General features: G+C 37.5%; 1 pseudogene; it reads left to right on the forward strand.

Moving 5' to 3' along the window:
• Positions 1–51,417: 51,417 nt before the first annotated feature.
• On the forward strand, positions 51,418–115,615 carry LOC114895347 (annotated as a pseudogene).
• Positions 115,616–144,179: the final 28,564 nt, after the last annotated feature.

A 144,179-nucleotide genomic window follows, 5' to 3' on the forward strand; every position in this document is an offset into this window, starting at 1 on the left:
CTATGGTACAGTATGTGAATTCTAACCATCTATACTTATTTAGCTATGTGTGTATGAATGAATAAATGGGGTATTAAGTGTTTGACTGAGAAATTAATATTTATATATGCACGGTTACTGACATATATAGAGATTCCTTAATTGACTGATGGGATTGTTGCATGCTGTAAATTGGTTATCAGGAACTTAGCACACAATTTCCTGTGGCATTGATGTTATTCATTATGCTTATGTATTAAGACCAATCCATAGAAAGGTCCATAATTTTATTTGTTTTTTGTAGTAACATCCCCAGACTCATGAATGGTGCCTGGAATATAATAGACAATAAAGCAATATTTTGTTGAATAAATGAGTGAAAGAAACTGAAGAATACTACTAATCCCATTAAAGATGTAATTGTTATTTATATTACTGGTTCCATTGGAGGATACATTCAGAATTCTAACTTGGGACGTCAGTAATTTACCTCTCTTCCCTCCTTTCCTGAATACACAAAGGTATGAATGGAGACCCTTCATCAGGTTACTAATCTATTTTTCACTGTTTGGGAAGACATCTCCAGCAGGCCTGGAATCACTGTTTTAGGATGAAAGCACGAGGAAGAGGATAATGAAGAGGTGTATGAGGGTGTGGTGGGGATGTGAGAACAGGTTAGTGTGTGGCAGGAAGTGAGGAAGGAAAATCTTCACTGATGGTGAGGTAGAAAGAAGAATTTCTCCTGTCGCCTGGCTGGGGTGACCCTCAGCATGGAAGCATTGTGTGTATCAGGATGTGTGTGTGTGTGTGTGTGTGTGTGTGTGTGATGGGAAAATATAATTTTTATTGTAGATTCATAATAGAAATCAGTCATTTTGTAGCCATGGCACAAGCATGTGCATTCAAACTTCACATCCTAAACCATTCATAAGGAGCAATCTTCAAAAGAGACAGGAGATTCAGCTACACTAGACTGACAGGATTTGGAAGTCAGGCAACTGCATTTAGCATAAAACTGAGGAAAATGTAGCTCTTAGACCACTTTTGATTCATTCATATTTCTTGAGAAGCGCTCCTTGCAAGCCAATGATGGTTTGTGAGGCAAAAAATGTCCACAGAGACAAACAGAATACCCGCATGGAAGTGCTTGGAGGTAAGCTCACATTTCTTTTTGCATTATCAGTAATTTATTGAGACCAAAACCTATTAGCAACTCTGGAAGAAGTGAAAGGTATTTGATTTCTTTCCCAGTCCACATGTGTTTCCCAGAAGACCTGAGTTCTCTGAAATTTATGTTAACACTGACTACTGTTGTGTCAACAATATCTAGGTATTGCAGTTTTTGTTAGAATTCTCTATTCTGGCCAATCCTGAAGTCACTTCTTAGCAAAAAATCTTGTTGAAAAAGAAAGCTTTTTAATCCTTTCACTCCACCAAGATACAACTTCATGCCTTACAGTAGCACTGCTTACAGAAAAATATTCCAGAAAGCCATAAGAAAGTTCACAGGTGTAAGTCTCAAAGTACTAAAGCATATTCACAATGGCTGTCAAAGTCGAACCATTTCTGCATAGAGCTTCATAAGATCAACTTGTATCTAAAGTTACTCTTGTGGTTTCTTCTGAAGTACATGAATTAGAACGTGGGTCTTGGGGTTTCTCTTAAGTTTCCTTAGCCAGCCTTTATTTTGTAATATATTTCTGTTGTAATCAGTGATCATTTGCTGCTTACCAAAACCAACTCAAATTATTTTAAGCAAAAATGGAAATATGTTAGAAAGATACAGTGATCCAATAAGAGGAAGTGAAGTGAGACACCACAGAGAGCTAGGCCGGAAGTGGAAAGCCCTCCAGATCCACTGCAGCCTCGTTCTCTGTCTCCCTCCCTTGGGTATCTCTGCTCTTTCTCTTTCTCTCCCTGGGTACCCTCATTTCTCTCTCTCTTAGCAGATTGATTCACTTGTGCACATAGGAGAAAATGTGTGTGTGTGCCCGCGCGTGCGCATGGGAAAGAGAAAGGGAGAGAGAAACGATTTTTTTACAATCACTGTTCAAAATTGCAAAGTTGAGGCTTCTATTTATGATCACGCATCATCTGAGGTTGTCTCTATTTGATTTTTAATAGAAATTCAACAGTCTTCTTCCAAATATTCATACTTTAGAGCATGAAAATGAAATTATCGATTTATTTTCTCTTAAGCTTATGGCAAAACCTTTTGCAGTGTTGTCTATTTATTCCTTAATCTCCTATTAGAAACTGCCTCCATAGCTTCCTCTTTCCAGTGTCTTGAATTCCTCTCATCTAGTGACTTGGGATGTATGAAAGTTCCTTCACTGTGAGGTGTATATTCTCATCTATTTTTATTCCTTTGGGCAATTTCACTTTTAACTCTTTAAAAATGCCTAATTATTTACCCAATTTATATAATCCATCTCATCTACCAGCAAAGTGGGAGTTTAAAACATCTCAAACTTGTATTTCTGAAATTAGGAAATTTAGATACAGAAATAGGACACGGAAATAATGAAATTATGCCACGCTAATTATGGCGACACAGTGAGCTCACATGTAAAAGTCCTCACTGCAGTGATTGGCATGTGGAAATCACATTGTGTGTGTGTGTGTGTGTGTGTGTGTGTGTGTGTTGCCTTATACAATGAGGAGTAGGATGGTCTAGTGGTTAGGAGTCTGGCCTCTGGAGCTATACCTACTTGGTTCACATCCAGGCAACATCACATATTAACTGTGACTTTGAGCCACCTTCCTAACCACTTTGTGTCCAGTTTTGTCATCTACAAAATTGGGATCATAGTACCTATCTCAAGGGGTGAGAATTAAATGTGATAATTCAGAGTAGAACTCATAGAGCTGTAGTACCTGATACTCATAACTACTTGGTAGATATTTAGTTATTATTATCATTTAACAGACAACTTTCCTTCTCCATCCTTCACAGTATAATACAGAAAGGCATAGACTGGGCTGTTGTTTCTCCCGTGATATTCCATGGCCTCTGTACACACACTCTGATTTTTCACCAGCTCTGCCTGAGGGGTTTGGTCAGCTTTGTATTCTTCTGGTCAACTTCTGTGGGAAGGAGCCCTTGGTGCTGAGTCTCCCCAATTTGAAGGACTTCAGGAAGACTAGATGAGGGGGAAAAAAAAAGAGTTTCAGCCCACTTTTGTGTGTCCTCAAGAATGTATTTTGATATAAAAATTTCCAACTTAGAGAAGAGGTAACCAACTGAACATTCTTGAAAAGGATTCAGTACTTTCAGGACCAGTTTTACCCAGAGATAACCTCAATTTTCTCAGCCACTCTAAGGATAGCAGCAATTTATCTCACCTCCATGCTCTTTCCCTATTTTAATATAAGTAACTTCTATACCAATCTGCACTTTACCCATGCCTATAAATCTGGATGTCTCTGAAATTCTTTTATGGTAATAAGGAGGTCCACACGTGATAGACATTAAAAAGCCTAGCAAGAAGATTGCAAAGGACTATGATGTGGTTTGAATGTGTCTCCTGACCCTCCACCTCCGAATTTATATGTTGAATCCTAGCCCCCAAAGGCCAAGATATTAGGAGGTGGCACTTTGGGGAGGTGATTAAGTCATGAGGTGGAGCCCTTATGAATGGAGTCAGTGCAAGCTTCAGAAAGAACCCTCTCCCCTTCCACCCAGTGAGGATGCGCTGAGAAGGTGCTGTGTGTAAGAACCAGGGAGAGAAACTTCAGCACAACGCGATCATGCTGGTGCCTTGATCGGGGACTTCCCAGCCTCCAGAACTGTGATAATACATTTCTATTGTTTATAAGCCACCCAGTCTGTGGTATTCTGTTATAGCAGCCTGAACAGACTAAGACAGACTATAAATTGCGTCCTTACTGTAAGCGCCAACTCGGCTGTCCCTTGGAAGTCAGCTTTTCTTTTTTGAATAAAGCTTCCATAGCAAAAGATTAAAAAAATTCAGAATATAACATAGTTTCCTCAGAGGATAGAAACATACTGAAAAATAAAACAGATAACAAGTTTTGAGCATGGGACACTTGAGCGAGGAACATTGAACTCAGGGTCAGGAGATCTGAGCTATAGTCACTCTGACTATAGTCACTCCCAGTGTCTGACGTGAGCTTGTCACTGCCTAATGGGCATCATAACTGCTCTGTTTCAAGCATAAAATAATTTGAAATATGAAAAATACCTCACAAGTTATTGGCTAAGTCATCCAGAGTTACGTAGGTTATTTGACTCTTGAATATTTACCATGTACTCACAGAAGAGTCACTTAGCCTTTTAATATATACCTGAAATGGAAATATTTACAAATACTTATTGTAAAATATTTGACAGCTTTGGCAATGTATAGCTCCAGGCTTAGATGCAAATGAGTTTAGAGTTTGCCATTACTCTCTTGAAAAGAAAGGTCTTTAAAGAAAATGGGATAAGTGACACCAGAAGCATTCTGTTTTAAAATCTTATCCTTTGGAAAAACATTGCATCTCTCTGCAAAAGACAATAGCTCTAATTTGTTGGATCAAATAAATGTAATTTGTGCCTTTCACCATCAGGGGTTATAGCCTATAGGCATATGTATAGCATCATTAAAGGAAAATGACACCCTTATGATACCTGAAAAACAAATGAGAGTGAGGTCAAAGCAAAGAAAGGCTGTTTCCTCTGCAGTAGAAAAGAGGACTAATCACAGAATTGGAAGAGAATCTAAAGGAGCCTTTGAAGAAACTGACTCCTTGATAAGAAGTCAAGTCAGAGAACTGAGTAGGTCTTAGGAGAGGCCCCCAAAGCAAGACAGCACACATCTGGCTGTGCACCTTTGTCAGGACTGCTTCACTTCTTTTTTTTTGTGTGTTTTAAGAAGTGTATTTAGGAGTCAGGATGTATTTAGGAATCAGTACAGGGTACGGCATTCAGTGGTCTTGGGCCCAGAGGTGTCCAGGGGATTCAGGAATGCACAGCTACAGGCCAAGTAAGATGGACCCAAAGGTGCTAAGGGTTCAGGAGGGTGCACCTGTTGACCAGGTGTGCTGACACAAAAATGCTAGTGCATTAAGGCTGTCAAAGAGGACAGGCTGAGGCAGGCACAAGGAAAAGGGGGGGGCAGCCAGGAGGAGCAATGATAGGGTTGGGGACTCTGGGTTGGGGAATTACAGAATGAGCGTCCCGCTGGTGCCCACTCCTCCCACTCTGTCTCCACCCAAGACCCCAAGGGAATCAAACAGAGGTGAAAGGGCACAGGCATCAAGGATCAAGGGCATGATCAGATCCCTGGCATTGCAGCGCTGCTATTGCTCGTCCTGCTACTGGTGCTAACCAGGCGGGCTTGGGGTGCACTGGGTACCCAGACACCAGCCCCGCACGCCCACCCCGCGGACCCGCTCTGCTCCCGCTTCTGGGGAACTTGTGGCAGCTAGTCTGGACGCCTGGACCATGCACTTGTGGAGGTAGCCCCGACAATGGGTCAGGGGGCGGGGGGCGGACGGAATTCTGGATTCGTGGAGGTGGGCCTGGGGGCTGTAATTCCTGGTTCTCTGACTGTAGACGGAGCTGATGGCTCGGCACCCATGCATCCTGAGAGAGGCTGATGGGCCTGGGGTCCTGCCTTCCAGGAAAGAAGGAGACAGTGGGTGGGATGATTCCGTTCAGGACATTTGGTGGTGAGGGAAGAGGAGACTGGGGTGGGAAGTCAGATCTGGAGGGAAAAGGGGTGGTGGGCCCGAGCTCCTGGTTCAGGGCAGAGTCGCCCTGCCACCCCCTTCTCCCCAGCTCCTGGGTCCCGAGGGAGGAGGACCCTGGTGAGGGGTGGAGCAGTCTGCTTCCAAGGAAAGGGGAGCAGAGAGGTCTGTTCTAGCTCAAGGAGGGGAGGCACTGAGGGCCCAGACACCTAGTTCTGAAGGTGCAGCAGGCTGGGGACCTGGCCTTCTAGATCTGGAGGGAAGGCAGGTAGTGGGGGCAGGGGTGTGGATGCCTGGGTCTGGAGAAGGGAGCTGGGGGCGGGGCTCTGGGGCCTCGGTGGCTGGTGGTCAGGAGCCCAGACCGGGATGCACTGAGCACCGGCTGCTTGTACTTCTTTGACCGCTGGGGACTGGTGTTCACGGTGTGCCTGGGCTCTGGCCCTGTGCTGATGCTGTGTGGCTACCCAGCGCTGTGCGGACACATCTGTGCTGCAAGCAGGTACCTTCTGTGGGCGGTGGGTCCGAGGCCGTCTTCCAACGCTTCACATGCGGAAATTGTAAGGCCTGGGTGGGCAGGACTGCTTCATTTTTAAAGCAAGTTCATTGCTTAGAACAAAGATTGAAGCTGAATCTGGCCTCTGTACCCCAACTCTGGACTAAATCTCGGAGACAGAGTGTTTTGGGTGAAGAAGAAAAGAATAGCTTTATTACTTTGCCAGGCAAAGGGGGCCACAGCGGTAATGCCCTCAAAACTGTGTCCCCACCTGCAGGGGGTAGTGAGAAGTTTTATAGTAATGGTTCAAAGAGGGCGTGATCAACTTGTGGTCATTCTTCTGATTGGTTGGTGGTGAGGTAGGTGGGAGTCGGCATCATCTACCTCTGGTTCCAAGTGGTGTGGGCTCATGAGTACCTTAGCCTCTGGGGTCATTTCTGTTTCCAGTAGGGTGTGGGGGGGTGGGAGGGGGACTTTATGAAATTCTTGGGCTGAAGACCAACTTTACTTTCACCTTCCCGATGCGCAGGCCCTCCCTGATCTGTTCCCAGTAACCACGCTTTTGCCTACTTCTTGTGGGCAGGTCACTGCCTTATTTCAGTAACCAAATTCCAGTTATAGCCCCATCTATCCTGGTTCTCTTCTAATACTGCAGCCTTGCCTCAGGCCATCTCAACCCTCCCAGGGATTGGAGTGCAGGCCCTGAATCGCAACCAACTTGGCCATGTACTTGCTTTCTACTGGTCGGCTTGCTGACTGCAAGATTTCCTTGGCACCGTGCTCCACTGTGCAGGGGCCACCTCTGAAGTCTGCCATGTTCTGGACTGTAAGACCCATGAGGGCAGAGATTGTTTCTATCTTGTTCAGTATTATATCTCTAGGGTCCCAAATGGTGCCTGGCACATACTAGGTGTCTAAAAAGTTGTTTGTGCTTTTGCTGCTAATATCTGCTCTAGTCATCTATGTTGACCTGACTAATCCATCTCATCTAATTCTGGATGTCGGAGCTCTCACCCTCCCTCTCCGATTGATTCCCAATACTGACACAATAATTTAGTTGGAGTCCAACACTAATTATTATTCATCGGAATACTTAGCACTTTTCATCATCAAAATGTCTTCCAATTTTAGTTAATTAATCAACCACAGATTTGTATGGAGGCGACTATAAAATCTTATGTGTGATGATAGATCATTGTAAAGTAGCATGACAGTTTATATGGAAAGAGATCAATGTGAAGTTACTTTCAGATTAACCATGGTAGGGAAGTCAGCCTGAGGAGTGTGTGGTACCCCCAGTAGAGCCTCAGATTGCCTTTGCTCAATGAGTCAGGGATACCTGGGTTTAATCTTGAATCCATCAATTCCTGCCTGAGTATTGTGAGCAGGATTATTCACCTGCCATCTCAGTATCCTTGTGTGTGAAATGAGGATAATGCTAGAACCTACATCAGAAAGCTGTGAAGATTAAGTGGACATGACGTGCAGAACACCAAATACTGTGCTTGGTACATAGGGAGGGCTCAGTAAATACCTAATAACTATGTAACTCCGTAAACTGCTACTCAAGTCACAGTTGTAAAATTTCCTAAAATTTTGAAGCAATGGAAATTTACTTTTTGGTGTGGTACAAAAGAGTGGGGGCCCCGGGGCTTCCTCTTCTGGTTAGATGGGTGGACGTGGGCAAGTTACTTCACACAGCCAGTTTGTACAGCTCCTGGGAAGAATGATTCACAAAGAATGCAATGGAATGGAGCCCCTTGGAGCTTGATCTTGTATCCTGACATCTTCATTTCCTTATCTATAAAATATTCATATTAATTATTACTTTTCAGGGCTGGAAGGATTAACTGAGACAATGTTTGTAAAACTCATGGCGTAGCCTATAGTATGTACTTGAGAGGTAATTATTATTTTGGAAAAATATAAAATATATTTAGTGCTTAACACCATGTACAGAGTTAGATCTAAAGTCATTTGAGTTAATGAATATTGAAATACATTATATCTAACTCTTAATTAATTAATTAAGTTTTGCCTGCGTTGGGTCTTCTTTGCTGTGCGTGAGCTTTCTCTAGTTGCGGCGCACGGTCTTCTCATTGTGGTGGCTTCTCTGGTTGGGGAGCATGGGCTCTAGACATGTGGGCTTCAGTAGTTGTGGCGCGTGGGCTCAGTAGTTGTGGCTCACAGGCTTTAGAGCGCAGGCTCAGTAGTTGCGGTGCATGGGCTTGGTTGCTCCCTGGCATGTGGGATCTTCCTGGACCAGAGCTTGAACCCATGTCCCCTGCATTGGCAGGTGGATTCTTAACAACTGTGCCACCAGGGAAGCCCCTCTAACTTGGTTTTGATATAAAACTATAATGTTTAGAACCATGAAAGTCTGAGGAAAATTTCTACTTTATAAAAAAAGCAAAATAATCTTCAGAAAAAGGACTTTTTCCCCAGTTTTCTCTCTCTCTCTCTCTCTCTCTCTCTCTCTTTTTTTTCTTCTCTGAGCCTTTTGAAGTCTACTTCATGTGAGTCTCTCACTGTATTGATATATAGATTAGTTTTCTTTATTCTATTTTGGATTTTTCCAATGCAAAACTCCTTTCTTTGGTAAAATCCCATTATCCTTGAACTTGGATTATTTTCTCTTTACATCTGTATTTCTTCTAGACATCACTATAATCCTCTTCTATAATTTAATTTTCAGTTCACTTTCCTTCTGTTTGTATTCACTTTCTGCATCTCCTTTGCCATCTTTTTCTCTGATTGGATCTGCCAGATTTGAAATCTGCCCTAGCATCAGCTCAGGCTCAGAGCAGACCAATGCCATCACATGGGTGACTGCAGAAAGCTTAGAAGGAGCTGCATTAAAGTTCCAGAGGGGTCTATGGTCAGGCAGTTGGGGCAGATTATACATGAGAGACCTAGCACCATGCTACCCCCTACCCAAATTCGTCTACAGTCCTTCCTTCAAGGCCACTGCATACAATTATTGTGTAGCCTGTTCACTGTAGCCTCTTCTATTCCTATTCTATTCTATTCTATTCCTGGACGAGGGCACTGGCTGAAGGAGTGGGACATGAAATCCAGCCTGCACGCCATCTACAGAGCTGTGCTCTATTTGTGATGGTGTACGTACTGGCAGGAAGGTTGTCTCTATCTAACTCACACAAAGACTTCCATCTGAGTTAGCAGAAGATCTGCCTTCTTTTGGGGAATTCCTAGAAATTCACATAAGGTGGAGAGAACAGAGGTCCTTTTACTTCATTGTGTGGACTAAGTACTCTTTCAGAATGTGTTTTGTACTTTCTCCCTCTGCTCTGTTGCTCATGCTTTTCTCCTTGGTTGGAAAGTCTTTGCCTCATCTCTTTCCCCACTCCCCACTTCAGCTGTCCAATCAAAGGCAACCTCCGAAGCTTATCTCAGACAACATATTTATGAATATTTTTGTGTCATCTTGTGGCAGATGCACCCTGAGGTGACTCCCAAATGAGTCTTCATATAATTTTTTCCTTTTAAGTGCAGGCAGAACTTGTGATTTTCTTCTAGCCAATAAAAGAGGGCAGAGGTAATGGGATGGTTACTCCTGGGGTTACCTTAAGTTATATAAGACTCTGTCTTAGCAAACTGGAGAGACAGATTCTTTTGCTGGCCTTGGAGAAACAAACTGCCATGCGTGAGAAGGCTTGTGAGAGGGCTATGTGGCAAAGAACCACGGGTGGCCTCTAGGAACTGACGGCCAGGAGGAAAGCAGGGACGTCAGTCCTACAGCTGCAAGGAACTGATCCTGCCAACAGTCACATGAGCTTGGAAGAGCATTCTGAGCTCTAGATGAGAATGCAGCTCAGTCTGCACCTGGGTTTCACCCTGGTAAGACACTGGGCAGAGGACCCAGCTAAGTCAAACCAGGACTTTGACACGTAGAAACCATGAGATAATCAATAGTTGTTTTAATGTGCACCTCCTTCATTGGACATAGTATACAACAGGTCTCTGACTGCTTTCATGATGTGTTATGATATTGTTTCACTTTCATAACACTTTTGCTACAGTATCTATCAAATTACATTGTTATTGATGGTTAACTTTGTTTATTGTGCTTGGTTTAATGATCCCAGGTTAGGTACAAACACCTAGGCAAAGAAACAAGGCATAAAAAACAATGCGCATTTGTAGAACATGTCCAAAAGGGAAGAAAATGACTGGGCTAGGTGACATCTCTAAATCTCAGTCTTTATCTAACTAAGAAGAGCTGGAATGCTATCAGGTGTCTTTTACTATTGCCCACAAGAGCATCACATGAGAAAAGGAATTTATGCCATTGTGTCCATTTGTAGGAAAGGAGAGAGATGATAAAAAGGTATATTTTGGTGGTTTACAGGGCAAAGAAATGTATGGAGAAAAAAAATACATCTTCACAAAATTAGTAAACAACTTTTATTTATTTGAAAAGTGTTTAGAATTGCTATGAAGTTCTTGGAAGAAAAAATATAATCTTTGTCTTTTATATTAAGAAAATACAGAATTATCATATTTTCCCCAAATCAACATCTCATTTTAAAAATTTAAACCAAATTCACAGATTAAGATGGTGACATATGTGATTTCCAACTTCAGCCTCCCTCACAAGAAGACCAGCTAGCCACTATCCATAGGCAAAGCACCACTGTGAAAATCCCAGAAGCCCACGGGTGAGGCTGAAGCATTCCCATGGACCACAGAGATCCCGAAGGACCGAATTAGAAGTGTAAAGGGAGTGGCTACATTGCCCCTCACCCAGGACCGCATAGCAACACACTAAGAGGCCCCTCTGGGTCTATGGTTTCTCCAGTGGAGGGAAAAAGAGCCCAAGGTGGACATCCAGCTTCCTCATCATTGCTTGGCGCTTCCCAAGAAGCCCACTTAGGTATCCTCACAGGGATCGCTGGGGAAATCTCTGGGGCTTGATCACTAAGAATCAGATAGAAATGGAGCAGGGTGGCAGGGCTTATAGCAACCAGCACTGTACCTGTTAGAATGGCTACTATCAAAAAGACAAGCAGTAACAAGTGCTGGGGAGGACATGGAGAAAAGGGAACTCTTGTGCACTGCTGGTGGGAATTTAAATTGGTGCAGCCACTACAGGCAACAGTATGGAGGTTCCTCAAAAAATTAAAAATAGAACTACCATATGATTCAGTAATTCCACTGGAGTATATATCCCAAGGAAATAAAATCACTGTCTTGAAGAGATATCTACACCTCCAGGTTGATTGCAGCATTATTTACAATATGCAAGTCACGAAAACAACCTGTGTCCCTTGACAGAGGAATGGATAGAGAAAACGTGAATGGAAAGAAAATAAAGAATATAATATTATTCAGCCATAGAAAGGAAGGAAATCCTGCCATTTGTAATAACATGGATGAACCTTGAGGACATTATGTTAAATGAAATAAGCCAGGCAGAGAAAGAAAAATACTATATGATCTCCCTTATACCTGGAATCAAAAAAACTGAGCTCATAAAATCAGAACAGATTAGTGGTTGCCAGGGGCTGGGAGTGAGAAGTGAGAGGGGAAAAGGGTAAGATAGTCAAAGGATAAAAACTCCCAGTTATAAGATGAGCAAGTTCTGGGGATGTAATGTACAGCATGGTGACTCTAGTTAACTATAGTGTATTGTATATTTGAAAGTTGCTAAGAGAGATTTAAAGTTTTCACCACACACAAAATTTTGTAACTCTGTGAGGTGCTGAATCTGTTAACTAATCTTTTTGTGGCAATCATTTTGCACTATGTAAATATATCAAATCATTATGTTATAGACGTTAAACATACAATGTTTTAATATAATGTTATAATGTCAATTATATCTCAGTAAAGCTGGAAGAAAATAACATTTCCATAGTAATGTTGAATGACAAAATGTTATATAAATTGATGTGAATAGTGAAAGAGTATCATTGATTATGAAGCACGTCCTCCTTCCTATCTGCTCTAGTGCTTCTTTGACCAAAGTTCCATTAAAGCAGTTACTTACTGTATTGTATTGAAATTATATGTTCATTATCATGTGGGCTAGGGCATGCAAGGGTCTGGTGAGCACAAAGAGAGAGCCTGTGCTGTGGCTGACAGCTCAGAGGAAAGAAAGCTTGGGCCAGTGGCTTTTAACATCTGACCCTTCCACCAGAAGCGAGAGACCCATTGGGTGTCAGATCCCCACCCACTGGATGGAGGGGAGTGGGTGATCGTGGTGAAGGCAGCAGGAAGTGTTCACAGCTATGCTCTATGGAAATGAAAAGAGGGATGGATTAGGGATTTTATCTTCCCACCCACAGCCCTTTGACTAAAAACCCTCCTCCTTTAAAATATTTGTTACTTTTTTAAAGTCTTCACCCTTGTGGCTCAGATCTAGAGCAGTGTTCTTGACAAAGAATAAAGTTCACGCAAACTTAAATATTTAAAAATATTTACAACTGCCAAGACATGGAAGCAACCTAAGTGTCCATCAACAGATGAATGGATAAAGAAGATGTGGGGTACACACACACACACACACACACACACACACACACACACAATGCAATATTACTCAGACATAAAAAATGATGAAATTTTGCCATTTGCAGAAACATGGATGGACTTGGAGGACATTATGCTAAGTGAAATGTCATACAGAGAAAGACAAATACTGTATGATATCACTTATACATAGCTGTGTAGCTTTTGAGCACTTGAAATGTGGCTCAGCCACAAGTGTATACATACTGAATTTCAAAGGTCAAATATGAAAAAAGAATGTAAAATATCTCAATAATTTTTCTATTGACTGCACATTGAAATGATATTTTGAATATATTGAGTTAAATAAAATATAATCAAAATTAAAAAAAACCAAACAATCCAAATGCACAGGATTCACCTTCATATAACATTTTCAAAAGCTTGAAGTGAGAAAAACTTTGCTTTTGTGGTTCAGTATTTTACATATTCAAACTCTTTTTACTTCTAGTGCATGAGCCCATCACTTTTCAAGTTCTCATTTTGATCATTATAGCCTCAATAAATGAACCTATTTTATTGCCATCAAAAGAAAAAAACCCTCTTATTGCACTACAGAATCAAAAAAGATTATGAATAATTATTCATATAAGCTAAGTCTGCAAAGCAATTTGAAGAGCAATTCACTTTTATTTTTTTATTGTATCTGCAAAATTCCTCCTCTGCCTCTGTTATTAGAGGTGTATGCTTTCAAATATGAGAAATGGCGATAACTTGGTTTTCAAATGGAAAACGGTAAAGAGAAGCCTACAAAAATCAAACATCCAACCAAGCGCTTTATTCCGAGGTATATCTTATTTTATTCTTTCTCTCGCTAACCGGTCCCATTATTTAAGAATAAAATGAGCCCATTGAACTATTTTGATTTAGGGCCATTTGTTGAGCTGATTTCAGGCTAAATTAGGAAGTAGGCAATGCTCACACTTGGCGTCCTTTTTGAGCCACCTTACTCTGTCCCATTCATCTGTATTGTCCTCAGGCCACTTGGGGAGGGTCCCCCATTGAGGCGAAACAGTTGGTTCTCCCTTCCCAGAACTATCTCACATCAGAGTTTCCTCCCTCCCAATCCAAAGTTACTTGTGCCTAGTCTCTTTGCCTCATCATTTTATTAGGTAATAAGTTAGCAATTCAAGTAAGTTTGTTCAGAGAAGTTAATGGCTTTTTCCTACAGAAGGGTAGTAATTCTTTATTTTAGATGGCGTTTTAAAGTTTGCCAAATACGTTCCCCTGCATCTCATTTGACATTCATAGAAGCCTAGGGAGCATAGATTTCTTTCCCTGTGTTGCAGAGGAAGAAACTGAGAGGTTGAATGACTTCCTCAAAGTTAGGTGAGTAATTAGGAGAGAACCTAGGTCTCTTGATTCTAGGCCTTTCCCTTCTACTGTTAAGTTCCCTGACCATGGATAATACATTTTCAGCCAAAGAAGAGACAGTGTAACTTCAGGCACTATATTTGACCAGTGGGGGGTTGTATTATTAAAAAATATTATCTTGTTACCCCTCAAATCACATCACATTGTTAATGTCCTCCTTTGCTTTTACTGGTTATTCTTATTTAGCAGTGTATAGGCAATTTCTTGTGATGTTAAAACAAAGCAGATGTTGGCACTCCATCTCAGACTGAATGAATTAAATTTCCGGTAGGTGGGGGATAAATTGTAGTTTAAAAAAGTCCACTGGTGATTATTATGCCTGTTCCAGGTTAAAAACCATTAGCCCAGATCCTGACCAGTAATTAATTTTTGGCTCGTCTTATATTTCTGGTCTTGGTGGCAATCTTGGCCCAACCTCAGTCTAACTCATGGTGGAACCATGTTTCCTGGCAGCCTTTCCTATTCGTGATATAAAGTGAATGATAGTGGGGCAGGTATCTTGTGATCAATCTAGTCATGCAGTCATGAACTAATCTCATACTGAGACTGCTTCCCAGCATCCACTATTAACAAGTTAGGAGATGGGGTTTGCTATATGGATTACTTGGATAGTAGAATAGTTTGAATTGAAACCATTTGGAAGTTACATATTTCTATAATTTTAGAACACTGTAAGCCAATTTAGAAGACTAGAATTAGACAGGGTTAGTGGTGATATAAATTGCAATTGGATGAGACTGAGAATTAACATAACTCTCATACTTTAATTTCCTCATTTTCTTCCAATTAAAGCATTGCTTTGCTTACCAGCACTCTTCTTTACCAATCTCTTTAAATGGATGTTGCCTATTTCAGAGGATAATAGGTCTTAGCATGTCATTATCTATCGCTGTGTAACAAATTCTAAAAAAATTATTTGCTTAAAACAGCAACAATTTTATTTGCTAATGATTCCACGAGTTGTCAATTTGGGCAGTTTTTGAGCTCGGCTGTGTTGCTCTCATTGTCTTCCCTGGGCCATTCACTTGGCCGTAGACTTCTAGTGGCTTAACTGGGACTGGATTGTCTAAGATGGCCTCTCTCACAAGCGAAGTGTTTAGTAGACTGTCCAGCTGGGGTGCTCTGCTCTGCTCCAAGCGGCCTATCCAGTAGGCCAGTTCAGGATCATTCACATTGTCGTCTTAAGGTCCCAACTGGAGTTGAAAGAGAGCAAGCCCTGATGTGCAAGTACTTTTTAGTCTTTGTTCATCTCATGCTTGCTAGTATCTCATTGGCCAAAGCAAGTCGAATGGCCAAGCTTAGATTCAAAGTGTGGAGAAAAAAACTGCCTCTTGATAGTGCATGGTAATCTTTGCAAATGACCCACAACAGATAGAAAAAAACTGGTATATGATTATTTAAAACACAGAGAAATCCAAATGACAAATAACCTAAGAATAAAAGAAAAATAACACAGAGGAACAGAGTAGAAGGTTATAAAATAAATTGAAGCATTTATTCTAAGCATTAAGCAAATATAGATTTAAGTAAAACATTTTCTTAATATCATTCAAATCTTGCTTTTTTTTCCCCAAAATGATTTTATCTATTGGGAAAGATTATATTAAACATCATTTAAATATTTAATCCCTGAGGCATACCAGGTCATTAATTGTGTTAATTTGCACAAAATGAAAGTTTGCATAAATGACCAAACATAATTTCCATCCTAGAATATTTTACCATAAATATGAAATATCATATTAAAGTGTGAGTGCATTGTCTGAGTAAACTAGAAATATGTCATCAGTTCAGTGCTCTGACTATGAAATGAACAGTGTTTACTCTTGAAAACTTCACTCAAGTAATGAGGCACATTAATTCTGAGCAGGGTTTCAGTTATCGCTCTGAATTTAATGATCTTTTAATTCTTCTCTGCCTATAAAAAATTCATGGACTGGGTTTGATGTATCCCATGTTTCTGGTAAGCACACACACCTTGCTTCTAATTTGAGATGTATTTAAGGACAAGACAGGCAGGGGAAAATGCTTGATCTTGCTATAAAGTACAAAGTACATGACCAAAGAGAGCTCATTAAAGTCAAAAAAACACCTTATGTGAAATTTTATGGGAGTCTCTGCCTAACTCTACTCTTGTGACAGTCTACTTATTTTGGAATGAAAATACTGCAAAAATACTCCTTTTTTATCTCTACAGTTCCCAGGCTCTGACATCACCCATTTCTGTCCCTCTAGTTTATCTTCCTTTTTCTTGCTTTTACACCTCAAAACTCATTTCAGTTCAGCTTATCCTTTAATTCCACTCATGGGCTATCCATGTCTGTCCCTTAACTATCATCTCCCGTGCTTTTTTATGTGAGATTTAGTTCATTGCTGGAAACTTTCCTTCATCTTCACTCTTTATTCCTTCAGTGGAAATGCGGTTTCCTCAAATAACACTATAGATATAGAAATAGATATAGATATGTATATAGATGATAGATAGACTGTTGCCTTCTTTTGTGATTCTTGTGAACTCAGAAAGGCTCAACCCATTCTCTGCATTTCAGCAACTTTTGCATTTCAACTCTTCCCTGCCATTGCTTCACTTGGACATTGTGTCTGTGCTACTGCTCACATTACTCTCTTCATATTTCTCATCTCCCACTAAATAATTAGTGACTTTAATATCCACATTGAATATAAGATGCTGAATCAAAGTTCCTTACTCATACTACCAGTGACCTTAACTTCCACTTCCTAACACTACTATTATTGCTCTCATATCCTGGGTTTTGCCATTACCAACCCAGCTCCATCTCAGATTGCTGACTTGTTTTTATCTGACACTTAGCTAACATTTCTTAACATTCACTAAATCTTACCCTTACTTTTTTTTTATGAATAAGCATTTCTCTCTCCTTCTTTGCACACTTTGCATAAGTTCGTGCAGTAGAAAGAGTAAGAGGCAGAAGGTCTGAGTCTCAATCTTCTTCCACCATGTGATACCTGAATGACCTTAGCTAACTTTGGATTTCAGCTTCTTTTTTTTGTACGGAGGAGCTTCTTTTTTGTACAATGGAAATAAAATAAGATGAAGTGAATTCTTGAAGGACTGAGTTGAAGATTATTGAACATGTAAATCTTCTTGAAGCTATTGTTTGCTGTTATAAGAACAAAAGAAATATTTTTAACAAAATACCATAATGAGTAGTCATCAAGCATGCCCAATCATATTGTAACTAAAAAATGATGACATGTTTGTAGGCATGTGTTAGGAAAGGTCATCAAGAAGACGTGACCACTGGTTTGACCTCTAAGCTGGAAGGCTGCTCACCCCCTCCCCTGACCTTGGAATGTGTACTCCACTTACCTTCCCCTCCCTAGAAGCTACCCAAGGATACAGTTTTGAGATAGTAATGTGGTATTGTAAACATTTAGACGGTGTATATGACTAAACCCTTAAAGCCTCTATATAAACTTACAAGATTTGGTGGGGAGTGTGGAAATCTTGTTTTGAGGTTGCCCAAGGCAAACTGCACAACGAAGGTCCCTTGCTTATAAAACCTGCCACCTACCAATATGGAGTGACCTGCCTCCCTCTTTGGTTTCTCCCTGCTCTCCATGTACAGGGGCAGACTTCAGCTGATGACCTGAAAACTCCTGAGGATGTTGCAAACAAATTGTGTATGGAAAGTTTTAGGACGTCTGACTAATGTAGGTCTGACCAGGGTCTGCTATACAGTCTTCAGCAAGTATTAATTGAGGTGCTATTTGTAAAACATTTGGGCACAGAGATTTATTTACCTCTTTGCCATTTCTGTGGTACCATTTCTCAGTAGTACACCTTCTGTTTTACTTGCTTTTGCATCTGGATCACAGAATGTTGCTGAAAAAGTCATTTAAAGTGAAATGATTTATTACACTGAAGATTCATGGTATTTAATTTAAACTGGACTTTTACCAGTACTCCTTTCTTCTCTTGTTTGTTTCATAGATCACTCTCCCTGGGCTGTCATCTTTCTTTGTGTGTGTGTGTGTGTGTGTGTGTGTGTGTGTGTGTGTTTTCTTGTGGTATGCAGGTCTCTCACTGTTGTGGCCTCTCCCGCTGCGGAGCACAGGCTCCGGACATGCAGGCTCAGTGGCCATGGCTCACGGGCCCAGCCGCTCCGCGGCATGTGGGATCTTCCCGGACTGGGGCACGAACCCATGTCCCCTGCATCGGCAGGTGGACTCTCAACCACTGCACCACCAGGGAATCCCTGTCATCTTTCTTTCTCTAGCCTCCCAGTGTCACCCTCCTTCTTCATTCAGGCCAACTCATCTCACGAATTAGACTTATGTCTTTTAACTGGACTTAGTATCTGTGAGGCCTCTATTTTTAATTAATGAAGTATCATTACTATTCCTTCCAAGGTGAATCATAGAGGCAAATTTGAGTCCTTTGCCTGTTAATTATTTGTACATTCAATTACTTACCAAATCCTATTTTATCTCATATTTTTCTCCTCATTAGAATTTGTGATGTGCAGTTGCCCTGGGTCAGTTCTCGTAACCTCAATCTGAGTGTCCTCTGAGAGTTCTAGCTATTTTTTATCCAGGTTGTCCTGCACATTTCTCTCAACCTGGACTTTCCACCAGAGCCAGGCCGCTGGGCAACACACCCTATCCTGGGCCCAAATTTTTCTTTTTTTTTTGGCAGACCAGTAATATTTTTTTAAATATTTATTTATTTATTTATTTATTTTTGGCTGCATTGGGTCTTCATTACTGCGTGCGGGCTTTCTCTAGTTGTAGTGCTACTGTTCGTTGCGATGCATGGGCTTCTCATTGCGGTAGCTCCTCTTGTTGTGGAGCACGGGCTCTAGGTGCACAGGCTTCAGTAGTTGTGGCACGTGGGCTCAGTAGTTGTGGCTCACAGGCTCTAGAGCTCAGGCTCAGTAGTTGTGGCGCACGGGCTTAGTTGCTCCACGTCATGTGGGATCTTCCTGGACCAGGGCTCAAACCCGTGTCCCCTGCATTGGCAGGCGGATTCTTAACCACTGCGCCTCCAGGGAAGTCCCTGGGCCCAAATATTAAATGCACTGCTCAGCCTCCATTATTGCATGGAAATATGGAAAAATCACCAATGTTTTTACAAAACATTAGACCTATTGTGTAAATCTGCCCGAGAAAACAACTTGCTTTGCTTAAAGGAGGGAAAGCATTCTTCCAAGGAATGAGAAGCATGGAATAGTTTCCAAATTTATATGTTGGATGTGAAAATCATGGGATGAGTGAAGGAAGGAGGTATTTGGATACAAAATTCACTTTTCAAGTTCTGAATACTTGATTTTAAGATGGTTTAAAGGAGTCTTTTGCTTTCATCATCTGAGAGGTCTCCATGAAACAGTTGCTTTTAATGAATCTGATATCAAGAAATATTGAATATATTGGCACTGAAAATGGCCCACATCCTGAGATGTTGTTGCCATTAGTAACACCTATTATGATTAGAAAAACTTAAATATTTCTTTCTTCACTAATTCTTTATTAATCAAAATACTTAATGCATGTCTATTACATATCAAGCACAGAGCCAGTAGGTGGCAAAATCAAAATTTGTAGTAAATCTCATACACCAAAGCCCATGTTTGCTATACCACAAAATGACAGTTTTTCCAAAACCCTAAGCACATGCTCCAAAGTAAAAATATTTTGCTTGTTTCCTTTGTACAGTAATAGAATTATCCCTAATCCCTAGTAATTGTAACTTTAAATGAAAGCAGTCAGATTCATAAAGCCCACACACTTCAACAGAGCAACTAATACTTCTGATTCTTGGGCCATTATGAGAACAGAACAAAGGACAATAGATCATCTAACTCTATGATTAGCTGAGGTGGTTCCAGAGGTATTTCCAGGGTTCAACATGTAGCAAACATCTGAAAACTTCTTCATAAACATAGATTCTTATGAAATTCTGAGACCAAGTTCAGACAAATGCAATTTAGTTCCATTAATGTGTAAGATTGTTTTGAGGGTTTTGAGGATACACACACAAACAGGCACAAATATAAGTTCTAGTCTTTGATTTCAAGGAGGTGAGAATCTGGTTGGGCATAAAGGGTATATACGACTGAAACAATTATAATGCAATCCTGCCAGATTCTATTAATTAAAATAGTGTGGTGATGACACAGGAGGAGATAGACCAATAGAGCTAAATAGGCTACAGAAGTAGAACAAAGTATGTCAGATAATTTAGTATAGAATAAGTTGAAGTCTCAACCCCTAAGAAAATATGGGCTTTTGCTATTAACTTATGTTGGGGTACAAATTAATTATTTGGAAAAAGAAGGACAAATTTGTTCTCCTTTTAACTATGCACAATAAATTACAGGTGAACTAAGACATAAAATTAAAATAGTGAAATGATAAAAATATTAAAAGAAAATATGGAAGAATTAGAAAAAAAATTATAGAGTATGTTAGGACAGACTGAATAGAGCTCTGCCCCGTGTATGTGCATGTACACACACACACACACACACACACACAGAGCAAAACCCACTGAAACTAAAGACAAGATAGAAAATATTTGTATCATCTATGACAAAAAATTAATATTTTTAACAAACAGCAAAGTTCATAAATAAAAGAAAAAGATGAGTATACTGTTAGAAATAAAATCATATGATTAGGTAAGGTAGAAAAGAAAAAAATATAAATGGCATATAAGTATATATAAAGATGTTCAACCTAACAAGTAAGCAAAGAAGCAAATAGAAACAGTAGAATGTTATTTTTAACTTCTTAGATTGGAAACTCTGAACAAATATTTAAGATATTAATGGATATTTAGAGTGTGACAAATTCATTTAAACTAATGAAAGGCAGTATGTTAATATGTTAATATGTATCAATATTTCAAATATGTATGCTTCTGACCCAGTGAGTTCACTTGTGGGAATATTTTCTTAATAAGTTCTTAAAAATGAATAATTATATTTTTTATATATAATATACATATAATTGTATATAAAATATATATACAAAAAAGGCTTGTGGCAGTATTATTTACAATTGGGAAAAAAACCCAACAAGAGGTAATGAAGAGTTGTTAACACTGTCAACATTTTAGTCAAATTGCATGAATTTGAATTCTGGCTCCATGACTTCTGAGTGACATTAGACAAATTATTTAAGCTCTCTTGGTATCAGTTTTACCATTTACAAAATGGAGATATCAAAAGTGCCTGCCTTGTATATTTGCGAGAGTTGTAAATAGTATAATACAATTAAGGCTCTTAAAACAGAGTCTGGGACTTCGTAAGCACTCAAAAATGTAGGCTGTTATTATTAAGAGATTGGCTAAAAATTATTGTTTCCATTTGCTGTAATGATAGACTGGGTAATTTTCACCAACGTTTCCCCTGAGAACAGCTAGAAAAGTTGGACAAAAATATAGAAATCTTATATATTTGAAGTCATGGAAGACCTACGAAGGTAATGAAAAATTATAGGGCCAAAAACTAGGAGAAGAAAGAAACCTAGAAGAGTGGGTATGTATTTGGGCCATTCTCCCCTTCAGTGAGGGGCAAAAATTGGAGCTCAGGGCCTGTGAAGGAAGATTTGGTGAACACACCAGGTTTTGGGTTGAGAAACAGAAGGAGTCTTCCCTAGAAGTAAGTGAAAACCTTGATAGAAGAGCACCCAGGGTGACTAAAGCTCAGGTTTAATAACCTTAAATGCTAATTGAACATTGCATTCACCAACTGACATATACATATTCTCTTCAAGTACATATGAAACAATTAACCAAAAATTTACATGCTGTCCACAAAGCAAGTTATAACAAATTTCAAAAATTTTTACTTATACAGAACATGTTCTTGTACCTCAGTGGAATTAACTAGAAATACATAACAACAGATAATTTAGAAAATCTCCTTGTATTTGGAATTTAATCAATACACTTCTAAATAAACGATAGGTCAAAGAAGAGATCACAATGGATTTTGCAAAATATTTTGGACTGATAAAAGAAAACACAACGTATCAAAATTTGTGATGCTGCTAAAGTGGTACTTAAAGGAAAATGTGAGGCCGTAAATGCATATATTAGAGAATAAAAGCTATTAAGTGTCAGTTACCAAAACCTGAGACACTACAGAAAAACAGCAATATAAATGCATAAATTATGGTGCATTGTAAAATTGTATATACCTGATATGCTATGTTGTGGAAGGATGCAGCTTGTAGGGGTTTTAGAGTTTTTTCCTGTTTATGTAACATTATATATGCCTTGCAATATGTATGAAAATACACATAGCAAACTCTAAAATAATGATTGTGTATGGTGATCGTATTTTGGGTAATTTTTCATTTTTTCTTTATATGCTTCATATTTGAAGAATTTAATTCATAAAAAGTAACTTTAAAAAACCAAATCAAACACAATAATAAAGCTTTTATATTCTAAAAAACAAAATATTGGCATAAGATTATGAAAGAATAATCTGTGACTAACCTGTGAAATGTGTGGATTTCGCCATCAGGTAATTGGTTTGGTCAGGGTAAGGAGAGATCAAAGAAGTCTTAGAAGTGGTGATGGTCAGGAAAGCCTTCAATGAAAAAGTCAAGACATAAGCTGGGCCCTGAAAAATGGGTACCACTTGGATAGATGGAAAGTAGTAGTTCTGGTATGCCAAGGTGAGCATACTCTGTCTACAAACCTACATTTCACTAAAGATTAGGTTTTCTCTTTGTGTGTGTGTGTGTGTGTGTTTGTGCATGCACAGATGCATTGGGGGGTTGTCAATGGGAGATAAAGCAAGTGTGGTTGATTCTAATCTCACTTAATGGCATTAGGCTTAATTAAGACAGAATCCTGTCTTAGACTTTTAGACTCTTTCCTCTCTCTTCATGCCTGTATCCAATCAATTTTCAAGCTCTACAGATTTTAGATTTCAAATACTTCGCATCTGTAACATTCTCCCTACTTTTCTTTGAGGTCCTAATTATTTCTTGAATATAGTGTGCTATTTCCTACCTCTGTGCTTATGCTCTTTATGTTTTCTCTAGCTGGAATGCCTTCCTCACATTTTTTTCCTCCTGGATGAGTTTTTTCATTTTTTAGACTTAGGTGAGGCATCATCTCTTCAAGGATATTTTCCTTGAGGGATAAATATTTCTCTTCTAAGTCTTCTATGTTATTTTTATTTACTTTTATCCTAGTGGTTACAATATTATATTAAAATTATCTCTTTAGATACTTATATCTCCTACTGGACTATAAAGTTTTCAAGGGTAAAGGGTGTATCTCATTCAATTTTGTAACCACAGGTACATAGTAGGTGTTCAATAAAGTGTTTGATAATTTAGGTCATTGTAAAATGATGAGGAGTTTAGACCTCAGTCTACAGGCTTTATTGACTCCTATTGGGTCCCAGGATAAGTTCACACAATAAGCTAGGTGAAAATATTTTTAATTCTCTTCTGGAATAATATTTTCTTTGTTAAATTGTTTTTAATGATATATTATCTTACTGAAGTTATAATTTAACTCTAAACAAATATGTTTTTGAATTCTTCAGTACATGATCAAGAACCATTAGTCATCAAGTTTGCTAAGTTATGATGTCTATGATTGTTTCTCATTGATACTATTCTAAAAAGCATAATTTGTAATTTGGAGATTACATTATAGAGACATATCTGTATTTGTATGGGGCTTAAGGTGATGCTGAAAGTGTCAAAGCAAAGAATATATAATTTAGCTGATGAATTCATTGGTTTTACTTTTATCACTGCCTATGATGAGACACAAAAGCTAAAGTACTTCTTTTATGGAAAGACTCATGCAAGGGAAACATAAAGCCTTTGGAACCAATGAGGCCTTTATACTGGTCAGTCGAAAACACAGATATAAAATGTGTTTTGAAGAGGCCTCAATTTAAAGTCTGGAATTTTACCAAGACTAAAGTTTTCTCCAATCCACAGTCTTCTTGATCCATCCTACAAAATTGCTTTTTATAATAAGTAAAAGAAGCCTTACATAGTGGATGACTTCGGTGAATCCATTTGTCTTGGAAATGGTGGAGTTTATTTGTAATTTGGAGCAGAATGAGAACAGAATTAGTCTCTTTAAATGATGTCATATACTTCAGAATTGCTGACATTATTCTAATAATCTGAAATGGCTAATGAAGGTGATGACATTTTCTTTCAACATGCAGTTGCGTGAAACTACAGATGTCTTAGTGACCTCATTTTTGGATTTTCACATACGCAGGTGCTGATATCATTTTGTGGGTTTATTTTTTGGAAATTGCAAAGTTGACTTTAAAATGGTTAAAATTACTTTGCTAAGAAAAAATTCAATTGAGAATGAATTAAAAAAGAGAATGTCATCTACTCTGCCTATAGAGGGGGTGTTTGTAATGTTTGACAATGCGTCTGGTTTTATTGATTTGTTGAAGAATGCTGTCCACACTTCAGGCTCCATTAGTCATTCTCCATTAGCATACATGGCATCAGAGATTCTGAGAAGAATCCCAAAGAAGTGTACGTGCCATGAAAGTCCTCCACTTTAGGAGAACCAGAATCTCGAATTAACATATCTTCAATTAGTTTGTTAGGAAATAGTAGCAGAATAGAAATATGCCTTTAAAAATAACCAGGTAATATGCAAACTCATATATATAATAAAAATATTATGTATACACAATAAATAAATATGGTTTTAATGTTTATTCTTTAAAATACATATGTAAATAATAAATAATATATAACATACATTTATCTGCATGCTATAAATATATGCATGTCTTTAAATATGTATATAACACATATACCTTTTAAAATATATAGCTTTACATATATATATATAAACTGATATATATATGTCATATAAATATATATTGTCTTCTAAGAAGAGCAATTTAATTGTGACCAGCAACATATGAGAATGCTTTGCTTCCTAAACCCTTGCAAAATTGGGTATTATTAATATCATTGGAAAATATTTTCCACTTTGATAAGTGAGAAAAGCACATTATTATTATCATTTCAATTTTAATTCTTTATTGTTGTGATTAAATTTCTTTTTAGTATCATTGTTTTTTCTTTTGAGGTTGATTGTCCATATACATTACCTATTTTAATATAGGAGTGTTTATCTTTTGCTTAATGTGCCTGTACTCTTTATGTATTATGGATATCTAGCCTTTCTCAATCACATATATTGTGAATTTGCTTTTCATTAGTCTCTTGTCTTTCAACTTTGTTTTAAGATGATTTTTTGAATGCTTCCTCTCCTTTAAAATGTGTAGGACATTCAATTCAATAAGCCAGTGGAAAAGTCCTAGTTCCATTTTGAAATGAACTGATCCTTAGGGAAGAGCTCTTAGAGAATTTGGTTCTTGAATGCATATTAGTGTTTCCAGCTGCTTATCTCCCCAACTCCCTAATTTATAACGAGTCATTCTTTCTGGTACCTATGGAAAATAGTCTGGGGGTTTCTAGTGTCCATTTATAAATAGTGAAATAAAAGCACAGAGCCCCAGCTTTTTAGAAGTATAGTTTCTCCTTTGTGTGGACTGCTTTTGCTGAAACTCTCACCATTAGAACTTAGTTGAGCGAACTGTATTCACTGGCTTTAGCAAGCAATAAATGACAGACTCCATCCAGTTGTCTAGAGAGCATCTTGATATTTTTCAATTATACCAAGTTATCAAATACTCTGTACTACATTGATGAATGACTCATTTCAAGATAATCCATACATGGAAAAATATAACTTGGAGTCTAGTTCTTATTTTTGAGTATTACTCATGTTCACAGCATGGCACAGAAACTGAAGGAATAGGAAAGGGAGATTTTCCAGGCTAGTAAAATAAAGGGAAGACTGTAATTCAACTTACAAGTTTGCTTAAGGAAAGAGAGTAGGGACTTTTCAGTGGGGTGTAAATTGTTCCTGGTGAGTGGGTCACCAAAAGTTTGACAATGTAAATATCCTCTTCTGCATTGTAGGAAGAAAATGGAAGGATTGCATACAAAATTTGCATCCTTTCACTTTTCTTTAAGAAAGTAACATTCTCTTTGGCGTTTCTCTTTTAAAGAAAGCTGCTGCTGCCGCCAGTATTTAAAAGAGCTTAGGTCAGTGTCACAATAAACAAACATCCTTTAAAAAGTGGCAGCAAAGGGGTACTGGGCAAGAGCTGACAAGGAAAGGGGCAGTTACAGATGGAAAATTTACAGGTATTTTGTGTCAGATCCCTATCTGATGTAAGAGTTGTTGGGATCTTTTATATTTTCCTAGGATTGTGGGTCCTGACAGAGGAATAGGGGCTCTTCCTATACCCCAGCAGGAGTGACAGTTTGGTGTTGATTTCTACTTAGATCATCATCTCTCCGTCTTCCTACTCAGGCTTCTGGAATAATGGAACGGCAAATTTCTTGGTTCTTTTGCCTTTTTCTTTTCTTCAAGACATAAGCATGAGTATTATTCTTCCCTCTAATTACAGGGCATTAAGTTAGAACTAGCAGTTTACACATTACAAATGAATCTTATGTAGCACATTTATCACCTAGTTAATATCTCAAGTCAAAGTTTTATTATACTACATCACATTCCAGAGATTTTGTAAATTGAGATTTGGTAAGATTGCTATCGTAAAATCTACCATATAAATCAAATGGGAGGACCCAAGGTACAACTTACTAAAATTATTTTTTAATAAAGAAACTAGGCTTGAATAAGTATAACTGTAATAAGATGGCAGCTAGTATATGGACACTAGCTGATTTATAAAATCTTTTGGCTTATTAATAGATGCTCAGGGAAGGAAGTGTAGCTTTAATTTTTTTAAAAATGATAGGCTATTCGAATAAAATAAAGGATGAGGTTTCACTGAACCTTCAGAAGGATTTTAAGATGACCAATTGAAGTTGATACTGTGTTGCTAATGTATATGCTAAAGAAATACTGGAATGGGGGCTGGGGATAGGTGGGGGGGAAGAGAGGAAAGTACTCATTTTGGGTTAGTGGAATAAGGCTAAACTGTAAGAAGTAAAATTTTTAGAAACTGACTTGTTAAATGTTCATTTGACAGAAAAGGAACTATATAAATTTTGATTTCCTCAGGGAAAAAGAACATCTAGTTTAAAAGAATAGTAATAACAGTGATAATAACAATAAAGCAACTAAGCATATAATGCAGGTTATGGATTATAGAGACGTATTTTTAAAATGTTAAATAAATCAAATTATATTAGCAATGTCACCTAGTAGGACTCTTTAGAGAAACTATTTTAATAAACAGATACAAATCAATTATATTTATCAGGTAATTTTTGTGTAAGTGGTGCTTTTGGAAACTGAAGTTATATTGTCTTATACTTTCCTTTATACTATGTATCTGTACAGACTAGTAAATGCTTAATAAATGCATGATTTTTGAGGGTAGTTAAAATATTTCCTCATAGTATTTAATTAGGATTCTTTTCAGTCATCAAGTTTACAGTGAGTACTTTCTGTGTATCTGGCTTTGTGCTAGGTACTTTGTAGATATATGAAAAATATAATGCTGTTTCAAGTGAGTCAGAGGATTTTCTTTTATAGCTTTATTGAGGTATAGGTGACATGAAATAGACTGAACTTCTTTAAAGTGTTCATTTTGATAAATTTTTACATAGATGCATACATGCAAAATTATCACCACAATCCAGATAATGAACAATGTTCATCACCTTCAAAAGTTTCCTTGTCTCCTTTTGTAATCCTTCTTCCGTCCCTCTTCCTCCTGTCCTCAGTCAGCCACTGATTTGGGTTGTCCCCCCTGTAGACTAGTTGGCATTTTTTAGAATTGTACACAAATGAGATAACATAGTCTGCACTACTTTTTGTATCGCTTCTTTTACTCAGCATGACTATTTTGATACCCGTTCAAGTTGTCATGTATCGGTAGGAATTTCCTTCTGTAGCTGAGTAGTATTCCATTGTATGGATATACCACAGTGTTTTATCCATTTAGCCGTTGTTGGACATGAATTGTTTCTAGTTTTACTAGTATGACTAAAGCTATAGTGAATATTTTTTGTACATCTTTGCATGGGCACATGTTGTCATTTGTTTTGAGTAAATACCTAGTGAAGGAATAGCTAGGTCATATGGTAGAAACATGTGTAACTTTTTAAGAAACTTCCCATCTGTTTTCCCAAGTTGTTGTACAATTTACATTCCCAGCAACAGTGTATGAGCATTCCAATCATTCCCCACACTCTCCAGCACTTGGCGTAGTCAGTTGTTTTTAATGTTGGTCTTTATTTTTTAGTGAGAATGAGCTTGTGTTTATTAGTCTCACCCACTGATTAAACAGAATTATCTGAGTCATAAACTCCAAAATTGGGAAGCTACTAAGAGATGATGAGATTTAAACATTCATCAACTAAAAAGATATATCAAAGAAGAGTTGAAAATTTGGTAACAGAGAGGCTTTATACGATTAGATATACTTTTAAAAATCATCACGTCAACAGTTATCACTACTGGAATTTTTAATCATCTATTGCAATCTGGACTAACTAAAATAAATAAAAGTTCCTTGTAAACTCATGCCAAACATTTAATTAAATGTACCAAATGTAAATGGCATACTTCTTAATCCAGTCCTCTAAGCAAAAATGTCAGAAAAGTCCTTTTACTCTTTATTAATTTAAAAAAACAAGATGTCTAGGAGAACAGAGGATTTTGGCTATTCTAATAGGTGCTGTTATGGATTGAATTGTTTCTTCCTACCAAAGTCCTAAGTACCTCAGAACGTGACCTTATTTGGAAATAGGGTTGTTATAGATGTAATTTTTTTTTTTTTTTTTGCGTTACGCGGGCCTCTCACTGTTGTGGCCTCTCCCGTTGCGGAGCACAGGCTCCGGACGCGCAGGCTCAGCGGCCATGGCTCACGGGCCCAGCTGCTCCGCGGCATGTGGGATCCTCCCGGACCGGGGCACGAACCCGTGTCCCCTGCATTGGCAGGCGGACTCTCAACCACTGCGCCATCAGGGAAGCCCCCTAGATGTAATTATTAAGATGAGGTCATATTGAAGTAGTATGGGCGCCTAATCTAGTATGACTTATATCCTTATAAATAGCGGAAATTTTGGCATAGAGGTTCACACAAAGTGAGAACACAATGTGAGGATTTAAATTATGCTGCCACAAGCCAAGGGACCAGCAGAAGCTAGGAGAGAGGCCTGGAAGAGAGCCTTCCCTGGTGTGTACGTTTAATTTTTAAAGAAATGCCAAGTGTTTTCTAAAGCAACAGTGCCATTTTACATTCCCATCAGCACTACACGAGAGTTCCAGCTGCTCTGCATTTCCACCAGGCTTGATATTGTCATCTAAAAATTTATTTTAGCCATTTTAATAGCTTTGTAGCGGTACCTCACCATGGTTAAATCTACATTTTCCTAATGACAAATAAGGCTGAGCATACTTTCATATGCTTATTTGTCTTTGGTGAAGAGTCCATTCAAACCTTTTACTGGTATAATTTTTTTGTGTCCATTTATCTGTTAACGGACACTTGGATTGTTTCCACCTGTTTACTATTGTGAATAATGCTGCTATGAACACTGGTGTACAAGTATCTATTTGAGTCCCTGCTTTGAATACTTCTGGGTATATAGCTAGAAATGGAATTGCTGGGTCGTATGTCAATTCTATGTTTAACTTTTTGCATTTTTATATTTAAAGTGGGTCTCTTGTAGGTAACATGTAGTTGGAACTTGCTTTTTTTTTTATCAATTTAGCATTCTTTGTTTTATAATTGAGTTGCTGTATTAGTTTTCTAGGGATGGCACAATCTTGGTGGCTTACAACCACAGAAATTTATTCTCTCACAGTCTGGAGAGTAGAAGTCCGAAATCAAGATATTATCAGGGCCGTGATCCATCTTCTGTCTCTGCAGGAGGATCCTTCTTTGCCTCCTCCAGCTTCTGGTAACCCCAGGTATTCCTTAGCTTGTGCCTGCATAACTCCAGACTCTGCCACTGTCTTTACATGACTTTCTACTTGTGTGTCTGCATCTTCACTTCATCTTCCTCCTTCTTATAAGGATATTAGTCATGTTGGATTAAGGGCTCAATCTACTTCAGTATGACCTCATCTTGACTACTAATTACATTGGCAGTGATCATATTTCCAGATAAGTTCACCTTCTGCACTGCCGGGGGTTAGAACTTCGATATAGCTGTAGACGTTTTTGCCCATGTACATTTAATATTAATGTTACTATTTTGGGGTTTAAAATCTAACATTCTTCTATTTCTCCCATCTGTTCTTTTTTCCTTATTTCCTTTACTTTTGCCTTATTTTGAGCTAAGCATTTTTTATTTTCCTTTTTGGCATATTTTTACTAACCTTTTTTAAAAAATTGATTTTTATATATTACAGTATACTTCTTTAATTTAACACAAGCTGTCTTTAAGTAATATTATATTATGTCATGTGTGGTATAGCGCTTAAAACAATACATTCCCATTTCCTCCTTTCTAGTCTTTGGGGTTTTTAAATGTACATTTGATATGCAACTCATGTCACATATCTCACAATAGATTGTTATTATTTTTCCTTTAGGCAGTCAGTTATTTAAAGATATGCAAATATAAGAAATACATCTAAAATGGACACATATTCTATTTCTGGGGCTCGTCATTCCTTTGTGCAGATCTAGATTTCCATCTAGCATGGTTTTCTTTCTGTTAAATGATTTTCTTTGCTTGATAGTGCATTTCTGTTGATTTTGAATTCTTTTAGTTTTTGTATATTCTCTTATTTTTTTAAACATTTTTATTTTGAAATAACTACAAACTGCAGAAAGTTGCAAAGAACAGTACAAAGCCGTTCCATATACCCTTCACCCAGGTTCACTTAAAGATAACATTGTGCATAACTGTAGTACAATATTAAAATCAGGAACTTGGCATTGATACAATCCATATACCTTATTAATATTTTCACTAGTTTTGCATGCACCTGTGTGAGTGTATTATTCAATGCAGTTTTATCACATGTATCCCATGTAACCACAAATACCCCTCTTGTTATCCCTTTATAGCCACACACATGCCTCTGATCTGTCCTGTCCTTAGCCCCAGTGAACCATTAATCTTTTCTCCATCTCTATAAGTGTTGCTTTCTTTTAATGTTATTTTCAGAATTCAGTACTTTAAAAATATTTCTCCACATCTGCTGGCTTGCATAGTTTCTGAAAAGTCTGTGATTATCCTTTGTTCATTGTAGGCAACGGTGTCTTTCTTTCCTCTGGCTGCTTTTAAGATGTTTCTCTTTATCATAATTTTAAGTGTTTTGATTTCGATGTCCCTTGTAGTTTTATTCATGCTTTAGATTCTTGGATATGTGAGTTTATAATTTTCATCAAATTACAAAAAAAAATCATCAGTCATTATTTCTTCAAATACCTCAGTCAGCTGAGGTAATCATAGGGCTCACATCATTTGTTTCCCTTAATTTGAAGTGGTCCACATCTCTGGAGCTTTGTTTATTTATTTTTTCTCTCTTTGTTTCATTTTGAATTGTTTTTATTGCTGTGTTTTCAGGTTCACTGATCTTTTCTTAATATGCTGTTAATCCATCCACTGTAATTTTTATCTCAGGCATATTTTTCATCTTCACAAGTTTAATATGGGTCATTATTAGATCATCTATTTCCCTATTTAACATGATCATTCCTCTGTTTCTTTGAATGCATGGGATACAGTTATAATTGTTTTAAGGTCCTTTCCTGTTAATTTCATCATCTGTTTTATTTCTAGATCAATTGAAGAATCATATTGTGTGGCTTCTTTGCATGCCTTGTCATTTTTATATTAAATGTCAGAATGTGCCTTTCATTGAATGTAAATTTTACCTTGTTATATGCTGCATAGTTTTGTAGCCCATGAATACCTTTGAGCTTTCTGGGACAAAATGAAGTTCCTTGGAAACAGTTTGATCCTTTTAAGTCTTGCATTTACATTTTTTTTAGATGAAGCCATGCAGCTTTTATTTTATGTTTTTTTCTTAAGTATTGGGACAATTGCTTCTGACTCTCCTACCTGCTGCATCATGTACTAGGAAGTTTTCTACCCTAGGTGGTGAGAGCATACAGCATTCCCAGCCTTGGGTGAGTCACAGGGGTTCTTCCTTCCACAGACCTCATACAGATGTACTGATTAGTGCTACCTGAAGACCCAAAGAGGAGAGTCCTGGAATCCACTTATATTCCCAGCTCCCTCCACCACTGCTTGGAAGTCTCTGAGCTTGATATCTGAAAAGGAGACAGCACAAAATCAGATGAGAGGTCCTAGTAGAAACTGTGAAGGAGGGCAAGCCAGCTAAGAGAGAGAGGAAGGAAGTGCGTAGTCGCAGGAGCTGGAAGAACAGAGACGGAGAGAGCAGTTCAGTCTTATTCACTGCTATGATCTATGGTAAAAAGGATCAATAAATACTTTCTGCTTTCTGGTAGGATAACCCTTTTGCTGCAGCTGTGTTGGATTCTGAGTAACTGTTCACTTCCTACAATGGGGTCTGGTTCTTTGTATAAAATCTGGTAGTCAGATCTGCAGCAACATAGATGGACCTAGAGATTATCATACTAAGTGAAGTAAGTCAGACTGAGAAAGACAAATATCATACAATATCACTTATACGTGGAATCTAAAATGTGACACAAATGAACTTATTTACAGAACAGAAACAGATTCACAGACAGAGAAAACAAACTTATGGTTACCAAAGGAGAAAGGAGGGGGAGGGATAAATCGGGAGTTTAGGATTAGCAGATACAAATTACCATATATAAAATAGATAAACAACAAGGATTTACTGAATAGCACAGGGAGCTATATTCAATATCTTATAATAAACTTTAATGGAAAAAAATCTGAAAAAGAATATACACATACACATGTATAACTGAATCACTTTGCTCTACACCAGAAACTAGCACAACATTGTAAATTAACTTTACTTCAATAAAAAAAGAAAAGAAAAAAGATCAGGTGGTCAGACTTTTCAATGATAACATAAGGCTGGCTATGTGACTGGCATTTCTGTATTATTTCCGTGTGATGTTACTGCTTGCTGCAGGTAAGCACTCTACTTCTTATAAACAGAGTCTAGCACTTTTTTCCACAATTATCCCCCCTTCTGACTTTGAAAACAGGTTAGTTTTGAAATTTGGCAGCTCACCTTTATACTTACTTACTATAACTGTGTTTAGAGAGTGCAGGGATGTGGGTCATGTGAATGAAAGAATCAGATTTATGTCCAGATTATTTCTGAATGAAAATCAACAATACTTTTATAAAAAGCAAAACTAATTCTCCCACTTGTACTTTCCCAGTTGTATCCCTCTTCATCAAATCTATACCCCTCTTTATCCTTTTTTTTAATTTTTACTATAATGTATAAAGAATTACTTTCCACTCCTCCAGGGATCTTTCCCATAAATGAAAACCAGACCTAAATATACTAGGAAGTGAGTCTTTATACTTGAATTGGTATTAAATGGAATGGGATTTTAGCTTATCTTGTTGACATTAAGTAACACATTGGAGCTAAAGAAAACAAGTCCTTCTGTTTTTTCTTTTTCTTAAACCTGGTGTGCAGAAGAATCCTTGGATGAAATAGTTTTATTCACATTTTATTGGAGAACTTTATTGTAATAGGGGATAGTGGCCAGGGAAATGAATGTTCTTAAGAACACAGAAATTCACTCATACTGCATAGGCAGTGTGTGAAGCTCTGAAAAAACTGACCTTCAGCTGGATGTCACCAGGTTTGCATTTTTCTAGTGAATACTTGATCACTATGTTCAGAATTCTTTTATTAAGCTTAGATTTTTAGGAAGCCTGACAGAACAAAGAGCAATACTTCAACTACTTATTTATCTACTTATGCCAAAAGAATACTCAAAAATGTCTTTGAAGATTACCCCCAAGCCTCTATCCAAGGCTATAAACAACTAGGGAAACACTTTTGGTGACCCCCTTTGATGTGAGATGTGTCAGGAACAGTGGAATAAATGCAGACGTTTCCATGGAAATGAAAATCTAACACCATGACCTATGGACACATCTCTTCTTGTTCTTCTGAATTTTTATTTTGTATTTATTACAAATTTTTCTCAGACTTCTAATTTTGACATACTTTAAATACAGAAAGAGTAAGGTATTGCTAGAAGAAACTGGTTAAGATTTCTGTGAAATGACAACTACAGCTCTTAAGATCCTCCTGATTTCAGAAATGTCAAAACATGACAATACTTAAAAAATATTTGAATACCTGCCACCTTTTCTATGAGGGAGAACAATTCCCAACACTATTAAAACACTTGTGTATACAACTCTGAGTACATCTCCCTCCTTTCTAGAGATAATTGTGTTCCTTTAATTTTGCCAAGTATATACTGTAAATAATTTGGTCTTGCTTTTGAACTATTCTATAAAAGGAACTATAACACATGTTCTTGCGTGACTTGCTTTTAATACTCAACAGTGAGATTCATCCATGCCAGTGTAGCTGCCATTATTGTATGGTACCCCACTATATGTTATAATTCATCAATTTTACAGTTGATGGACAATTGATGCTATTTCCAATGTTTTGCTCTTATAAGTTATTTGGCTACAAACATTCTTTTTTATTTTTTTATTTTTTTTATTTTTTTTTTATTTTTATTTTTTTCAAACATTCTTATAGTTGTCTCCTAAAGAGCATGTGTGAGAGTTAGTATTATATATTCCTAAAACTATACTTTATCCTCCAGGGTATATACCTAAAAGTGAAGTTGCTGCATCTAGACGGTAGCCTTTCTGATTGCCAACAAATGCTGCCATGCCCCCTCCTCCCATCCCTGAATATCCAGAGAGGACATGAATCCTATTTTTGCTTAATTGCTGGACTGGATTTAATTTTATGTTTGGGCACATTCAGAGGGAAGAAGAGGAATTGAAGAAGGAAGTGGTGATGCCTCCTAGCCCACAAGATGACTTTCAGTCATGGCCTAGGGGAAACAAAGGCCAACAGTGTTGAGGCAGCTCTGTGGACCATGGGTGTGAGGTGGGTCTCTGCTTTCCTGGAGAAGAGTGTCAGGTTGCAACACAGGTGATATCACAGAACCCTCTGTGAGGTTACCACTGTGCTATGGAATATGTAAATTTAAAAAGGGAGCGTTTCATTCTGAGGCTGTATGGCTTGATTTATTTCAAACTAAAAAAGCTGAGCTGGAAATAGCTTGGTCCCCATGCTCTGGTTCCTTCTGATGGGCCTCAAAGTTTACTGTCTTCTTGGTCTCAGTTATATGGTACCAGCCATCTCTGTACCTTGTCATGCTCTGTTGGCTGCATGTGACCTCTGTGCTGCTTCCACAATCTTAGACATGATGTCCACCTCTGACTCATATACAGTATGGCAGCCCTGATGTTCTCTAATAAAAAGCTAATCCCCTGAGTTTCCTATTTTCAGAACCTGGGGATAATGTGGTTAAATGGGCTTTGAGGGTCTTCTGGGGCTCTTGGAAGACTCTGAACCAGTCTTAGATGATCTCCTCTCCAGTTTTTGAGATAACTGCTAGGTGCCTCTGCCTCAAACACAGGTATGTCCACTATGTCCCCAGATGGGATGGCCTGGGTACTGGCGTACTGCCATTGCTGGGCTCAGGAGGTAAACAAGTTTTGTTTTCAATAAATGAAAAGACCTCTTGCCTCTAAAGGGATGAACAGCCAAAGGTAAAAAAGAAGCCAGTGACAAGCTTGAGGCAGAGCCGTTTTTCACGGCCACGAATGGCTGTCTTTACAGACTTCCAGAGAAGCAGCCTGGGCCTTCCTAGGGCCTTCTCAGGCTTGCAGGCTTTCCCTGGGTGCTCTTTCCCAGCTCGCAGCTGGTAGACCAGTAGCATGACTTCTGGGAATGGGAGGCAGGGCAGGTGCCTGTGACAGCCACAGTCACAATTCACACTCGGTGGTGCACATTGCTCACTTCTCTTTCGCTGATCTGGATAAAGTGGCTCTCAAACCTTGGTGCTACTTGAATATAGCATACTCTCCCTTGTAGGGTGGTCACGGTTTCCCCATGGAGATAATCATGCCCCGTGCTGTTCATGGCTCTTATCAAGACAACCCCTGAGGCTCCTCTACACCTTTTAAAACGGCTTGCAGGGCATCTCCATTGCTCTGGGCCGGCAGGTGTGGAATGTGGTCTTTCCGCAGGTCCTCTTTCTGCCTCAGGAGCCCCCAGGAGGGAGAGGTGACCCAGAGCGACTAAAGACAGGTTGGGGGACCCCAATTACAAACCACTCAGCTTTTTGTGTCAGGGACACTCTGGTTGCCTGTGCCCAGGGTGTGAGATGGGGTGGGCTGGGGACTGCCCTCCCCTGGGGGATGCACACACCTGCTCACTACTGTTTCTGCATTCTGATCTCACAGGGCAAGCAGCCAACTGCAAACCTGAAACTGCTTATTTCCCTCCGGAACCTCCAACTCTGCCTAAACCACCTTACGTGGCTGCTTTTATCCTTTCCTGCCCACTGTGACCTGTTGCCATCACCCGTCCCTTTGTCCTTGTCCCTACTCAGCTGACCCCCTTGGGGACACTGTCCTCCCTCCTTCCAACAAGCCTCAAACCAGGAGACCCTGCCCTTAGCTCCGTCTAGGTCTGGATCCTTGTTTTTTTTTGAATGATCTCTTGCCTCTTAGAAATACTGTGTGGAATAAAAACGAAATCAAACTCTAAAGACTTTGGCTTCCTTTCAGAAAGCATGAAACTCTTAGTTGATATATCAACCAATTGCTAGTTGGTAATTGGGCATTTGAGCTGTTAATAATGGGACATGAATCTAAGGATAAAGAGTGGATAATAAGCAGATTTTATGAATGGACAAATTTGACAATGTGAAAATATATTATCTTCTCCCCAGGGTCGGATTCACTGTGAAGCTTACTAAGCTCAGTCTCTAAGACCCTCACTTGTTTCCAAGATCCTGGGAGGAGTCCTAGCAATGTGGTATGTAATTGTATGTTCTTTCTTCATTTGCAAAAGTATTCTATTTTAATCACAAAGATAGCTGCTGTCCAGTTCCACTAAACTTCCCTTCAGGCCTGCCTCCCCTTATGATGGGTGGAAGTAGAATGGCCAAAGCATTTTGGGGATCTATTGAGAAATTTAGTGGGGCATAGATTTGAGTTTAGTGGGATTATTTTGGTGGTTTTCATTCTTCTCCACGTGTAACAGTTATCAGTAAGTTTTCTGGTTTGGTGCAACTTCCAGGAGTACTCCCAGGACCTTTTGGGCCAATTCACCTGGATCATCAGAAATTGTGGGACCAGAAGTTGCATCACGATCTGTGATATGTGATGCATTCCCTACTGTGTCTGGGAATGGGATGTTTAGAGGAGAAATAAGGTTTGAAATATATGGGGCTAGAAGTTAGTCTAGAAAAATGTCTTCTGATCATCAGATGTATACAATTAGAGGTGGAGGGTTTAGTGCTCAGATATGCCTAGGAAAAACGGAAACCCACTCGTCAGCAATTTTATCTGTATAAAGTGTCTTTTATTTCTCTCCTTTCTTTGACAGGAATCATGTGAAGAAGAATCTACCAGAATTCTTGTTCCTAAGGCACAAACTTGTATGACCACAGTGTATAAAGTTGCATGTCTCATGCATCCTGATGCATTGGACTGAGTCTTAAGTGTATTTATGTATCTTTTCCAGATGAAGCCTGGCAGTTCTAGATGAAACCACACTCAGCAAAATGGCCTAAAGGAACAAGTGTTCCAGTGACAAAACTCCTATGCATATTTGTTGACAAAGTAATATCAATATCTAAATTTGTATTTGGAATTTTTGTTTTGTTTTTTTTCTGTAACTGGAGCCTCCAAAATTCTATAAGCTCTAAACGTGGAAAGGTGGATCTGCTCCTGACTCTCCCTTCTTTGGAGATGGAGACAGTGTAAGTAGACTAGAGCTGCTTGGGAAAGGAATTGATGCAGGAGCCATACAGAATGTCATATTACATGTATTTGAATACAAACATATATAAACATTTATAAAATATAACATATTATATAATATAAAAGGCATCACCTGGATGACTAACATTTAAGTTGTTGATATCACAAATCAATGTTGCATTATGTATTAATGCTTTTATTTCAGTAGTATATATTCATAAATGTAGGATTGTTGGGTCAAATGGTGTATACATTAAAATATTGATTTCTTTAACCAGATTACTTTTATCAACAATGTAAGCAAATATTCTTTAAATTATGTTCTTAATATTCTGGATGTTATCAGTTATTTTAAATTTTGCCAAATGATGGCTGAAAATGTTATGCTACTAGTCTCTGATTTTTAGTGACCTAGAACATCTTTTTTAATGTATAGTTTTTCATATTTTCTCTTTGGTGAATTGCTTATTTATATAATTTATCCTTTTAAAAATTAGGTTGATTGTTCTTTTCTTAACAACATATAGGATCTTACCCCATCATAACTAAAATTGTTATCTTTTGGATTTGTTCAGGTTTTTTCCCTTCAATACTGAAGTTTTAAAAATATTTATACAATCAAATCTGTCAATTTTTTCTTTATACCTATGCATTTCATATGTTGTTTTGGATGGTCATCTTTGTCATAATATTATAAAATTATTCTCCAATATTTTCTTCTAATATTTTATTTTACTTTTACATTTATATATTTGAACAGAAGTTGAGGATTATTTATGGTGTTTTATATGATTATTTTCTTCCATATGGATAACTAATTTTTAAAAAAATTTCATTGGAGTATAGTTGATTTACAATGTTGTGTTAGTTTCAGGTGAACAGCAAAGAGAATCAGTTATACATATACATATAAACACTCTTTTTTGTAAGATTCATTTCCCATGTAGGTCATTACAGAGTATTGCTGTGCTATACACCAGGCTCTTATTAGTTATCTATTTTATATATAGTAGTGTGTATATGTCAATCCCAATCTCCCAATTTATCCATCCCCCACCCCATCCCCTGGTAACTATGTTTGTTTTCTACATCTGTGACTCAACTTCTGTTTTTTAAATGTTTATTTGTACCCTTTTTTTAGATTACACATATAAGCAATGTCATATGATATTTGTCTTTCTGTGTCTGACTTACTTCACTCAGTATGACAATCTCTAGGTCCAGCCATGTTGCTGCAAATGGCATTATTTTGTTCTTTTTTATGACTGAGTAGTATTCCATTGCATATATCTTTATCCACATCTTTATCCATTCCTCTGTTGATAGACATTTAGGTTGCTTCCATGTCCTGGCTATTGTAAATAGTTGGAGAGCCAATTTTTCCAGCACTGTTTGTTGAATAATTTATTTTTCTCCCAATGAATTGACTTGCTACCTTTATCATAAATGAGGTTTTTTCATACACTTGTATTTGTTTCTTGGCTTTTGAATTTGTTCTACTGATGTATTTGTCTATTCCTGTGCTTTTATCACACTATAGCTTCATAGTAAGTTTTGATAGTAATATATACACCCAGTCACTATCTTCATTATTGATAATTTCTTGACAGACTTCATACCTTTATTTTTCCATACAAATGTTAGATATATTTCATCTAGTTAAAAAAAAAACTAATGGGATTTTTGCTTATAATTGCATTAAATTTATATGTTATTTTGGGAAGAATTATTTTTTTTATTTTGCCTTATTTACTCATGTTTTACACTCTATCCTTTGATAAAATATTATGATTTTTAAAAATATAGGTTATTTTGACTTTGTTTACCCTTGGTTATAATTTTTGAGCCATGAATTAAGGTTTTACCCCCTTATTTTTATACTAAATGTCTTGGTCAGTGCTAATTGGTTTGATATTTTAAAAAAATCAATCTTAGGTATATCTGTGACCTCTCCAAGTTCCCCAAGTAAGCCCTAATTTTTTTTAATTGAGATGTAATTGACATATAACATTGTATAAGTTGAAGGTGTACCTATTAATTTGATACATTTATGTATTGCAATATGATTATTGCTGTAGTGTTAGCTTACAATTCTGTCATTTCATATAATTATTATATCTTTTTGTGGTGAGGACAATTTAGATCTAGGCTGTAGTATTTTTTAAGTAGAGTTTCCTCAACTGGGAGGGAAAAGGGGAAATAAACTTGTGATTAGGCTGCCATTTCTCATCCCCTTTCACTCCCCAACTCAAGGAAGGAGACTCTGAAGCCCAGAGAAGATAAGTGAGCTGCCCAGGATCACAAGACTAGTAAGTGAGACTAGGAATTTAAAAATATACTAAATGAATGAAGAAACGTAGTAGACGTAGAGATACTTATTATTGATTCAGGCTTACCAAAATGGAATGCTCTAAGCATCACTGAAAAATGGGTGGCTGTCAGAGTCGCCTTCAGCTGCACGAGCAATTTGTTCAGGGTTCACATATGGTATACTTTTCAACATTAAAATGACTACCCACGGGGAAAATCCTCTGGGCTCACATATAATGATGTCAACTTAATAAACACATTTTCCTAATGAAGAATGAGGGACATCAAGTTGACTTGAACCACTCTGTAGGTGAGTAGCTATTATAGGCTTAAGCAATCAGCATTAAACTTATTAGTGACAATTAGTATGCACAGCTTACTCATCATATTCAATTAGCACCTTAATGTATGTGGATTATATTAAGTGAGAGGATGATCTTTTAGTATAATTAGGAAGTGAAGTGGGAAAAAAAATCATCTGAGACTCTCACTAGAAGGACCTTGTTAATTTGCTGAAGTAAAACTTAAATAATTCTCATGAACCTCTAGATATTTGGTTGATTTCCCCAATAAGAGCTAGGACTATCCAATAGAATAAAGGAATGTTTGTAATGATGGAAATATTCTGATGTCCAAGATGGTAGCCACTAGCCACATGTAACTGGTGGGTACTTTAAATAAGGCTAGTGTTGAAGAACTAAATTTTTAATTTAATTTAATTTAATTTAGTTAATTTAAATAGCCACTTGTAAACAGTATAGACTAAGTTCAAATCTTTGGAGCTTCCAAATTAAATCACTTCTCATGTGTGAGGAGGAAGATAATTCTTTTTGGATAGCACTTTACACTTGTGTAATGTTTCAAAGTTTATAAAATTTTCACAATGAGCCTGTGATTTAAGTATTATTTTAACTTTGCAGTTGATGCAATAAAAAAGGTAGACAACTTGTACAAAGCCACCCAATCAATAAATGTATTTTTATTTTCAGTTTTATTATTAATTTCTAGTTTTATTGCATTGTGATCAGATAATGTTGCCTGTATTCCTTTAATAGTTTGGAATTAGTTATGATTTTCATTATAGCCTAATATAATGGCCATTTTTATGATGGTTCTATATAAAAATAAGTTGTAGTTTTTATTTCAGGGAACAGAACTTGATCTATATTAATTACTACTACTTTATTATGTCATTTAAGTCTTCTTTATTATTTCTTACTTTTTTCCTTCTTTATCTGTCAAAGACTAAGAGAGGTGAGTAAAATTCTACTGCTTTGTGTTTTTCTTTATAATTCCTATAGTTTTTGCTTTGTGAATATCAATGTTATATCTTTTGGTGCATTGCCAATCTTGACTTTAAGAAAAAACCTTCACTGTGAATATCTATTTTTAACATTATATAGTGACCTTTTGTCTCATTTAATGTTTTATAACATGAATTCAACATGGCCTGATATTCAGGCTACAACCTGTTCTTTTCCTCCCTTCGTTCTTCCTTCTTTTCTCCCTTTCCCCCTCCCTTCTTTCATTCTCCTTCTTCTCTCCTCTCTTTACCTTCCTCCTTTCTCCCTCCCCTTTCCCCTGACTTCCTTCTTTTTCTGTATTTGCCTTGTATACCTTTGTTCATGTTTTTACTTTCTTTCCTTTCTTAAAGATATAAGTTTAACGCATTTATATTTTTCTGACAGGTATATTTGAATCTTGTTCTTTGAAATTAATTATACTTTATGTTTTTGCTGTTTTCAAAAGTCACATTTAGTTCATATTTTTAACTTTACTTCTACTGTACAATTCCTAAATAATGTGGTATTTAAGAAGGTTTGCCTTTGTGTTCCAGTGACTATTTTAGAACGATTAGGTTATATAATTTTCTTAATTATTTAATACATTAGACATTATCTTTTACTTTCTTGCTATAAGCAATCATAAAACTAGTGTATTTCTTTTCTTTTATCCTTTCCTCCACCACCTTATTTTAGCTAATTTTTCATTCTTAGTACTCTTCTGTACAATGATAAATATTTATGCTTTTGCTATTTTGGTTGAAGGCTTTAATGATGTCTTTTGAATTCTAGCTGTTGTAGATGAATTTCATGGCAATATTTAGAACTTTCAAATATTTAATAGGAGTAAAACCATTTTTTCTCTTAAGGAAAATTATCGTCACACATAAAATCGATAAAACTGGAACTGTGGTTGAATGGGAGTGGGAAAGGGAGGCGTTATGGAGACCCAGAGACCTGCCCACTCTCCCCACCCCTGATGTTGCCCTTGAGTTATCCCCAAGGAACCCTGGGGCTCAAAAAGATATAGTTATACAACCATCACTCAGAATGATACTAGTACATTGAGAAAGCAGATTTATAAATTACTCTACTAGTACTTACTGCTAAAGGTAGCATCTGAATCTTTGTAGGTGGGATGTTTTATGTTCTTAAATTGTTTTCTAATTTTTATTTTAATATCTTGAGATGCTGGAAAATTGTAAAGAAAGGATTTATATAAGGTCGAATTTATATAATCACTCAAAGCATCAGACAATTGTTTGGAGAATTAAATATAATTAATATACATATGCCTTTACAAGCTTTTTGGTTCAGAAAGCTTTTGGAGATTAAAACAAGCAAACAAAACCCCCCATGCAGATAGAGATCCTAATTGTCTAACCCAGAATTCTAATCTGGAAACTATATTAATTTGAAACAATTTTCCCCTCCACACCATCCATCCATGGACTCATACATTTATTCACATTATTTCCCCTACTTATTTTATAGCTCTGTTAAAGAATTTTTAATATTTGGCTAATATTTTATTGTAGGTTGAAGTTCTTTCTAATGGTTAATGTTTAGTTAAACCACAGTAGTCCCATGAGACCTAAATACTTGCAGTCTAGGTTTATCTAGTTAAAGTGTTGAAATTAGTAACTAATATTTATTTATTTATTTATTTTGCGGTACGTGGGCCTCTCACTGTTGTGGCCTCTCTCGTTGCGGAGCACAGCCTCCGGATGCGCAGGCTCAGCGGCCATGGCTCACGGGGCCTAGCCGCTCCGCGGCAGGTGGCATCTTCTCGGACCGAGGCACGAACCCGTGTCCCCTGCATCGGCAGGCGGACTCTCAACCACTGCGCCACTAGGGAAGCCCAGTATCTAATATTTATTGAGAGCTTGCCAAGAGCTAGTCCCTGGCCTAAGTTTTGTGCATATATTAGCTCATTAAATCCTCACAGAAACCTTACAAGATATATCTGCATTTTATTCATAAAGAACTTGAGGCACAAAGAAATTAAGTAATTTAAACAAGATTAAGTTAGAAGGGCTATTCTTGTGAAATACACAAACTAGCTGATAAGACTTTAACTCATTTGTCCTGCTCTTTAGATGTAACCCTTTGTATACACACATGTCATTCCTTTGTTTTCCATTTAGAACATACTAAGGTCTGCTTTTTAATTAAATGTGCCAACACATTGATTGCAAAACAGTGGCTATGAAAAAGGCCAGAAGAATTATTCAGCTATAAGAAATTCTGAGAATTGTGGTGTATTTGGGTAGGTGCAGTTGAGAAGTTAGTTCCATTAGCTTAAAAGAAAACTTATTTCTTATAAAAAGGTGAAAGCATACCTGGCAAGCCTGATAGTATAGTTAACATTTGGTCAGCCTATTCCAATTTGAACCTGTTTGCCTATGTTTTCACAGTTTAGTTCCAGACATCTTTGGAAGTGTAACAGCCAAAGTTTGCATTTTCAGGATAACCATGTTGTCATAAGTCAGGAAGGACACAGAACTTTCATTCATGTGCTCAACCTCTTGTTGGCTTTCAGAACATTTTACAACTTTGCTAATTACAGACATCTGCCTGGCACTCAACACTCTATGACATAAATCACAGTAAGATCCTTTTTGACCCACCTCCTAGAGAAATGGAAATAAAAACAAAAATTAACAAATGGTACCTAATGAAACTTTAAAGCTTTTGCACAGCAAAGGAACCATAGACAAGACGAAAAGACAACCCTCAGAATGGGAGAAAATATTTGCTAATGAAGCAAGTGACAAAGGATTCATCTCCAAAATTTATAAGCAGCTCATGCAGCTCAATAACAAAAAAACAAACAACCCAATCCAAAAATGGGCAGAAGACCTAAACAGACATTTCTCCAAAGAAGAAGTACAGCTTGCCAACACACACATTAAAGAATGCTCAACATCATTAATCATTAGAGAAATGCAAACCAAAACTACAATGAGATATCATCTCACACCGGTCAGAATGGCCATCATCAAAAAATCTAGAAACAATAAATGCTGGAGAGGGTGTGCAGAAAAGGGAACACTCTTGCACTGCTGGTGGGAATGTGAATTGGTACAGTCACTATGGAGAACAGTATGGAGGTTCCTTAAAAAACTACAAATAGAACTACCATATGACCCAGCAATCCCACTACTGGGCATATACCCTGAGAAAACCATAATTCAGAAAGAGTCATGTACCAAAATGTTCATTGCAGCTCTATTTACAATAGCCAGGAGATGGAAGCAACCTGTGTCCATCATTGGATGGATGGAAAAAGAAGATGTGGCACATATATACAATGGAATATTACTCAGCCATAAAAAGAAACGAAATTGAGTTATTTGTTGTGAGGTGGATGGACCTAGAGTCTGTCATACAGAGTGAAGTAAGTCAGAAAGAGAAAGACAAACTGTATGCTAACACATATATATGGAATCTAAGAAAAAATGTCATGAAGAACCTAGGGGTAAGACGGAAATAAAGACACAGACCTACTAGAGAATGGACTTGAGGATATGGGGAGGCGGAAGTGTAAGCTGTGACAAAGTGAGAGAGTGGCATGGACATATATACACTACCAAACTTAAAATAGATAGCTAGTGGGAAGCAACCTCATAGCACAGGGAGATCAGCTCGGTGCTTTGTGACCACCTAGAGGGGTGGGATAAGGAGGGTGGGAGGGAGGGAGATGCAAGAGGGAAGTGATATGGGAACATATGTATATGTATAACTGATTCACTTTGTTATAAAGCAGAAACTAACACACCATTGTAAAGAAATTATACTCCAATAGCGATGTTAAAAAAAATGGAGGTAATTTTATAGAACTCTAATGTTAAAAATGCATTTAACTTTTCAAGTCTTTTTCTTGACTAGAATTTATAATATACTCTAGAGTTGTCACACCAATGCCAGAAATATTTGTGAGGAATTCGGGATGGAAAATTCTTTGCTGGTGACTCCATTTTCATGCTTTAAAATTTTTTTCTAAATATTTTCCAAATAACGACCCAAACACAGAAAGTCTCTTGAAATTTGTTACCGAGAGTCAGCAAAAGTAATTATTCTCTATACTTCCCAATCCTTAATCTATTTCTTTGATTCTCCAAGTGACACCTTAGGAATGTGGAAGGTTATAATTTAAATGGCAAAATACTTTTTTTTACTCCAAATGTATACCACACTCCACTGCCATTATGAGTATCATCTGTAACATATATTTAGCAGTTTTGGGACAACTTTGGCCAGACTGATATTTTTACTGAGACAGAAAAAAGAATGTTTTGAACTAGTTTAACTTCATTGCAGGGTTGTGCTGATGAGCTCATTTAACTCAGAATCTACAAAAAATGTAATGACATCTCCTTTATGACTCTCAATGTTATAAAATATGTTTGAATCAATATTTTATTGATCTTTCAAAATTTTCTTATTTTAGGTTTCAAGGTGCACATAGCTCCCCATTGTCTGATAAAGTGACACCAACCTTTTTATATTTCTTCAAAGCTAAACCCATTATGTGTTTTGAGTTTTCTAAAATTTTCTTTAGGAATGAGAATATTCAGAATTCTCAACATGAAACACCCATGGAGAGAATGGGGGACCAGGAAAAACATAAGTCTCCAAGGCTTCCCCAAGTTAATTTGGTTGGTTTTGCTTGGTAATTATGAAATTTAAAAAATAGATTACTTTGACTAAGTTGTTTTTTTTAGTCAGAACTGTCAACCCTCAGTTTTTTTCTTTCTGAAGCCTTATTTATTTTTTTGGCCTTGCAGTGTGGCTTGTGGGGTTAGGTCCCCAACCTGGACCCTCAGCAGTGAAAGCGTGGACTCCTAACCACTGGACCTCCAGGGAATTCCCCAGAAGCCTTATTTTTAAGACATATAAAATTTGAGATATCAAAAAGCCAATTGACTGGAAAAGCATGATCAGAGGAGGTGAGAGAGCGAGATGAAGGGCAGGTGACGATGCTGCTGACTTCACTCTGATCCAGCTGGGAATCCTGATAACCTAGGACAGAGAGATGATCTGGGGAGTAGCATAACAGCCGCCGGGACTTACCAGGTAAACTCCCACTATTTTCCATAGATAATTTTGGTATGTGTTTAGTCAGTCATATAGAATATTTTGCAAATGTAAAAGCCAATTGGATATCTTTCTCTCTTAAAATGTTTCCGTGTATGTGTATGTGTGTGTGCGCATTTGGGATGAAAGAATGAAATTAAACAAAAAGGAATATTATGGAGTCCTATGTATATATTTTTCCCCTTTTTTGACCAGATGAGGACTATTTGGGAAGAAGAGCCAGACCTATCTATTTAAATTTTATATACAAGTTTCCCAAAACATATTCATTTTCTAATTGGAAGTTTGTCCCTTTGACCAACATTTCCCCAGCTACCCCAGCCCAGTTAAATATTCCACTGTGTATATATACCACATCTTCTTTGTCCATTTATCCATTGACAGGTGCTTAGTTTGTTTCCAAATCTCAGTTATTGTGAATATTGCTGCAAAAAGCATGGAAATGCAAATACCTTTTCGATATCCTTTGGATATATACCCCGAGGTGGGATTGCTGGATAATATGGCAGTTGTACTTTTAATTTTTTGAGGAAGCTCCATACTGTTTTCCATAGTGGCTTTACTAATTTACATACCCACCGATGGTGCACAAGGGTTTCCTATTCTCCACATCTTCACCAACACTTGTTATCCTTTATCTTTTTGATGATAGCTATTCTAACATGGACTACATGGAGCTAAAAAGCCTCTGCACAGCAAAAGAAACAATAGACAGAATGAGAAGTTAAGTTACAGAACGGGAGAAATGTTTGCAAATCATATCTGATAATGGGTTAATATCCAAAATATATAAAGAACTCATACAACTCATTGACAACCCCTGTCCTACCCCCAAACAATCCAGTTAAAAATGGGGCAAAGGAACTGAATAGATGTTTTTCCAAAGAAGACATACAAATGGCCAGCAGGTACATGAAAATATGCTCAATGTCACTAATCATCAGGGAAATGGAAATTAAAACCAAAATGAGATATCACCTCACACCTGTTAGAATGGCTTGCATAACTTTTTACTAATGCGCTGAGATGACAGACCTCTAAATAAATAGCAACAATGTCTTAAGGATTATGGGTCTATTATCATTTTTTGTACAATCAGCATTGTTTACAAATTAAAGGATATCAACAGTTAAAAAGGTAAAATTAATTGAAGATGCTCACAACTCCTAAAAACGACACATTTTTATGTGTTCCCATCCAGTACTTGCACACATTTTATATTTATTTTTTTACTTAGTATAGTAGCATTTTCTATTTGTATTGTTCTATTATCATTTAATATTATATCACAAAACTAGCATATTTTTCAGGGTGTTACATAGCCTTTAAAATTATTATTTTTAATAACTACATAAGAGTTCACTGGCTTTTCAAAACCATTCTCTAATTGTTCATCCTTTAGATTGTTTCCAGTTTTTTAGTGAGTCTAAAAAATTTATGAAATAAAAACCTTCATACTTATAGCTCTCTTATGCTTTTAATGTAATTCTTAGGAAAAATTCCCAACAATGGGATCACTGAGTGATCGGATATGAACATTTTTATTTCTCTTGATAGGCATTGCCAAGTGGCTCTCCAAAAGCGTTGTACCAATTTATATTGCCATTAGTGATGAATGAGTTTGACCTTAACTACACCGGCATTAATTTGCCATTATCTTTATCTACCTCTCTTGTTTTCTTCTGTAATCATAAGTGATAGATTTGAGACCATATTTGTCTTTGAAAAGCTCATGTGTATCAATGACTTTTGAAGAAAATACAAACAACTTAAAAGAAATATAGCATGGAAGTTTTATCTTTAAATACATGTCTACCTTTATATAACAGGTCCTATGTAATTCCCCTTGATGTTGAATCCCTTCTCAAATTGTCTTCTTCAGAAGGAAGTTTATAGCTATAACTTAGCTTCCCCTCCCTCCTCCCACTCCTGGGTATGGAGCTGTGCACTTATCCTTTATTATTATTTGCAGCTGTTTACCTAATACATGCTTTATTTATTATTTGAAAAAGGTGGACAGAATTTGCTTAACTCTCCCTTTATTGAATCTGTACTAAGAGCATTCGTCTCCTGTTTAAAATTCAGGAAATGCTGGCTTGTGTAGTGAAGAGTTGACCTTACATATATGTGACTCCAGGAAGCAGTATAATTAACTCATAAATACTCCAAATAAAAATTAAATTACTGATTCTTGGAGACAAAAAATTCAGGTTTAAATAACTACTAGTCTCTTCAAATTTCCAAGGGACACGAGGTCCTAATGAGGGAACACATTTAACTGTCTTCTTCTATATGGGAAATTTGACTTCCTTTTTTAACTTGTCACTATAGGAGGGAATTGTGAGAGAGAAAGGGAGCATCTCTTTAAGCATCTATATCAACCCAAATAAACTGGAAACCATTATTGTTACAGATGTCATAGCTGGATAATCCTAACATCTAACTTGTTGTGGCCATTTATTGTTGTTTAACAAATTACCCCAAAGCTCAGTAGCAAAAGCCAACCATAGATTCTATGTGTCAGTAATTTGGAGAAGGCACAATGAGACCAGCTTGTCTTTGCTGCACGATGTCTGAGGTCTCAGCTGGAAGACTTGAAGCCTGGAATCTGGTATCATCAAAATGCTCTTTCACCCACTTGTTTGGTGGTAGGTGCTGGTTTTTGGCTGGCTCAGTCCCCAAGAGCTACCATCCAAGAAGAGAAGCCTTGTGGATGCATATCCTCTTGTTGACCTAGCCTTGAAGTCATATGACATCACATCCACTGCACTTTATTGGTCAGAGAGGGCACAAGCCTCACCTAGACTCAAGAGGATAAGAAACATAAATGACAACTCTTGATGGAGAAGTGCTAAAGCCAATTTGGAAAGAACCAAAAGGGGTAGAGGTGATGTTGTTGTGGTCACTTAGGAAAACACAATCTGTCACATAAGTGCTATGAAAAATAGATTTGACATATACTATTTTTTGCTGAGCCTTTTAAACTCTCAGTTTGGAAAAAGTTTTATATCCAGGAATGGCAAAGCAATTCCTATTGCCCCAACCTTCCTACAGGTAACAGTTATAAAAGTTAAATAGTTAAAAGTAAAAAAAAAGCAACCATTTCAAGAAGGGAATGACACTGGTTGGCCCTTTGCCTGAGTGCAGACTCCTGTTATCACCATGCAGGATGACTGACACTCTGATAGAAATATGTGGTCTTACTGGCTTGAAAAACCAGAGGACAGAATTTGTATTGACCACAGCAGATAGAGTGGGGATTTCAACCCCAAAAGGAGGAGAGCTGGAGAGCTAAAGACCTACATTCTGCATATGAACCCTTTTCTGATCTCTGGCTCACCTCTGAACTATGCATGTGGCTGCCAAGCAACCCAGCTAAGGCTAAAAAACCTAAACGAAGATTTCAGCTTCCACCCTTTAAAGGAAAGACAAATTTGGGGGTTTTAGTCCAATTAAGCTATCTGCTAAAACAGATAAACCAACCAACAAACATTATTATTATTTTATTTTATTCTGTTTTTTTCTGAGAAAAGTAACAGAATCCAGAAAGTCCATAGGTCTGGGTTTCATACCTTTTGACATGAAGACACATACCTCTGAAGTTCAGTCGATCTTCTTAGGGCCAAATCTCAGTATGCTTCAGGAATCAGGTATGGAGAATGACGCAAGAGGAAATAGAATTGCAAAATTTGCTGATATATATTATCCATAATGTATGTGGAAATGGATTCTAAGGGAGTTAGACCAAGGAACATGGAAATAACACTAGAAAAGCTGGGCCAAATGCATTGATATGGGTGCAGTTACTGAACATTCTGGATTTAATGTGCTAGCTCATGGAGTTGGTGGTGACTCTAACAAGTTATTTGGTTGGTTAACCAAACCTTGAAGTCAGTAATGGACTATTTTAATGAGGCTGAGATCCAGTGCTTGTGTGGCATTATGTGGAGAAAGAATTAAAAGGCCCAGAATTCAATCTCTTCACTGGGGAATATATTGATGCATACACTGAGGGGACCACCTGCATCCTTGAAAAGGTCTGGGGTTGCTCTCCTTTGTAGCCAGGTATGACTGTGGCTAGCACCACTCTTTATATGAGTTCCCTGATTTTAACAGAGATAATGGGATGCCAGAGTATCAGGGGCCAAGTGGCCAACTGACAAGGACAGAGTAGGCACATTTCCTAGAAAGGCCAGTAGGGACATAATAGTAATCCAAACACTTTGGTCCATAGGGACCACTGACTGTAGCTAACTGATCACAGTGTCCCTAGGAATAAAATAGATGGGAAGTCTGTAAGAACACTGCTTGAAACTAAGCATGTTCATAGTCCCAGAGTATCTTGGGTTTATTGAAGGAAAAGGGAAGTTCAGGTATCCTTGAAGGGAAGGTCAAGTTCACCTGAGGAAGAAACCTGCAGTATTGTCATAAGTATATACTGTGAATCTATCTTCAAGCCTGCATAAATTTAGCAGAGTGGAAGTGCACTAGGGAAAAATACCCAGACCTTTGGGAATTATTAAATACTACTTCTGGATTGTTGCTAATTCCGATGACCCAAAATACCATGGTGGCTGTGGCCAGGTGATATACATGGATGTACTTCACAATGCAGATGTGACTCACAGAGTACCCAGTTAGTTCATAGGCACACTGTGTTGTTTCACTAGTATCTCGATGTATAATTGGATTAGAAATACTTGGCACCTGGAAGAATCCCCACACTTGCCTTTGGGCCATGAGGTAAGAGCCATTATGGTGGGAGGGGCAAATGGAAACTTCTGAATTTTTCTGCTCCTTACCAAGGTAGTAAACCAGTAGCAATGTCATATCTCTAGGGGAATTTTCAGATATTAGTGACACTGTCAAAGACTTAAAAAATGAGAGGTGGTGATATGTATCATATCATATCATTCCTTAACTTGCCTGCTCGTCCTATGCAGAGGTTCAGTGGATTTTGGAGAATGGCTGTGGATCCTTGTAAGCCTTACCAGGTGGAGATCTACAGTATGTAGTATTTTTACTGAAGAAAATTAGCATATCACCTGGCACTTGATATGCAGTTATGACCTGGTCAAGACTTTTTTCTCTGTATCTTAAGGACCACCAGAAGCTGTTTGCTTTTACCTGGCAGAGACAACAATATACCATCACCAAATTGCCTGCCTGTGTCAATCCTCCTGCTTTCTCTGCCACAATAGGGTCTCCAGAGGCCATGATTGCACTGACATTTGACAAAATGTTATAATGATCCACTACATTGAGGACATTAGGCTGACTGAATATAATATGCACAGAGTAACGGGTATTTTTCATGTCTGAGTAAGACCTATGTGAACCAGAGGGTGGGAGATAAGCCCCACAGAATTTCAGAAGACTGCCATCTTAGTGAAGTTTTTAGAAACCCAATGGGCAGGAGTGTGTTGTGACATCTCCTCGAAGGTGGAGGACAAGTTGCTGTACCTTGCACTACCTATAAAGAAAAAAGAAAAGGCATATTTGGTAAGCCCCTTTCTTTTTCAATTTAAGTTTTAGATTTACAGAAAACATGAGCAGATAGAACAGAGAATTCCCCAATACTCCCTGCCCCTCCATCCCCACATCTTGTTCTCCTTGTTATTAATGACTTGCATTAGTGTGGTACACTTGCTACAGTTAATGAACCAATCTCAATACATTATTATTAACTAACATCCATCATTTATTCAAATTTCCTTAGTATTAACCTAATGTCCTTTTTCTGTTTCAGGATCAGTATAACACATTACATTTCATTGTTATATCTCCTCAGGCTTCTCTTGATTGTGATAGTTTCCCATATTTTCTTTGTTTCCAATGACTTTGACAATTTTGTCAAGTACTGTTTAGATATTTTGCATTATATCCCTTAATTGGAATTTGTCCGGTAATTTTCTCATAATTAGACTGGGGCTATGGATTTTACAGAGGAAAACCGCAGAGGTAAAATGCCATTCTTATCACATCATATCAAGAATCTACACTATCAACATGACTTATTGCTGTTGCTGTTGACCTTGATCACCTGGCTGAGTTATTGTTGTCAGATTTCTCCACTGTAAAGTTCCTCCTATTGCTTTCCTGCTTGTATTCCTCGAAATGAAGTTGTGCACAGCATCCTCCTTGAGGATGAAATATCTACGTAAATTATTTGGAATCCTTCTACAGAGGAAATTTGTTTATTCTCCCCCACTGATTCTTTTTTTTTTTTTTTTTTTTTTGGCTGCGTTGGGTCTTTGTTGCTGTGCGCAGGCTTTCTCTAGTTATGGTGAGCGGGGTCTACTGTCCGTTGCGGTGGCTTCTCTTGTTGCGGAGCACAGCCTCCAGGTGCACGGGCTTCAGTAGTTGTGGCACGTGGGCTCTAGAGCGCAGGCTCAGTAGTTGTTGCACACGGGTTTAGTTCTGCGGCATGCGAGATCTTCCCGGACCGGGGCTCAAACCCGTGTCCCCTGCATTGGCAGGCAGATTCTTAACCACTGCGCCACCAGGGAAGTCCCTCCCCCACTGATTCTCAAATTGATTAATTAAATAATTTCACTGTGGACTTATAGCTATTTATTCTGTACTATGGGTTGTAAGCCAATTCTATTTCATTGATCTTGATGCTTAGATTTTTCCATTTTTGGCCCCTGGGAGTTCTTTCATTTGGGTCCTTTGTTCCTTTGACATTCCCTCATCATTGTGTTTTGTTTGTTTGTTTGAGTACAGTACTTCCTTACATTCTGGCATTACAAGATGCTCCGGGTTTATTTTGTGTTTAATTTTGCTTAAATCAGTACTTTTGACAATGTGACTGTCTAATACCTATTATATTTTAGTTAAAACATATAGTAAACACTTAGTATGTGCTAAGTGCTTTGTTGCATGCTGGGTGTAATGCTATCTATTTTTATCTATAAGCAGGTAATAATCATCTTGATTATCACTCACATTTTTAAACTCCTTTGCTTTTTACAAAGCTCCCCCCCCACCATACATTAGCTCATTTTTAAACCTCACACAATTTTTCTATGATAGATATGGTAGGAATTAATTATGATATCTGTTTCACAGATGAAGAACCTGATCTAGACTTTTAATAGACATTTTTTAAAGGAGAAATGAAACTCTAGTTTATTTTAGTGAGTGCAGCCTCTTTTGAATGCATGCAGCCATTTGTTCAGATTCCCTCTTAATCAATTTTACAGAGAGGTTTCCTGATTAATGCAACATTGTGAGCACAATGAATTTACGTTTTGTTCTCTTACAGATTTATTCTTCATTCCCCTTCTCATTCCGAGCCATGAAAATAATAGAAAGATTTAGTTACACAAAGCCTTGGCTTATTTCAGTTTACTTCAGAATATGATGGTGTAAATTGGAGAAAACCCTATGGAATATATTATGATTGCTCCCTTTTTAAGCATAAAATTTTCTAAGAAGTGAAATAAAATTCCAGTATCACAATAAGTAAAATATTTGATGTAAACTAAGAATGTCAATAAAATTGTGAGTTATGGCACCAAATATGTTTTGACAAACACAATTGTGTAGAGACTTTAAAGATTTTAGTACAGTTCTTGTCTTGTAAAATATGAATGCATCACTTTATGGTGAACTTATGATGTTGCAATGATCTCCTTTCAAATGTCTTACTTTGGAAGGAGCTTGACTTAATTTTTTGTCTCTCCTTTTTTTTGGATATAGATCCTATAACTTCATGCACAACTCATATGTTTTCTTATAGGACTCTGTTTGATGGACTTTGAAATTACAGCTTGTGATCTTCCTTTTACTCAGAGGCAAACCCTTTCTTTACTCTGCACTGCACTCTAGTGTTTGCTTGTTGGCGTCCAGGGAGAGTGCTGAGGTGTGAGTTTTACTACAGTGACCTGTACAATGAATAGCTTCAGAGAAGCATTAGGGAGTATTCTGGGAAGAGTGCATAGCTGAACTCTATAGGCTCTAGCTGAGCTGTCCCACTGAGCTATAGATAAAAGATGACCACATTTAGACACTTTAATTGAACTGCTTTTGGCTTTCTCCAGGTTTTATGAGAAAAGGGCCTTACAATACTCAGAAGTAAAAACTATGCTGTCACCATGTTCAGAATGCTAAAACTGAGTTTTATCTCAAGTGGAAATATTTTGAACTACATTTAAGGTTGTTTGTTTGTCACTTCAAATAGTTTTCCGGAACCACTATCTTTTGGAGACTCCATTCATTTTTCCTGCTAGTTTTTGACCTGATTTAAGGGGAATGGCAATATATGGAAATCTACCCTTCCATTATCACTGCTTATCTTTGGAGCATCATGGATATGTGCTAGGTGGTTCTTCATAGGGACACACTTTTTGGAATAAAGCTGGAACCTTATGCTAGAAACAATTTTCTATTGAAGAATCTGTGACATGTTTGTAGGAACAAACCTGGACAAACCATACATTTGATAGGTAAAAAGCAGAGTCAGATTTGCAGGCCAGGTTTATCAACACAATGAACTGGGTGATTTCTTGACATATGACAAACTCATTTACTGTTTGTCCAGGAAACAATCTGACATTTTCCCAGGGATCTTACGTGCATTTTAAAAGATTTAAGTAATATATGGCCAGAGCATTCAGTGTCAGTACTTGCGGAAGATTGATCAGTTTTGGAGGTAGCATCTAATCTATTCAAGGGATTTAATTCATCAAAATGTATTGATCTCCAACTATGTGCCATACGCCTTCCATGAGGTAGAGGATATGAATAATCTGTTTTCAAAGGACCCAGAGTCTTTTCATAAAAAATATTTAAATAATAATTCAAGGGAGATTATTAGTATAATAGTAATCAAAGTAAATCTAACAGAAGAATGACTATTTCCAACTAGGAATCAAAATGGCTTCACAGAGGAGAGAAAGTGTTGTTTATAAAGTTCCAACTTTACGTAGTCCACATAACAATGGTATGATCCCCATTTTACATGAAAGAAAATGAACCTAGAAAAGTTAAGTACTTGCCTAGTATTATAAAATGAAGCCAGATATTTAAAAGGGAGTTGAGGCTAAATAACGAGTACAAACAGGTGCATTGTACTTTTCTCTCTGCCATGTGTGTTTAAAATTATACATAATTATACATATACACTGTTGGTAAGAATAATTCCAAAACCTCTTTCTCTTTTCAACTAACCATTATCAGGGTCCAAAAATAGAGATGGCAAACCAACCTATAAAATTGTTATTATTATATCCCTTTCACATGTGAGAAAATGGGGGCTTAAAATGTGTTACGTGACTTGCTTGGTATTAAGCAAACAAATGGTGGATCCAGAATTTGTATGTTGGTCTTTTTTAACCTCTTTATTATGGATATATATATATATATATATATATATATATATTTGCTTTTCTTTTTTTAAAAGGTTGTGTTATAAACACTTAACATGAGATCTACCCTGTTAACAAATTTTTAAGTGCATAATACAGTATTGTTAACTATGGGCACAATGTTGTACAGCAGGTATCTAGAAGTTTTGTATCTTGCTTAACTGAAATTTTATGCCTGTTGATGATCAATTCCCCACTGCCCCCTCTCTGCAGTCCCTGGTCACCACCATTCTACTTTGATTCCAGGAATTTGACAATTTTAGAGACCTCATATGAGGGGGATCATGCATGTCCTTCTGTGACTAGCTTGTTTCAATTAGCACGATGTCCTCCAGTTTCATCCATATTGCTGCATATAGCAGGATTTCCTTCTCCTTTAAGGTTGAATAATATTCCATTGTATGTATATGCCACATTTTCTTTATCCATTTATCCATAGATAGACCTTTAGGTTACTTCCATATTTTGGCTATTATGAATAATGCTGAAATGAACATGGGAGCGCATATATATCTTTGAGATCTTGATTTTAATTATTTTGGTTAAATCCCAGAAATGGGATTGCTGGATCATATGGTAGTTTTATTTCTAAATTTTTTTGAGGAAACTTCATACTATTTTCCATAGCAGCTGCACCATTTTACATTCCCACCAGTAGTGTATTGTGGGTAATTTTAAGCACTCATTGTAGACAGAAAAGTACAGTGCATCTGCATGTACCCATTATTCAGCCCCAACACTCGTTAGCTCACAGCCACACTTGCATTTAATCAAACTTCCTTTACATTTCTGCCTACCGAATTGTTTTGAAGCAAATCCCATACATAATATTTCATGCATAACTATTTGAGTATGTGTCTCTGAAAGAAAAAAACTCTTGTTGATGAACCCAGTCATGGTGCCATTTTCATACATAAGAAAACCTAGTTATGTCTTACATCATCAAATATCTAGTCAGTATTTTCTCATACATGTTTTATTTTATTTTTGTTTGTTTATAGACATTATGTTGCTGGTTTATTCTAACTGGGATTCCAACAGGGTGCACCACTGCATTCTGTTAGTACGTCTCATGGATATTTTAATTTCATAGGCTACCTTAACTTATATTAAAAAAATTTTGAGATTGATCTGTTGAAAAAATTGAGTAATTTGTCTTGTGACCTTTCCTGCTTTCTGGATATCGCTGATTGTACTCTCATTTTTTAAAGAAAACCTCTTCCTCTATTCCCCGTGTATTTCCTGTACTGGTGGTTAGATCAAGAGGCTGGATCCATATTTAGGTTACACTTTTGGCAAGACTACTTCATAAATGGTGTTTTAAACTTCCATCGAGAGGCATAATGTCCAGTTATCTACTGCTGTGGCGTTAGGTGCCACTGAGGATCATTTCCCAGGTCCAGAGTTTACTTTGGGGTTTGCAAAATGGTAATATTCCAATTATGTAATTACATCTTTATATGTTAGTTGGAATACTTCCATAGATAGAATTTTTTCTCATCGACTTTTGAATACCCTGAGGTATAGTTTTTACTATAAAAACAAGTAATCTGTATGATTCTTTCCCTTTATTTATCAGTTTTTAGAACAAGGAGTTGGTTTCCTAGCATCCTCCAAAGGTGATCTTTTTTTAAAACATGATCATTGGAATTCCTGGATTTTTAACGTATTTTATTGATTTCAACCCACTGATGTTTTTACTCTTATTGGTGCTGAGGATGACTCATCTTTGTGCAGTGGGAGCCACTTTAAGATGTTTCATGAGTCCTTTTGACACTATTCCAATAATTTTTGATAACTTCCTTGCTTTCTGGAATGACAAAATACTAAGATTCATCTTGTAAATTGCCTGCCCCTGACTTTTATATCTGTCTCCTTTACATGTTACCTCTCATCACATATAAGTAATAATTTTATTTAAATATAGCTTAATCTCCCATTGTATGTGCATATATACACACACACATATACACACACAGACTCCCTTTTTCAGATAAATGGTAATACGATATATAGTATACATGTTGCTTATACTACTTGTTGTTTTCATTTAACAATATATCCTGGAGATCGCATATTAGAAAGCACTCTTTTTTTTTTTTTTTTAACCAGCTGTATGGTGCTCCATAGTAAGTATCTCAAAGTTAGTTCAATTCATCATGTATTAATGGACATTTAGGTTGTTTCTGGTTTTTACCTTTTTAAATCATGCAGTAAATATCCATGTGTATACATATTTTCATGTTTATCTTTTAGATAGATTCCTAGAGAAGGGCAAAACATAAAAACATATGTAAAATCATTAAATAATGCCAAATTGCCCTCCATTGGGGTCATAACATTTTGCATTCTTTTTAGAAACACATATGTGCCTGTTTCCTCTTAGTCTTACCAACTAAATGTATGATCACACTCTTGATTTTTTGTCAGTGTGATAAATAAGATATATCTGTGTAATATTAATTTGTATTTCTCTTATTATGAACTATTTTTTAAATTATGAGACATATAGAGTCCTAAACGTATGAGAAACTGCATTGCCTGTATTGCCTTTTCTACTCACGTCTCTAGCCTGTTTTTCTTTTTTTTTTTAACATCTTTATTGGAGTATAATTGCTTTCCAATGGTGTGTTAGTTTCTGCTTTATAACAAAGTGAATCAGCTATACATATACATATATCCCCATATCTCCCCCTTCTTGCGTCTCCCTCCCGATCCCACCCCTCTAGGTGGTCACAAAGCACTGAGCTGATCTCCCTGTGCTATGCAGCTGTTTCGCACTAGCTATCTATTTTACATTTGGTAGTGTATATATGTCCATGCCACTCTCTCACTTCGTCCCAGCTTACCCTTCCCCCTCTCTGTGTCCTCAAGTCCATTCTCTACATCTGCATCTTTATTCCTGTCCTGCCCCTAGGTTCTTCAGAACCTTTTTTTTTTTTTTTTTTTTAGATTCCATATATACGTGTTAGCGTACGGTATTTGTTTTTCTCTTTCTGACTTCACTCTGTATGACAGACTCTAGGTCCATCCACCTCACTACAGATAACTCAATTTCATTTTTTTTTATGGCTGAGTAATATCCCATTGTATATATGTGCCACATCTTCTTTATCCGTTCATCTGTCAATGGACACTTAGGTTGCTTCCATGTCCTGTCTGGCCTGTTTTTTAAGTAGCACTGTTGTTATTTTAATTTTGCTTATGAAGTTGTGTTTGCCATGCTTTTTTTTCTTTGGCTGTGCCACCATGCAGCATGTGGGATCTTAGTTCCTCTACCAGGGGTCGAACCCTTGCCCCCCACAGTGGAAGTGCAGAGTCCTAACCACTGGACCACCAGGGAAGTCCCTGCCATGCAAGTTTAATCTTTATGTAGTCAAATTTATGAATGATTTTCCCTACTGCTTCAATATTTTGAGCGGGAAGAGAATTTTCCTTGCCTCTCAGTTATAAGGATATTCAGAAATGTTTGTACTTGTGTAATTTCATTTTTTATATTTAAATTTCTAATTCCTTTAGAATTTTCACTGATTTCTGGTGTCAGAAATGAATTCAATTTCTATTATTTTCATGTACTTATCCAGTTATCCCAGCACCATTTATTAAAATGCCCATATTTCCCACTTGATTTGTGACTTCACCTTTGTTGAATACTACCAGCAATTGCATATATTTCTGGATTCTCTACTCTTTCTTATTGACCTTCCTGGCTACTCATATGCCAACATCACACTGTGTTGATTATAGAGACCTTAGGATATGCTTATATATCTAATTGGGCCAGCAATCCCCTTGCCGCACTGTTGCTCTTCTTTTTCAAGTGAATGTAGGTCTTTGAACACCAAATTCAATTCCTTCAGTAAGATGTCACAAAAACAGAATATTTAGACTCTTTTAAATAGGAAAATAAGAAGGTAAACCTGTGAAGGAATTTGATGGCAAAAATGGGTCAAGAATAATTTTGTTTTTGGTATTTGTTTTAATTAAAAGACTAAGAAGAACCAAGCCTACAGAGTCCACTTAGCTTTTTTTGTCTTCTATAGATCCCCTTAGAGAAGTGATGTATTATCCTGATTTAGCAATCAAAATTTCCATCGTGTAGATCCCTTGATTAGGTCTGATTGTGTTTGAAAACACTAGAAGAATTCAGATTTATTAGTGATAACACCCTTCTGACACCTGGCAGTAAAGCCCTGGATATCTGTGTAAGATCCAAAGCATGGTGATGTGGTTGCTATGTTGGAATATATTGGAGAGTGTGTGTATGTGTGTGTGTGTGTGTGTGTGTGTGTACACATTCTTCACCACTATTCACTAGAATACAGTGAGGTTTAACGTTCACGTTGTCAGTCTCAAAAATTCAAAGATATTTCTTAACATGGTAATCTGAGGGGAGAAAACAATAATTATAATGTGTGGAGATCCTAACGTCTGACAGTTGTAGCTGCAAAGAATTTTACTCAGGAACTATTTGAGCAAAATGTTGGGTTTGCAGGTTGAGCATTTTTGTCATAAGTGATCCGGTTTTTAAAAGCTTGATTGTGGGTGGCGGGTGGCCGTTGGGCTCAGTCAGAGGATGGCCGCGGCCACGGCAGGTGGATCCCTGGGCCAGTCCCCTGGCACTGCTGTCTGGGCTGCATCGCAGCCACTGCGGAGGTGAGGGGACTCGCGGTGCCGCCAGGCCGTGCTCTTCTTCCTCAACAACATCTCCCTGGATGGGCTTCCCTCGAGTTTCTGGAAGACACGGTGGGATGTGCCTCCCTTCAAAGAACCAAACATACATCTGGATCCCCAAGACACAAAGGCCCGAAGAAGACTCACTTCATCAATAATATGAGGCAGTACAACTCCAGGAACAGCAGGATCATGCTCATCTGAGCCAAGCAGTCCGTGTGTGCAGCCTTCTCTGTCTTGCCCTGTGGAGAAGGCCTGTGCGTCAGTGACCTGAGGGTGGACAGCCAGAAGCAGAGGTATCCATCCGGCGACGTTTCCATATCTTCTGAGATGGTCTTCCTGTTGGAAGATGTTGAGCTGAGGGCGGATGGAAATGTTGTGTCTTACCAAGATTCTGTACCCCACCAACACCCTGGTCACGCTCAAGCTGGCCCACTGCCTCAGCCCCGACTCAGAGTGCCCTGTGCTCCGCTGGGGTCCAGATGCAAACCTGTCCTGCCCAGGGTGGCGCTAGCTGGCTCAGAACTAGGGACCGATGCGGGGGATTCCCTGTAGTACAATCCCAACCTCCTGGCTGACCCTCAGTGACCCTGCGGCAAGCACAAGTACGTCCTCATCTTCGCATCCTACATGACCACAGTGATAGAGTATGTGAAGCTCTCCCACCTCAAGAAGGACATGAAGGAAACCTTCTGGGAGAAGTTCCCGCACATCAAGCTGATGCTGAGCAAGATTAGGAGTTGAAAATGAGAGATGCAGAACTTGTCCCAGGAGTGTGTTTTGGAGCCTGTGACAGTGCCGATGGCCTATGTGTACTTTGAGAAGCTCGTCCTGCAGGGCAAACACAACAAGCAGAACTGCAAGCTGCTGAAGAAACAGCAGATGAAGGAGCAAAGTAAAAGCCCACCAGACCAAACAAATGAAGACAAAATAGGCAGTCTACCTGAAAAAGAATGATAGAAAAGATGATCCAAAATAATCTTGGATATAGAATGGAGAAAATACAAGAAATGTTTAAAAAGGACCTAGAAGAACTAAAGAGCAAACAAACAATGATGAACAACACAATAAATGAAATTAAAAATTCTCTAGAAGGAATAAGCAGAATAACTGAGGCAGAAGAACGGGTAAGTGACCTGGAAGATAAATAGTGGAAATAATTACCACAGAGCAGAATAAAGAAAAAAGAATGAAAATAGTTGAGGACAGTCTCAGAGACCTCTGGGACAACATTAAATGCACCAATATTCGAATTATAGGGGTCCCAGAAGAAGAAGAGAAAAAGAAAGGGATGGAGAAAATATTTGAAGAGATTATAGTTGAAAACTTCCCTAATATGAGAAAGGAAATAGTTAATAAACTCCATGAAGCACAGAGAGTCCCATACAAGATAACTCCGAGGAGAAACATGCCAAGACACATATTAAACAAACTATCAAAAATTAAATACAAAGAAAAAATATTAAAAGCTGCAAGGGAAAAACAACAAATAACATACAAGGGAATCCCCATAAGGTTAACAGCTGATCTTTCAGCAGAAACTCTGCAAGCCAGAAGGGAGTGGCAGGACATATTTAAAGTGATGAAGGGGAAAAACCTAAAACCAAGATTACTCTACCCAGCAAGGATCTCATTCAGATTTGACGGAGAAATTAAAACTTTACAGACAAGCGAAAGCTATGAGAATTCAGCACCCCCAAACCAGCTTTACAACAAGTGCTAAAGGAACTTATCTAAGTAGAAAAAACACAAGAGAAGGAAAAGACCTACAAAAACAAACCCAAAACAATTAAGAAAATGGTAAAAGGAACATACATATTGATAACTACCTTAAATGTAAATGGATTAAATGCTCCAACCAAAAGACATAGACTGGCTAAATGGATACAAAAACAAGACCTGTATATATGCTGTCTACAAGAGACCCACTTCAGACCTAGGTACATATACAGACTGAAAGTGATGGGATAGAAAAATATATTCCATGCAAATGGAAATCAGAAGAAAGCTGGAGTAGCAATTCTCATATCAGACAAAATAGACTTTAAAATAAAGACTATTATAAGAGACAGAGAAGGACACTACATAATGATCAAGGGATCAATCTAAGAAGAAGATATAACAATTGTAAATATTTATGCACTCAACATAGGAGCACCTCAATACATAACACAAATGTTAACACCTATAAAAGGGGAAATTCACAGTAACACAATCATAGTAGAGGACTTTAAACCCCATTCGCACCAATAGATAGATCATCCAAAATGAAAACAAACAAGGAAACACAAGCCTTAAATGCTACATTAAACAAGATGGACTTAATTGTTATTTATAGGACATTCCATCCCAAAACAACAGAATACACTTTCTTCTCAAGTGTTCATGGAACATTCTCCAGGATAGATCATATCTTGGGTTACAAATCAAGCCTGAAGAAATTTAAGAAAATTGAAATTGTATCAAGTATCTTTTCCGACAACAGTGCTATGAGACTAGATATCAATTGGAAGAAAAAATCTGTAAAAAATACAAACACATGGAGGCTAAACAATACACTACTTAATAACGAAGTGATCACTGAAGAAATCAAAGAGAAAATCAAAAAAATACCTAGAAACAAATGACAATGAAAACATGATGACCCAAAACCTATTGGATGCAGCAAAAGCAGTTCTAAGAGGGAAGTTTATAGCAATATGATCCTACCTCAAGAAACAAGAAACCTCTCAAATAAACAACCTAACCTTACATCTAAAGCAATTAGAGAAAGAAGAACAAAAAACCCCCAAAGTAAGCAGAAGGAAAGAAATCATAAAGATCAGATCAGAAATAAATGAAAAAGAAATGAAGGAAACAAAAGCAAAGATCAATAAGACTAATAGCTGGTTCTTTGAGAAGATAAACAAAATTGATAAACCACTAGCCAGACTCATTAAGCAAAAAAGGGAGAAGACGCAAATCAAGAGAATTAGAAATTGAAAAGGAGAAGTAACAGCTGATACTGCAGAAATACAAAGGATCATGAGAGATTACTAGAAAAAATATGCCAATAAAAGAGACAACCTGAAAGAAATGGACAAATTCTTAGAAAAGCACAACCTTCTGAGACTGAACAAGGTAAAAATAGGAAATATATACAGACCAATCACAAGCACTGAAATTGAAACTGTGATTAAAAATCTTCCAACAAACAAAAGCCCAGGACCAGATGGGTCACAGGTGAATTCTATCAAATATTTAGAGAAGAGTTAACACCTATCCTTCTCAAACTCTTCCAAAATATAGCAGAGGGAGGAACACTCCAAAACTCATCCTACGAGACCACCATCACCCTGATACCAAAACCAGACAAAGATGTCACAAAGAAAGAAAACTACAGGCCAATATCACTGATGAACATAGATGCAAAAATCCTCAACAAGATACTAACAAACAGAATCCACCAGCACATTAAAAGGATCATACACCATGATCAAGTGGGGTTTATTCCAGGAATGCAAGGATTCTTTAATATATGCAAATCAATCAATGTGATTAACCATATTAACAAACTGAAGGATAAAAACCATATGATCATCTCAATAGATGCAGAAAAAGCTTTCAACAAAATTCAACACCTATTTACGATAAAAACTCTCCAGAAAGTAGGCATAGAGGGAAATTACCTCAACATAATAAAGGCCATATATGACAAACCCACAGCCAACATTGTTCTCAACGGTGAAAGACTGAAACCATTTCCTCTAAGATCAGGTAGAAGACAAGGTTGTCCATTCTCACCACTCTTATTCAACATAGTTTTGGAAGTTTTAGCCACATCAACCAGAGAAGAAAAAGAAATAAAAGGAATCCAACTCGGAAAAGAAGAAGTAAATCTGTCACTGTTTGCAGATGACATGATACTATACATAGACAATCCTAAAGATGCTCCCAGAAAACTACTAGAGCTAATCAATGAATTTGGTAAAGTAGCAGGATACAGAATTGATGCATAGAAATCTCTTGCATTCCTATACAATAAAGATAAGAAATCTGGAATAGAAATTAAGGAACCACTCCCATTTACCATTGCAAAAAAAAGAATAAAATACCTAGGAATAAACCTACCTAAGGAGACAAAAGAAGTGTATGAAGAAAACTATAAGACACTGTTGAAAGTAATTAAAGATGATACAAACAGATGGAGAGATATACCATGTTCTTGGTTTGGAAGAATCAACATTGTGAAAATGACTATACTACCCAAAGCAATCTACAGATTCAATGCAATCCCTATCAAACTACAATGGCATTTTTCACAGAACTAGAATAAAAAATTTCACAATTTGTATGGAAATACAAAAGATCCTGAATAGCCAAAGCAATCTTGAGAAAGAAAAACGGAGCTGGAGGAATCAGGCTTCCAGACTTCAGACACTACAAAGCTACAGTAATCAAGACAGTATGGTACTGGCACAAAAACAGAAATATAGATCAATGGAACAGGATAGAAAGCCCAGAAATAAACCCACGCCCATATGGTAACCTTAACTTTGATAAAGGAGGCAAGAATATACAATCGAGAAAAGGCAGCCTCTTCAATAAGTGGTGCTGGGAAATGTAAAAGCATGAAATACACAAAAATAAACTCAAAATGGATTAAAGACCTAAATGTAAGGCCAGACACTATAAAACTCTTAGAGGAAAACATAGGCAGAACATTCTATGACATAAATCACAGCAAGATCCTTTTTGACCCACCTCCTAGAGAAGTGGAAATAAAAGCAAAAATAAACAAATGGGACCTAAGGAAACTTAAATGCTTTTGCATAGCAAAGGAAACCATAAACAAGACCAAAAGACAACCTTCAGAAAATATTTGCAAATGAAGCAACTGACAAAGGATTCATCTCCAAAATACACAAGCAGCCCTTGCAGCTCCATATCAAAAAAACAAACAACCCAATCCAAAAATGGGCAGAAGACCTAAATTGACATTTCTCCAAGGAAGATATACAGATTGCCAACAAACACATGAAAGGATGCTCAACATCACTAATCATTAGAGAAATGCAAATCAAAACTACAATGAGGTATCACCTCACACCAGTCAGAAGGGGCATCACCAGAAAATCTACAAACAATAAATGGAGGAGAGGGTGAAGAGAAAAGGGAGCCCTCTTGCACTGTTAGTGGGAATGTAAATTGATACAGCCACTAAAGAGAACAGTATGAAGGTTCCTCAGAAAACTAAAAATAGAACTACCATACAACCCAGCAATCCCCTACTGGGCATATACCCTGAGAAAACCATAATTCAAAAAGAGTCATGTACCACAATGTTCATTGCAGCACTATTTACAATAACCAGGACATGGAAGCAACCTAAGTGTCCATTGACAGATGAATGGATAAAGAAGATGTGGCACATAGATACAATGGAATATTACTCAGTCATAAAAAGAAACGAAATTGCATTATTTGTAGTAAGGTGGATGGACCTAGAGTCTGTCATACAGAGTGAAGTAAGTCAGAAAGAGAAAAACAAATACCGTACACTAACACATATATCTGGAATCTAAAAAATAAAAAAAAAGGTTCTGAAGAACCTAGGGACAGGACAGGAATAAAGATGCAGATGTAGAAAATGAATGGGCTTGAGGACACGAGGAGGGGGAAGGGTAAGCTGGGACGAAGTGAGAGAGTGGCATGGACATATATACACTACCAAATGTAAAATAGATAGCTAGTGGGAAGCAGCCGCATAGCACAGGGAGATCAGCTCTGTCCTTTGTGACCACCTAGAGGGGTGGGATAGAGAGGGTGGGAGGGAGGGAGACACAAGAGGGAAGAGATATGGGAATATATGTATATGTATAACTGATTCACTTTGTTGTAAAGCAGAAACTAACACACAATTGTAAAGCAATTATACTACAATAAAGATGTAAAAAATAAAAGCTTGATTATACTTGAGTACAGTATCTGTCTGATATCTGAATTATTTTTGTGATGAGTGAGAGGAAGCATCCTTGCAGGTTAAAAAAACAATGACTAAAACAGTTCATGAGAAAAAAAGTAACACATCTCCTGCTATTTTGGAATCGAATATTGAAGCAGAGAAGTGGTCTCATAATTTTGGCATTTCACCAATTTATGATACTAAAAACTGATTATTAAGTACACTTATCACATGCCAAGCACTGCATAGGTCATTATGGATATATGTCAAAGTAAGTTAGGGAGACAGAGACAGGTAATGAACAAGACTATAGAGAGGTGATGCTGTGGAAATGCAATATAGGCAGACACTAACTGTGCTTGGTGATATAGGGAGGACACCAAAGTAGATACGAATGTCCAACTTGAAACTTCTGAAGCATTTACTTTTGAAATTTCTTACATTTAAGGGGCCTCACTAATTTTAATCATATGGTGCTGTTCTAGCATGACATTTATTTTTTTTAATCGTGAGATTATTTCCTCTTTTCTCAAAATGATGATCAGGTCTCTTTTTTAAGCCAATTATTGTAACACCAACAGGTCAGATGTTTTTTTTTCAAAAAGGAATTCATCTACCCCTACCCGATCTGCTCCCTTCCCTCTATTTTCTGTTTCAGTTAACAGAGTCACCATTTATGATGTAGTCTAAACAGACACCTCAAATTGAACCCATAGCTAATACTCCTCCAACTCCTATATTCAAAAGTCTTGACGTCTTGATAATTCTCTATGAAATATTTGTTGAGTATGTCCCCTGCTTTCAACTCCAATAACAACTGTTTTTGTATTTCTTCTGTATTCTTGCAATCCATTGAACTGGTCACCCTAATATTGTTGCTGCCATAAATACCTGTCAAAATTGAGTTAGTATAAAATCATTCCACAGGATGAACCCTTTTACACAAGTTCCAGTAATGTCCTTCCAAACCTGGCCAATCTCCAGCCACTTAACGATACCTCATGATGGCATCCTCCCATCTCATCACCATTCTAATCTTAGCGTTATGTTCTCCTTACCCCGAATGACTTTGCTGTTCAGTAAATATACTGTGTATCTTCAGGTCATCATGACTTTTAAACATTCTCTTCTATGCTTGAAATGCCACTTCCTTACATTTCTGCCTCTTAAATTTCTCCTCTTGAGGTCACACTGAAAGACTGACATCTTTGAAGAGAAGGGCATGTATACGTATTTAAATACATATATATATAATTTTTTTCCCTTGCACTTTGCACTTAGTCCAGTGTTTAGTGCATAGTAAGGACTTAATAAAAATTGTAAAACGAACATTAACCCAGTTGGCTACAGGGAAACATATTGATCTGAAGGGGTACATTACTCATGGTCCCAATGAGAAACAGAGATGCACTTAGATGAAATTCTAATGAGTAGTTAGAGAAGGGACTATTTACAAAGTATGGTTAAGCAAACCAATGAAGGATGTTCAGGCTCTAGCTACCAGCAAAAGAAGCTAATGCCACTCCTAGGCCTGAAGGGATGAGGGGAGAAAATAGACTTGTTAACAGAGTCCAGTGAAAGCTGGAGGTGTGAAGGGACTTCCAGGGTAGCTGCAGAGACATCTGACCACTGCCAGAATTATGGCCCCAAAGCAAGTGGTAGTGAGGGAGATATTCCTGACCTGTCTTCTCTCATGCTCAGATTTCCTGGCGATGCCACCCATTGGCTAATTCCAACCAGAAGCCAGAGAACAGGAGAGCACAGATGATAGTCTGTGTGGGACAGTCCGTCACGACACAAAACGGAACTTGGAAGGGCAGAGAACAGAATGGGCAGTACAATCAGAGAATAAACAGAATGAGAAACGTGCTCAAACCTTAATATTAAATGATGGATGCCGACCAGTCTCTGGGGCACGATGCTTACGATACAGCCTCCAGTAACCAAATTGCCTGGGAACACATACCTTAATTAAATATTTTCCTTATCCACACCCTGTAACAGCGACAGCAAAGATGACAATAGTGACAGTAACAATTACCACTTACCACGTGCCAGATGCTGTGCTAAACACTTCACTCATTTTGTCATTTATGCCTCATAACAGTCCCCGTTTTGCGAATGCGAAATAGTCACAAAGTCTTTTAATTCCTAAACTGTATCAGTGCAGGGAGACTCAATATTCTGTTCAATAGGAAGCCATAGCATCTTCCAGTAGAATTGTGCAAGGTAAAATTCTCCCCTGAGGCATCTGGCAGGAGATTGTGACTGGTGTCTGTGCAAAGGAGACCTAGGGAGGAGGCTGCTATTTTTGACGTAAGTGCAAAGATAGATTATTTTACTTTCAATGAGAAAAAGAAAGATAAAAATGCTAATCAAATCTACTGAGCATCAGTTACCTGGGAGGGTTTTAATTAGAAAATCTCAGTGAAAGTGCCTAATGAAACCGTAGTACTGTAATTGAATATACAGACATGTTGGTAATTAAATGATAATGTAGAATAAATCCTTCACTTAATAGGTTTAATTCTGTTTTTACATTGTGCATTAATGGAGTGTCCCCCTGCCCAATATATTAGTGCCTAGCAGAGATAGGATACTTTATCTATTTATCCACTAAAAAACTTGATTTGGTACCATAGAAAAGTGCCATTCCTTTCCTTTGCCTTCCTCATGAACTAGAGCTATTTAGGTGTGTTTTGTCTTGTCAGTTAGGGCAATCTAAGCAAAAGAGACAAATGTTCTCTTCTTACTTCTTCAGCTCATGTAGTTTGAATACATGTTTTGTATTCATAGAGGAATACATGTATTCATAGAGGGAACTGGACCTCACAGAGTCAGGACTGGTCCATCCAGGTCTCTGCTTCATCCAGGTCCCTTTGGAAGAGAGAAGTTGAGAGGCTGGAGAGAAGCCTGGCATGCTGGGTCATCTTTGCAGGACTCAGGGTGGCTTTGTGACAACCAAAACACCAAAACGGGAGCCCTAACTCACTGAGCAGGGCTCTATACCATGCCCACATTTCTGCCTTGCTTTGGTCCTGAGCAGCCTGGATACCCAAGGTCCCAGGTTAAAATCTTTTTGATAATAAACTTCTGAGTCCTTGGCACTTCCAATTCTTGAAGGAGCTGGAAGAAACTGTTAAACTTGCTGCTTAATTATTTCTCCAGGAAGTAAAAGGCACGCATCATCACTTAGGATGACTGCCAGCCAGCCCAACAGATGTTTTGCCAGTTTCTGAATTTTTCAGGGGGACATGTTTAGATTTATGCTATTCATTTGCAGTCTAGTTGATGCTTTTCCACTTAGATTCTTATCAGTTTGTTATTAGACAGCATGTTCACTTCCATGTTTTATTAAAAAACTGCTGATAGAATGATAATTCTTAGCTATATCGGCGCCTAAGTTGTTAAAGAAGTTAGAATTATTAATTTAGAAAGCATAATTTTTGGTTTTTTAAAGCAATTTAAAGGAAAAATACTTTTGTATAAAGGATATTATTTTGCTTTTTGTTCTCAGTGTAATGCCCCATAAATTATTTTCGTGTGGAAAGCTCTGGCAAACTTTATTACAATTGACACATTTTCAAGGAGAAGATGAATAATTCAAACATTCTGGAATTGCAAAAGCACCATTTCTTGCTCTCTGTCTGTCAAATCATTTTCATTTAATAGACTTTTATATTCTTTTTTCCATTTTTTTGGTATGATAAGGATACCTTGTCTTAAGTCTTCTTAGGTGATATCACGTGAATTTCTAATTGAAGCCCTTTCCTTTTACACTTAATTTCTTTGGAAGCAGGAATAAGGCACGCAGATTCATCACCATCACTTAGCATCCTTCCTTGATCCTGTTGGTGTGTACAATCCAACCTCTCCACCTTTCTCCCTCTTAGAAAATGTGTGCTTCCTTTAGCATTTTTTCCCTTAATTATTTTATAGTCTATTAGAGTCTGAGCCTCAAACAGTTATGAAGAAAACCATTTCAAGGTTTAAGTCATTCCTTTTTTTTTTTTTAAGAATCAATTTTATTAATTTATTTATTTTTGGCTGCGTTGGGTCTTTGTTGCTGCGTGCGGGCTTTCCCTAGTTGTGGTGAGCAGGGGCTACTCTTCTTTGCTGTGTGTGGGCTTCTCTCATTGCGGTGGCTTCTCTTGTTGTGGCTCACGGTCTCTAGAGCGCAGGCTCAGTAGTTGTAGTGCACGGGCTTCGTTGCTCTGCGACATGTGGGAGCTTCCCAGACCAGGGCTCAAACCCGTGTCCCCTGAGTAGGCAGGCGGATTCTCAACCACTGCGCCACCAGGGAAGCCCTGAAATCATTTTTATTTAACCTAAAATTTAGACGAATTATGAAATTTTCAACATGGGCTCCTGCATACAATAGACTGTTTCAAACCCATTGTTATTTCAGCCACACTGGTGGCCACATTTGGAAGCAGTGAAGGATAGAGTTATCACTATGACAGACAGAGCAATTAGAAAAACCAACCACACTGTAGGTTACATCCTGGAGGAAGAAGCTCTAAAACATGGAGCATTTCACTAAGGCCATACCCTGCTCCATGATGATATCCATAATATCCTAAAGCTGCTTTTAAAGGGAAAATAAATCACTTTTTTCTTAAAGTGAAAATAAATCATTTAAAAGATTCTTCCTCTTTTAGGATAACAGAATTTGGGATATTTGGAAAAAAATCTAGAAATTTTGTGTCAGTAGTTGAATAACTAATTTCTTCATTCCCTATCAGGGTGTTTTGGTTCTGTAAAGACCATGAAGATGAAAAAGCTAAATTTCATAGTTTCTTCTCCAAAGGTAGGCAGTTCACTTTTAAAAGCAGTTTTTAAAATATTGCTAATGCATATATAAAAATAAACTATGCACAGTAAGAAAAACAAAAAAAAACACTGCTATATCTCTGATGTGTAGATACATATAGTATGCATTCATATTTTTTGAATGAATTAGCAATCTAAAAGACACTGACTAAAATTTACATGCAGTATAGAGTTAAGTGGCAACCATCCAAAAGATGGTTATTGAAAACTTAATATTACCAGTACAAAGAAGGCATTAGAGATGTTAATCTCCCAAAGTAGTTGTTATGACATTTCTGAAACTATTACCAGAATTAGAAGTGCTTCAGAGAATTAAAGATATTGAAAAGGTTATCATCTATAGTTCTCATGGTTCATCAAGAAAGAATTCATACTAATTAGGATATTTTGTTTATGCAAATAATTTTATCTACATGACTGTTGTTAGCATTGATTATTATACTCAATGTACTTTGTTAATTACTTTTGTAAAGTTCTCACCTATACAAGGCTTGCAATAGCACAATACATCCAGTTTTGTGAGAGCTGACAGTAGGCCACTAGCAATAAAACTTTACACGAATATCATGTTTTAAATGACAAACAGATACAGCAAAATAATACTAACATAAACTCTCTAGAAAAAAAGAAGCATGCACTGTTTTCAAGGTGAGGTTGAATTTCTTTTGGTCTTTTTTATAGTCTATCAGCAAACTATATCACAAATGGGTAGCCATAAAACAACAGTGTACTTAAATACCACCCTCTCCACATACATCCACACCCCCCAACACACAGACAGACTTCAATATAATCCAACAGTTTCATTAAAAAAATAAAACATGAAATGATTTAAAAAAAAAAAAAAGCTGTTTTAAAAAAAATGTCATCCTCATTTCAGTGAAAAAGAAAACTTTGAGGATACCTCTGCACTAAATTTTCTTTTGTGATTTTTCATCTAAAAAGAGATTAGTTAATTTGAATATAAGTATGGTGAATCTGTGAGGCCCAAGAAAATATCTAGGAATTGACTTGGTGGGTATTTTAGAAGATAAATTTTGGACTTTTTCCAGTTCTTCTATTTAAACCATTCCAAAGTGAAATGATGGCAGTATACTGCAATTCTAGGCTGGCCTGTTTGTGTGTTTGAGAGATAGTCCTGTATCAAAAAAGAGTGAGGGGAGGGATAAATTAGGAGCTTGGGATTAACATATACACACGACTATATATAAAATAGATAACCAATAAGGACCTATTGTATAGCACAGTAGGGAGCTATACTCAATATTTTGTAATAACCTTACAAGGGAAGAGAATCTGAAGAAGAATATATTTATGTGTGTGTGTGTGTGTGTGTATATATATATATATATATATATATATAGTAGCAATGCTGAGCTGAGGGACTCAGGGACAATTTCAGGTGCTCCTGGGAGTTCTTGAGGGTTGCTGCCCTGTCAGGACCGTCAGAAGATATGCTACTAGACTTTCCTGCTGCTTTTGTTCTCCTGCTCCAGCAGAAGTGACTATTGCTTTCATTAAGAGCTATTGCTCTTTGTTAGTGAATCCTTTATGTAAATAGCAGTTGGATTATTAGCTTTTGGGGTGTTGATCCTGTGATATCCTCCCTACTGAGGAAAGATAAATCTGATTAGAATGAAAGCTCAGAAACTTCTTGGGAGACTTTGAGTTAATTGCATTGACTTAAGCCTCCCATGAAAATTAGGTTTCATAAAAGTCATTTTTATTGAGGTACAATTTATGTAAAATAAATCCATTTAAAATTTACAATTTGATGAGCTTTTACAGATGTATATACATGTGAGGTAATTGTTGCAATTATGACACAGAACATTTCCATCACTCTAGATTTCTGTGCCCCTTTGCAGTCCGTCTTTCCCTTCACACAGACCCCAGGCAAACACTGATCTATTTTTGCCTCTCTAGATTAGTTCACAACTTTCTAGAAGGTTATGTAAATGTAAAAAAAAATACTGCATGTATTCTTCTATGTCTGACTTTTTTCACTCAGCATAATGATTTTCAGATTTTTCCATGTTATGTATATCAGTGTTTTCCCCCTCTTTGTAATTATTAATGTAGTCCATTGAATAAATTTACTATATTTGCCTTTCAACCTCAACCATCTGATGGGTTTAGGAAAAGTTATAATCTTGTAGATTATTCAGCTTTTTTATGTTTTAGGTCAGGAGTGATGCTGTCTTGTGGTTTTCTACATCCTAAGGAGAAGTGGAACCTTTAATAAATGTACATTTAGATTTTAAACAATTAAAAATAAGTCTGTATTGTGCTATGGCTTGGTATATACAAAGGATGGCATCAATGTAATATTTAAAAAATGTTTATGTGTCTAAGGACATAGTTATAAATGTATATAGCTAAGTCAGGAAATGTTAGAATTGACACTTAAAATAGAGAAAAATGTATGATGATGCAATTTGGGACATTTCTAATCGAGAACTTAGGGCAAAGAATTGTTGGTCAATGACATTTCAAGTAGCATAAGAACTAAAAATGTATGAGATCTGAGGGTTTCTCCATTTTATACCCTGAGTTTTGGCTCTTTTGAAACTACCTTAGTTTCAAGCAATTTAATGTTGTTTGATACCACAAATGAGATATCATTTGTAACCATGAAGTAAGTACAAATTTTAAGTCTTTTTTTATTTCCAAAGTAGAAAAATGGGAGCAGTTTTGTGGAAAATTTTAGGGATTATTCAGAAACTAGTAGAGATAAAGACATCTGATAGGCACATCTATATTTATTTCTAGAATAAAGTATTTCATTCTTCCTTCCAATTCTATTTTCTCTTCCTCATCTGCCCGGGTTGGCATTTTAAAACTAGTCTCAAGGTTGAAATTTTATTATACTTGAGTACTTTCCATCCCACAGTATCCATTTCTCACTTCTTCTGTTTAAAAATATACTAAGTAGCAAGACTGTGAGAGGCATTATAAGACACCTTAGAGAAAAATTGATTTGTCCCTGACCTCGTCTACGTATTCAAAATTTCTGGAGAGTGAGTTAAATATTCCTAAGGAGGTAAACATTGTTCCTTGGTTTGTTGGGTTAGTTTAGGGACAATTCATGTCTAAAGATTGTGCTGTATTAATGAGACTCTTCCCCCTCAAGTCTGCCCTCCTGGGAAGGAACACGGTAGCTGGTTATTAGTGCCCAACTGCACTACTTAATTTACCTTTTTAAAGCAGGAAAAGCAGGAGAGATCGAATGTATTTAAAACTGCAGGGGGTGTGGAGGCCGTAGGAATGTACTTTTCCCCATTACACTTTGGCTGTTTCTAATCATATGAAAATTGCTGGAGGATCCTTAATGGGCACTAGCGGTTAGAACTCTGAATTTCACATGCCTCACAAGACTGGGCTTGTCTCAGCAGAGAGTCAGTACCAGGCATGCCTAAGAGGGCTTCTTGGTGATTTTAATGACAACATAGGCTGCCTGATGTTTTGAAAAGAAAATGACCCCTGATATTGGAAGGATCAGCTATAGTGGGGAAGGACAAAGCATGAAAACCACATCTGTTTGTCTCACACCTACTGTAGTATCAAATTCCTATTCCATTATTTACCACAGGTAGAAAAGGCTCCATCCAAACAATAATGGTCACACCTGGAGGTTATTTGGCCTGCACCATCTGATGAGGTCACGGACCAAAGAAATAATGCCCTGGGCAAGTCAGGGCTTTGTAGTGGAGTGACTGAGTTGGTCAATGAAAATGAATATTTCATGAGAGCTGGGCAGGTTCTGTGCATGTTGTATATTCCAAGATATATTTTCTGAAAAATCAAGTGATTTAAATTCCTGTAAGACTTTTCTGACAACAGTGATTTTAGGCATGCTTTAAAAAAAATTGTTTTCCAAAAGGATTCTTATTTGACATCAGAGATTCATCAGAAAATTTTTAAGCATTCTACCATTTGAGTCTTATTATGCATCTCCTTTGTTTATTCTTCCCTTAGATCTTAGTTTTGCCCACACTTCTCACTTTGAAGAAGCAAAATGACAAGCAACACTAATTCCTTGGCTGTTAACTATTATTTTGAATAATCCTTAACACTATTTATTTTTTTTATAACATGTCTTTTACATAATAATAACATACTGGTTAGTGTTATCTTTTGAAACAGAAACTTTAAATGTGAAATGAATATAAAAGAGTAGAACCTAAGAACAGCAACTTTAGAAGAGGTTTTTTAAAACAATAAAATATTTTAAATCAGAACATCAATTTATTAACATCCAATAAGAAATAAGCTTTCAAAACAGTCAGATACTTTAAAAAAATTTTTTATTGGAGTATAGTTGATTTACAATATTGTGTTAGTTTCAGGTGTACAGCAAAGTGAGTCAGTTATACATACACATATAACTACTCTTTTTTAGATTCTTTTCCCATATAGGTCACTACAGAGTATTGAGTAGAGTTCCCTGTGCTATACAGTAGGTCCTTATTAGTTATCTATTTTATATATAGTAGTGTGTATATGTCAATCCCAATCTCCCAATTTATCCCTCCCCTCCCCTTTCTCCCCCCCTGGTTACCATAAGTTTGTTTTCTACATCTGTGACTCTTTCGAAACAGTCAGGTACTTGCTTCAGTGACCCTGAAGCTACGTGCGTAGGCAGATCAGTAGGCTGGTAGGTAGGTATACTGATGCTGGGCCTGTGTGCTCTCACACTTCGCATCGGTTCCTTGCCTTCCCTTCATTTTCTCTGTATCACAAGGGAGCTAATTCCTGTCATCTGTGCTCCTCAGATTTGAGGACAGAAGGAAAGGAATGTGGTGTATGTTTTCTCATCCATCTCTGCCTTAGGTGACTTCTTTGGTGGTGGCTGAGTCTTCTGCCTAGTTCTAGTTTCCATCAAGTGCCCTGGACCCGTAGGCTCCAGTAACACGCCCTCTTCCCCTTGTCCTTCTAGCCCAGTGGTGTTTGTAGCTTCCTGATGTTGCTAATCCCTGTATTTTTCCCATCAACATCTGTATAACCAATTTTCTCCATGAAGTACTTTGTACTGTCTTCTGTTTTCCTGGATGAATCTTGAATGCTAGAGCAGGCAGGGAATGAGATAAAGGGAAATTGGTTGTATGATTCAAATATTTAATGCTACTTGGGTTTCTTTAGTCAAAGCATAAAGCTTGATGAATACTGAAGTAAGTTCAGATTCATTCTGCCTAACTCAAGGGTAACCAGAAAACACTCAAATCTTTAGAAATCTTTCTGAAATATCTCTTTCTCTTCTCCTACATTAGTAAGACTAAATTTGTTTACTCTTTTTGATGCTTTAGATTCTTGTAGTATTTCTCAGGGTATCTAGGACCTTGATATTAAAACAGAATTTATAGATGGAATAATTAAATATGATTTCTATTCTGGAGGCAGCTTTGAGGCAGTTTTTAAAAACCATCCTTTTATCAGGCTGTGTGTGTGCGCATGTGTATGCTTGTCTGTTATCTTATGAATATATATTAAAAGGATAATACATACGTAGTGTTTTGCTATTTACAACTATTGAATCAAATACACTGTTTTAACTTAAATAGAGCAGCAATGCCAGGTCAGTAAGGTTTCTCAGGAGCAGAATTTATCTTTGGATGGCCCAAAACTAGGTCATTGACAAACAGAGGCTTTAGTAAACTCATTCAGTCATTCACCGTTCTTTAAATATTTAATGGTCATCTGCTATGAGCTAGGAATTGGAGGCACAGTGGTGAACAAGACAAATAGTGTTCATTGCAGTAAACTGAAAACCTGATGGGGAAGGCAGACATCCACAGGCAATCACAATAATGTAGAGGAAGTTATGGGGATACATAGGATTGAGATTTGACCTGGTCCAGAATTTGGGGACCTAAGAAAGTGATCAGAAGATGGAAGATAATGAAGACCAAAATTGGCCCAGCTTATCAGATAAGAGCCGTCCATCCACTCATCCATCCAGTCATTTCTACAAACATTTGTAAGGGTCTCAGAAAGATGATAAAAATGAATAAGCCTCAGTTGCCAGTAGGACTAAGAGTTTGTATGAATAAAAATACAAAAAGTTGACCTGATGAAGCAGGCACACCGGAAGTTGGGTAATGTGTTGTGGCTTATTCCACATCAATAAATTCCTGACTAATAGGGATTAATGACTTCTCCTCTGTGCTCTCGAAAGTGTTCATACTTCTGTTATAGCATTTTGGACTGTTTGGTCCAAGACATTTCATTGAAAGTGTGCTATATATACACAATGGAATACTATTCAGGCTTAAGAAAGGAAATCCTGCCCTATGCATAACAAGAGTGAACCTTATGCTAAGTGAAGTTAACCAGTCACAGAAGGACAAATACTGCATGATTCCACTTATATGAGGTCTCTAAAATAGTCAAATTCATAGAATCAGAGTGGAATGATGGCGGCCAGGGGCTGCAGAGAGGGGACAATCAACGGGCAGATGAAAAAGTTTTAGAGACCTGCTGTACCACATTGTGTCTTTAGTGAACAATTCTGTATCTTGCACTTAAAAATGTGTCAAGGGAATAGATCTCGTGTTGTATGTTACCACAATTAAAACAAATTTCATTGAGACCACCTTAATTTTACTGATGAAAACATGGAGGATCAAAAGGGATTAAAGGACTTGTCCAAAGTCACTGAGCTTGTAAGTGGCAGAGAATTAACAGTATGACAGTGTAGTGAGGAGTCAGTCTGTGATCTCAGGCATGTCCCCTAACCTTCCAGGGTTGTTATGAGGATTAAAAGAGAAAATATTTAAATGACTTAACACAGTGCTTGGCACAGACTATTTAATTAATATTAGCTCTTACTAGCTGTTAGACCTACGAATCACCATCCAGTCTCTAAAGGCTCTGTCCATACATTTCATTTGATTCCAAAGGCAACACTGGGAAGGGAAAGGTAGGTGTGATCATTCCTACTTCAGAGAAAAAGAAACAATCCAGAAATATTAGTGATTTTCCCTAATAACACATCAGTGATGGAGCCAGGAATCTGAGGTCTATTTCCATTGCCTATTGCCTGTCAATCAAGCTGCTTCTTATTCTACTATAAGTAGCTGTACAATCTCTCTCTCCTTTACTAGACTGGATAGACAGGTTCTTTGCAGGACTGTCTCTCTTACTGGGCCACCTACTCTTCGAAGCCAGAGACTAGATTTTTTTTTTCATCTGGCATGTTCTTGTAATAACAAGCACAGAGACATGAACATAGTAGGTGTTTCACAAACACTTGTTGAATTAAACTGGGAGGCAGACAGAGAGAGGTATAGTGGATAATGCAAAGGAGGATGCTCCAGTGAGGTTCTGAAACAAACACACACTTTCTAATTTGCTGCGGCATACTAACGACTACCAAGAAGCTGCAGTTCCTGTCTTTGAGTAATATTCCAAATTCTGGGCAACTTGAGCTCCCCCTAGAAGATCTTGAGGTCCCCTGTGAACTTGAGGGAGTTGTTCCTTTAAGATTCTTCAGGTTGGTTTTCTTTCTTTTTTTTTTTTAAATGAGCTTTCCTCTTGTGTTGGCCCTGTGTGCTCAAGTTGAGTCTGGAAATCTGGGAGGTGGGAGTCTACAGCCTTCAGATGAAATTTTCTTTTGTGCCCATTGACAAGCAGTCACCATATGACGCCATGCTGCTTCAAAGATCCTATTCTCCTATTCCTGGCCTTGTGCAGGGGTCTCACCTTGAGAGCTCTCTCAGTGCGGTCCCTGCCCCTCCGTGTTGAGAGTGGGAGGCTGAAGTCGCCAAGGCCCAAGCCCCAGTCTTTTTTCTTCCCGGGCTTGCTAAGTGCTGAACGTGCCTGGGCACAGCGAAGGCTCTCTGACCCTCTCTGCCTCTGAGTAAGATTACTAACCAAATGTAGGACAAATTAGGAAACGATTTTCCTGGAAACAGAAGATATTTCTCCAGTCTGTAGCGCCAAAATCATGAACCTCACACTAATAGTTACGCAGTCTCTTTTCATTCTGATGTAAATAACATTCAATTATGGAAGTCACATGTTATGCTTTGACAGAGCCATTTGTGAAAAGCCAGCAGAGTAGATCTGCACAAATATGCCACAGGACCCTTATCCTGGAGCTTAGAAGGTTGTCTGTGAGAGGTCTTTGCAACGGTAACTTTATATTTCAATCATATGCCATTCAGTTGTAATGAAACCTAGTAAAAGATGCTCTGGATTTCCTGAGAGAGAAAATGTGTGGGTGTGGATGTATGTGTGTATTTGCACATACACATTTACCTAGATGTTTTCATTTCAGGAGTTAGTGTGGCCTTAAAAAGGCAAGGAGCATGTTGATTGCACGTCTGAGACTATATTGTATTTTAACTCCCTGGGCAAGCAAAACAGTTTCTAATGGGTGTTATTATTCTCTCAGTAACACAAATCATTTAAATGAGTTTTACCTAGATTATAATAAGGTACAGTAACTGTGAAAAATTTCACCCTTAACAGAATCCAAAGAACATAAGTCTAATTATTGGGAGCAATGTGTTACAATAGATGAAGAGACTACTTCACATGTATGGAAAGAGAGGTGTTTGCTATGTGTTAGGGAAATAAAAGAAGTCTGTGTCTTTCTGTTTTTTTTTTTTTTTTTTCGGTATGCAGGCCTCTCACTGTTGTGGCTGCTCCCGCTGTGGAGCACAGGCTCCGGACGCGCAGGGTCAGCAGCCACGGGTCATGGGCCCAGCCGCTCCGTGGCATGTGGGATCTTCCCGGACCGGGGCGCGAACCCGTGTTCCCTGCATCGGTAGGCGGACTCGCAACCATCTGCGCCACCAGGGAAACCCCGAGAAGTCTATTTCTTTTGAGATGTTTAATGCCATTTGATAAACCATATCAGAATGGACTGGTAGAAATAGTATTTGCATATTGACAAACCTTGCTGATGTCTGCTTCATTAGGCTGTCATGCATAATCACACATATGAAAGCCTTCTTTAAATAGATCTATTTCTGAGAACACACTTATATTTCTATACATTATATTTGTGGTAATTACTGTATTCTTTGAGAGTGTCTTACATAGTATATCCTTTCACTTGTTTAGTTGCAAGACATCTTTTTTCATGCTTTCACTTGGAAAATTACTAAAATAGGGCTTTTGTCCAAATGCAAAATGGGCTTTCAGTTGATTAAAAATTGCTAAATCTGACCATGCAAGCTGCAGTCTGTAAAGTGGCAGGCTTATTCCCCTTGCTCACTTTGTCTTCTTTCTCCCTTTATACTTGTTCTGATGATACTGATGACTCGTGGATCACACACGGTAAGGAGATTCATGGATTCTATGGAAAAATGAATCCCCCAAAATTTGACAACAAGAAACAGAGTGGTGACTTCTTTCTAAAATCTCTCTTGAGTCTTTTCAGTTCAGTCTTTACCTCTTGATGCAGCTTTACCTTGGCTGGCTCATAATCACAGGTTATAGCATTGGTGAAGTAAGAATGAAATGAGGAAAGCAAAAGTTCCCTCTTCCCCTCTGTTCAGGAGATGGAAAACCCTAATAAAGAAGAAAGAAGAATAAAAGACAAGATTGTAGTAAGAGTACCCAAAGGTTTTGGAACATTTTGTCTGGGGTGTTTTCTTGAGAATGCCCTTGTCCTCTTCTGTGTTTGATATCTTTCTAGCTCCTGGATTTCTGGCTTATTCAAATGGACAGTCTGGCTGTGAATCTTAGACACCCCCAGCCTTCCCCATGCATTCCCCAAGCCCCTCCCCCCATCTGCTTGATGTATCCATTCCTGCTTGATTTATTTTTGCCACCTGGCTCCAGTCTCTGGCATCACTTGTCACTTATCTTTATCTGCTCATGCCTGAGCACATTTTGCTAGTGTGATGTAGTGGAAAGACCATAAGCTTTGGGATTTAAAATCCCAGCAACCCGTAACTGGCTGTGTGACCTGGGGTATGCAATCTATTTGAGTCTCATTTTCATTTTCATTAAATGTGAAAAGAGATTATGAATACTTTCCTATGAGGGTAGAAGTGAAGAATGAATGAGTTAACAGGATATGAAGTGCGTATGGCAGTGGCTGGCACCTGGTACACATTTAATGCCTATATACCTCCTTTCTTCTGACTTCCACTCCCAGAGACATGTCTGCTTCATCCTGCACTGACTTTCCAGGCACTGCAGTCCCCCTTTTGTCTAGTTTGACTCTATCCCTTTCCCTGCCATCTCCTTAATGAATATGGGTTTGTGGGTCATGACATTATGACAAGGATGACCAGTGATGCAGCCCCTATCTGCATCCTTCTAAGTGTTCTCTACTTCCTCCTCTCTTTCCTATACCTGTTATTAATTGCCTGCTAACAGTTAATCAGTACCCAGCCACACTGTCTCCTGTTACCACTCTTGGCAAAATGCTAAAGAAGGGAAGGAAAGAATCAATAAAGATATAATCTGAGGTTGCTTGGGACTCACTAAATAATTTAAATCTTCAAAAATGTCATCATCTTAAGTTTAACACCACCACCACCACCATTTCAGCATTTATACCTTATATCTTTTTTTCTCCTATTTATAGAATCACTGTAATGATGCTTTTCTCTCTTACTTAACCAAACCAGAGTGGTCTTTATTTCCCTCTAATTCTTTGAAGCATCCTTTGCCAAAACTTTCTGGTCTCCCTCCTATGGCCTTATTTTCACCAGTTTTGTCATAAACTGTGCTTTCAACTCTGATTATATGACAGGTAGGTAATTTGAATTTTTCCTATTTAATAGCTCAATGATTAACATCAAAAAATGGTCATGGATGATTTTCCTGCCAGCACTACTATGTTACTATGGTTCTTTATCTTTTATCAGGTACTTGAATTTCTGAAACCTTCAGCTTAAAGACTTTAAGAAGTATAGAAACTCAGCATGCTTAACACCTTTAAATAATCAACATGACATCCTTATTAAGTGGTCACGTGGCCCAGCTTGAATAAACCCAGTTAGGATATAATCATTGAATCTCGAGGTGTCAACCCACTCCATATTTAGACAGCTTTGATTATTAGAATGCTTAACCAAATTACCTTTCCCATTAACTCTTTCCATAATCTTAATTTTGTCCCTTGGAGTCATATGGATCAGACTTGGTTTCCACTTCTAAACCACTATGTATCTGAAGGCAGCAGCTATGTTGTTCCCTCATATATATTCTTCCAGCCTCAACATTTGCTACATCAGGATAAATGATCCTATTTACTCCAATTATCTGTAAAACAAATGTTTGTTAACACATGATTTATCACGTTTGCCATAAAGTTAGGAATTTATCTTTCTATGTGGTAATGCCACAGAAATAATGGTCATCGAAATAATCCCCAGTAGATATTTTATGTTAGAGACAAACAAACAAATAACAAAAATAAATGTATTTTGATAAGTGCCATGTAACAGAATGTTTATGTGAAGGGATAGCTTTGCACACTCACCTACACTGATTTAAACATATAATGTATAGGAACAGTGGACCATATATATATGCACAAGGGAGTGAGTGGTAAGATTTTAGAAATTACTAATGTTGTCCATGATTTTGCCCAAGTCAATCTGAGCAACCATCTGCCTGATAGGGGAAGTGAATTTATTGTAAAGAATGATGAAGAGGAAAATTGAATAATATAGAGCTTCTGACATGAAAAACAGGGACAAAGTGAAATAAAAGCATTATAACCCAGACTATGATCTTGAGAGACCCTTTCCAGATTGCTTTATTTTTCCATCTAACATATCAGGTACTAAACCGGGAAGATCCCCCGCAGAGAAGGTACCCCTCCATCCATGATAGCAAAGCCCTGTGCCTAATGGATACAGAATGTAGAAGAAAGCGCAAAGCCCACCTCATTCCCAACTCTGGAGGAAGAGGATGGGGAGAGGCCAGAGAGGAAGAGAAGGAAGGAGCACATTGATTGGATGTGTGCCCCCGCTTCCCCTCGGCGGACGGTGAGGGTAGATTCAGGATGTGGCCTGCGAGGAGGTGAAGGGAGAAGGCTATAGGCCCTGACTCCCTTTTTGGGCTCTGTGAAGAGAGACCTTTTCTAACTTTTCCAGCACCGAACACACCTCCATCCCTTTGGTTGTGTGGTGCTGTTGGGGAGCCAGAACCTCCTAGGGTTAGGTTTCCTGAACCACCATCAGTTCCCAAGGAGATGGGGGGCTGACCTCAGAGTTGGCCTTGGAGGCTGGCAGGGAATCTTGGGGTTTTGGAGCCAGGAGGTGCCCAAGTGAGACCGAATTGGCCAGAGAATGAACTGGGTTATGACCAAATTGGGAGAATGAGATCAGTTACAGACTCCAGCCATGAATGCCAAGACAGCATTAAGACAACACCAACTAGAAGGCCAGAACACCACCCTCAAGGTCACTCATCTCCCCATTTCACACTCCTCTCCTTCTCTCCCCACGTATACACCCAACTGCCTTCTTTCAGAGATGAGTAGAGAGAGGCAGAAGAAATCTGAGCGACTTCCCTCCCCACTCCTAGGGAGAATATTGCCTGAAAGGACCATTTACGCTGTCAAATCAGTCTAGGTCTAAACTGGGTTAGATATTCATTTAAAAATTTTAGCTCTAACCAGAGGATGGAGGCTCATGTGGAAAACCGTAAACAACAGCAAAAAATCATTTTCTCTGCATATCCAGGTTGTTTGAGTTAAAATCTTTGACCCCAGTTATGCATCGACAATCCCCCAAAGACCCCTAACCGTATTTGAAAGGGGGGGAGAAATTGTCACCAGTGATTTGTCACCTGAGGTTTACTGATGCATGGAGATAATCTCAACTTTCTATTCGTGTAGGGGTTTATTCGCACACAGTGTGCTACATTAATTTTTCAACACAGTTTTCATGTATTTTTATTAAAGTATATTTTTCCTTTGACATTTTAAAAGCCCTGTTGGTATTGCAGTAACCAATGCGTGCATTCATGGGCTTGATCCGTGCCTGATTCTCTGCTTACTGTTTGTGTTTGTCTTCAGTGAGAGCAGAGCAGAGAGTCCTGTTTATCCTTAGTTGTTCATTCAATATTAATCTAGGCTTTTACATAGTCCCAGGGTGTATTATTCTTTATGCTCGTATGCCACAGAGCTAGGGGAACTGATAAATTCAGTAATTTTTGTGAAAATAATTTTGAGTATTTTACGACTCAGAGTAGAGTTAAGGTAAGCAAACTGTTTTCCTTCGGGATGATGATTTTGGGGGCTCATTATTTTCAGAAAGATTCGTTGAGATTGAAAAAAAAACTTTCTGAGATTTTATTTTACCATTTGAATTACATGAAGTTATATTATTCATGGCTATGTTATTTATTTGTTTACTTGGAAAGCAGAGGAATTATGTCATGGGCGTTAAAAAGTTCCCGAAAATTTTTTTAACTAGAAAAAAGAAACCCACTCTTTATTGAGCCTTTACTCCATGATAGTCACTTGACTGTTCCTTCATTTAAGTTTCTTAAACATTATTTCTGGCTCATAGACGTCTCAGTTAAGGGAGCCCAGGTTGAATGTCTCATTTTACCAATGGCCTCCTGGAGACCGTGCCTAAACTTAGAGTAATGTCTCTAAGGCAGGGTATTCTGGAACTTAAGAAGGTCTGGGAAGAAACATTTCATGAGGGAAGGGCTTCAGGGCCCCTTAAACTGTAGGGAGCAGCTTGCTCTACCTCGGAGCAGGGCCAAAATGGTAGTGAAGGAACAATAGAACCACAGATAATGAACAGACTGGGACTATTGCCACCTTCTAGTGCCTGTGTGCTCTTGGGTAACTTACATAACCTCTCAGAGCCTCAGTTTCACTCATCAGTAAATTGCGGATAACAATGGGAATTGACCTTCTAATCTCACAGAATTGTTTGAAGATGAATGAAGTTACATGTGAGAGAGCCTTTTGTATACTATAAAGCATAATGAATGTTGGTTGTTATAACATTTTTTCTTGCACAACAGGTAAGCAAAGGCAGGGAGGGGAGAGGGGATAGGAATGGTTTGAGAGGACAAGTAGTGTTGTCAGGGATCCTAGTCTAGGGAGAATGGAGCTTATTCTTTCTAGACCCTGTTCCTACCAGAGAAGCATCTAATGGTATTTTCTATAACAGTCCCTTCACCAGATCATTATGTATCTAGGACACCACCCTCCTTCTTTCTCTCTGATTTACTCTGTTCTGGTCTATACCAAAGCACGTATTTAGTGTTTAGTTCATGTGGAATAAGTTGGATAGAAACTGGGCGACTCTCAAGGCATGGATGGTGTTGCTCCTGGTGGTGAAATACTGGCTGTTACCAGAGGGACTTCCCATCAGAAGGCCAATGAGAAGCTCAGTTATCTGTTACATTCACACTCAGTCATGTAGCAACTGAAGGTATGGATATGATGACTTACTTGTCCTGCACAACTCCTGGTTGCTTGAATGTGCCTTTCTGAGTACTCCTTTGCTTTAGTGATTTCTCCATCCTCCAATCTCTCTAATATATTTATTTCCATTACCTCTCTTCCTGTTGCTTTCTCCAAATTCCCTTCCCAGCCTGGGCAAATATTGTGGAGACTTAAAGGTAAGTTTCACTGTCTCTAATCTTCAATTTTTCTCTAAAGTTTGGCCTAAGGTCCAAGTTCTCTCCATTTTCCTTTTGGAAATCAAAACCAGGAAGGCTTGCTCAGACTTTCTGCCTTGACATACTTTGCTTCCGAGACAATCATTGCAATGGACTGAATGTTTATCTCCCTCCAAAGTTCATATGTTGAAATCCTAATCCCCAGTGTGATGGTATTAAGAGGTGGGGCTATTTGGAGGTGATTAGCTCATGAAGATGGAGGCGTCACGAATAGCATTAGTGCCCTTATTAAAGGGACCCCAAAGGGTTCCCTCATCTCTTCTGCTCTTTGAGCACACAGTGAGAAGATGACCACCTGTAAGCCAGGAAGCAGGCCTTCCCAAGACACCAAATCTGCTGGTGCCTTGATCTTGAACTTCTCAGCCTCCAGAGTTGTGAAATACTGGATTGTTGTTTACAAGCCACCCAGTCTATGGTACTCTATTATAGTAGCCTGGACGGACTAAGACCGTCATGCAGAAGTAACCTAACTGCTTGAAAGTGTGTGGAGTGTGTGGGATAGTTTGAAAGTCAAATAGGGGAAATATACTTGGAAGGTATGTTAATATAAAAAAAAACGATCCTGCCACACACATATTTGTATTGTTGAACTGTGGCAGACTCTGGAGGACCCCCAGAATAATTCATGTTAACCCTTTCTCCTCTTCCAGGAGAGCTTTTTATCATATGCCTCAGGGGTGGAATCCAGCCCTTAGTTTCGTCAATTTCTAGGGTCTGGGCTTAAACAAAAACTGAAAAAAAATGTGCCCAAGAGAAATCATGAACTTGACGTAAAGATGATGCTTATATTTGGGGGTTAAGTTGTCTAGAAGATTTTGTTTCAAATTTGTGTAAGACAGCACATCTTTCCAGGCAATTTTAGGCACAACCTGCCATGGTAACCAGGTAGGGGAAGCAAGATGCCATATTTATTGACTCCCATTGAACTGCAACTCTTGTTGGTTCAGCTTTGACTGTTATCTCATTATGGTTCTGTGTTTTGGTTCTAACGTGAACAGAAATTTATTTTTAAAAAATCTTAAAAATAAACCCAAATTCGCTAAAATTTATATTGCTATTTTGTCTGCAGAAAGAGTTCACCATCTTGAGTTCACCATCTTCAGCTTCTGCTCCCACATGTTTTATCAGCTTTCTGCTCATTATCAGTTTCACACCGCAGAGTAGCATGGGGCTGAGAACAACAGAAAGGAGAACAGAGATAATTAAAATGAATTTCTCAACTATACCTAGAAATTAGGGCAAAAATTGTGTGCATAAAAATAGGATAGTAAATGTTTAATGCTTGAAACCTAGCTGTTTGTAGTTCAGTGACTCTTATCCATGTTAGTGCTGATGATAAACATTGAAGGATAAACATTTTATTGAACAGCTTTAAGAATTTTTCAGTATATTTCAATACAAATTTTCTCTTCTGTAAAATAAGGCTAAATTTATACTGATTTGCGAAGACTTGAGGATCAAAATGTTTTTTAAACTGGAACAGTCTTATGTATTTTAATAATTACTGCCTACTCTCCCTTCCCCCACCAAGTTCCTGCTTAAGCTCTGAAGTTTATTCATGGATTCTGCCCTTGGTTACTCAGATCAGCCATGGTTCTAATGCTCTTTGAACATCTCCCAATTTGTCTTTTTTAAGAAAGTCTTTTCTAGAATTCTTGAAGATGCCAACATTTGTATAATCTGGTTTTCCAATGGGGTTTCCATTTCTAGTCTTTTTGTCTAGGTACATGTTGCCACATAAGGACAAAGCATGGCCTGTTGTAAGAACAACTTATAAAATTCATGAAATATGACCTGTCTCAAACTTGAGAAATAATTTAAAGTCATTTAAAGTCGTTAGAGTTTTTGATTCTGTCATTTTATCAACAAACTCTTTCAAAAATGACCTCATTTTATGTAGGGCTGACATGATAAGAGTAATCTTCTGTAGGATAAGGCTGATTTGTGCACAGTCAAGAAAATCATTGATTTGGATGTGAGAACTGTCCCACAGACGTGCTTGTAGCTTCCAGAAAGTCATTTAATGCTTTTCAGTAAAGTTTTTCCATTAGACTCTATATGTACATATTTTTCAATGTCTTAGTGTGCTGTATATTACACATAAGAACATATATAACATGAAACCACAGTTTAAACAGCAACAGCAATAATAATAAAAAATGAATATTTGGACACATTTATTTTAAAAAAGGAAATTACCAGTTCCTTTGAGGCTCTTCAGTTTCCCTTCTGAATACATGTCTGTCCCATCCAGAATGAGCCATTCTCCTGAAGTTGTGTTAAACATGCTATTCATTTTCTCTTTTATTTTACCACATGTATTTATGTCTCTAAATGTTTGTCCATTTTTACACTTTACATACATTGCATCATAATATGTCTATTCTCCTGGAATTTGCTTTCTTTAAATTATGTATTATACTTTTTTTTTCTTTAGATTATTGTTATGATTAATTTTTCATGGCTATATATTATTTTGTTGTATAAATATTATGCAATCTATGACCCAGTCTATTATTTTATACAGGCATACCTCAGATACATTGTGGGTTTGGTTCCAGACCACTGCAATAAAGCTAGTCACATGAACGTTTTGGGTTCCTAGTGCATATTAAAGTTATGTTTACACTATACTGTAGTCTATTAAGTGTGGAATAGAATTATACTTAAAAAAAACAATGTACACCTCTTAATTAAAAGTAATGCTGTTGAAAAAATTGTACTGATATAATTCCTTGACACAGGGTTGCCACAAACCTTCAACTTGTAAAAACTGCATTATCTGTGAAGTGCAATTAAGTAAAGTGCAATAAAATGAAGTATGCTTATATATGTCTATGAGAACAATTTTTTCAGTTTTTTAAACCTCATTATCTTTGCCGCTATTTGTTTGTATGGTATATCAAATACTGGCAGGGCTGGATTAAAATCTTCACTATTTTGATGGATTTCTTTCTTTCTTGTCATTCTCTGAGTTTTTGCTTTGTAGGGTTAGATGTTAATTTACAGATTTATATTCTTATATATTCCCTGTGAATTAAGCATCTTAATCTTTTTTGAAAGAGTCCATTTCTACTAGCTATATAGCTAAACCAGTTTTATTTTCAATTTTTTTTCTATCCCTTTTCTTTCAAATTTTCTATATTCTTATGTTTTAGCTATATCTCTTCTAATTGGCATATAACTGGATTGTGTTTAAAAATCCTTATAATCTTTAGAAAGAGAAAATTTAATCTATTTTCACTTAATGGAATTACTGAAATATTTGGATTAATGTCAGAAATCATATTTTGTACTTTATGTCCCACATTTCCTATTTTTAAAACTCCATTTCTTTTTTTCTTTTTAACATCTTTATTGGAGTATAATTTCTTTACAATGGTGTGTTAGTTTCTGCTTTATAACAAAGTGAATCAGTTATACATATACATATATCCCCATATCTCTTCCCTCTTGTGTCTCCCTCCCTCCCACCCTCCCTATCCCACCACTCTAGGTGGTCACAAAGCACCGAGCTGATCTCCCTGTGCTATGCGGCTGTTTCCCACTAGCTATCTATTTTACATTTGGTAGTGTATATATGTCCATGCCACTCTCTCACTTTGTCACAGCTTACCCTTCCCCCTCCCCGTATCCTCAAGTCCATTCTCTGGTAGGTCTGCGTCTTTATTCCCATCTTGCCCCTAGCTTCTTCAAGACTATTGTTTTGTTTGTTTTTTAGATTCCATATATATGTGTTAGCATATGGTATTTGTTTTTCTCCTTCTGACTTACTTCACTCTGTATGACAGACTTTAGGTCCATCCACCTCAGTACAAATGACTCAGTTTCATTTCTTTTTACGGTTGAGTAATATTCCATTGTATATACGTGCCACATCTTTATCCATTCATCTGTTTGATGGACACTTAGGTTGATTCCAAACCCAAATTTTTTTCTCAACTACTAGCTCAACTGTGATTTAAAGATTTTTTTTAAAAAAGCATGTTATCCAGCATTTTTTGGTGTTCTATACTATTGTCACTCTGTACATCTAGGACATCTTGCTGAAAATGGAATTCCCACGTGGATGTCTGTACAGGGTTTGAATGAAGACTCACAAACCCTCAGAAGATGTATCTTAGTTTATACTGTTTTGAATTGCAAAGTGCCATAATGAGGACAGAAGCACATGTCATATATTAATCTTTGGTCTCCTTTTACCCATGAATTTTACCATTTGATACGTATAGAGCTCTTCTTGCCTACTGGATGAAAACCAAATACATTTGTGCAATTTCCAAGTAGTATTTATGTGTGTGTGTGTGTGTGTGTGTGTGTGGTGGTGGTGGTGGTATTAATACTGTTTAGCCTCTCCAAATAAATTACATACAGAATTCTGTGTGTATTGGTATAAAATTGTTTGAGATTATTTGCTACTTTGTGGACATACTTAGTCATAAGATTTTTCTAAAAGTTGCCTGAAAGGGTCTTTTCTTGGCTCTGAATGTTTGCAATTGTTGCTTTGTTTGAAGTGTTTTCCCTGATAATATTCACATAATTTACTCTCTCACCTACACCTCGCTTAAATGTCACCGTTTTAGTGACAACTTCCTTGGTCATTGTTTCTAAAATTGAGGTGATTTTCCCACCTCTTCCCTTGCTTTAATTTTCTTTAATTATTTTCTCCTTGCTTTAATTTTCTCCTTAGCATGTATCAGCATCTAACATACTATATAGTTTGCACCTTTATCTTGTTTATGTTCTGACTTCCCCACTAGAATGTAAACTTCATGAAGTCTGAGATTTGCCTGGAACAGAGCCTAGCACATAATGTTTGCTCAATAAATATTTGTTGTATGAATTAAACGAATGACTATGACCATACTTCATTTCTCTGAAGTCACAGAGCCTACACCTGCCTGTAAGTTGACATTGTAATGCTTCAGCTCAAAAATAGGCATCCTTTACTTTAAAGCTCTACACCAGCAATCTTAAACTCAAATGTATTTTGACAGCCACAGGATTCAGTTTGAGCCTCTTATAATTGTATTTCCCATCTTATTCTGATATTCAATGAGCTCTTTAAAGGTTTCTTCAGCCCACATTGCATATACATTCCTCTTTTTGTCCCCAAAAGATGTCAAGCTACTTGGGGACTTAGTGGTCCTTCATTTCACTCTCAAAGGAATGTGAAATTGAATGATATAATTGTCACTTGTATCAAGTGTTGTCAGGAGACTGACTCACTACAGCAATTAGCTGCCTGGTGTCATTTCAAAGATGACGTCAGAATGATAGAACATCGCAAAGGCCAGTAAAGTATTAGATAGCAGAGATCAGTGGCTACTTCATCAGTTGTGCAGAACTTCAGGCATGAGTAACTCTGTTACTCTGTCACAGGAAATTCTACTTCCTTCTGTGACCCTTTCACAGTAATTCACATAAGTGTAATCAAAAAGGAATTCGTTGCTCTTATAACTTGGGTGTGAGAGAATGGTCCATCCAGGCTTGGGTTTGATTGGATCAGGTTCCAATGATGTTACTGGGGTTTCATCTCACCTAGTACCTGTCCTCTCTGCTCCACTTTATTCTGCACGGAAGTTGGTCACGCAGAGTAGGTGAGGTGACCACCAGCAGCTTCAGACTCTAGTCTTTTCTTAGCAACTCAGAAAGGGATTTCTTCCCCAAGTTCATGTGGAAGTCCACAAAAAGATGTCTTATTGGTCCAATTTTGCATATTTTCACTCCTATGGCCAGAGGAAGTCAGGAAGCTGTGATGGAAGGTTTCACTAAGGCATCATGAAATGGGGACTGGTTGTTCCTGCAAGGACGTGATGCTTTAGAATAAAAACAATATGCTCACGACACCTGGTTTTAATATCTCCAAAACGGAGCTAAATTCTACCTCATAGTATTGATAAATGATACTATGTTGATTTCTTGGCATTTGACTGGCACTCAATAAATGATAGCCATTATTATCATTTGAGCTGTGTTAACTGTGCAACCTTCTCTCATCACTGAATAGCGATCCTTATTTCTATAATCCCACCTAACTGTTATGTTATCCAAGATAACTGTCCATTGTTAGTGAAGAAAGAGGGGGAACATGTAACAAATTTTCAGCTTTAAATTATTGAACATTGTAATTGTCTATTTTATGATTTTAAAATGTTTTTACACACATTATCATTTAAAATCTAACCAACAACTCTGGGAGCTCAGCATGATTATCATCATCACTTTACAAAGAAAGAAATTTAGAGTTAGAGAAATTAAATGTCTTGTCTAATATCACACAGTTGGTACGTAACCAACTCAGTAGTAAAGGTGAGTTCTTTTTACTCTAAATCCTGTGTTCTTTCTGAGATACTATGTAATTATGGATTTACTTGTAGAAGGTATTAAATTTTTCATAGAACCAGGGTTCTAATGGAACATTTTAAAATTGAACACTATTTTGCTTGAAAATCGGACAACTTATAGGAAGCGTTTCATAGAGTATGAGAAGCTACACCGTCATAAAGAATTTTGACTTTGACAATGAGGGTGTTTTAAGCTAATACTATGAAAATGGCCATGCTGATAAGTAGGTAGCAAGGTTGAGAGGATAAAATTCACCTTTCCCTCAGTTTTGTTCATCTGCAGAAGAGATGACAATGATGATGCAATCTCTCAATGTTTAGGTCTCTTACAAAAGTCACAGTTTACAACTATTCTTTTTGAGGCTGTGAACTTCACGCCGCCAATGGCATGTGTTTATAAAGAGGTCAGAAAACCACTTTTTCATGATTTGGTATGGATGCCTTGTGCTGTTTAGGGAGAATGACAATATCAGTGGTCTCCAAACTGGGGCTCTTAACAATATACATGATTTGGCCCTTCCGCAGAATTAAGAGGTCACTGGAGCCTAAATTGTGAGTTGCTTTTAAGGATTCTTTTACTTCTGAGTCTGTGGTTCTCTCTCTCTATATTCACTATTGATCCATTTTTGAGGACACTAATATTATCAATAAAGCATATACTCAAAGATTTTCAAACTATTATGTTTTTTGATCTAGTGAGTAAATATAGAGAACCCAGACCTGATTTTTCTCATCAAATAATATCATAATGCATATTCTGAAAACCAGATATTTAGGGGAAAATGCTTTTTTCTTTCAGCTGTTTACTGTATAATAACCACCCCTTACTTCAAGACTTAGTGCTTTATTTAATTTTGATATGCCCTGGGGTGTTCTAGGACACTATCAAGCACTCATTCTTTGCTCCAGGGCTTTTTAAATTACCTGCCTGTAAACCTCTTTGTGCAGCTGCATTCAGTTCCCATGGCAACCTACTTGATGTCAATATATGTTTGAGCATATTCAGGTCACTTGAAAACCAAAAGATGTGCCTAAAAATGTGATAAATAAAGCAAATGCAAAGTGGATGTTTGAACATTATTATTTATTTATTGTTAGATTTACAGAATATAAAAGAAAAAAAATCAATTGACAGCAGGCTTTAAGATGTCTGCAGAGGTCTGGGCTCAGGTTTACAAGCCTAGGATGAGAAAATAGATTTTTGATCTTGGAGATGACTAATAGTTGAGTCAGCTGCTGAGGGAATAAGAAAAGCTCTAGTTGTCCATGACGTATTGAGTTTGTCAGACTCTTTGTGATGAGTTATGATCAATAAACCAAAAGGCAGAGGGATGAAGGACGAGGCTGAGCTCTGCTACCTGAGGCTTTGGAGACCACAAGAGGTAAAGTCTCTATTTCTGCACTGGTACTTGATAATGGGGTATTCCATAAGGAATATCTTCTGAGGGCACTTTGGTTTGGGTGAGCAGAGGGCACTCGTATCCAGAGCTGCAGTCACTGCAGATATTGAGAGGAAAGGCACATTTAGAATATACCTTTATACACATCTACACACATTTACGCATTTATACAAGATTTCCTTTAATCCCTCCAGAACTTTTTATTTTTAATCAAGGGATAATATACATACAGTGATAGGCACATATGATAAGTGTAGTTTGGGGATTTTTGACAAATGCCTCTACCCATGAACTCATCACCTCAAACAAGATATAGAACTTTTCCCTTGTTCCAGAAAATTCGCTCATGCTCCTTTCCAGTAAATGACCTCCTTCCAGAGGCATAGATTAGTTTTACCTCTTCTAGAACTCCATCTAAGTGAACTCATATAGTGTTTATTTTTTTAGAAGTCCTTTTTTTAATCTTAGCAAAAGGGTTTGAGATTCATCTATGCTGTTCTGTGCGTGAGCAGTTTGTCCCATTTAATTGCTGAGTAGTATTTCATTGTATGGATCTACCAAGATTTGATGATTTACTCTTCTGATGAAGGACATGTGGGTTGTTTCAAGTTTGAGGTTTAACATTAATAAAGTTGCTAAGTGGCATTTGTGTGCTGATATATGTGTGGAAATGTGCTTTGGTTTCTCTTTCACCCAAGTGCAGTTGCCAAGCCATAGAAATGTTATACTACATGTTTAGCTTCATAAGATACTGCCAAACAGTTTTCCAAAATGACTGCACTATGTTACATTCTCAATGGCAATATTTGAGACTTCTGAATGCTTCACATCCTCATCAATATCAAGTGTGTCATTCCTTTTAAATTTAGCTGCAATTACAGGTGTCTAGCGATGTCTTTGTGGCTTTCATTTGCATTTTTCTGATGACCAATGATATTGAGTACTTTTTTGAGTACTTATTGGTCATCTGCATGCTTTCCTTTGTGAGTCGTCTGTTGATTTACAATTTTTGTTCATTTTTTTGCTCCATTTAATTGGCTTTTTCTTTGCTCTTTTAAAAATAAAATTGTAGGGTTCTTTACATATCCTGCATACAGAACACTTTGTGGCCTCTCCTGCTGCGGAGCACAGGCTCCGGATGTGCAGGCTCAGCGGCCATGGCTCACGGGCCCAGCCGCTCCGCGGCATGTGGGATCTTCGCGGACCGGGGCACGAACCCGTGTCCCCTGCATTGGCAGGTGGACTCTCAACCACTGCGCCACCAGGGAAGACACAAAACGCTCTTTCATATATATATGTTGTGAATACTTTCTTCCAGTCTGTGTTTTGTCTACTCATTTTCTTGACAGTGTCTTTTAATGAATGTGTGATTAAGTTTTGAGAAAGTCCAGTTTATTGACGTTTAAGTTTTTTTGTTGACAACTTCTGTGCCCTATTTAAGAAATCTTTTCCTGCTTGTGAAGACATTCTCCTACATTGTCTTCTAGAATAACATTTTCCATTAGAACTTCTATTTGCCTTATCTAATATCATAACCTTTAGCTACCTTGGTTGTTAAGCATTTGAAATATGGCTGCTGTGGCTGAGAAATCAAACTTTAAATTTCACTTAATCTTAAGCAGTTGAATTTAATTTTATATGGTCACATGTGGTTAATGGCTATTGTATTGTACAATAGCACCGTGTGGCATGTGGGATCTTAGTTCCCCGACCAGGGACCGAACCTGCACCCCCCTGCATTGGAAGTGCAGAGTCTTAACCACTGGACAGCCAGGGAAGTCAATAAAGCTTTAAGGTTTTAACTTTTATATTTATATCTACAATTCATCTCAAATTATTATATTGTTAATTTCATTATTTGAGATAGTGGCAGAAAATCATTTTTCTCTTCATTTGTTTACCCAATTGTTCTACTATCATTGAATTGCATTACCAAAAACAATTGACTCTCTACGTATCAATCTATTTCTAAACCCTCTATTCTGTTCCATTGATTTATTTGTCTGTCTTTATACTCAAATATAACGTTGACTTGATTACTGTAGGTTTATATCTATGTCTTAGAATCTAGTAGTATTAAGTTCATCAAAATTTTTTTTTTAAATGTTGAGCCTTCTTTTAATTTATTTATTTTTATTTTTGGCTGTGTTGGGTCTTCGTTTCTGTGCAAGGGCTTTCTCTAGTTGTGGCAAGCGGGGGCCACTCTTCATCGCGGTGCGCGGGCCTCTCACTGTTGTGGCCTCTCTTGTTGCAGAGCACAGGCTCCAGACGCGCAGGCTCAGTAGTTGTGGCTCACGGGCCTAGTTGCTCCGTGGCATGTGGGATCTTCCCAGACCAGGGCTTGAACCCGTGTCCCCTGCATTAACAGGCAGATTCTCAACCACTGCGCCACCAGGGAAGCCCTCAAATTTTTTTTTAAGGTTGTTTGGCTTTTCGAGTCTTTTGCATTTTTATGTAAATTTTAGAATCAATTTATCAATTTCTAAAAAAAAATCGTTGCAGAATTTTGACTGGGGAAGTATGCATCCATAGATGCTTTAAAAAAAGCCCTAATGTATGGTGACAGATATTAACTAGACTTATTGTGGTGATTATTTCACAATATATACAAACATCGGATCAGTATATTGTACACCTGAAACTAATATAATGTCATATGTCAGTTATACCTCAATGAAACAAAAAACTTCTAAGAAATACTTTTTGTTATAGACTCCATTTCAATTGCTCAGTTCACCATTTTGTAATCAATTAGATATGAAATAAAATTCTCAAGGTCACAGGGAGGCCTAGATTTTTAACCTAGACTTTTCTGGTTCCTTGATTTGCACTTTTGGTAGTATTTTTACTTGCCAACTTATAAAGACATAATTTGTTGAAAATGATTGATTTTCTCAGAACAGTAGTTTCAAGGGAATATATATGTATATATATACGTATAAATGTACATAAATGCCAGTTATCACTATTCTTAAGATAGCTATAATTTTGTCCCACATCCCTCTCCCCTATATAGCAGCACAGTTTCATATCCTATTACACTATTGCACAGGGACAATTTGGGCTATAATTCATGCTTTTTCAGTTCTCTTCCTTATCCTTATATGGAATCATACATTATTACCTTCTATTTCGCAACCTTCTCTCCTGAGTTGGGGAAGGGATTATCTAACTTGCCTCATTCCCACTCACCTCTAAAGAACCCACGCACTTACATACCCATACGCTCACACACACACGCGCGTGCGCGCACACACACACACACACAAATTAGATTTCATCAACATTTAAAACGTTTTCTTCTCAAAAGACACTGTTAAGAAAATAAAAAGGTAAACCACAGAATGGAACAAAGACTCTTATTTAGAATATACAAAGAACACATAACTGCTTATTAATGAGTATCAACATCCTGATAAACAGAAGGATTTGATAAACAAAAAGAAAAAGATTTGAACATTTTGCTGTAGAATATGTGTACATGTTATATATATGATAAATATATACATCTATTCTGTAGTATATATATATATATAAATTCTCTGAGATGTATATATATATATATATATATATATATATATATAAAATAATAAACACTTAAAAATGCTCAACTTTACTCATTAGGGAAATGCAGATTAAAACCATAAGGAATTACAAGTACACTTTGATTAAAATATCTAAAAATTAAAAAGATTGACAATACCAAGTGTTGAGGTGGATATGGATCAACTTGAACTCTCATACAATGTTGGTGGGAATACAAAGTGATACAACCGCTTTGGAAAACAGGTTGGCAGTTTTTTTAAAAGTGAACATACACTCAGCCATTCCATACCTATGTATTTACCTGAAAGAAATTCATACAACCATTCAAAACTTGTACCTAACTATTCATAGCAGCTTTATTTGTAATAGACAAAAGTGGACACCATCCTAATGTCCACCAATATGTGAAGGGATAAACATACTGTGGCATATCCACATATTTCTCCCTAAAGTGATTTCATGACCTACAATTAAAAAGACACAAACTTATATGACGTGGTCAAAATAAAGCCAAAGGTAACACGTTAAGTTTGGGATAGCTCTCCTGCAGTTGGCCTCGTATGCTCCTGCAGCCTGGCAAGCTCCTACACTGTATTTGAGATGCTGCTTTGGCATCTCTCTTTGGCCATATTCCCACTCCTTGATCCCATAACAAAGTTCATTGCGGCCTGCTTTGGATGACTATTATGTAGTCCATTTATTAAATTAAATGACTGATAATTTTGTAACAAAGACTATATCTTATTCATCTTTGCTTCCATTTCTTAAACTACAAGGATACATAGATAAATGTGTGAATGCTTATAGAAAAGGTGCCCCAAATATTCTCTAGGTGGGTGTACAGCCATGTGTAACTGAGCTGCCCCTTCTGGGCTCCTTAGATGGACTAAGTTTCACTCAAGTTTTGCAGGAAAGTCGTGGATTTTACTTTTAAAAAAGATTTTTGAGAATATAAGAGATTGTTTCCCTGTTACCTGACAAAATTCTGTGTAGTTCAGAGCAATAAAGAATTCTGAAGTGCAAGAGTAGCCTTGCATAAAATCCAAGGTGATAAATGTCATTAAAAAACCAACTTGCTTTTCTAGCCTGGTCTTGTGGGCTATGTCTTGTCAACATATGCTGTGAAATTAAGAGCTTTGGTTCTTCCTAGTAGTACGGTGGGCCACTGTCAATACTTAGCTTAATAATTTGACTTTTAACCTATTGGCTGTTTGAGAGTCTGATGAAAATTAAAGAGACTTTTCTTAGCAAAAAATTTACCTAAATACATCCACAAGTTTATGTATAATATCAGGGACTTGACTTTTCTATAAACCATTATGATAAAAATCCTGCACCAGATATTAACAGGATAATATCTCACCAGGATAATCTTAAATGATGCCTTTTACAGTCTCCTTGGTGAAAGACTTCTGAATCTTTTCTATCTTTTTCATTCCTACCACCTCCTCCAGAGTTCAGAATTTAATAACGTCTCTCCTGAAGAGTAACAATAGCCATGTAACTAGGCTCCCCATTTCTATCTCCTTCTCTCTAATCCATGCTGCACACTCTTACTAAGTTGTCTTTCTGAAGAGCCCATCTCTTCATGACTCCATTTCCACTAATCTTCGAGATAAATTTCAAATATATCAGAAAGCACTTGAGCACCTGAGTTTTGCATTAGTCCCTTGCTTTCTATCTCCCGCCACTCTCCATCTTGACACTTGTCTCTAGCCGTATCAATCCTCCTAGAGCATAAATGATATAAGCAAGCTGTGCCTCCCTCTATAGTATACTTGCTTCCTTCCCTGGTCCCCACCCAACCTCCAGCCCTGTCAGTGGCTAACCCTGTTAATCTTTTAAAAATTAGTTCTGTTATTGAGAGCATTAACTGAGCTATCCTCAGCCATCTTTAGCTAAGACAGTGGTAATTCTTCTGTTATCTCAGAGCCTGTATCTACCCTCCTGTACTTATCCCTCTGGGATTAATCACTGATTTTCTTGTCTGTCTCTCTGACCAGACCTTAGATAGATTTAGGGCGAGAATCCTGTCCTAGCACTCGAGTGCCTAATGCCGAGGTCTTTGAATGAATGAATATATTTTGCCTCTTGCTCTCCTTAGAATGGGTTTAAAAGAGGGCAGCCCCCTGAGCCCTTGGTCCAGGAACACTGGGTGAACTTGCTGGGGAGGTTTTCCTGCATCGAGGAGGCCAGCTTTGCGTGACTCAGCTTCTGATCCCCTTTGCTTCAGATCCTTCTAGCTTTTGCATTACATGAGAGGCGTGACCTATATGCAGACTTTATAATTCTTTTTAAAAAATATTTTATAAAATTTTATTTTATTTTTATATAGCAGGTTCTTATTCGTTATCTATTTTATGCATATTTGGTGTATATATGTCAACCCCAATCTCCCAATCCTATAATTCTTAACTTAAGAATTAAGCTTAAATACGTAATAGGAGGGGAACTTGTCCTAGTGTAGGGAAACATCACTTTTCAGAAGTCCAAGATAATAAAAATGAAGAATTGAAGAAGCAAAATTGCTGACAATAACGGCTCAGAAAGTAGGACAATTTAGAGAAAGTTTCTTAGAAGAAAAGGGCATTCAGTGACCCTGGAATTTTCTACTTTTCTCAAAGAGCTCCTTATGTGAAAATGACACTTTTCAATCTTTTTGACCATCTCAAGGATATTCCCTGGTGACCATTAATCTTCCAATCAGCACTACAGACACCAAACCCAAGGGTGAGAGAGGCAAGGGTCCCCAGTGATCTCTTGATTTATGGAAAGATTACAATACATATTGTTTTGATTTATGGAAAGAGATATAATTCCATATTCTTCATGAAGCAGAAGAGAATTTGAATCTCTGACATATGCAAGGTCTTGAAGCTAGGTATCGGCTTCAAGGTCAGCTAGGCCATATCACCCATGCCCCCATGCTTGTGGACATTCTTGGTGTGGTCATTTTATCTACAGGAAGGGATGCAAGAGCACACTCATGGCTACTCCAACTCCTGGTCCCAACTTCGACCATCACCCATCTCTCTTTTTTGTTTGAACTCAATCACATTATCTTGATAGAGGTCTGCATAGTGAGCATTAATTCTTTAGTCAAGAGGGACCCATGAGTCTTGGACCTTGTAGATGGCTCTTGAGGTGCAAATCTCTTCAGTAAATTTCAAGAAACAGAACCCACTTTTAAATTTCTTTCATGTGGGTCTTATTCTAAGTCAGATACCAAGCCAGACACTCCCGCGATAGAATTGTAAAATTTGGTCTCTTAAAGAGTTAATCATCTACGGGAAAAATAACATTACAGCTTGATCTTGTCTCAGTAAACATGCATATATTTATATTTGTGAATAAAAAAAATGTGGAAGAACTTACAATAAGGTATTAGTGGTTATCCCTGACTGTAGGAATAAAGTCATCTAATCTTCTTACTGTGGTATCTGTTATCTTTAACTTTCTACTCTGCATACAGATACTTGCTACATAATAAAAGTTTATTTTTTTAAATTAATTTTTATTGGGGTATAGTTGATTTATAATGTGTTAGTTTCAGGTGTACAGCAAAGTGAATCAGCCATACATATACATATATCCACTCTTTTTAAGATTCTTTTCCCATATAGGCCACCAGAAGTTTACTTTTAATAAAAATAATCTACTGGAGATAGAAATCAACATAGTGAAATGTGAGCATAAGGTCAGAGCAGGTGAGCAGCCTCATCACCTACATGCAATCCTATTGCTCTCAGGTTCTTTACGTTCCCAGCAATGGGAATGAGCTGGTCTTGGAGGAGTGCTAAGTGGCTTTAGCTGGGAGACCTCAAAGCCCTGGAGCCAGGGGTTATGGTATAGACTCTACCTGGTAGTTTAGGGACTGAAAGGGAAGGTGTCTGGAGGTTTAGTTGTTGAGGGGCAGGTTTTCACAGGGAGAGTGTTGGCTCACTACCTGAGCTCCCTGGGTAAAATCCGACACTGGCTCCCTACACGGAGGGCAAGAGAGACTGAAGAAAGAGGTAAGCCACTCCAGGTGGGTAGGAGGTAGTTTTAATAAGCAAGGGAACTGAAGTTCGAGGCTTGTCTGAGACAATCATGAGGTGAGTAGATCTCTGCACCTACCCACCAGAACTGTAATAGTTTATATGGAGAGCATTAACAGGGTTCAGTCACTGTCCAATTCAGGTGGCCTCAACACATCATTCTCTCAAGGCTGCGTCCTTAAGTGGCTCCTAGCATGGGGACAGTGGGCCAGTCGTACATTCTAAGTACAGGGGAAGGAGTAAGGAGCCTTTGATCGTTCAGGTCCAGTTCGAGGTTCAACCAGTGTCACACCCTCTTGATGACCTCCTCCAACAGAGAGATAAGTGGGAATAGTTAGGTTGCATGAACAACGTGGTTAACATTCACTGGTGCCTAATTCATGTTTAAGCTCTGACTCTCAGCTGCTCTCTGATCACTTAATTCTTGATTTTTTTGTGTGTTATTCCTATACATTATGATGAGCCTTGGGGACCACAAAGTGCATCTTGCATCTCTTTATATCCATCGCTCAGAATAGAGTTTTGTTTTTCATTGTTCAAAACATGCTGCTTTTGGTTTGGTTTCATTTTGATCTCCCTTTCTATGCAGTGCCAATACAAGGGCCATTCACAGGCAAATAAAATGTTTTCCCTTTGGAGATAACAAGTTGGTTAATTAGACTCTTTACATGTCTCCTTTAATCTCCTTGATCTGTAATACTTGGTGTAGAATTGCATAAAAGTTTTCAAAGAAGAGTCTCTACTCACTGCCCTGATTTCCTGACCTCCCATTTACTTTGTACTCTTTCGCATCTGGTTTCCATCACAGCCACTCCATTGAAACTGTTCTCATAAGGTCACCAATGACCAAGTAATTACCAAACTAAAGTGGTATTTTTGGTGTTTTGTTACTCTGCATCTTTGTTTCAACTGACGCTGTCTTGTAAACTGCTCTCTTGGCTTGTAAAATCCCACGTGCTCCTTATAATGTAGCTACTCTTTGCAGACTTCTCTTCCTCCTCCACAGTCCCTCAGAAATGTTGTGGAAACTCTTTCCACTTTGCATATTCTTCCTGACTAATCCATTGCAATTTCCTCCTAAACTTTGTTGATCGCCAAATTTATATCTTATACCCCAAATATGTCTAATGAAATTTAAACGTGCCTATCTAATTGCTGCGTGTATATATATCCTCCTACCTGTCCAAAAGTCACTTAAACTTCAGTATTCCTGAACTGAACTTATATCTGTGGCCACCTTCTGTATCCTCTATGTCACCTGGAGGCAATCACCTAGGTAATCACCTAAGCTAAAACCCTTGTTTTTATCTTCTCTCTTTCTTTTCTTTCACATTCAATTATGTAATCCTGTCCATTTTTTTCTCCTAAATATTTCTTGAATTTGTTCCCTATGCTCTATTCCAGCTACCACTACCTCATTTATCTCTTATTACTCTTTTTTTTTTGTTTTGTTTTTTTTGTTTTTTTTTTTGGTTTTTTTTGCGTTACGCGGGCCTCTCACTGCTGTGGCCTCTCCCGTTGCGGAGCATAGGCTCTGGACGCGCAGGCTCAGCGGCCATGGCTCACGGGCCCAGCCGCTCCGCGGCATATGGGATCTTCCCGGACCGGGGCACGAACCCGCGTCCCCTGCATCGGCAGGCGGACTCTCAACCACTGCGCCACCAGGGAAGGCCCCTCTTATTACTCTTAACACTTATCACTCATCACCTCTGACCTGGTTTGAGATGGTCTTTAAACCAATCTATTCTCCACACTGCCATTGGGATCACCTACATGTAACATGTAGCTCTTCAGCTTAATGCTCCTTACAGGGGATCATTACCAATAGGATAATGTCCAACCTTCCTATATGATACATCTCTTCATGATCTGACTTTTGACTTCTTGTGATCTGACTTTTACCTACATCTCCAGCTATAAATATTACTAATTTCCTTGTTATGATTTCTCTTTGATGGTATGAGTTTGCCTGAAGTCTCCTAATCTGCTATGTTCTCTTTCCTTTTAAAGCTTTTATTCGTATTGCAGCGGAGAGAGGTGACAAACCCTTAATTTGGAAAGTAATTGGAGAGCAAAAGGTTCTTGAGATGAAATAGTTTATTTTCTTGGTCTTGACAAATAATATGAGTGGTGGAGTGATCTAGAACCACAATTCTTAAATGTTAAAATGTGTATAAAATACCTGGAAGTCTTATTAAAATTCAGACTCTGATTCCATAGGTCTGGGATGAAGCTTGCAGTCTGCATCTCTAACAACCCTCAGGTGGTGCTGGTGGTCCCGACCCATGGACCACGCTGAGGAGTAAGGCTCTGGAGCCCCGATGTTCAGTATGGCAGCCCTTAGCCAGGTATGACTACTTAAACTAAAATTAAATACAATTTAAAATAAATTCTTCAGTTAACATTAGTCACAATGCAAGTGCTGAATAGCCACATGTGAGTAGTGTCTATCATACTGGACATTTCCATCAATGTGGAAAGTTCTACTGGACAGGATTGCTACAGAGAAAATAACACTGCACTATATGGTAGAAGATCTGTGCCCAGTTCTCTGTTCTATAACTTACTAGATTTATCAACATTGGACTTCATATCTATAAACCTCAATTTCCTGATCTAAAAAATGGAAATAATAATGACAACCTCCTCAGAGGGTTTGGAAAACTTAAAATAGTTAGCAAAAGTGATTGACATGTTATACTCGATAAATCATATTACCTAGTGGTTAAAAGCATGTTTCAGTTATGGAGCCAGACAACCTAAATTAGCAAATTGATATGTTGATACTACCACTTATTGGCTCTGTGGCCTTAGTCAAGTTACTTAATGTCTCTGTGTTTCAATGCCATCATCTGTAAAATGAGTATTATAATAGTGATGGTCTGCAGAATTTTTAAGAGGATTGAATACCTAAATATATGTAAAGCTCCTAGAACATAGTAAGAACTCAATGAATATCAATAGGAAAAAAGCAATAATTAGTTCAGAATATAATGAATGTTCTTGACATTCATCTAGACAGTTTAGAATAGGGATTCTTAACCTAGAGTATTTATCAGTGAACTTCAGAGAAACTTGGTACTCTGAATTTAAATGCATATGTGTTATGTGCATTTTTTCCCCAACATTCATCCATTCCTTGATCTGAGACCAAGAAAAAAAGGAAGGATTATTTAGAAGAACTTTTATTCCCAAGAGAGTCCTTTATCCAATGGCGACACGGTCTCAGCAACTCACTCTCCCTGATGATTTTTTTGACAGCAGAATTTATACTTGGGGTTTGGGTTTTCAGGAATATAAGAAATTTATTTTCCCAGAAATTAAACATTTCATTTCAGCTCTCTGAGCGTCAGTTTCTTCATCTGTAAACTGCGGGTGCTGGACTGGATAATCATTGAATAACACTGGAAATCTAACATATGTTATGATCCTAAGACAAATGGAGTGCTGTTAGTAAAATGGCCACTCTGTCAAGGACTTTGGACAGATTTAAAATGAAAGCTTGACCAATATATCTTTATCAAATCTCTTAATCTTTAAACAGGAAATCCAGAGCAAGGAGCTTTAAACATAGCAGATCTCTGAGCAGGGTAGCACTGTTTGCTGTGTTGCAACCTCCCAGGCTGGAGAGTGCAAATAGAAAACTGCAGGATAGCAAGAGGAGCCAGAACGAGGCAGCTCAGTTTTTTTTCTGCAGAAGGAACCCTTTAAGATACAATAAAGCATTGCCTAGACAGTGCAGCAGAGTTTTGGGCGTGGGCAAAAACCTCTGTCAGCCACACTGTGAGTATACAATAAATTGAAATGTGACATCCGTTTTAGAACAAATGAATTTGGTCCAAGATTTATGGTAAACAGAGACAACTCTGCCTTAAATATTTACACGTATGTGACTTTAATTATTTTATCGCAGAATATTTGTACATAGCCACAACCTTTTTTTCGAGCCCAAAGATCTATAAAGTATGTTATTTTTTAAAAGATAAGTTTAAATAGAAAATTGCTTGAATCTAAGTCCTTAGTCATTTTGTTGAAAAATTAAATATTTCAGTTTATTCTCTTTTTCTTTATACCAGTATATGCCCAAATCATCTTTTTTCCATCTCACATATGCTTCCTTAAGAGATCATTTTTTTGTTCCTGCTAACAGCTCTAAATGTTTGAAAGTAAAAGTCATCACATTGTAACGATGCAGAGAATCTAATGATTTTCTAATCCAGATGAAATTCATAAACCACATATTATCTAGCAGTCTCATTGTGGCAGCATATTTATACATAAATTTGAAGAAAAAGGAGGAAAATTTTTGCCCTTGGAATCTTTCTGTTTAGTTTATTTAGAATCATTCTCACGTTCACATCATGATTTTATTCTCAGCTAATATTATTGACCCAAATATTTCTAAGTGACAGGTTGTTCTGTCTCAGATATGAAATGCAAACTGTCACATTTCCTGTTGACTGAGTCAGAAGTCACACAAAATCTTTTCTGAAACTCTTATTAAGACTATAGCTGTCATTCATCTCTGTATTGTATGCAGTGTCTTTGCCTTTCACTTGACCTCTATCCTTGTTAAATTCAGGATCTCAGTTTTTTCTCAATATCACTAATAATATCTTTAGCTTATTAGTAAATTTCAGCCATTAGCCAACCACAGGGCCAGAGTAAACAGAGGATGTGTACAGAGTTACCTGATGCCTTAAGAGCAGCTCATATTTCTCCAGAGTTTCTAGGGTGAAAATGAGAAAAGGTGAAGTCAGTCCTTAACACCATAAGGAGTACACAGAACTAAGAGGGTCTCAAATAAAAAAAAATGGGTACCAGTTATTTTGGTTAATTTTCTTCCCTTGCTTCTACCTGGAGAATGGGTCAGTGGAAGGAAGGAGTTGCCTCCAAAGACCATGGAAAGTTTTCTAAGTAGAATCCAAAGTAATTTTACTTTCCCCATATCTAGAAACTCATAACCATCCCCCACTCTTCCCTCCAGCAGTATATATAGCATTTTTTTTCCTGCCCACACAGAACTTTGTGTTTTATTGAGTAGGTAGTATTTTAAATATCAATAGAACTGATACCATAGAACAACTTTCATAAAAGAATGCAGAGAAGGTAGTGTTTTGTGTTCTTAATGATGACAGGATTGTACTGATAAAAGAAGTGAAATGTATTTAAATTAACTGCTTTAGAAGACATATTTTTACCACACTACCTGCCAAACAAAATTCCCAACCACAGAAGTAAATATTCTGTCTTAATCTCTGGCTTGGGTGCCTATATAAATCAAATAAACTGCAATTTCTAGTGCCCAAATTAATCATGCAATGTTTATTTTCTCTAGAACTGTGCAGTTGGATATGATTGCCACTAGTCACATGTGGCTCTTTACATTAATTAAAATTAAATTAAAAATTCAATACCCCAGTCACACAAAATACTTTAAGTGTTCAATAGCCACACGTGACTAGTGGCTACCAAATTGTACTTTTCAGATACAGAAAATTTCCATCCTTGCAGAAAGTTCATTGGAGGGAACTGTTCTGGTATGTATGTTCCAGGTGTTCTCAACACCCAGAAACCTCTAAATACAGCCCTGCCTGCCCCTTACTGAGAAAATCGGGAGCCTCATCTTTTGGCTCTCCTTCTTCTAAATTCATGATAACCTCTCTATTCATGGAGCTCTACCTCCACCCATCTTCCAGCCCCTTCATTTTCATCAAGAAGAACTCTCATATTTAACAAGACTGACCTCTTAATTCCACGCAAAATACGCTTATTCTTAACAATCTTTAATCTCCCCACCCCGCCCTTATATAGCATTTTGTAGTAGACATTACCAGAGGGGGACATGAAGTGATGCAGATGTACCTCTATCAATTCAGCATTGCATAGATCCTAACAAATATAGCCAGAATAATGAAGATCAAGACATGACAATTTAAGGATTGCATGCTGAGCAACTGGGGAAGAAGAAACAAAAAGTGTTTGCAGTAAGCACAGCAGCTCTGATCCACTTAAATGGACCCAGCATGGGTCAGCTTGGGACATAGATCAGCACAGGACTGGAAAGCAGATCAAAACAATGACTCAGAACAAGAGTGGTGAGAAGGAACCAGAATACAAATAGGCTCAGATTTAGTAGTGGATGGTGACTAGTTACAATGGATGAACAGAAAATAAATGAAGACAGTCCAATCCATAATGCAGCTTAATTCTACTCAAGTAAGTACTTTCCTCTCTTTTTAAAATAAAATCTCAAATAGAAAATTCTGTAATTTCTTGAGTGCAAAAATACTATCAAGCTCCTCATTCTGTTATTTTCATTGCTCTTTCCAAGGAGGAGAGATACTAGTTTGAGAGTCATACAGGAGATGGAGTCCCTGAAATAGAACCCAGATGACTTAGGAAAACTGGCTGCTGCCTGTACCCAGCCCAGTTTGCCTGAGTTCTCTTCTCTTGGATTTCAGGGGGAAGTTCCACCCCAAAACTGCTGTTTTGAACAATTCACAATAGATTGGTTTAAGCAAGACACATGATTGTGTTAACATTGAAATAAAAATGCTATTATGGTGGTGTTATGACCAGGGAAGCCCAAAGTATATGAATTCTTCCCAGGATATAGTGATGCCACCTCACCAGGTCTCTGAGAGAAATACTTGGCAAAGAAAGTCAGCATAACAACAAATTGTTAGGTGGAACATTCACCTGAAATCCAATGGTGGGCGTGGCAAGCCTGAATCCTGGGTCGGCAGGAGTTAGCCAGTCGCCAGGGACTACTGAGATGGACCTGGAGGCTGAGGCTGCAGGGGCCACCTGGCACTGGGGCGGGCCAGGAGCCTGGGTCCTTGGGAGCCTGCCTGGAGCCTGGTGATACTGGGATGGGGACCCTGGGTTCGTGGGAGCTGCCCTGAGCTTGGGACCACAGGAACGGCTCCCTGGGGGAGACAGTCAGGGCTGGTGTGGGCCTGGCGCTGGGTCCCTGATGAAGGTTGGTACTCCCTTCGCTTTCCTTCCCTCCACAGGGAGGGTTTCTGTGGGCTGCCTGGTGTTGGGAGAGGAGTGACAGGGCAGTAATGTGCAATTGCCTTTCCTGCCGTCTTCAATGCATCTTTTCTTACTTCTGTGCTTCACCCTGGTGTTCTAATCCTTCAGCTGAAATTCTTAGCTCTTATAAAGTTATTTTTGTGAGTGGATAGTTGTTCAAACTGATGTTTCTGCGAGGAGATGCACACTAGAAATCCCTATAATTCCATCTTGTTGATGTCACTCCACCCCCACCATTTATTTCAGTCATCCTAATTTGTGTATAGTCATTTCTCACTATGGTTTTAAGTTTTGCATTTTCCTAATGGCTAATGATGATGAACATCTTTTTGCATGCTTATTTGCCATTTGTCTTGTCATTTTTGATGAAATGTCTGTTCATGTCTTTTGCCCATTTTTCTAATTGAAAAATCTTTTTGATGTTGAGTTTTAAGAGTCATTTATGTAATCTAGACACAAGGGTTTTTTTTGTTTTTTGTTTTGTCAGATATGTGGATTGCAAATGTTTTCTTCCGGTCTGTAGCTTATCTTCTCATCCTCTTAACATCTGTCAACCAAAAGGACCACAAACTCTAAAGAGGAAAAAAGGCAGTGTATTTCATCTTTGAATTGCAATTCGAAGATCACAGATTCTGGAGGAACCCAGAATAGTATTCCACTGGAGGAAAATGGGCAGGGGTTTTTATAGGAAAAAGTGGGGAGTTAATGCAGGCTTATACCAAGTGTTTACCAAGAATGGGATTGGAGGGTAAAATTATTCTATCCATATGATTGGCTTATGGAACGCATCTCATTTACTGCTAGGGAAAGGTATGTTTTCTTTAGTCCAGAAAAATTCCAGTTGTCAGCCTTGTTCTTTCTTTTTAGCAACTCAGCAACTGTTAAATTGCAGTTTTAATTTAGAATGTCCAGCAAAAGTCAGTATGGGCAGCATAACATGGAGGTCCTCAGGTCATGTCTCAGCCATTCCTAACATAGTTCTTTTTACACATCCATTTGCTAAAAGGTGTATCCTTCCTACACTGAATTTACTTGAACTTGTGTCCAAATTAAATTAGGTATATTTGTGTGGGTCTATTTCTGGGTTTTCTGCTCTGTTCCATTGATCTACACCTCTTCACACTGTCTTGGCTACTGTACCTATGTAAGTCAGTCACCTGGTAGAATGATTTCACCAACTTCATTCTTTTTCAAAAGTGTTTTAGTTATTCTAGTCCCTTTGCCTTTCCATATAAATTTTATAGTAAATTTTTTATACATACAAAGATCTTGGGATTTTATAGAATTTGCATTAAACCTATATATCAATTTGGGGAGAATTTACATCTTCCAACCTATGAACACAATATGTCCATTTATTTAGATCATCTTTGATTTCTTGCATCAGTATATTATAATTTTCAGCCTGCAGATCTGGTACAGTTTTCTTGTTTTTAGGCTTTACTTAAGAATTTCATTTGGGGGAATTATTGTAAATGGCATTATATTTTAAATTTTGGTCTCCACAAATTTGTTGCTTGCATATAGAAATATGATTGATATGTGTGTGTTGATTTTGTATTCTGTGACCCTGATGAACTTACTTAATTTTAGGAGCTATTTTCCTTTTTTTTGTAGATACATAAGTATTTTCTACATAGACAATCATGTCATCTGCCAAAGACATTTTTATTTCCCCCTTCCTTCCTTCCTTCCTTCCTTCCTTCCTTCTTTCTTTCCTTCCTTCTTTCTTTCTTTCTTTCTTTCTTTCTTTCTTTCTTTCTTTCTTTCTTTCTTTCTTTCTTTCTTTCTCTCTCTTTCTCTCTCTCTCTTTCTCTCTCTCTCTCTCTTTCTTTCTTTCTTTCTTCTTTTCTTTTTTTAAAACATCTTTATTGGAGCATAATTGTTTTACATTGTTGTGTTAGTTTCTGCTGTCTAACAAAGTGAATCAGCTAGAGGTATACATATATCCTCATATCCCCTTCCTCTTGCGTATCCCTCCCACCCTCCCTATCCCACCCCTCTAGGTGAACACAAAGCACAGAGCTGATCTCCCTGTGCTATGTGGCTGCTTCCCACTACCTATTTTACATCTGGTAGTGTATATATGTCCATGCCACTCTCTCACTTCGTCCCAGCTTTCCTTCCCCCTCCCCACGTCCTCAAGTCCATTCTCTACATCTGTGTCTTTATTTCTGTCCTGCCCCTAGGTTCTTCAGAACAATTTTTTTTTATGTCCCATATATATGTGCTAGCATAGGTATCTGTTTTTCTCTTTCTGACTTACTTCACTCTGTATGAAAGACTCTACGTCCATCCACCTCACTACAAATAACTCAATTTTGTTTCTTTTTATGGCTGAGTAATATTCCATTGTATATATATGCCACATCTTCTTTATCCATTCATCCATCGATGGACACTTAGGTTGCTTCCATGTCCTGGCAATTGTAAATAGAGCTGCACGTTGTGGTACATGACCCTTTTTGAATTATGGTTTTCTCAGGGTATATGCCCAGTAGTGGGATTGCTGGGTCATATGGTAGTTCTATTTTTAGTTTTTTAAGGAACCTCCATACTCTTCTCCATAGTGGCTGTATCAAATTACATTCCCACCAACAGGGCAAGAGGGTTCCCTTTTCTCCCCACCTCCCCCCCCCCCCAGCATTTATTGTTTGTAGATTTTTGTATGATGGCCATTCTGATTGGATTGTGGTGATACCTCACTGTAGTTTTGATTTGCATTTCTCTAATGATTAGTGATGTTGAACATCCTATCATGTGTTTGTTGGCAATCTGTATATCTTCTTTGGAGAAATGTCTATTTAGGTCTTCTGCCCAGTTTTGGATTGGGTTGTTTGTTATTTTGATATTGAGCTACATGGCTGTTTGTAAATTTTGGAGATTAATCCTTTGTCAGTTGCTTCATTTGCAAATATATTCTCTCATTCTGAGGGTTGTCTTTTTGTCCTGTTTATGTTTTCCTTTTCTGTGCAAAAGCTCTTAAGTTTAATTAGGTCCCATTTGTTTATTTTTGTTTTTATTTCCATTTCTCTAGGAGGTGGGTCAAAAAGGATCTTGCTGTGATTTATGTCATAGAGTGTTTTGTCTATGTTTTCATATAAGAGTTTTATAGTGTCTGGCCTTACATTTAGGTCTTTAATCCATTTTGAGTTTATTTTTGTGTATGGTGTTAGGGAGTGTTCTAATTTCATTCTTTTAAATGTAGCTGTCCAGTTTTCCCAGCACCACTTGTTGAAGAGACTGTCTTTTCTCCATTGTATATCCTTGCCTCCTTTGTCATAGATTAGTTGACCATAGGTGCATGGGTTTATCTCTGGGCTTTCTATCCTGTTCCATTGATCTATAATTCTGTTTTTGTGCCTGTACTTTATTGTCTTGATTACTGCAGCTTTGTAGTATAGTCTGAAGTCAGGGAGTCTGATTTCTCCAGCTCCGTTTTTTTCCCTCAAGACTTCTTTGGCTATTCAGGGTCTTTCGTGTCTCCATATAAATTTTAAGATATTTTGTTCTAGTTCTGTAAAAAATGCCATGGGTAGTTTGATAGGTATTGCATTGAACCTGTAGATTGCTTTGGGTGGTAGAGTCATTTTCACATGTTGATTCTTCAAATCCAAGAACATGGTATATCTCTCCATCTGTTTGTATCCTCTTTAATTTCTTTCATCAGTATCTTATAGTTTTCTGCATACAGGTCTTTTGTCTCCTTAGGTAGGTTTATTCCTAGGTATTTTATTCTTTTTGTTGCAATGGTAAATGGGAGTGTTTCCTTAATTTCTCTTTCAGATTTTTCATTAGTGTATAGGAATTCAAGAGATTTCTGTGCATTAATTTTGTACCCCTGCTACTTTACCAGATTCATTGATTAGCTCTAGTAATTTTCTGGTAGCATCTTTACTATTCTCTATGTATAATATCATCAAACTTTGTCATCTGCAAACAGTGACAGCTTTACTTCTTCTTTTCCAATTTGGATTCCTTTTATTTCTTTTTCTTCTCTGATTGCTGTGGCTAAAACTTCCAAAACTATGTTGAATAATAGTGATGAGAGTGCACACACTTGTCTTGTTCCTGATCTTAGAGGAAATGGTTTCAGTTTTGCACCATTGAAACGATGTTGGCTGTGGGTTTGTCATATATGGCCTTTATTATCTTGAGGTAAGTTCCCTCTATGCCTACTTTCTGGAGAGTTTTTACCAGAAATGTGTGTTGAATTTTGTCAAAAGCTTTTTTTGCATCTGCTGAGTTGATCATATGGTTTTTATCCTTCAGTTTGTTAATATGGTGTATAACATTGATTGATTTTCATATATTGAATCCTTGCATTCCTGGGATAAACCCCACTTGATTATGGTGTATGATCCTTTTAATGTGTTGCTGGATTCTGTTTGCTAGTATTTTGTTGAGAATTTTTGCCTGTATGTTCATCAGTAATATTGGTCTGTGGTTTTCTTTTTTGTGACATCTTTGCCTGGTTTTTGTATCAGGGTGATGGTGGCCTTGTAGAATGAGTTTGGGATGTTCCTCCCTCTGCTATATTTTGGAAGAGTTTGAGAAGGATAGGTCTTAGCTTTTCTCTAAATATTTAATGGAATTTACCTGTGAAGCCATCTGGTCCTGGGCTTTTGTTTGTTGGAAGATTTTTATCACAGTCTCAATTTCAGTGCTTGTGATTGGTCTGCTTATATTTTCTATTTCTTTCTGGTTCAGTCTCAGAAAGTTGTGCTTCTCTCAGAAATTGTCCATTTCTTCCAAGTTTTCCATTTTATTGGCATATAGTTGCTTGTAGTAATCTCTCATGATCCTTTTTATTTCTGCAGTGTCAGTTGTTACTTCTCCTTTTTCATTTCTAATTCTGTTGATTTGAGTCTTCTTCCTTTTGTCCTTGATGAGTCTGGCTAATGGTTTATCAATTTTGTTTATCTTCTCAGAGAACCGGCTTTTAGTTTTATTGATCTTTGCTATCATTTCCTTCACTTGTTTTTCATTTCTTTCCGCTCTGATCTTTATGATTTCTTTACTTCTGATAATTTTGGGGTTTTTTGTTCTTCTTTCTCTAATTGCTTTAAGTGTAAGGTTAGGTTGTTTATTTTAGATTTTTCTTGTTTCTTGATGTAGGATTGTACTGCTATAAACTTCCCGCTTAGAACTGCTTTTGCTGCATTCCATAGGTTTTGGGTCATCGTGTTTTCATTTTCATTTGTTTCTAGGTTTTTGTTTTGATTTCCTCTTTGATTTCTTCAGTGATCTCTTGGTTATTTAGTACTGTATTATTTAACCTATGTGTTTGTATTTTTTACAGAATTTTTCCTGTAATTGATATCTAGTCTCATAGCGTTGTGGTCGGAAAAGATACTTGATAAAATTTCAGTTTTCTTAAATTTACCAAGGCTTGATTTGTGACCCAACATATGATCTGTCCTGGAGAAAGTTCCATAAGCACTTGAGAAGAAAGTGTATTCTGTTGTTTTTGGATGGAATGTCCTATAAATATCAATTAAGTCCATCTTGTTTAATGTGTCATTTAAAGCTTGTGTTTCCTTTTTTATTTTCATTTTAGATGATCTGTCCATTGGTGAAAGTGGGGTGTTAAAGTCCCCTACTATGATTGTGTAAATACTGTTCCATTGATCTATATTTGATCTAAAATATTGATCTAAAATCCCCTATAATTCAAATGTTGGTGCGTTTAATGTTGTCCCACAGGTCTCTGAGACTGTCCTCAATTCTTTTCATTCTTTTTTCTTTATTCTGCTCACAGTAGCTATTTCCAGTATTTATCTTCCAGGTCACCTACCCATTCTTCTGCCTCAGTTATTCTGCTATTGATTCCTTGTAGAGAATTTTTAATTTTATTTATTTTGTTGTTCATCTTTGTTTGTTTGCTCTTTAGTTCTTCTAGGTCCTTTTTAAATGTTTCTTCTGTTTTCTCCATTCTATTTCCAAGATTCTGGATCATCTTTACTATCATTACTCTGAATTCTTTTTCAGGTAGACTGCTAGTTCCTCTTCATTTATTTGGTCTGGTGGGTTTTTAACCTTCATCTGCTGTGTATTTCCCTGTCTTCTCATTTTGCTTAACTTACTGTGTTTGGGGTCTCCTTTTCACAGGCTGCAGGTTCATAGTTCCCATTGTTTTTGGTGTCTGCTCCCAGTGGGTAAGGTTTGTTCAGTAGGTTGTGTAGGCTTCCTTTTGGAGAGGACTGGTGCCTGTGTTTTGGTGGATGAGACTGAATCTTGTCTTTCTGGTTGGCAGGACCACATCCAGTAGCGTGTTTTGGTGTGTATGTGAACTTACTATGATTTTAGGCAGCCTCTCTGCTAATGGGTGTGGTTGTGTTCCTGTCTTGCTAGTTGTTTGACATGGGGTTTCCAGCACTGGAGCTTGCTGGTCATTGAGTGGAGCTGGGTCTTAGTGTTGAGATGGAGATCTCTGGGAGAGCTCTTGCCAATTGATATTACGTGGGGCCTGGAGGTCTCTGGTGGTCCAATGTCCTGAACTCAGCTCTCCCACCTCAGAGACTTAGACCTGACACCCAGCCGGAACACCAAGATCCTGTCAGCCACATGGGTGTGGCATGCACCTAACACTTGAGAGAGCAGAAGGGTTTAAAGTCAGAAGAACTGGATGAAGTGATGCCTCAGTCTCTTGCTGGTTGGGGAACCCAGGCACAGCCCAAATCTCCCTGAGCCTGTTTCTCACCTCCACTCAGCCCGGGGCTGTTTCAACGTTGTCAGGGTTCCGCCTGTCACTCGGGGCTGGTGCACCTCCTTCCCAGTGTCCGGCCCTCAGCTGACCTGGAGAGATGCCGGCTTTTTACATTTTGTCTTCCTCCTGTCTGAGGATGAAATTGGTCGAAGTGGTGCTACCGTCGGATCTTTTCAACCTGCCCCTGTGGTGCCTTGGGCCACCACATCCACTAACAAAGACTCTCAGGGTGCGGGGTCCGAGTCACTGGCATGGGCTGTGGAAGGCTGTGGGCTCCAGAGTGGGAGCGCAGAGACTGCGACCATTGTATTTCTTCTTTTCCAATCTTTAGGCCTTTTATTTGGGAAAGAGTAATTTTGCTCCATAAGGCAAAACAATCTATTCGAGACCCTTTTCATAACGGCTACTCCTGGAAGACAATGTCTATCTAGACACTATTCATATAGCTTGGTTGATTGGAAAGAAATTCAACCTTTTTTTTTTTTTTTTACTGCTTTAAGAGAAAAAGCAATTTCTATGAACAACTTGAATTGAAAGACACATGTCATTTGCTTCTTCTCACATATTTGTGAGTGCAGATTTCTTACTCCTTCGAAGAGGAGCTCCACCGTGAGTATTGGCCTACCCTGGCTGCAGGCTCTGAAGACTTCACACAATCCCTGAATTTGTCCTTCACTAATGAGTGCCAGGCTACCCTCAGACGAATGTCTAGAGCTGAGATTAAGACTGCTTTGCTGTACTGGATACTTGCTGAGCTTCTTTTATGAAAATTTCTCTGATCCTCACATTCAGAATTATTCCATCTTTTGTGAGTTCCCACAAAAAGATGCCCTTTTGAGAGCATTTTATTATGTCTTTCCTCTCTCTATCTTTGCCTATTGAGGTGGATAATTCTGTTCTAACCCTCACTCTTTTCACTGAGGCCATAAGAAAGGGTTTTGTGTCATTACTTGTTTGTTTTCAAACTCCTGCTGAGACAGGAGCTTGCCTTAAATCTCACTTTCCTTGACTGAGCCCATATACCTTGTTAAGCCCTTTTTATTCCCTTTCCCTCATCGATGAAACCACTGGCTTATATCATAAAAAACAGGTGAAAATAACTCCCCTGAAACCAAGACCATTTTTCTCATCTACCTATCATGCCTACCAGATTCTTGAAGCATTGCCTCCACTGTAAGATTGAGACCTTGGAAAGGTAAACTAAACCATATTTCCTCAATAGAGACAGTAATTTGGATGAGTTGACTCTCTTTTTAGAAATTAATCTGTCTTGATATTTGCATATTTTCTACCTCCTCATAGTTGGCCTTTGACATCTCATCCTATCTCATAAAAGAACAACAAGGAAAAGAATATCTTTGCCTTTTTTTTTTTTTTTTTTTTTAGATTTCTAGGGTTATGGTGGTTCATTCTTCACACTCTATTAAGGCAAAAATTTATTTAAACTAACCAAAATTTATTTAAACTAAATTTATTTAGCCCCCACCCCCACCCCAGATGTGAAATCTCAAGTAATTTCAGATGCTCACTAGCTGGATGGAAATATAATTATATACCCTACTATGTACCCATCAATGTGATGTGTAAGCAAAGAGATGTATAAGACATCTCTTATACAGTTTCAGTCCTCTCGGGGTATATAATCTGACTGAGGACACAACAGGCACAAACAAACACACAATTCATCCTGGCTCTGTGATAAAATTAGCTGTGATTCATGACCTCAAGATAGCTTCTTTATAGTTAGCTTTTCCAGAATTTTTTTTTTTTGTGGGGGTGGTTAGTTTTCTAATCCATAACTTCTTTGCTCCAGTTTGCTCTGTTGTATGTACCAAATAGGTCACTTCTTCAACTTGACATATTCTAGTCTCTATAAGCAAGCAGGCCTTGAGAGATGTTGGGATTGCACTGCCAGTCAGGATCTTTTTATTGGCTTCTGTGTTGCTCATGACCAGCCTGTGAATCATTTTACCTAAAAAACTGAGATGAAAATTGACTGCTCTGTGGAGTTCCCTAATGCTTTACCACACATCACGTGCAAGTGGGTTAGCTACAGAAAAGTTGGTTGTGTAGAAGTCATTTGAGATTGCTATGAACTCTGGGTCAAACTGTGAGTATCACAGAACTGAATTTCTCTGTTCTGATAGACTTTCAAACTTCAAATTGCATTCTACTTTCAAATATTTACTGAGTGTAAGGTTTTGTCTTGAAGGCTGTATAAATTATTCTTCTTGCAAGGTTCGTATAGTTTGGGAAGGGACAGAAAATACACACTATCGGCTGTGGCACAAGGTATCCTGTGGTAAGTGCCATCAAAAAGTTGCTAACAAAGACTGATAGGGACCTAGAGCTGAGAAACTTTCTGACCCAGAGATCATGGAGAAGGTGGTAGAATTGGAGTGATTTATTTTAGTCTGAGTAGGAGGGTCACAGGTAAATTTGTGGAGAGGGCTTTCCAAGCAAATAAAATGGAGAGTAAAAGGATAATAGTAGGGGAGAAGTTTATGGAAAATGATGAGTAATCTGAACTGGCTGGATTTGGATTTGTGAGGCTATAGCAGGACACAGGACATTTATATTAGTGTTAGTGTCTAGAAATAAGGGAATTGGAGATTGTTGACATTATTGTGTGGCCAATACAGTATTCATACACAGAGGATGCAGTCATAAGTTTGTTGTTTAAGGAAACCAACTCAGGAAGCAGCAGAGTGCATGGATTTTGTGGACAGAGAGTTCATTCGGGATCTGCTTCTTCATTCATGTTGGACATAACAGAAGCTTTCTCTAGGGCAATAATCATGAAAATGGAAAGATGAGATCAGTCTTGGTGACTTTTGGGGATGACTGGAACCCTCAGGTGTTTCTTTTCTTTTCTTTTTTTTTTTGGATGTTGGTGTATAAAAGTACCTTTGTAGAATATTGGATTACCACTATTCAATAGGAATATAATCAAAGTCATAAATGTAAAATATATGTAATAAAAATGTTTAAGAGCTTTATTAAAAAAAGGAAAAAAAGAAACATGTAACTTTAATTTTAATAATTGTTAACTCAAATATAAAAAATATTACCATTTCAACATGTAATCGATATAACAATTATTAATGAGATATTTTCATTTATTTTTTTCTTAGCAAATCTATGGGATCCAGTATGTGCTTAGTACCTAAGAGCACATCTCAGTTTGGATGAACAGTATTTCAAATGCTCCCTAAAGACATTTGCTAGCTAGTGGATAAACTTTTACTTATCTACTTACTACTAATCTACTTTTGCTAATCTACTGTTACTTGGATAAACTCTATTAATCTACTTATCCCATTGTGTCATATTAATTTGTTTCAGTGACATTGAGCTTCTAGAAGTGTGGCCTGGTTTTACTGATGTTTAAAGCTCTAAGGCATGACAGGGTTTCTAACAGAAGTTAAGTCCTCCCAGAATGATTGCTATATAGGTGGAGCAGAGAATGCTGATTTTGGGCCTGATGTTATATTTGGAGGTAGAGATATGGATGTAGGTGTGGGGATAAAAGGGAAGGTTTATACTTCTTAGCCTAACTCAACCCTGACTTAGGAAACTGTACCTTTCCCCTGTAACCCCCACTGAAGCAAATGTGGCTGAGAAAAGTGAGGGGTATTTCTTTCATTCCCATATTTATAAGAAGTACTCACAGACAAGGAGTTGGTATGATAAAGTTGTTTGGAGGCACTGATGAGAGATTCATTAAAAATATTTAGTGATAAAAAAAAGCATCATGGCTGAAATGCATTCTTTTCTATTAAAAATGGCATCAATTGTTCCCCACTTTTAAAATGCTTCCTTTTAACATCATACAACTGATTTTCTTTCTCTTTTCCTTATTGTATTAATCATGTTATTAATTTTCATTATCTTACGATGTTTTGACATCTTAAAAATCTTGCTGGCTGGGGAGGGACTGCCCCTCCCAAGGCCAGCCAATTCTTAGAGAAAAAAGGGCTTGTCAGGGAGTATGCCTTTCTTATCAAAATCAACCAATCTTGAGTTTATACCCCCAACAACCCACTTTATTAACTTACATACCAACTCTTCTGCCCTAAATCATCCCAGGGTTAGGTACCAGGCAGCTACAGACTCCTAGAGCCCAAAACCTGCCAAAATATTCAAATTAGCCAATCCTAAATTGTTTCCCCTGCTCTGTCTTGCCTTTTCCACGGAAACCCCAATAAGTGCTCTGGCCTAGGCTTTACCCTCACTCCTTCTTCTGCGTCCTGACCAAACGTGATGCTTCCCATGTGGCCCTGCATAGCATGGTGTGCTCCCTTGTCTCAAGAGATTTAAATAATAAATTCTTCTTTCAATAGCAATGACATCTCTGTGTTGTCACTCAGTCACCTCCATAAATTAAAATCCCATGAGTAAAAATGAGACACCTATCGGCTTCTTTGTGTCAGTTATTTTACACTTCAGTTATGCTGGACATGTATCCTTGCCAGAAGGTAAATTTAGGACCCATGCTGAACGGTACATTGAAGCATTTTTAAATTGTACTTGCACAGTGAAGGGAAGTCCCCCTATTCCCATTGTGCATGGGTAGCGTGGTGTGGGTTGTGGGTAATGAGAAAAAAGGGAGCAAAACACTAGTTAAACATTCTTATAAAGAATATTATGAACATTATAAAGAAGATTTAAAACACCAGAATGTGGATTATGTATGTAGTACACGCTGGGTGGTTTTTTCTATGCTATCTCATTCAATCATCCTCAGTATACAGGTGAGATACAAAAAGATAACTTGCTCGAGGTCACACAACTAGGTGTAGGCTGGATTTGAATCAGGTCCTTCTTATTCCATCACCCATGTTCTCACCACTACATGACATTCTCCTTTTCTAAAAGATCTCAAATTCTGAATAAAAGAATGAATCTAAACACTATAAAACTCTTAGAAGAAAACATAGGCAGAACACTATGATGTAAATCACAGCAAGATCCTTTTGGACCCACCTCCTAGAGAAATGGAAATAAAAACAAAAATAAACAAATGGGACCTAAGGAAACTTAAAAGCTTTTGCACAGCAAAAGAAAACATAAACAGGACAAAAAGACAACCCTCAGAATGGGAGAAAATATTTACAAATGAAGCAACTGACAAAGGATTAATCTCCAAAATATACAAGCAGCTCATGCAGCTCAATATCAATAAAACAAATAACCCAATCCAAAAATGGGTGGAAGACCTAAATAGACATTTCTCCAAAGAAGATATAAGATTGCCAACAAACACATGAAGGAATGCTCAACACCACTAATCATTAGAGAAATGCAAATCAAAACTACAATGAGGTATCACCTCACACCAGTCAGAAGGGACATCATCAGAAAATCTACAAACAATAAATGTTGGAGAGAGTGTGGAGAAAAGGAATGCTCTTGGACTGTTGGTGGAAATGTAAATTGATACAGCCACTATGGAGAAGAGTATGGAGGTTCCTTAAAAAACTAAAAATAGAACTACCATCTGACACAGCAATCCCACTACTGGGCATTTACCCTGAGAAAACCATAATTGAAAAAGAGTCATGTACCACAATGTTCATTGCAGCACTCTTTTCAATAGCCACGACATGGAAGCAACCTAAGTGTCCATTGACAGATAAATGGATAAAGAAGATGTGGCACATATATACAATGGAATATTACTCAGCCATAAAAAGAAACGAAATTGAGTTTTTTGTAGTAAGGTGGATGGACCTAGAGCCTGTCATACAGAGTGAAGCAAGTCAGAAAGGGAAAAACAAATACCATATGCTAACACATATATACGGGATCAAAAGAAAACAAAAAGGGTTCCAAAGAACCTAGGGGCAGGACAGGAATAAAGACGCAGACGTAGAGAATGGACTTCCGGACGTGGGAGGGAGAATGGTAAGCTGGGACGAAGTGAGAGAGTAGCACTGACATATGTACACTACCAGATGTAAAGTAGATAGCTAGTGGGAAGCAGCCGCATAGCACAGGGAGATCAGCTCGGTGCTTTGTGACCACCTAGAGGGGTGGGATAGGGAGGGCGGGAGGGAGATGCAAGAGGGAGGAGATATGGGGATATATGTATATGTATAGCTGATTCACTTTGTTATAAAGCAGAAACTAACACACCATTGTAAAACAATTATACTCCAATAACGAAGTTAAAAAAATAAAATAAACATACTTGGAGGGCTGCAGCATTAGTAACGTTTTCTTATTCTGGATGCCTGATGCATGGCATATTTTTAGATGTAGTGATCAGGGGTCAGTCGAGAATATGGGGGAAAAATGCAGATTTTATTTAGCAATGAACAGGGTGTGAGGTATAGTGATTTGGGGTCATGTGGAAGACAATGACAGACCTTGACAGCCAAGGAGTGTTTCTCGTATTAGGAAAGGAGCAATTCAGGCTCCAGAGGTCTGGCCAGAATGCCGGCAACTGTTGGAAGAAGGCTGTGCAGAAGAGAGGGACTTATATAGCTGCCAAAACAAGTGGAAAAGAAAAGGGAGTGGCAAGTTTCAGCTTTTTTTAGACCACTTGATCTAATTTATTAATTTTCTCAAGTCTACTATATTAATGCTATAACTCAGTCTGTATTTGTAAATATTTCATGGAAACAGAGGCTCTGATGCTTTAGACTTAAGATACATAATGTGGGAGTTTCCTAGGCAATGAGTAAAAATAAGAGGAATGCAATATAACAATAGAACAGTTACCTTTCATAGCTCCTCGAGGATAAAGAATCATGCAAAGATTTTTCTTCTATAATAAAATACTTTATGTCAACACACTTTTCACATGGATAAATGAGCAGATAGGAAGAGAAGGATGGATATGAATAATAAACTACATGAAAAGCAAACCAAACTAGTGCCTCTGTAAGGGGCAAAGAAAAGGGTGTGAATTTGGATCAAGAAGGAAATATCATTGGAAATATGAGATTAGCTGGAAAGTAAACATCTAATTTGATTATCATAGGTGATTATTAAAATTATTTTTGCATTAAAATATTTATTTATGGTTTAATAGATTCTGATTATACTCACTGATGACCTCCTTGAGTCTTCAGATGACTTCAAATTACAAAATTTCAAGACAACAATTTCCCAAAGATTAAACTGAGACATAATTGGATTCCTAATACTTGGAAACTTGGATTCAAATTTTTGAATTAAATAGAAATGTGGAAAAGATAAAGTGACATAACATGGGTTTAGCAGAAAGATTCTCCTGTGTTCCCCTGCTAAATAATCTCTGCTCATAGATTATTGGAAAATGTCAGACAACGCAAAAGAAAGGATATTCCTATGCTGGATGAAGCAGTGAAAACTTGAAAAGTGACTCATTGCCTCTAAATAAGAGCTATTTCAGTTCCCTTTTATTTATATATCTTTTAGTTCAGTGCAAGAAAATATAGTGTGACTTCTAGATGTTCAACATATTCTAGAGCAGATTTTGTTCTAGTTTCCTGAAAATAGATAAAATAACCAGAGTTTTCTAAATATAGAGGTAGGAAGTAAAAACAGGGAGATATGGAGGAGGAATTAAGAATGATGAGTCAGTTGGTACTGAGCTTCAAGGACTCTTAAAATTAAATCTGTTTTCCCCATAGTACCAAAAGCAAGACAGTGACAACATAATTAGAGTTTAGCAATAAGAATGGGCTTTAAATTTAGTGTTTGCCAGAAGACTTTTCTCCCTTGGGCTCAATCTAATTTCCTTCTGAAAAAATATCCAGATTAAGGCACTTTGTGAAAGGATCAACCCTCTCAGTTTTTTTGTTTGTTTTTGTTTTTTTTTTTTCATTCTGGAGAAGAGAACTTCTGAATTCTGGAGGAAAAGAAAATCTAAAATATGTGAGGTAATTCCTCCCCTGCAAATTCTGAATACACATGTAAAAATATGAAAGATAATAGATTTTCTTTTGCTTATAAATTTCTTGTTTTTCTGTGATTTCTTCCTTCCTTTGTTTCTCACCTCACTGAGGGCATTCAATAAGAGAAATGGAAAATAAAAAAACAGAAAGTTCTCATTTACAGTATAGTAGTGGTCTTAGGCTTTAAAAATTATGAAATATTTGATTGGGTTATTTATTTATTTTGCTAGTGAGTTGTCAGAGTTCCTTATATATTTTGGAAATTAATCACTTATTAGATATATGATTGGCAAACATTTTCTTCCATTCTGTAGGTTGCCTTTTCATTCTGTTGCCTTTTCTTTTCTGTGCAGAAGCTTTTTAGTATGATGCAGTCTCACTTGTTTTTTGTTTTTGTTGCCTGTGCTTTGGGTAACATATCCAAGAAGAATGGTTCAGCATCTTTGGAAAACAAGATGGAGGTTCCTCAAAAAATTAAAACTAGAACTACCATATGATCCAGCAATCTCACTTCTGGGTATACATCCAAAATAATTGAAATCAGGATCTTAGAGAAATATCTGCATTCTCATTCACTGCAGCATTATTCACAACAGGCAAGATATGGAAACTACTCAAGTGTCCACTGACAGATGAATGGATAAAGAAAATGTGGTATATGGGTACAATGGACTATTATTCAGCCTTAAGAAAGAAGGACATCTTGCTATTTGTGACAACACAGCTGAACCTGGAGACATTATGCTAAGTGAAATAAGCCAGTAATAGAAGGACACATACACGATTCTACTTATAGGAAGTATTTATAGTCAAACTCATAGAAGCAGAGAACACAATAATGGTTGCCAGAGTTTAGAGGGTGTGGGAGAAACAGGGAGTTGCTTGATGGTTATAAAGTTTCAGTTATGCAAGATGAATAAATTCTAGAGATCTGCTTTACAACATAGTACCTAAAGAGAACAATACGGTATTTGCACACTTTGAACTTTGTTATGTGGATAGATCTCATATTAAATGTTCTTATTATAAAAACAAAAACAAATAAACCCCACCAAAACAAAGGGACACAGGCAACTTTAAGAGGTGATGGATATGTCTGTTACCTTGATTGTGATGAGGGTATCATGGATGTTTGCATATGTCCAGGTGCATCAGTTGTACACATTAAATATGTGTAGTTTTTTAATATATTAATAGCTCAATAAAGCTGTTAAAGTTATGAAATGTTTGAAACTTACAGAAAAGTACAGAGATTAATATAAATACAAACTCACATTTAGCTATCAGCCAGTACTTTCAAATATTAACATTTTGTCATATTTTCTCTTTTCTTTTAATGAAATCACTTATTTCAGAGAAGTTTAAGACTCCTGGATACACTTCTGTGATCCCATCTCCTCTCTCCCCAATGATAAAGCCAATTCTCCTGAATTTAATGTTTAAGGTTCCCATGAAGGAACTTTATGAGCAAAGAGAATCCTATTCATGCTGTCATCAGGTTTATAAATTGATAAACCTTTGAGTAGAGCAAGAAAAGAAAAATAATATCTTTAAGATAGATATAAACATTTTGTTAGACTATGCATTTTTAAGGCTTTATTCCCATTGGTTTAGTGAGCAGTAATCACACCCTTCTTATTCAAAGTGTGGTCCATGGACCAGAGAAAGGGCACCTCCTGGGACAGTGTGTGTTAGAAATGCTGAGTCTCAGGTTCCACTCCAGGTTTACTGGATTAGAATCTGCATTTTAACAAAAATGCCAGGTGATTTATATATGTACTAAAATATGGAAGCACAGGTCTAGAGCAGCTACTCTGAATTTCTGTGTCTCAGCAGGCTGATGGGTCATGATGAGTTGTGAGGTGAATACAAATATACTGTTACTGAGAATAAATAAAGACACACTTTTTGGGAAAGACTTTAAAATAGAGCAAATTTGAAGTACTTCAAACAGTACCCTCACTCAAACTCATGTGCATTTCCTGAGTGGGAGACTAAGTATTGAGATCGGTCTTTAGAGATAAATATATGAACCACTACATTGCGGATATCTGAGTGATTGTGTTGAGATGCTGTGGCTATTGGAGGGTAAGTTGGTGACTGTAGTAGAGTTATCATCCCACAGAATATATAACCCAGTGAGTATCTGCTCTTAGAGATGATCATTCACTCAGTGAACAAATATTTACTCATCCCTTATACAAGCTACCTCCTCTGCTAGACCGCAGGGAACAGTGGTGAACATCAAAGACACAGTGCCTGCCTGACAGTTTCTCAGGGGAGGCAGATATTTAACAAGAGATTGGTCAGTGAATCTTAGGAGAAGAGAAGCCTGAATCTTATGAACCTAGCTAGCTAGCTAGATGATAGATGGTAGATAACAGATAGATGAGAGAGAGATGGTAGATAGTTGATAGATAAATAGAAAGATGATACACAGAGGAGAGAATGAGAACATGTAGCAGAGGTACCTATTGGAGTCTGTGTGTCAGATCCAAAGATTAGAAGCATTTGAAAAATTAGAAGAGAAATGTCTGATTTAAACAGAATATGTGGAATTCTTAGAACATACAGATTCAAAGAGGAACAGGACAACAGAACTTTGGGGCATTTGCTTTAAATATAACCAGACATATCAGATTTTTAAAAAAATGTTATTTACTATGATTAGATATAGCTATCTAGTAGGGCAGTAGGTTATTTGTGAAACGGCATTTGGAAACCTTGATTCAAATATTATTCAGATTTCTCAAGACTTAGTGTTTGAGTCTTTCAGAAGCACTTACTTAGTTTCTGAGGCTTTCAGAAGCACTTATAGTTTAATTGCAAATTGAATCCTAGACTTCTTCCCTGGCGCATGGAGCTGGAAGCTCACTCTCTCTTTCTTTCTCAAGGGTCTCACAGGGGATTCCCAAATTTCTTTAATTTGAAAAAATGAGGACACTAAGCTAGTTTCTTTTCCTTAAATATATTACCTTCTACCTACTAATGCTATTTTTGCAGACTGCCACTGTGACAGAGAGGCAAGAAGAGACAAGAGAAGAATTCAGGCTGCCCTGTCCAGTAATTTAAGTTTTGATTAATAGTGCAATGGTTTCAGGAAAATATTATAATATATACATATATTATATATTACTATATACAATATCCTATATAATATATTGCTATATATTATATAATGTATATATTATAAATAATATATTATATATAATAACACATATATGTATAAATTGTGTGTGTGTGTGTGTGTGTGTGTGTGTGTGTGTGTGTGTTCTTCTGATATTTCCTTTTACTCAGTGGTCCTTCTGCCATTCCAACTTTAACACCTCCTGGGAGAAAGAGCAGACAGCAGAAAGAGAAAACAAAAACAAAAACTCAGGGTTTTCCTCTGGGTTTTGAATTTCAAAAGTCTAGCCCAGCCTTCAGAGAGAAAAGGCATGAACATTAAGTTTAAGAGACCTCAATAAAGGAAACACACCCGTCTTCCCTGATGATCAAATTCGATGAAGGTCCTTGGTGTGAGGGAGAGTCAGAAGGAAAATGAGAAGTGCACTGGGTCCTGGACAAGGTGGAGGGTGATAGGCTATTTCCCATGCTTCCTACAAGGCCATGCTTTAGGGTGATAATAAAAATCCCAAATATGTTTGGGGGACCAAGAGCAAAGACAGCCTGGGCCTTGATTCTTGGGCAGAGTTGGGGAGGTAGCAGAACCCCAGAGAGGGAATGACTTCATGATGGGTTTAGGCAGAGGGGCCTGAATTAACCCCGGGAGACTTTCACTTCCCCTGTGTGATTAGTACAAAAGAATAATTCTGATAGTCCAAAGTGGCAGAGAAGTTAGATGGTACTGTACGTAGTTCAGTTTCCATGGTCCAACTAATATGGAAGCTATAGGATGAGTGTATGAAACCACAAGCACTCCTAGATAGCTAAGGCCGAGCTGGACCTAAGGGCACCTGCAGGCAGGAAGCATGGAAGACACTGACCCACCTGGTGGACTGATGGCCAGTGATCTGATAGGAACAGACTCTTTCATCTGATGCCAGATGTATGTGTTCCCAGGCTGTACATTCACCCTTGGTACTATGTAAACCCTCTAGAATTTACCTGTAACCTCAGAATAGGGAGGGGACTAAATTGCTTAAAATTTAGCTTTCTTCACTCAGTAGAATGAGGACCCAAAGAATAAGTAGAGTTGAAGAAAAATGGTACATTTCTCCATGATCAAAATTTTGCCTAAAATTTGTGCTTATCGCAGTAGCTTTCTCAATATTTGTGTACGATTGAGGTTGGGGATGAGATATATTTAGGGGAGAAGGGGGTTGTCATCTCTCTTCTCTTTCCTTCTTAACTTAGGGCATTGGGTTATCTACAATGAAAGCATTTCTGTTCCTCCAGTACACTGCCATCTTTTCCAAATTTGTCCATCAATACCTCGTTTCTCCATTGCTGGTCACTGTCCAGAAATATGTCCAAGGACACCCTCACCCTCATATAACACCATTTCTCACAGAATCATGCACGTATCAGAGGTTCTATCAGCTCCCAAACCCACTTACCTTCCTTTCTGAGGCCCAAGTTATTCTGGAGGCAAGGACACAAAACTTCTTTAGCTTAGTGAGCAAATACCAAACATGTATAGGTAGGAAAGGGATGGACAAAATATAGGCAAACATGAAAAAAGATGGAAGAATTGACCTGGCGAGAAAGGAGAAAGTGGAAATATGAGCACAGATTTTCTTGTTGAGAATGTAAACCAGTTTGCTCACTAGTCATTTTCCCTGCTAGGAGGAATATATTTTTGGTGTGATCATGCTGAGTAAAGTATATGCCGTATGCAGAGACATTGGTGTGAACATGGGAGCACTTGGGAGCAATGTCTAATTCTCTGGGGAGCTGGGGATTGTATTTGCCTTTTTAGAACCTTTTTCCTTTGTTGAGGTAGATGCTGTCGCAAGGACCCTTGCTCTTGCTGCTCTGCTCCTGCATGGCTGGCTGCTTGGCCACTCTTTGTCAGACGGTAACCAGAGAGCAGAACAAGGGCACCATTTCTATACTGTAAGCAACAGAAGCCATTATTGTGATGACAGTGGGAACCCTCTTGTTTTCCCTCCAGTGAAGTTTGCCTTGTGTGTTCCCCATGGGAACTGGCTGCCATTCCCCCACTGAATTTAATGAGGTGCTTGGTGTGGTGGGGCCATGGGTCATGGAGACCTGTGGACAGCTGTCCACACCAGCCACATTCACAGGGGAAATCACCCTTGGTCTGTTTGTGTCTAAGGCCAATGCTTGTCTAGAAACCAAAACCACAGCATCACTTAGAACAATTTAGAGTGGTCAGTGGCAAACCCTGGGGAGACTGTGAGGAAGGAGGAGAAGTGTGTGTTCCGGGATCTCTGGTTGTGGCTCTAACTTGTGTGGAGAAGCCAGCTCAGTGCTATCTCAAGCTCCAGTGTCAAGTTTCTCACTTTAGGGAGCAATAAATCTACACAGCTGAGCAGAGAGCTTGGGTGGAGGTGGGAGAGAAGAGGAGAGGCTCCATCGACCTGGGACATGCTGCTCTATCTTTGTCTGTTTGCTTTTCTTTCTGCCACCCCACCCTTAGCATGTAATTCGTGTCCATTACATATTTGTTGAAATAATAAATAAATATTTGGTGGTGAAATGGTTGATTCCACTATAGTTACTTTAATAACTAAGTGCTTGTTAATAATGAGTCTATAAACATTTGGTCTATTTTTTTTTGTTATCTGTAGTTCTGTTATTTTTATGACCAAATTGTCTAACAATCTTACTAATAACTCAGCTGTGATGGTCAGACAGAAACCTCGTTGATAAAAATAACTATGCGTCCAATAACTCTATGGATGTTTTTGTATTTCTGAGAACATGGTCTTAGGCCCCAGAAAAGGGAATCTGCATACATGGTGACATTAACTGACACTCCCTCTCCTCCAAAAGGAAGCATTTGGAGTTTGAGAGAATTCATTCAGTGACTGCAGTATCTATGATCTGATGCTCAGATGCAGCCAATATTCCTTTATGTGAGAGGAGAGGGCTTTGCAATGAAAGCAGGGCAGGAAGGAAGCAGCAATCCTTGGATGTAATAATGCCGAGGTCTTATTCTCAAAGAGTAGGAGAAAAACCCTGCAAATGGGAAGAATATGCTTTCCTCTTAGGAGATTATACTCTCTTTTCTTTGGTGATTCTAGAGGAGCATGACTGCAGCCATCACTGGGAAAGAGCTTCTACTCATGGGTGCACAGCACATGGTTGCCCCTTAGAATCAGCAGGAGCCTGGGAAAGAGAAAACTCCCAATAACACTTTGCTAAAGTCTGAGTTAGCAGAGTTTGCAAAATGCAAAATGAAGTAAAGACATCAATAGACTTTTGTTCTGTGAGAGATGTAGAATTTTCCTGGAAGTGGAGTGGGTTCTAGAGAAAGGGGAGTTTTCCAAGGGAAAAAGGAATCAAAGTGTCACTGTGGGAAGGGAATGGGATTTCTAGGGAGAAGAGCTTAGGGAACAAGGGCATTCCCATATAGGGGGGCTTCTCTAAGGGCCTGGATGGAGAAGCTCTATTTTCAAGGAAATGTGTTGATTAAATTAGGTTACAACTGGTCCTATGTTGTAATTCTTTCAGATACTTACTTGATATTTCTGTAAAAGATTATTCAGACTTCTGTTGGATCTCAGGGACAGGGGCTTCTTGGCCCTCTCACCTCGTGTGTTACCAGGCAGAGGATGCTGACCAGCAAATAACCCCAGAGAGCTGGTAAGACCCATTCTATAACCTTCCCCTCTTGAGACACGTTGATGATGCACCTTGATCCATCCTTCAAGGTAAAAATAGGGTTCTCTTCATTCTAGTACATAGAAACCCATCTCCCACTCTCTTTGCCAAAGACTGAGGTATCTTATGGGCCAGTATGATCCTGCAAGTCAGAATTTTTGTTGCTTGTGGTTTTAAGGAAGCTGAAACTTGAAGAGAGCATTAGCCTTTCTTTTTCCATCTAAATTACACACTTAAATGACATTCCTAAATGAGAATTTCAATTATCCTAAAATATGAGGATAAAATTAGAAAAATTATTAAAAAAACTATTTTTGCAAGCTGTTGGAATTTCATTAGGCAAACTTCTGTTTACTTTAGACTTGTTCTTCATTTCATATATATTGGGTATGTGACCTTATTTTCCAGATCATTTGAGTTTGCATTTTGTGTACATTTAAGCCAGTATGTATCTTTGCATGTACTTGGTGCTTTTTTGGGCTTTTAGTGGGAAGCCACATCTGTTATATGTATTTTATAATTACATGTGGCACTGCTTGGATATTGCAGATTCAATTGACAAGCCCTCATCGATTTGTTACCCTGCCTGTACAGTGAAAACATGAGATCCGTCTGTTATTTGAATCTAGGTCCTTCTTACCATTAATCCTCTTTTGTAAGCAATTGATGTTACCTTAGCAACAATATTAAGTGAAATAGTTACTCAGGGTCTTTCTTATAGGACTGTATTCATTTTCATCTTTTTAAAACTTTTTTCATAAGCTTGCTTTGTTAATTATGGTTCTTACCTTAAAGTACTAGTTGTTTAGAGTGTTGCACTCACCTTCACAATTTGCAAGGAAATCAATTGTTAAACCTCTGGAATTTCACCTAGTGCATGTCATGTAGTCAGCTGGCTCCTGGAGGGGACACTTTTCATGGTACCATTAAGTATGCCTTTTAATTATACGAAAAAGACCCCAATATTTGAAAATCTAATTATTAATGCCAATCATCTTGAATTTAGCTTGGGCAGTAATTAAGTAGACTACTGGGGACAAAATTTGTTTCATATATTAATAAATGGGTTGTTTCTCAAAATTAATCTGATAGGAGAAAGGATAATCTTTTCAATAAATAGTGTTGGGAAAACTAAATAGCTACATGCAAACGAATGAATTTAGACCACTATCTTGCCATAGAGAAAAATAAACTCATAATGAATTAAAGACTTAAACATAAGACCTGAAACCATAAAACTCCTAGAAGAAAACATAGGCAGTATGCTCTTTGACATCAGTCTTAGCAATAACTTTCTGTAAATGTCTTCTCACTTGAAGGAAACAAAGCAAAAATAAACAGCTGGGACTACATCAAACTCAAAAGTTTCTGCACAGAAAGAAAAAGAGAAAAAAACAAAAAAATCCCCTGAAAAGCCATCAACAAAATAAAAAGACAATCTACTGAGTGGGAGAAAATATATGCAAATTATATATCCTAAAAAGGGTTAATGTCCAAAATAAACACAGAACTCATACAACACAACAACAAACAACCCAATTGAAAAATGGGCAGAGGACCTGAATAGATATTTTTCCAAAGAAGACATAGAGATGACCAACAGGCACATGCAAAGATGTTCAACATCACTATTAAAGAAATACAAATCAAAATCACAATGAGATATCACTTCATACCTGTTAGAATGGCTATTATCAATAAGCCAAGAAATAGAAAGTGTTGAAGAAGATGTGGAGAAAAGAGAATGCATACATTGTTGGCGGGAATGTAAATTGGTGCAGCCACTATGGAAAACAATATGGAGATTCCTCAAAAAATTAAAAATAGAACTACAATATGATCCAGCTATTCCACATCTGGATATTTATCCAAAGAACACAAAAACACTAACTCAAAAATTTATATATACCCCTCTGTTCAGAGCAGCATTATGTACAATTAGCAAACATATGGCAGCAACCTAAGTGCTCATCGATGAATGAATTATAAAGATCATGTAGAGAGGGCAGACAGCAGAAGCAAGTACTAAAACCCTGCAGCCTGTGGAAATAAAACCACATTCACAGAAAGATAGGCAAGATGAAAAGGCAGGGGGCTATGTACCAGATGAAGGAACAAGATGAAACCCCAGAAAAACACCTAAATGAAGTGGAGATAGGCAACCTTCCAGAAAAAAAATTCAGAATAATGACAGTGAAGATGATCCAGGACCTTGGAAAAAGAATGGAGGCAAAGATCGAGAAGATGTAAGAAATGTTTAACGAAGACCTAGAAGAATTAAAGAACAAACAAACAGAGATGAACAATACAATGACTGAAATGAAAAATACACTAGAAGGAATCAATAGCAGAATAACTGAGGCAAAAGAACAGATAAGTGACCTAGAAGACAGAATGGTGGAATTCACTGCTGTGGAACAGAATAAAGAAAAAAGAATGAAAAGACAGCCTAAGAGAACTCTGGGACAACATTAAATGCAACAACATTTGCATTATAGGGGTCCCAGAAGGAGAAGAGAGAGAGAAAGGACCTGAGAAAATATTTGAAGAGGTTATAGTCGAAAACTTCCCTAACATGGGAAAGGAAATAGCCACCCAAGTCCAGGAAGTGCAGAGAGTCCCATACAGGATAAACCCAAGAAGAAACATGCCGAGACACATAGTAATCAAATTGGCAAAAATTAAAGACAAAGAAAAATTTCTGAAAGCAGCAAGGGAAAAATGACAACATACAAGGGAAATCCCACAAGGTTAACAGCTGATTTCTCAGCTGAAACTCTACAAGCCAGAAGCGAGTGCTATGACATATTTAAAGTGATGAAAGGGAAGAACCTACAACCAAGATTCCTCTACCCGGCAAGGGTCACATTCAGATTAGATGGAGATATCAAAAGCTTTACAGACAAGCAAAACCTAAGATAATTCAGCACCACCAAACCAGCTCTACAACAAATGCTAAAGGAACTTCTCTAAGTGTCAAACACAAGAGAAGAAAAGGACCTACAAAAACAAACCCAAAACAATTAAGAAAATGGTAATAGGAACATACATATCAATAACTACCTTACATATGAATGGGTTAAATGCTCCAACCAAAAGACATAGACCCACTGAATGGATACAAAAACAAGACCCATATATATGCTGTTCACAAGAGACCCACTTCAAACCTAGGGACACATACAGACTGAAAGTGAGGGGATAGAAAAAGATATTCCATGCAAATGGAAATCAAAAGAAAGCTAGAGTAGCAATACACGTATCAGATAAAATAGACTTTAAAATAAATGTCACAAGAGACAAGAAAGGACACTACATAATGATCAAGGGATCAATCCAAGAAGAAGATATAACGATTATAAATATATATGCACGCAACATAAGAACACCTCAATACATAAGGCAACTGCTAACAGCTATAAAAGGGGAAATTGACAATAACACAATAATAGTGGGGGACTTTAACACCTCACTTACACCAATGGACAAATCATCCAAACAGAAAATTAATAAGTAAACACGAGCTTTAAATGACACAATAGACCAGAGAGATTTAATTGATATTTATAGGACATTCCATCTGAAAACAGCAGATTACACTTTCTTCTCAAGTGCACACAGAACATTCTCCCAGATTGATCACATCTTGGGTCACAAATCAAGCCTCAGTGAATTTAGGAAAATTGAAATCATATCAAATATCTTTTCTGACCACAATGCTATGAGATTAGAACTCAATTACAGGAAAAAAAAAATGTAAAAAACACAAACACATGGAGGATAAACAATATGTTACTAAATAACCAAGAGATCACTGAAGAAATCAAAGAGGAAATCAACAAATACCTAGAGACAAATGACAATGAAAACATGACAATGCAAAAGCTATGGGATGCAGCAAAGGCAGTTCTAAGAGAGAAATTTATAGCAATACAATCCTACCTCAAGAAACAAGAACAATCTCAAATAAAAAATCTAACCTTACACCTAAAGGAAATACAGAAAGAATAACAAACAAAACCCGAAATTAGAAGAAGGAAAGAAATCATAAAGATCAGAGCAGAAATAAATGAAATAGAAACAAAGAAACAATGGCAAATATCAATAAAACTAAAAGCAGGTTCTTTGAGAAGATAAACAAAATTGATAAACCATTAGCCAGACTCATGAAAAAAAAGGGGGAGAGGACTCAAATCAATAATATTAGAAATGAAAAAGGAGAAGTTACAACAGATACTGCAGAAATACAAAGCATCCTAAGAGAATACGACAAGAAACTCTATGCCAATAAAATGGACAACATGGAAGAAATGGACAAATTCTTAGAAAGGTATAACCTTCCAAGACTGAACCAGGAAGAAATAGAAAATATGAACAGACCATCACAAGTAATGAAATTGAAACTGTGATTAAAAATCTTCTAACAAACAAAAGTTCAGGACCAGATGGCTTCACAGGTGAATTCCATCAAACGTTTAGAGAAGAGGTAACACCCATCCTTCTCAAACTCTTGCAAAAAATTGCAGAGGAAGGAACACTCCCAAACTCATTCTATCAGGCCACCATCACCCTGATACCAAAACCAGACAAAGATAATACAAAAAGAGAAAACTACAGACCAATATTACTAAAGAACATAGATGCAAAAATCCTCAACAAAATACTAGCAAACAGAATCCAACATCACATTAAAAGGATCATACACCATGATCAAGTGGGATTTATCCCAGTGATGCAGATTCTTCAATATACACAAGTCAATCAATGTGATACACCATATTAACAAATTGAAGAAGAAAAACCATATGATCATCTCAATAGATGCAGAAAAAGCTTTTGACAAAATTCAATACCCATTTCTGATGAAAACTCTCCAGAAAGTGGGCATACAGGGAACCTACCTCAACATAATAAAGGCCATATACCACAAACCCACAGTAAATATTTTTCTCAATGGTGAAAATCTGAAACCATTTCCTGTAAGATCAGGAACACGACAAGGATGTCCACTCTCACCATTATTATTCAACATAGTTTTGGAAGTCCTAGCCACAACAATCAGAGAAGAAAAAGAAATAAAAGAAATCCAAATTGGAAAAAAAGAAGTAAAACTGTCACTGTTTGCAGATGACATGATACTATGCATAGAGAACCCTAAAGATGCCACCAGAAAACTCCTAGAGCTAATCAATGAATTTGGTAATATTGAAGGATTCAAAATTAATGCACAGGAATCTCTTGCATTCCTATACACTAATGATGAAAAATCTGAAAGAGAAATTAAGGAAACACTCCCATTTACCATTGCAACAAAAAGAATAAAATACCTAGGATAAACCTACCTAAGGAGACAAAAGACCTGCATGCAGAAAACTATAAGACACTGATGAAAGAAATTAAAGACGATACAAACAGATGGAGAGACATACCATGTTCTTGTATTGGAAGAATCAATATTGTGAAAATGACTATACTACCCAAAGCAATCTACAGATTCAATGCAATCCCTATCAAATTACCAATGACATGTTTTACAGAACTAGAACAAAAAATATTAAAATTTGTATGCAGACAAAAAAGACACCGAATAGCAAAAGCAGTCTTGAGGGAAAAAAACAGAGCTGGAGAAATCAGACTCCCTGACTTCAGACTATACTACAAAGCTACAGTAATCAAGACAATATGGTACTGGCACAAAAACAGAAATATAGATCAATGGAACAGGATAGAAAGCCCAGAGATAAACCCACACACATATGGTCAACTAATCCATGACCAAGGAGACAAGCATATACAATGGAGAAAAGACAGTCTGTTCAGTAAGTGATGTTGGGAAAACTGGACAGCTTCATGTAAAAGAATGAAATTAGAACATTCCCTAACACCAAACACAAAAATAAACTCAAAATGGTTTAGAGACCTAAATGTAAGACTGGACACTATAAAACTCTTAGAGGAAAACACAGGAAGAACACTCTTTGACATAAATCACAGCAATATTTTTTTGATCCACCTCCTAGACTAATGGAAATAAAAACAAAAATAAACAAATGGGATCTAATTAAACTTTAAAGCTTTTGCACAGCAAAGGTAACTATAAACAAGATGAAAAGACAACCCTCAGAATGGGGGAAAATATTTGCAAATGAATCAACGGACAAAGGATTAATCTCCAAAATATATAAACAGCTCAAGCAGCTCAATATTTAAAAAAAACAAACAATCCAATCAAAAAATGAGCAGAAGACCTAAATAGACATTTATCCAAAGAAGACATACAGATGGCCAAGTAACACATGAAAAGCTGCTCAACATCACTAATTATTAGAGAAATGCAAATCAAAACCGCAATGAGGTATCACCTCACACCAGTTAGAATGGGCATCATCAGAAAATCTACAAACAACAAATGCTGGAGAGAGTGTGGAGAAAAGGGAACCCTCTTGCACTGTTGGTGGGAAAGTAAATTGATACAGCCACTATGAAGAACAGTATGGAGGTTCCTTAAAAAACTAAAAATAGAATTACCATAGGACCCAGCAATCCCACTACTGGGCATATACCCAGAGAAAACCATAATTCAAAAAGACACATGCATCCCAATGTTCATTGCAGAACTATTTACAATAGCCAGGACATGGAAGCAACCTAAATGTCCATCAACAGATGAATGGATAAAGGAGGTGTGGTACATATATGCAATGGAATATTACTCATCCATAAAAAGAAATGAAATTGGGTCATTTGTAGAGACTTGGATGGATATAGAGACTGTCATATAGAATGAAGTAAGTTAGAAAGAGCAAAACAAATATCGTATATTAGCGCATATATGTGGAACCTAGAAAAATGGTACAGATGAACCGGTTTGCAGGGCAGAAATTGAGACAGAGATGTAGAGAACAAATGTATGGACACCAAGTGGGGAAAATGGCAGGGCAGGGTGGTGGTGGTGTGATGAATTGGGTGATTGGTATTGACATATATACACTAATATGTATAAAATGGATTACTAATGAGACCGTGCTGTATAAAAAAATAAATTAAATTAAAAAAATTAAAAAGAAAAGTAAAAAAAAGATGTAATATGTATATATATAAATGTAATATATATATATATATAATAGAATAGTACTTAGTCAATAAAAAGAAGGTAAAATCTTGCCATTTGTGACATGGATGGATGGACGGACCTTGAGGGTGTTATGCCACGGAAAATAAGTCAGATTGAGAAAGACAAGTCCAGTATGATTTCACTCATATGTGGAATATAAAACAAAACAAAATAAATGAACAAATCAAATCAAATAAATACAAACACACTGATCAATATGGAGAACAGAATAGTGGTTACCAGAGGGGAAAGGGGGTGGAGGGAGGGTGAAATGCATAAAAGGTGTCAACTCTATAGTGATGGATGGAAACTACACTTTTGGTGATGAGCATGCTGTAGCGTATACAAAACAGAAATATAATGTTGTACACATGAAACTTATATAATGTTGTAAACAAATGTTACCTCAATAAAAACAAATTTAATCTGATAAAGTATCATTTAGCAGATTTAGTCATTTAGTCAGTCAGTGAAATGCATGATGTTTTTAAGTTTTTTTTTTTTCAATATTAAAATGCCTGGTAATTGACTACAACTCACAGGCCAAGAAGCAGCATTAGGGAACTCGAAGGGTCTTCTTATGAATGTGAAGAGAGAGTGTGATAATGGAATTCACATCTTGCAGACATATGTTTGCTCATTATAATTTGGCTTCCTGCAGCTCCTCCAAATGCCTTTCAATGTGAGAAGCAAGACAAGGAGCCTACAGACCTGCCTTCTGTGGTCTAACTGTGTCAGTTAGTGAAGTAATACAAGAGTCCCATATGAGAGAGGTTAAGATAGCACTGCCTCTGCTATTATATGGAACCCAAACACCAGTCTTTTGAACTGTGAACTTTGACTTAATTGTTTGAATGGTGGGATAGCAGTGTTCATGGGGCAGTAAATCTATGTCACACACACATTCTTCATATAAATCATGTAGTATAGGGACAAAAATATATAAACTGGTAAATATACCAATAAACAACTTTTAAATAGTTTTTCCTGATTCTGGTAATAGATTGGTGAATTCATCTTATTTGGGAGGTTGGGAGGTCAGGAGTGAGGGGGGTTATAGAACAATGTGTGGGAAAAAAAATTACATTCATGAAAGTGATTTGTAAATCCTAAGTGATGAGCAAATTGCAGCTGCCATTATTATTTTGTCTATTTTCTTCCATGATAATCTGACTACATTCATAGCTCACTGAATCACCTTAACTCAGGGACAATATTCTCTAGGTGATTTTCATTGTAATTGAATTTTCCAAAAGAACAAGATGGCATAGTTACTTTGCATTTTAGTAAAATGAAGCGTTCAAATCTCTAATACATTGCATGCAAGGGAAATAAAATTTCTTCAGAAAGTTCATAACTATGATCAAAATACAATTTGAGTAACTAGGTAGTTACAATGTTATAGAAACTCCTCATTGTTTTTAAAAGGTCCAACTAGGAATGTGACTTTACAAATGGTACATTCCTTTTCTGCTTAAACAGTATAAATACTAGATGCTACCAAAATAAAATACCTAGTATTGTAGAAAAGTATTAATTTTCTTGGAAAATATTTTGTTATTATGGAAAATTTCAAGGTAACAGAAAAGTTTATAGAAGCCCAAATATATATGTATATATATATATATATATATATATAAAATCATCAAGCTCCAATGATTCCAGACATTCAGGAGGTCAGAAATTTCAAGAGTAAAACACTATAAATCTCAGATCATTTTTTTATTACTGTGAATCAGGCATACTTGCAGATTTTGTATATATATGATATATATATACCACATATATAATATATATTATATATATAATATATATATAAACATATATGTATATATAAACATATATATATATATATATATATATATATTTCTATATATATATAGAAAACAAATAACCAGAAAAGGTGACTTAAAGTCTGGTTCCTATATGTTCAGCTTACATCTTGGGATAGCCATCAATCCTCCTTGAATTCCTGTCATGGAGTGGTAGTTTCTGGTCTCTCTTTTGATCCTGCCCTAAATCTGTGCTCTCTGCAGTGGCAGATATAAAACCTTTCCTCCAACTTCAACAAATTTGGGTCTACTGAGTCCATCTGAAAGGATAACTTTCAGAATTCTCCCTCCCTACACATTTACTAAAAACAAAAACAAAAACACCCCAAAAGCAAAAAACCTTATTACACTCTGCAATATGGTTAGTTCACACCTATCTCCATAGGTTTATTCTCCAGAACAGATGACTGTGAACAATGTGTATGTCTCCCCATTCCTACCTCAACCATAGGCATTAATGGGCTCTAGAATATTAGGAAAAGAAAAAGTCCTTTTTCCTATTGAACTGAAATGATTTGTCACTAACCCAGTCTGTGACAGGCCAATTTACTCACCTAGCACCAGTCACACAGAATTTGGCAACCTCAACAAGGAAAAACAACACAAAACAAAACAAAACAAAAGAACAAAAAAAACCCTGGGCAAATAGATAAATGAGATGTGGAAAGGAACACCCAAGGACCAATATCAACTATAATAAGCATTTGGCTAAACTTTCCCAAATGTAGCCGACTTTTGGGATACAGCTGGTGAATATGGAAGAGGACTTCAAAATCCCATCACTACTCCATTAACCTCAACCTCAGCCTCCTGCTAATGCTTACTGATATAAATACAGCCCATTCTTTACTTTCATGTAGTAACTGAGTTTTGTTTCATCTCCTTTATTTAGTCTCAGCCAGGGGAAATTTGCACCCTAGGGGACTGTGATATTGTGATTTATGAGAAAAATATATATTTGGTTATTCAGATGGCCAAAATATATTTCTCATATATATTTGGTCTTCGTTCAGGGTTCTTGGCTCACAGCTTTCAAACCCCTTGGAACTGAGAGTGGGAAAGGTGTCTTTTTTATGTTAATGAGGTGACTTTTGGGAAGCACCTAAGGATGGGGGTTGGTTGCCAGTGGAACAGATCATGGGATGAGAGTTGGAATTTTCAGTCCCACACCCCTGATCTCCAGAGAGGGGGTGAAGTTGAATCAATTGCCAATGGCTAATGATTTAATCAATTATGCCTATGTGACGAAGCCACCATAAAAACCCAAAAGGACTGGATTCGAAGAGCTTCTGGGTTGGTGAACACGTGGAGGTGCTGGGAGAGTGGCTTTCCTGGAGAGGGCATGGAAGCTTCCTGCCCCTTCCTCATGCCTTGCTCTCTTCATCTCTTCCATCTGGCTGTGCCTGAGTGTCATTCATTTATAATAAACTGGTGATCTAGTAAGTAAAATGTTTCTCTGAGTTTTGTGAGCCACTCTAGCAAATTAATCGATTCCAGGGAAGGGGTTGTTTGAATCTCTGATTTTATAGCCAGTTGGGCCAGAAGTATAATTAACAACCTAGGCTTGTGACTGCTGTCTAAAATGGGGTAAGGGGTTGTCTTGTAGGAATTTGATGCTTTTCCTGGGTAGGTAGTGTCAGAATTGAGTTGAATTTTCAGACATCCTACTGGTGTTCGAGAATTGCTTGTTGAAGTGGAGACTGCGCCTCCCATACACACACATTTGGTGGAATTGGTGACCAGATATTTTAGGGACATTTGGAATGTCTGGAAATATGTATGTATATGTCTTTAATTTGTCATTATGAGGTGCTACTAGTATCTAGTTGGTAGAACCAGGAATATTGCTAAACATCCTATCATGTACAGAATATCCATCTAAAGCAAAGAATTATCTGGCCCAAAATGACCAATGTGCTGCTGAGGATCAGAAATCCTGCCCTGATGCTTTTCTGTTTTAAATAAGTGGTTCCACTTTTGGAAAGCCAATTCATGTCTTATGTAAGTGAGTCCCAGTGTCAGGCATGGAAAGCATATCTTATGCTTTTTAATAAGTCCTTCCTTTAGGTGGATGCTGGAGAAAAAAAAAAGAGAGAAGAATATTGATCTCTTTCTGTTCTAAATAGTTTCAGTACCATGGGTATATGTTTTTCCCAAATGACAAATTGTGGTTAAGCCCAAAAGTTTCCAGTGTGAGCTTCTTATTTATCTTTCTGATGACTTCTCATTACCACTTTGCCTTGGGAATTCTTACCTCTTGGCTGCTGGGTTTGCTGGCCGAAGTTCTCCTTGAGCTTCTGCAACGTGCATGCCAATGAACACCTAGAAGCTCTGGCCCAGTCAATTTGTCCTTTACCAACGTATGTTTGCTTCATCACTGTCACTACTGGTTGACACAAAATTTCTCCTTCAGCATTATGCTAAAAACACACTTCTCCACATTGTCCCAACTCTGATGTTGACTATTTATCTTACCCTGGCCACTCTGCTAGATTGTTCCCGTTACCCTTTTAGAGAACTGGAAAGGTCCATGCAGGGTTTCTGGTTCTATCTTTACTTCCAGAGAGTGAGGATCCATATTAAAGTGTTCTACTTGAGGATGTCAGTCCCCAGGGGAGCTGGGAAATATCTCTAATTTATGGGATTACCCACACTTCACCATAAGGGAGTCTTTGGCATAGTACCTTGCTCCTCACTCAATCTATGAGTCTATGGCCCACCCTCCCTCCTTAGGGGTTAGCTAGGAGGAGCTCTTTTATTTTTGTATGTATCTGTGTGTTTCTTTGACTGTAGCTTTCCTTGTTCACAGTGAGAGACATGGCTACACACTCTAACCTTTAAGATGATAATGTGTATTGAGATAGGAAATGGAAAGTATCAGGGACTTCCCTGGTGGTGCAGTGGTTAAGACTCTGTTCTCCCAATGCAGGGGGGCCGGGTTTGATCCCTGGTCAGGAAACTAGATCCCACATGCATGCTACAACTAAGGAGCACACGTGCCACAACTAAGACCCGGCGCAGCCAAATAAATAAATAAAATAAATTTTAAAAAATCTGTCATCATCATTGTTTTTAAAAAAAAATTGCAAAGGAAATGGAAAGTATAAAGCATAAGTGTATCCCAAATTTATTTGAATATAGATTATCTTTTCATAGGAGAATATTAACTAAGCCTTTACTATAATAATATGGTGAGAAATTATATGGAAATTTATATTTTCAGGTCAGAGTTTATAAAGACAACTTGATTGCCTTATTCTTGCTTTCTGTGGAAGGTAAAGCCAGATCAATAAGCAGTATTCCAGGGTCATTTGTATTTATCCTCAACATAAGTTTGAAAAGTTTAAAGAACTGAATGAGAATTCCTTAAATTAAACATAACACTTCTTTTGAAGGAATCTCAAAAGATTAGGTATCCATAGAATACCTTTGGAAAATTATTTAATGGAAAAGAAAGTGAAAATTAATTGTGGATATTAGTATGGGCTTTGAAGAAACCTGTAGACTCTGGGATGTCATGTTAGTTGAAATCAGTTTATTTGTATTCTTTATTGTGTTCTTACTACATAGTGAACATTGTGTACTGTTATATCATAGCCTCAACTCATGAGGCTTTTATTAAATAATGCAGGATTCTCCTACCACAACACTGTAAATCAACTATACTTCAATAAAACATAAATTTAGAAAAGAATTCTTAAAATGAAATATAGAGAGATATATGTTACATTTGTATCCAGATATAAGAGGTCCTGTGTAAAAGCCATCTACATGTAAACAATCCAATTAAAAAATGGGTAGAAAACTAAATAGACATTTCTCCAAAGAAGACACACAGATGGCTAACAGGCACAGGAAAAGATGCTCAACATCTCTAATTATTAGAGAAATGAAAATCAAAACCACAATGAGGTATCACTTCACACCGGTCAGAATGGTCATCATTAAAATAAATAATAAATGCTGGAGAGGGTGTGGAGAAAAGGGAACCCTCTTACACTGTTGGTTGGAATGTAAATTGGTGCAGCCATTATGGAGAACAGTATGAAGGTTCCTTATAAAACTAAAAATAGAGTTACCATATGATCCAGCAATTCCCACTCCCTGGCCTATAACCAAAGAAAACTCTAATTCAGAAAAATACATGCACCCCAATGTTCACAGCAGCACTAATCACAGTAGTCAAGACATGGATACAACATAAATGTCCATCAACAGATGAATGGATAAAGAAGACGTGGTACATATATACAATGGAATATTACTCAGCCATAAAAAGAATGAAATAGTGCCATTTGCAGCAACATGGATGGACCTAGAGATTATCATACTAAGTAAAGTAAGTCAGACAAAGGAAAACAAATTATATCACTTATATGTGGAATCTAAAAATGATCCAAATGAGCTTACTTACAAAACAGAAGCAGACTCACAGACATAGAAAACAAACTTACAGTTACCAAAGGGGAAAGGGTGAATGGAGGGATAATTAGGAGTCTGGAATTAGCAGATACAAGCTACTATATATAAAATAGATAAACAACAAGGTCCTACTGTATAGCACAGGGAACTCTACTCAGTATCTTCTAATAAACTATAATGGAAAAGAATATGAAAAAGAATATATGCAAGTATAACTGAATCACTTTGCTGTATACCAGAAACTAATACAACATTGTAAATTAACTATACTTCAATAAAAAATATAAAAATTATTTAAAAATTTGTCAGAAATAAAACACATCTACATGTGTGTGCCTTCGTCTGTATATTCAAAAATATTACATTTGTGTATATGTCCATGCTTGTCATTCCATAGACATTTTAAAGACCACTTTTGTGTTAATCACTGTGCTAGAAACTAGTCATTAGATTTCATTGAGAAAATATCAGTTACTCTGTAGCTTCCTCTAAGATGCAGTTGAGAAATATTGTTAATGATTAGAGAAGAGGAGCTACATGTAAACATATTAACAAATATGAAACTGATTTGCCAGGCTTTTCAACGAGAACGTTCAAACTTGTGTCTTTTTGTTGGACTCACATGAAATAGCTTGGTAAGCATACCCTTGAGGCATGCTATGACTCATTTATCATTTTTTTTAAATACATATATCCCCTCTTTTTTGGGTTTCCTTCCCTTTTGGGTCACCACAGAGCATTGAGTAGAGTTCCCTGTGCTATACAGCAGGCTCTCATTAGTTATCTATTTTATACATATTAGTGTATATATGTCAAGCCCAATCTCACAGTTCATCCCACAACCTGCCCCACCTTCCCTCCTTGGTGTCCGT

Source organism: Monodon monoceros, unplaced genomic scaffold, assembly GCF_005190385.1.
Source record: "Monodon monoceros isolate NGI ecotype Baffin Bay Population unplaced genomic scaffold, NGI_Narwhal_1 Super_Scaffold_14, whole genome shotgun sequence".
Lineage (NCBI taxonomy): Eukaryota > Metazoa > Chordata > Mammalia > Artiodactyla > Monodontidae > Monodon > Monodon monoceros.